This window comes from Perissodus microlepis, chromosome 16, assembly GCF_051167445.1.
Source record: "Perissodus microlepis isolate ML-2025 ecotype Zambia chromosome 16, ASM5116744v1, whole genome shotgun sequence".
NCBI lineage: Eukaryota > Metazoa > Chordata > Actinopteri > Cichliformes > Cichlidae > Perissodus > Perissodus microlepis.
This window is the reverse complement of record NC_140476.1, coordinates 27,434,654-27,556,549: the sequence shown is the minus strand read 5'-3', so window position 1 is coordinate 27,556,549 and position 121,896 is coordinate 27,434,654. Positions and strand designations below refer to the sequence as shown.

The window sequence follows — 121,896 nt, the reverse complement described above, 5'->3', positions numbered from 1 at the left end:
AAAATAAACAAATAAAATAAGTAAAAAAACAACAACAAATTTTTGAAAAGTAAATTTGAAATTCATAAATAAGAACAATATTTATATTTTAGCATTAAATATATTTTGATTACAAAGCTTGCATATATTATTATTTCTAATAACCATTATAGAAACATTACAAAATGGTATTTACCAATACTATATATGCAAGTGAGCTAAAAGCTCAGGTTTCAGACTGCTCTAAAAACTCACTCTAATCACTTTTTTTCTTCTCTTGGCTCCTTGTGATGTCAGAGAGAGCTCATATTTCTAATATGGTCCTCAGCCTCATGCTGGGAATGCAGAAGCCCCACCCACCTGCTGCTCAAAGCTTCCGCTCATGAAGAAAAGGCACTTAGAAGGATGTTGGCTTAAAAGGAGGGCGAGGGATTCTGAATGCACTAAACCCGACTGTATAAAATAGATAAGGATAATTTTGAGCACTAAAACGCAAATGATTTATTTTGGTTTGTGATGTGAACGTACACTGAGCTGGAGAGAAACACCTGGTGTAAACACAGAGGGTTAACCTCTCTGTGTTTCTCAGGTTAATCCTTTGCAGGGCAGATGTAGTTCAGCTAATTTAACTGGAGGATTAGCGTTGTCTCGCTACGTCCCCCAGCCGGACGGTCATCCACATAAACAGCACTGAGAGGAAGTCTGTGGAGCCCAACATAACAACAGAAAACAAAAACCAGTGAGTGGGTGGGAAAATGTAAGTGGCAGTGTTTATACATTAACACGCGCACACACAAGATTTAAACTAGCCTGTTATCCTTTGTAAAGGTTATTCTTTCATAACCAGAAATTGCAAGTTGAGTGGTGGGTGACATTCACTAGTCATTTAGAAATCATTGAATATTTATGTAGTCTTCTTATTTTAAAAAAAAAAAATCATTATTTTTGAGTGTAATCTTTTTTCAGGTGCTCACTTCAAGCTGTTTATGTACAGTATGCATGTGTCTGTATGTGTTAGCCTAATAGGCTTGGTTTCAGTGACCTGATCTCTGCCGTGTAAACCTTTGAGCTCCCATCCTTGACAGAGGACCAGCACACCTGCTCGGTTTCTCAATTTTATAAGGTTAAATTAGGTTGTTGTGTCTTTTTGAATGACATTTTTAAATGGTGGTGGCGATAAGGTAAAGTTACTGATATCCATCCTGATGGCCGGGACACTTTGCTCAAAACTCAAATCATCTAATCAAAGTCATTGGGCTTCATTAGGGCAGGGATAGCTCAGTAGGTAGAGTGGCGGCCCCATGATCAGAAGGCCGGGGGTTCGACTCCACTGAACGGCTACCCTGAGGTACCCCTGAGCAAGGTACCGTCCCTACACACTGCTCCCCGGGCGCTGCATTGGTGGCTGCCCACTGCTTCACTGGGTGAATGGGTTAAATGCAGAGGAACTATTTCCCTATAGGGACTAACACGCACACTTTACTTTTTACACTTTATTCTCTGGGGATCTGAGAGTATTTTGCTACCCACTATTACGACTACAAACCATTGTTTCTTTTATGTATTAATTGTTGATATGTCCAGAATTAGACAGGATATTTGGGGGGAAAGAGCAAGGGAATGATGTGCAGTATGCATAACCAATCTTCCATCAAGTTGCCCAGCTACTCTATCAACCACAAGAACCTTATGCCTCAACAAGTATCCCTAAAACCTTCCTATTGTGCTACAAAATTTACTCTGTGTTTTAATATCAGATGGGAATATGTGTATCAAGGTACAGGGCGGAGAAGAGTTGGACCTGGTTCTTTTTCGTGATGCCTGAGCTGCAGAGTAACCAGTGATTGGATCTCCCGAGAGAACAACTGAGAGATTATCAGCATCCATGGCTTATTTGAAGTGCAGCCAGCAGGTGACATCACAACTGATCCGCCAACCACAAAGCACAGCTCAGCACATGATCCACCTGTCACTCTAAACCCTAAGACAAGTCTCAAAGCCGGGCGAGCTGCCTTCTCTATGTCTTCTTCCTGCTTCGCCCCACCTTCTCGTCTTTTATTTCCTCTTTTAAATTAGGAGAGAGGAGTTTTTACTGAGAAGCTTTCCTTCAGCTGGATAAGGTCAGACACAGACGAGGACGGTCTGTGGTGTTTCCTCTGCACAGCCACAGACACACTCAGCTGCACAGGTAAGGACAGATACACGCTAAAATGATTATTCTGTACACTTACAAAACTTTTACTGAGGGTTGAGTCAAAGTTGTTACATTTATTAGGCTAATATCTATTCTATTTTTAAGAAAGTCTGGCTTCCAAAGCTCATTTTGTGAAAATGCTGTAGGACACAGAGAGGGGCCTCAGGTAGGACTCAAACCCAGGCCACTGCATTTACCCTTTCTTCTCTCACCCCAACTGGTCGCAGCAGATGGCCGCCCCTCCCTGAGCCTGGTTCTGCTGGAGGTTTCTTCCTGTTAAAAGGGAGTTTTTCCTTCCCACTGTTGCCAAAGTGCTTGCTCATAGGGGGCCATATGATTGTTGGGTTTTTCTCTTTATGTAATATTGTAGGGTCTACCTTACAATATAAAGCTCCTTGAGGCAACTGTTGTTGTGATTTGGCGCTGCCACCCTGATGGTTAGTCTCATCACCAGTGCCCTTTCCATTGTGTCCCAAATTGACACAAAGCATGTGATCTGTTCACACTTGAAAAAATACTTGAAAAATGCATAAAATTAAGTACAAATGTGAAGCACTCATCCATAAATCAGTTAATCAGTTCAATAGCACAGTAAATTATGGAGAGCGCTGCCATAACAAATTAGAAAGTAGACTAAAGTGCCCTTAATTTAGTAAATTTAGAATACTTCCCAGTGCATTTACTAGTTTAATAAGTTTAATTAAGTTTTATTGATATAGTGCCAAATCACAACAACGGCCACCTCAGGGCGCCAGACTATCAGAACACAGTAAATTTCCAATTCTGCAGTATATCTGCAGAAAAGCACACCTCAAATAAGAAATGTTTATAAAAGTAAAAACAATGTTAAAAGATCATCATACAAGTGATCTATAGATGTTATAAATAGGATCATATGTGACAACAAATGAAGGAGGGATCATAGACCCTACAATACTACAGACAAAACCCCAATAATCAAGTAACTCTCTTTGAGCAACCACTTGGCGTGGAAAGGAAAAACGTCCTTCCTTAACAGGAAGAAACCTCCGGCAGAACCAGGCTCATGGAGGAGCAGCTATCTGCTACAACTAGTTGGGGTCGACGGGAGGGAAACAAGATGAAGAAGAGAATAACTAATGATTGAATGCAGAGAGGTGTATAAACACACAGTGAGTGGGAAAAAGTGATTGGAAGCTCCCACCAACCTGGTCTTATTGCAGTGTCCATTATAGGAGAATATTGCTCTCTCTTTCTAGTCCCTGTCAATACTCTCACTGAAGCATTTTGGATCAACCAAAGGATTTTCAGGGAGTTTCTACAACAGAGCAATAATAATAGATTACAGTAGTCCAGCCTAGACGTAATAAATGCATGAACTAGTTTTTTCACAATCACGCTGAGACATAAAGTTTCTAATTTTAGAGATATGGAAAAATTTTAGAGATAACATCAGTTACCACAATTAACCAGCCAATTGCAGTTACACTGAAACCAATTTGCTGTTCTTCAGGATTACAAGCTGATTTATGCTCATGAATTCATTCATTCATTCATTTTACCCAGAGATTTAATAAGTCTATAACATGTCTTGAATGTGGTCAAAATTATATTAACATGTATTTTTAACAACCCACAGAGACACATTTTGTTCTGACATCAGAAATTATATGAATACATTAAAAGTCAAATACCAGCACATTTCAACCAGTCAGTGCCAGATTAATACCAGTAACATGTAGCTGATATTGAATGTGATTAGAGCTGCTAAACCTGACAGTGTTTCTCAGGTTACTACAACACAACTTCTCTCATTTTTTCCACATCTATCATTCCTTCATTTAAATGTTAGATGATAACGTGTTCGAAAGTTTGCTCAAATGCATTGTGAGCACAAGCTACTGATGTTTTATTTTTGATGATGGATGTTTTTAACCCACCAACACCTTTCTTCATAGACAGGAAGTTAAATGCAAAATTATGACATTACTGCACAGCACTGCATTTGCTCTGTGGTACTTCAAAGTCACTGTGTATACGTTTTTGTAATCTAGTCACTGATCCTCTCAATTTTACTCAAGCACTTTTTGTTTAGGCCTTAGGAGTGGTGCATAAATATATTGCCTAAAGTGTCTCCATTCATTGGGCAGGTAGGACAAAACGCTATGTTTGATTCTCAGTTGGGCTAATTAAACTTACAGTGGGGAAAATAATTATTTGATCCTCAAGCCAAACATAACGTTGTATTTGGTGGAGAAACCATTGTTGGAAAGCACAACAATACCATGTTTTTTGCAGTTGGTCACCAGGTCTGCACACATCTCAGGATGGATTTTGGCCCACTCCTCTTTACAGAAACTCAAAATCTGTTAGGTTTCTTTTGCTGCTGCTCGGCAACTTCCAAGTGTCAGCTGCTTCCACACATTTCTCCTGACTGAGGTTAGGAGACTGGCTACATCACTCCATGATCTTAATGTACTTCTTCTTGTCCTTGATTTTACCTCACGTGACCCCATCCAGTGACCCTTGATGCAGTGAAATCGTCTTTTACCCTCAGCAGCTAAACAGTCCAAAGCATATAGTTTCCACCTCCATGCTTAACTGCTGGGATGATGTTTTCTGGATCATGATCAGCATTCCTCTTCCTGCCAGAGAGCTCGATTTTGGTTTCTTTTGACCAGAGCACTTTATTTCAAGCCTTCTATGAATCATTTAGATGTGCCTTCTTAAGCATAGGGACTTTGCAGATGCCCCAAGATTTCAGTCCATTACAGTGTAGTGTGTTACTAATGGTGCTCTTCACCAAACCATGTGCTTTGTGCTTTATGGTGTGCTTCTTAACCACCTGTCCTCAGAGCTTCAGCCTAATCCATTTATCTCAAACTGGCATCACCACTAGTCACCTCAATATCCTCATTAACATGAATTAACTGACCTGAATTACTTTCTAAAGGGAGATATTCTGTGAGACACTGAGAGAGATTTGTGATTGATTTTATAAAGACTTTTTCTGTATTTCTCTTTGTTCTCCTTACAGAAAAACGACACAATGCCAGCTGTCAAGAACAAGAAAAAGAAGGTGAAGAAAGAGGTTGTTGATGAGGAAGAGCAGGGAGAAGGTGAGGGAGTGAAAGTCACTACTACCTGTAGTTTAAATGAAAATGTATTCTATCATCCAGTATTTTTATTTTGTCTTCTTCTCTTTTGTTCTGTTCTAGTCGCCCTGGATGTGGAGATGGAGGAAGTGATCAACAGGAGCCATTCTGACAGTAGAGACCCTTTGACCCCAGAGCCACAGGATCTAGCACCACAGAAGAAAAAGAAGAAGAAGAAGGCACCTACAGTTGGTAACAAAACCTTTACTAGCTTTAACACCTATGTGTAAAATGTTGTGACCCAAATCCAGAGGCAATACTAATTCTATACAGAAGACAAAAAGTACGTCTGAATTTCTAATTCTTTCTTTCAGTCTGTTTGATCAGAATTTGCATGATTTTTTTTTACATGTACTTTACACCCATTCTGTTTCTTATTACATATGCCAGTTTTCCTGTAATTGTCATAGAGGCAGTGGGAGTTCTAAAGGCACAGAATAAATTAGATGTTAGATGATGGGCTGCATGACAACAAGCGAGATTAAAAAAAATAAAGGGCCTCAGCTAACAATCATGATTGACAACTGTGACCTTTAAAGCTTTCACATCATATATTTCTTTGTCAGAGCACGAAACAGAGCATGCTGATATGCCAAATGGCAACATTGCTGAATCAGTGATAGATGGAGAAGAAATGAATGTCGCTGTAACCAGGAGGACAAAAAGGAAGAGGTGAGTACCAGCATTAGGTCAGATCCTCATATTTGAGCTAGATGGAAAACCATCACTGAAGGAAAAATGCATCCAAAGAACTAATCCGTTCAGTTTTTTATTCAGTAAAGAGTTCACTCGTCATTTGTGACAGTCAGGAATCAAATTAGGAAAGTACAAGCAGCAGCATTAACTATGGTCAAAGATCAGCAAATATTAGTGAACTGTGGCAGTTAGCTTTAGCTGAAGGGATGTCAAAAGTTAAACTTAGTCACTGTGCAGTAATATGAAAAAGAATGTTTTCATAGGACTTTGGTTATAAGCAAAACACAACCAATGATTCAGTAGCTTGTAAAACAAATTTCAGTTCAATGCAATTCAATTCAGTTCAGCGGAGTTTTATTTATATAGTGCCAAATCATAAAAACAGCTGCCCAAAGATGTGTTATATTGTTAGATAAAGACCTACAATATTACAGAGAAAGCTTGAATAGTCACACAACTCCCTATGAATGAGCACTTAGCAACAGTCGAAAGGAAAACCTCTTTAGCAGCAATAACTTAAAGTAATCATTTTCTGCATAACTTTATCAGTCTCTCACACTGGAGGAAATCTGGTCCATTCTCCTTCATATTTGCTGCTGTACTAAAAGCATGTTGTCCTGCTGCATGATAGGAGTACATGGTCAACGCAGTGATTGCAAGGCGTCCAGATCCTGTGGCAGCAAAAAAAGCCCAATTCATCCCTAGTTTACCACAGTGCTTGACAGTCGGTGTGACGTAATTGTGCTGATATGCAGTTTTTTCTCCAAATGTAGCATGTGCATTATAGCCAAAAGGACATTGTTCCAGCCGTATTGTGGTTTATTCAGAAACACCTTTGTAAACTGAGATATAACTCTTGGATATTTCTGTAATTGTACTGCTACTTACCAAGATAATATCATGGAAGCAGTACTCCTGGAGTTAGTGTTTCCTGGTCTGTCTTTTGTCACTAAACGCTCATTTTTTTGTTTGATGTAACCTCATAGGGGATTTGAACCAGTAATCTTTCCTTTGCCAAGTTAATGTGTAAACCTCTACATTTCATAGCTTAAATTTATAAAATATGAATATGGAATTGAAAAGCAAAGGTGACCTGTAAAAATTCCTATATACAGGTAATGGAAAATCAAAATCCCCAAAATGTTTTCCCAGAATGGTCTTGTTTCAACACAACAATGCCAGATTACAATATGCACACATTACAACAGCATAGTTCTACACTATAAGAGTCGAGGTACTAAACTGGCCTGCTTGCAGTCAACATTTTGCTTCCAGAACCACGGCATCTGATTTCTTTAATTTTCACATGTATTAAAAGAAGAAGAGATGTAATACACTGGCTAAATGTTCCTGTGCCACCTTCTTTGAAACGTGTCACAGTAATAAGACGGAAAATGGTAATATTTTTCATAATCATGTTTTTATGATTGCATTCTTTTTGTTTGTGTGTCTCTATTTTTCACGCCATCCCAGCAAAAGGGTTTACAAGAACAAAACAAACAAAAGGATTTGTACTAGCATATCTATAAATCAGTAAATTGCCAATGCACCTGTTGTTTAGATCAGTTATGAGCCAATGAGAGCTATCGTTATGGAGATGAGCTATTTGACAGTAATAAGAGGTAATGGAAGGTAAAAGGACCTGATGGCAGCTTAATGGGGCTAACTAGCAGCTGAGGTTATCACCTTTTATTCAACTTATCTCCTATTACACTGTCCCTTATTTTCAATGTGAGCAAAAAAGACACAAGTAAGAGTTGTTTGTGTAACATATAGAGGATTTGATTTTGAAAGGAAAACCTACTTCCCATTTACACTCATAAATTAAACATTTATTTTGAAAAGCTTGCGTCTCTTGGTAGACTCTGGCCTTTAGAGGTCTCTGAGCTTTATGTGCTGATAGTCTAGCATGTCTTTGTAGGTTATCAGTCATCCAGGACATGACAGGGCAGTCATAAGCATTTGAGGTGATAACCCCACTAAGGTTAAACACCTGGGACTCACCATCAGCTCAAAAAGCTGTGTTAGCTTGGCTTAAAGCAACAGTCAACAATGTCCAGATAACAAAGCCCAGCATGCAGACGTACACAATCAAAGCCATAATGATTATTACAGTTGTCTCCAATTACTCATTGGATTTCTAACACCTTGCAAAAGTCCCTGGTTGCTATGGCAACTCACAAAAAAGAAAAGGGGAGATGAAAAACTTTTTTTGTTTTGGGGTTCAATGTTTTTTCACATATGGACTGACATATTCATGTCAGTCCATGTGTCCACACCTAATAATAACCAAAGTTATTAAAAAGCAGTAACATATTTCAGTCTGGATAAATGGATGCTGCCATGTGACAAAACCCTCTTCCCAATGTCACCTGGCAGGAAGGCGAAGGCTACAGAGCACTCCAGCAATGATCTGGGAGCAGAAGATGACGATATCGTCACAGACTCCCAGTCGCCCATCCCCCAGCATTCCCTGTTCTCAGCCCCGCACGGACACAGCCATCCAGCTGGCAAAGTGTTTGTGGAGAGGAACCGTGAGTATGAATCAGATTTACCAGAATCAAATCCACGACGTGGCAGCAGGATGATGATCCTTCTCATTTTTTGACCATGAATGTGAACAGCTAAATGCAGAAAAGCATCTAGAAGTTTCAAACTCTACAAACTGCTTCCTTTAAATACTATAAATGAAACCATGACTTGACATGACCAGTGAACATTTCATTTCAGTGGTAAATGGACTGGCAGTTATATAGTACAAGCCAAGTCAAGTCGCTTTAGTGCCATTTCAACTATGTGCAGTGGTACATTACACAGTGAAGACCATGATTTCTCCAAGACCATGGTTCTATATATAATAAAACTATACAGTGTCAGTGTTCTGTTAGTTTAAAAACTAACAGAACACTGACACACACTCGTGATTAGTAGGTGCCCAGCTTTACCTCCTGAGCCCTATCTGCCCCCTTTATTTTTTGACTTTTCCAATAAATTATTTAGTAATATTTCACAAAATAAAATTTACTTGAATTTTTGTTTGTTGGTTTTACTTTTAATTTTTTGAATAAAAATTAAGGGATTACCTTCCTGGCCAGACCACTGGCCTCTTTAATCCATCAGGCGCTTTGTCTATGTAGGTCACTGGCAGCTGACCTCATCTGACCCTGCAAATCTCCTCAGGCACTCTCCAAGCACTTGGTGTTGCATGGCTTAACTGACTGCTGGCTCTGAAATGACCGCATGATCATTTATGTCATTGCTGCTCTTCAAGATTTCAAAATGTAAACTTTTTTTTTAAAATGTCAGATCGGTGCACCCGGTTTAGCTCAGTGGGTGAGCAGGTGACCATTTGCTGTATGGCCAGAGAGCAGTAGGCCTGGGTTTGAGACCAACCTATGGCTGTTTGCTGCATGTCTTCCTCTATCTGTCTATCTTCACTGTCCCCATCCAATAAAGCTCAAGACAAAGAACAATTTGACTGGTCAACATGTAAAGCTGCGAATGTTAAAAACAAGTTCACTTAACTCCCAATAATGTTTATTATTATGTTCTTAGACAATGGCTGGATTCTGAGGTTTGGATCTGGTTAGGATTATTTTCTCCAGAAAATTGAAGTGATGGAAACATAATTGTGTGTGTGTGTGTGTGTGTGTGTGTGTGTGTGTGTGTGTGTGTGTGTGTGTGTGTGTGTGTGTGTGTGTGTGTGTTCAGGGCGGTTTCAGGGAGAGCGAGTGGAGCATCTCCGACGCTCTGAGCTGATGGATGACTACATGGAACCCAGACAGCTCTGGACCACCAGAGATGTTGCAATACGAGTCCACAGCAGCTTCAGGTCTGCAGACACACACATACACATAGAATGGGTTACATTAACACTGGCAGGAGCTAGCTGCAGCAGCTGTTTCAAACTGTTATGTATCTTATACATGTCTACTCAGCCAATCACATGGCAGCAAATGAATGCATTTAGATATGCTGAAGATATAACTGCTGAAGTTCAGACTGAGCATCAGAATGAAGAAGAAAAGTGATTTAAGTGACTTCGAATGCAGCGTGGTTCTTAGTACCAGACAGACTGGTCTGAGTATGATAGTATAGTATGTATTAGTGACAGGCTGGCAGGCTCAGAATTTGAAATCATGGACCCCTCCTTGCTTATATCAAAGGTTCGGCTGGGCTGGGTATGATGGAGTAATGGTATGTGGGCAAACTTTGGGCCCTTTAGTACCAACTAAGCATCATTTAAACATGGCTTTATCACCACAGTGCACCTGTATTCCAATGGCTGCTTCCAGCAGAATAATGCACATGCATAATGCAATAATGTCACAAAGCTCAGATCATCTCAAACTAGTTTCTTAAATATGAGTTCATTGTATTCAAATACCCTTCACAGTCACCAGATCTCAAACCAAAAGAACACCTGGAATAGGAAATGTGCACCAGCATGTCATCATGGACCAGAATGTTTCCTCCACCTTGTTGAATAATGCCACAAAGAATTCAGAAAGTTCAGAAGGCAAAAGGGGTTCTAACCCTGTACTAGCAAGGTGTAACTAATGAAGTGGCTGGTGAATGTATATCTGATATAAAATATTTCACATACTATGCCACCATACTGCAGTGGTCCTAAATACACCAATTCAGCAGTTCTTTTCTCTTGTTTTGTCACAGAGAAACAAAGACATCAATTTCAATGAGTAGCACGAGTAGCTGCCATGAAACCAGTTTAACGTGGTCCTGTGGTGTGATCTCCACCTGCAGGGTGATAGGTCTGTTCTGCCACGGTTTTCTGGCCGGCTTCGCAGTGTGGAACATCATTGTTGTGTACGTCTTAGCGGGCGAGCAGATGACCACGCTCCCCAACCTGTTGCAGCAGTACCACCTGCTGGCCTACCCAGCTCAGTCTCTGCTCTACCTGCTGCTGGCCATCAGCACTGTGTCTGCATTTGACAGGTTTGTGAGTTTAATAACTCAGAAGTCTACCTCTGCAGTCTCATTGAGAAGCAGAGGTGGAACCCATGTCATTGTTTAAGCTACTTAAAGGAGTGCGGTTCAGTTTGTGGCCTTTATCATGTCATATTAATTATCTTTGAAGAATCTTTAATTATTCAACTTGTGCATTTTTACATTATATCTTTCAGCTCTTATTGTTTTAATTGCAATGTTCTTGTATTTTGTTCATCTCAAATGTTAAACTAACAATCCCCAAAATTCACTGCTCTTATAATTTGAAAGAAATTAAGAATCTGCACTTGGTGGAAACATGTACTGGAGACCTGTATTTCCACCAGCAATTGAAAGAAATAGTCTCATAATTGTCCAAATTCCCGCTGGACAGGGATTGTTGACTTGAATAAATAAGAAGGTGAAAAGTAACAGCTTTGCTGTTTTGCATCATCTGCAGAGTGAACCTGGCCAAGGCCTCCATGGCCCTAAGAGGCTTCCTCACCCTGGATCCTGTCGCTCTGGCTTCCTTCTGTAAGTAAGATAAGACAAAAGCAGAATGATGACGATGTTGATGTTAAGGCCTTAATGTGGTTAAGGACTATGCAGTCCTGTAAAAAACTAGATACACCTTTACTCCCTCCATAGAAATTACAAGAGTAAGTAGGACCCAGGTACTGCTAATCAAATGCACCTGATTAATTCAATTATATAAAGACTTTAGCAATTTGCTGGTCTGTCATTCCAAAGTCTTCTTTCCAGGAGTGGACATAGCACCAAATTCCCCCCACGGTCAGACTGTGCAGTTAAAAATTGCAGGAAAACCAGGAGCTACATCTCAGTGTTCTCCTAGCAAACTTAAGAAGTAAAAGTAAAGTTTGCCAGGAGGAAACCTCTTTTTCTCTTAAAAGGACATGGCAGCACGGCTTGGGTTAGCAAAGTTACATGTGAACAAACCACAGGACCTCTGGAGCAAGACAAAGTGGAGATGTTTGGCCATAATACAAAGGACAGTTTAGAGAAAACCAAACACAGCATATCAGCACAAATACCTCATACTAACTGTCAAGCACAGTGGTGGAAGGATATTGAGCTGGGCTTGTTTTGTAGCGTCATGACCTGGACACCTTGTACTAATGGAGTCAACCATGAACGCCTCTGCATATCAAAGTATTCAAAAGTGAAGTCATCTGTCTGACAGGTAATATTTGGCTTACCCTGGGTCATGTAAAAGAACAATGATCGCCAGCTTGGCAGCAAATTCAAGCCTCATTCGCACTTAAATGCTGTGGGGCTTCATAGAGCTGCGCATGAACAAATGCCTACAAATTTGAAAGATCCAAGGTTTAAAGAAGAGTGGGCCAAAATTCCTCCACAACAATGTTAGAGACTGATAAAGTCATTCAGAAAACAATTACTCATTGTAAGGCTGGTTAAGGTAGATCTAAAGCTAATGAATTATGAACCTAGGCATGTTGGACCTGGTCATTTTTTATTTTCTTACTGGTTTTTCACAGGATCTTATAGAAAACTGAAAAAACTTTCTTTTTTAAATGCCTGTAAGTATCCAAACATCTTCTCTCTTTGTGTGCTCAGTGTATTTTATAGCCCTGATCCTGTCCCTCAGCCAGCAAATGGCCAGCGATCGCATCAACCTGTATCCCACTGCCAATGAGACTCTGTGGTGAGATTTTTGTTTTATTTTTTATAAGTCAACATGTTTAGCGTGATCTTGGAAAAGCAAAGAGGAAAACAGATGAAAGCAATACTTTCCACAAAAAGTTCAAGGTTGACATGGCAACTGAATTTAAAAACTGATAGGAGCTTAAAGGGCTAAAAGGAAATATCTGATGCAGGATGGTTTAAAAGCAGGTGTTTTACATTTACATTATATACAATACTTTATTAGTATTTCTGTGGTTCTAGTAGAACACTAAACGTGTATGAGAAGTTTATTTTTAGCCATTTTTAGGCATTTTCAGGCAATTGTAGTCAAACGTTGTTTTTTCCCATGATGAAACTAATTTGAATATCTTTCTATATATTGAGTAATACTTACATTTTAATTGTATGGCAGATTTAAAAACAAAACTCTTTTAAAAACCAAAAGTATCCAGAAAAGATTCACACATTTCCACATAAAAGGAACATCTTCCTTTAAACAACTCTGAGACCTGAGGCACCATTGCACCTTTATTAAACTTAACTTGGAGAATCTCAGAGTTCTGCTATTTTCTCCTTACCATGGCTGGAAAAGTCCTGAGGACTCAATCTTGACATGGAATGGTAAAATAATAACTGCTATTTAACCCCTCATGTCCTGCAGGCCTCCTGGTTCAGAGCAGCAGATCCTGCGGCCATGGATTGTGGTGAACCTGGTGGTGGCGCTGTTGGTGGGCGTGGCCTGGGCCGTCGTCTCCACACGACCGGACATCGACTACACAGAAGGCAAGTTTAGCTAAAACTAACCTGATATGACTTGAGACATTCCATCATCCAGTGATGAAAAGTAACCAAATGTAGTTAAGTACAGTTCTCTGGTCTTTTGCATTACTTGTACAAAAATACACTATTGCTCATAACAAATATGTATTCCTTTTAAGCTACAAAAACTTTTTTTTATAGAAAATGAAATGTAAAAATCACAGAGGGATGTTACTTAACTTTGGGGACACCTTCTTGAGCAAACAGGAAACATTAATGATACTTCAAATCCTTTGGAAACAGTGAAATAAACTAAAAAGATGGTAATAAAACTACAATAACAGAAATCGTAAAAGGCTTCTGTAGGATTTGCCAGGTGTTTTGGCCACACAGCACACGCACATGGAGTCTCCTGGACTCCAAATACACCAGGTAGCCTGAAGGATTAATGACACGTCACTTTTTTTTCCTTTTTTTTCATTTAAATGTAGCTGTATAAAAGTAATACTTTTGATGCATTGCTGTGTTCCAGGTGTCATTCTTTACATCACCACTAGATAGAAGCAAAGTGAAACATGTTCAAACCCTAAAAACACGAGGCAGACATTCACATGTCATCAAGCCAGTGTGTGTGCGCTTTGTAGAAATGTAAGCTGATGGTCTGGATTTCCTTTTGCAGAGTTTTTGATGACAATGGAAGTGGAGGGATACCCGAGAGGAGATGAGAACCTGGAGATTCCGGCCTGAAAACCTTCTCTCTCACTGTGTCTTTGTCTCTGTCTTTGACTCCAAGTCTGTTTTACTAATTTCATTTATGTTTTTGTATAATGTAGCTTTGTGTTTGAACTGATTTTGCAAATAAACTAATAAAGGCTATATGGTGATAGGTGGTTGATACTTCTGCAGGGGAATAAGCGCCAGAAGAGCATAAAATACTTTCTGGTGTTTGTACTCCACTTGTAAATGTTGTTTGTATTATTTTCATTCCTCTATTTTTGCTTACGGTCGTTTGCACCTTTTAGCAGTTTTGTCTGTGAAGTCATTTTGTGTGTCTGTTGTGTTTTGTGTTCTCATCACTTTGTAGTTTTTGTGTCTTTCTGTGTTTTCTGTTTGTGGTCATTTTACCCATTTTGCCTGTACCAATTTGTATACACAACAGCATTTTTTTTATGCTGTGTGTTGTAATTGGGAAGTCACTTTGCATGTCTTTGGATGTATCTGTAGCCATCCTTTTGTGTATCCGTTTGATGTCATTTTGTGTGCCTTGTTTGTTTGTAGCTGTTTTATAAGTCATTGTAATATTTCCGAGCTCTTTTTGCCTCTTTTGCCATCATCATTTGCATCACCTCCTGCATGTATTTCATAACAGTTTTGCGTGACTTTGATTAACATTCCCTAAAAAGAAGGTTAAACAGTCAAACGAAACAATAGCATGACCCCACCTTACGACTGTAGGCTCTACACTTGTGCCTGGTAGTCCCTCAGAGCACTCCCACTCGCTCACTTTTCTTCATGCCATCACAATAATGAGATTTCCGCACAGCCCCTGAAGGCGCTAGGATCCATCCATTCAGCGCGCGCTGCAGCCGTGTAGTAAAAGCCATGTAAAAATGGCGGAGCTGCAGATGCTGCTGGAGGAGGAAATTCCTGCGGGACGAAGAGCGTTGTTGGACAGTTTTACCAACCTGGAAAGAGTCGCGGAGTACTGCGAAAGCAACTATGTCCAGGTACATGCTCATATTTAAGCAGCAAGTGTATAAGTTGGGTGAAATGACACATCGAGGTAATGTCAGTTGGGAGTAGGCGGTTTGGATAGAGGAGTGATGGAATGACCGTGCCAGATTCCGTTATGTTACCCGTGGCTTTTATGTAAAGGGGAAAAGTCACAGCGAATTCAATGCAAACACTGACCCGCTGATGCCTGAATAGGAAGGTTGTCGGGGTCAATTCGTTTTTTTAAAAAATATCCTCAAACACATCTTTACTCTTGAAAAATCAACTTTTGTAAGTGGTTTGCGCAGCACCTTGTTGTTTTCTGATTGAGCGTGACTCCGTGGGAATGTGATGGGTGGATTTTGGTTAGTTTTAAAAGTTTGCTTTAACCGAATTAAGTTTGAATATGTTCACTGAATGGGTGCCGAATTAATTGTCGAGTTGCGTTTTTATAGTAAAATGTCTCTTGCAAAGTTTGTGATGTTTATGTAAGCAGAGATGTGTTAATGGGAGTCTGGCGCGACGCTTAACTGGTATGTGATTGTGGCCGATAACTAGCACCGTAAATCGCTGCTGAGATTTATGATTTACTTTTAATGCTATTCGTCTGATGATTTAAACAAAATCTATAAACAGTTTGTTTTTATTTATTTATTTTCATCAAATGATAACCGGCAGAATTAAGGGAATCTGAAGATAATTGTTAGTTTCAGTCCTGACTAAACATTGTTTCAATTTGCCATCAAAGTGGCAAATACGGCTGTTATGACAAATAAATGTATCAGATTAATCTTTAGTATTATCCATTATAGAGTCCGTTTGTCCTTGAAGATGCAGCTAATGATTAATATCCTCTCTGATTGACCTGGCAGCTTTTTCTTGATACAAATTATGCTTTTTTTTATGCTGTTACAGTGGTTGATGCTCATATTAAATGGCCAAAGTTTCAGACCATGAGGTCCATGTATGTTCAAAACATACTTTAGAGTGCTCGAAATGCTCTGTTTCAGACACTTTCTTCTCCTCTTTGCTCTGTATGACGTCAGTGACAGCGGAGATCCCTAATATGGTCATGTCAGGCTCACAACTCTAGGCTAATTTATGCAAATATGACATGGAGGAAAAGGGGTTTGCACTTATTGCTCTTTCCATCATTGATGGAATCGGATGACGTATGTGTCAAGTGGGCATTGTGAAGGGAAGGGGACAAGAGTGGATCTTCTCTGTGGCTGGCAAATGGACCAACAACACCACAAGCAAGACCTGTTCTATCACATACTTTGTACACTGTTTCTATCTGACATTAAGCATGCAGGCTGCAAATGTGAACCATAATTTTTGTTTCTGGCTGTAAGCACATAAGGCCCACCACCTGCTTTTCAAACCATGGATGGTCTAAAAGATGGACGTAGCCACCATTATGCCACCTGTTGGTTTGTGAAGTCTTATTCAAGCTGATGTCCCCCCCCCCCAAACGTAATGTTTGTCATGTCATTGAAACCGGACGTGACGAGCAAAGATTGGATCTAAACTGCACATACAGCAATTTTCAACTGCGACTTACTCAAAGCTGTTGTGTTATAGCACAGTAATTTGTCATGGGCATAATACAGCCCCTTAAATTTAGTGTTAAATTAACACTCATTATCCACTGATGGCTTCTTGAGAATGTGAGATAGTGAGTTAGACACCAGTAGCTGTACTGGGCTGCCATCCCTCCACCCCCGTACTTGCTTAGCGGAGAGTGTGTGAGTACGTGGGCAGACGAGGCTGTTACGGACAACTGTTCCTCCTCAGCTGGTCCTGTTCATCGCCACATTTCATTTAGATTCGTGTGTTTGTGTGAGTCTTACTGTCAGTCAACAAGTGAAAGTGCATCAACAGTCTTTCTTCTTTAAAGGCCAGAAGCACACAGGCGCTACATGATGCATCACTGAAGACCGACACAGTGAAATCTTGTTCTGCACATCTACACTTGATGAATACCACAAGGGCACTTTCTTTTTCCCCTCTTTTATTTCTTCTCCTCTCTATTTCTTCCTTCCTTTATAACCTTTGACCTTTTTATTTCTCAACCTGTTTTCACGCTGTACTAGCTTGGCATTAGCTTCCTCATTTTAGCAGTCACATCAGCAGTAACATGTCATCTTCTCAGGAAAACTGAAAGTCTTTTTTTAGCTCGTTAGACTGCTCACACTGCATGTTCAGATTGAGCCTAGCAAGGCTAACTCAGTACCCAGAGGATGGCCTACATTTATGCAGCCAGCAGATGATGTGATTGTTACATAATAGCGCAGTGTGCTGATCCTGTTTTATGGGCTAAATATTTGGATTCAGAGTTTACCCAGGTCAAGTCGTTGTTTGTCTTATGTGGCCACATCCTGGCATCCTTGTGGTCCAAATTCAGATTTAAATCAGTCTAGTGCTTTTTAAGGGGTGGGATTGGGGGGGTTACAGAGTGTCTTTATTCTTTTCATCCAGAATCAACTTTCTGGGATTTCCTTACCTGCATCAAGGTGCTTTGAGTGTTTATTTGTTTCCAGTGAATAGAGATTTTCAGTAACATAATGTTGCAACTGTACAAGATACAGTCATGAAACTTTGCACATCTATGGTTGACATCAAAATGAAGGCTGGCTTTGAACAAGGGTGTGGTCAGTTTTGAGCATTAAATAAAGGCTTCCTGGAAGTGGGGAGGACAAGGGCTCCTTCCCATTTTATTTTGTACAATCCCGACATGCAGACAAACACCTGTGAGCAAACACTTGGCAACAGATAAAAGGGAAAACTCTCTTTTAACAGGAAGAAACCTCCAGCAGAACCAGGCTCAGGGTGGGGCAGCCATCTGCTGCGATTGGTTGGAGGTGAGAGGAGGTAGATGAGACAAAAGACACACTGTGGAAGCGAGCCAGAGATTAATAATAATGAATGACTAAATGCAGAGAGGTGAATAAAAACGGAGAGCATGAGAAGAGGTAAATGAAGACAAAACACTCAGTGCATTATGGGAACCCCCCACAGCAGCCTAGGCCTATTTAAAAGTTACTAAGAGAGGATTCAGGGTCACCTCATCCAGCTCTAACTTTATGCTTTATCAGAAAGGAAAGCTGAAGGCTCTGTCTCCCATTCTACTTTTAAATATCCTAGGCACCATAATTGAGCCAGTAGTCTGATGGCAAAATGCTCTAATGGGGTGCTATGAGGTCTTTAACATAAACTGGGGCCTGATTATTCAAGACCTTGTAATCTGTTATGTGGTATAAAAACTGATTTCCATGACAAATGTAAGCTGAAAATATCTCTAATGTGAACCAGTTGCAAACTGGTCATTAGTTGTGTTTATTAATAAAACTATGTTTGGAAAAGGCAAAGTAGGAGGAGTGTATGGAACTATCGAGTCCGCCTGTATGCGCCGAGTTTCACAGCTGTCTGCAGATATCAGGCTGATGTCAGGAGACACAAACAGCAGGAGCTGAGCTTGTGTGCTGACTTTCCTGTTCTGCCTCTGCTCAAAGTGATAATTAAAGTGGATTTTAATGCTCTGCTCTATTGAAGCCTCTTGTTCTGACTGCCCACAGCTGTGTGGGACTACTAGAATGTGTAAAATGATGACAGCTTTGCAGGTGGTGCAGATCTTAATGCTCTGCTGCCATGCATGTGACATCCTTAAATAATACAGCATTTCAATTACACATTATTGGTGGAGTTTTAAGTTGTTGGCTCCTTTTAATAATCGGGGAAAAGTAATTTTTGCTGTTCTTGTGATCTATAATAATGATCATTATTGATCATTAACGTGGTCAGTTTTTAATCAGGGAAATGGTCTATCCTACTTTAGATGTTCATGCTTCAAACAGCCATCCAGACTCCTAGCTTTGTCAGGAAAAAAAACAGAGATGACTGTTCCTGCCTCTTCCAAAGGTGCTGGAGACCCGGTTTTCAATATAACACCACCCACACATCCTCCTCCTTAATGCTGTAGGTTTGTAAACTGAGATAAATTGAAGCTGCACTCTAGAAAGTTAGAGCCTTAAATAGCTGCTTTCTTTTTTACAGAAAGTCTGTTGGAATATTTATTGTAACACAAAGGAAAAGATATTAGAGAAAATGATGAAAAATGGTGAGAAAAAAAGCAGCAAAGCAGGCCGTTACTACTTTTCTTTTTTTCAGATAAATTGCAAAATGTGTGGTTGTTTAGCGCCTTCAGCACAGAATCCGAGCGAGTCTGAACTGAGCATGTGCAGACACGTTTCTCCCCCTTGCCCCAACTACAGTCCTGTCCTGTTTTGTTCCTTCAGGGTTCTCCACAGCTGGTACCGGTTAGCTGTCAGCAGAGGTAGTTGTAATGTAACTCGACCTCCTGCTGCTCATTGAAAACACATGGTAGCGCTGCAGGAAGCTGGACATATACTCTGGTCATGGCTGTGTGCGTGTGTGTGTTTTGGGTTGAAAACCATGGCAATTGGTGCATCAGCCTCCACTTTCATTACTGATGCCAGGAACAGCTCCTGCGGGGGCGAAACACGCTGAACATTTGGAAAGATGGGTTTGTGATCAGAAGCTTGGCAAACCTGAGGTGATCATACATGCAGGCTCATAGAACAAAAGTTGTTTTTTTCTCTTTTTCTAATAATTATGTGATATTCAGCTAGCACTGTATAATTAATGTGCCGTTGCAGTGCAGGCTGTGGAGTGGCACTTCAGAAGGACAGTACAACAGTCAGTGTCCGTTTAGGTAGTGGTGCATGGTCACATGACTACCCTCTGTGGAGACCAGGTGGAACTGGATGCCAGCTGATGTAGAGACAGTGTTACTCTTTGTTTCCCAATAATCTATTCATAATCAATTTAGTTCAGTTCAGTGATAGCACGTGTCCAACAGAGTGATGTCTGCTTCTGGTACCTTAACACTGGCCTGAGAGTTCAGCTGGGTTTACACTCTGATGGTGTTTATGTTACCTAATCAATTGGCTAAACAATTAGTTGGCACCAGAAATCCTGGTTTGTTAAGATGATGTTTAAAATGTCCGTTAATAAATCCTAGTAGACTGCGGCCTCGGCTGGGATTTTTAAGTAACATTACTGCCATATTGTCATACTGCCCAAACTTACTGACCGGGATGCCACCTGGATGGCTCCCAGGTGCATTGGACTGGTTTGGGATTGGGGGCCAGACCTCAGATTAACATGGGGGGGATTTGTCATCTCACATGCATGCGTGGCGTCCCCCAGGATGAGCTGGAGAAAGTGGCTCACACCAAAAACACCGGGGTTATTTTTAAATGACTACTTTCATGAAATAATTCTAAATCTGTTGCAAGTATAGTGAACAAATGGAAAATATTCTGCTTTTTTTCCTCCTTTTTTTCTACAGTTGGATCTACAGATTTAGATTTTTGTCTTTTTTTTTCTCCGCCAAATGGACTAGCCGTGTTTCCATTTTTCTTCAGAAATAATCAAATCTGGCTGTTTGTATTCCCAGTTTAACCTGCAGGAGTTTGAGAAAACTCCTGTAACAGAAGAAAATCACGACCAGTCAGCTGTCGATTCCTTTAAAATGGAAATAAAGCTGGGAGAAAATGTGTCAGCCATTAATTAAGAGTGTCGCACAAGAGGTGGGGAAATTATTGTGATCACAGTGTGTTTGTGGCTGACAGACAAGATGGAAAAGTGTGTGTTGTACATTTTATTATTATTCATGTTTTACTTACTGTGAGACCGAGTGGATTCGGATTCAGTGCAGTTCAAATTCATTTTATTTACTGCTTGGGCTTTGTTTTCTTTACATTATTGAGGATCAATAATAATCACTAGTGTTCATCTGCAAAAGTGATTATGCTTCCTCATTTATATTACCAGACGTTAGAAGCAATGTAAAATTTCATTGTGATTAATACTGCTTGACCCAGCAGCTGTTACCAAGCTGCAGTGATGCTGTGTATTGACATTTAAAAAGTGCTTTCACTGAGCGTTAAGAGCATTGATGATGCTGATTTAAAGAGACAGGCTGTTTTTTTTCCTCTTAACTAAACTTTGCGTTAGTCTTTTTTTGAAAGTTCCTCATTGTTCTTCTAGTGTGCACAAAGACTGCTTGTATGTTTTATGTAATCAAGTAATTTTAAAAAAATAATTAAAAGTAGAAATACCTCTCAAGCCATTAACTTATATATGTGTACACACAGAGAGCGACCTGTCCTTGTAAGGTAAAAGCAGGCTCTTGGCCGTTGGTGGCTGTCTCTCTCTGACAGAAGCTACAAACAAACCTGTGCTTGGTTTAAGATAAACGGTGTAGTGCAGGGACTGATTCAAAGCCGAAGAGAATTGCACTTTCTTCCATGGTCGTACCTCTCCCAGTTGTTTGTTTGTTAAAATCCATCTCTCTGGCTTTCCCTTTTATTTAAGAGCTGACATAATAAAGGGATGAGATAAAGGGGCAAGAAGTGTATAACATCACATTTACCTTTGCACAGCAGTCATTTGGCGACTGGATCACTGCTCTCAGTTTTTTACATCACTGGGGATTCACAAAGAAGCAAGTAAGGATGGTTTTACCCTGCCAACTGCATCAGTCTGGCTTGTGTTAGCTTATGTTGTGTACTTGTCTTGAATAAGTGGTATTGTGGGATGCTGATGTGGGATATGATTGTCCTTATTTTTCTTTAAATTTCCAGACTGCTGCAGATGTGCAGTTTCCGACTGTGTCTTTTGTTATTGAGTTAGTCCTGTGAGCACAGCAGCCCTCCTACCTGCTCTTCAAACCTTCTGATTGTGAGAGACAGCCAATCGAAAGACTGTTGACCAAAGGAGGGTGGCCTTAAGGAGAGAGCAAAGAAACTGACATGTTTCAGCGAGTGGATTTCTTCTTTCTTCTTTCCCATGAGTTGTTGTCATCTTTACTTTGCAAGTTGTACTCATCACTGGTGTCCTGACTTACCTCAGAATCACTGGCTACTCAGCTGATGTTGGAGATGGTGCCACCATTATTCTGTGGGTTTGTGTGGTCTTCGGTGTCTTCTATCTCTTCATGTAATCCCACACTGACTCTGTGATGTCGAGATGAGGGCTCCGTGGAGGCTGTACCATCTGCTGCATGACACCCTGTTTTTCTTAAGATGTCTTGACATTTACGAGCAGCATTTGCCGCCACACTTTGTGGCTGTTATTAAATGTTGATCTTAGAATAATTAACAGCAGGAATGTGGCTAATAGACCAGAGTCTGTTTTGTTTAAAAAAAAAAAATTTAAAAAGAGGTCAGGGGAATTAGAGCGTGCTTATGATTCTACATAGGTCTGATATGATTTATGTACATGAACTTAGTTGGAAAAAGGGAGGAGGGGATAACATCAACAGCATCATTACGTGTGCGGCTAAGTGTGTGCTGCTTTGCCTTCGCCTTAGGCCAGAGGAGGCATCCCTCCAACTAGGTCACTGCTAACAGGGTATCAGATGGCTGATGAGAACGAAGGGAGAGAAAAATAGGAGATATTAGGATGATGTGATAAAGAGGGAGGAGAGGAGAGGAAAGGGAGATGACTAAGACAGAAGAGGGTGGAGGAATAGGGAAGGAGGCGGGCTGATTGTAGATTAGACAGTGAAGCAAAGATAAAAATGAGAATATTTATCAAAAAGGACTGGACTCAAAAGTTACGTTCTTCATTAAGATTTAGAAAGTTTGTGGATGCTGACTATTGCTGTCACGGACCTCCTCAAAAAATGGGGCTGAATTTATGAATTTATTCACTCTTTTAAACTCTCGCTGGCACGGTGGTTAGCACTATTGCCTCACAGAAGAAGGTCCTGAGTCCCCCGTGTTTGTGTGGGTTCTCTCCGGGTACTTCAGCTTCCTCCCGCAGTCCAAAGACATGCAGTTAGTCGGTTTAGGTTATGTGGTCATTCTAAATTGCCCATGTGTGTGAATGGTTGTCTGTCGCAATGTGTTAGCCCTGCAACAGACTGGCGACCTGTCCAGCGTGTACCCTGCCTCTTGCCCTAAGACAGCTGGGTTAGGCTCAACCCAGCTGTGTCGCAAAATAAACTGTTTGCAGTAATATTTTTTCACCGTTTTGATGGTCACTGTAGTGGCTATATTAATTTCTTAAAGTTCTCTCTTTCTCTTGTATTTAATATAACCACTCTATGGACGGACAAGCGCCTGTTTTTATGCGTTGTCGTTAGCATGTCCGCTTGTTTATTTTCCACATAAACCTTTCAGAATAAAGCTCAAGATCCTGTTGAGACTTTTTCAAAATAAACTGAATCATGTGAAAGAGTATGCAGTTTTTACGGATGAGAAGCAAAAAAGAGCCGCCAGGTGCTAAAAAATAAACCTTAGACTCAAACGTTAGAACAGGCTTTTCCCCGCAGCACGCTGTGTAATAAATACTCCCAAAGAAACGACGGCCGTTACAACTTATGTCTAAAAATGTATAGTTTCATGCATCAGTTAAAACATTCGACTCCAGGTACACGACGCCCAGCTGGAAACACTTACCGCAAGTCGAGCTGCCCGAGATTCACAGAATTTTCATAAAATGTAAAATTTTTGTGATTTATATCGTTATCGGACGATAGATGTCTTATATCGGGATATGAGATTTTGGTCATATCACACAGCCCTAACGTCACACACAACGCGCTCTGTTTAGATCCAGACCAAACACCTTCAGACTTTACGTTTCCCAATTTTGCTTTAAGTTATGAAGTTATTTTGTTATTTACATATGGCCTAATAATTAACGTTATTGCTGTTTTAGAGGAGCGGTGCTTCAAAGGATAGTTGCAGATTTCTGTCAGAATCTACAGATTATACAGTACAAATAAAATGTTCACGTTTCTCCAACGTTGTCTTCCCAACAGTTTCACTAACATCTACACTGGATGGTTCATGTTGTCTTCTCCGGCGCTGATAATTGGCGTCTGTCTTGTGTCAGTGACGTAAAAGACGGATTTATTGCGACATGACCGTTCAAACAGCAGTCGCTTTCTAAAACATCAGATATGTATCGGATTCAGTACCACATACGAAAGTGACCCAGATCGGATTTGAAAATATCGGATTTGAGCTGTTCACACTGTCATACCATGATCGGATATGGGTCGCATAGGGTCAAAAAAGTCGGATTTGACTGCACACCTGCAGTGTGAACGTAGCCTTTGTCTCCCATATTCTCACTTCTGGATGTAGTCTGTACAGTTCCCACATCGGTGCCATCAGACATGCCCCGAGCTGGCAGGTGAAAAACCGTTTAACACCACATCTGACTGAAACCAATATTTGTGCTCTCAGATAAGTGCTAGAAAAGGTCAGTGCTGCAGTGCGTGTTTGAAAACCGCTACAGTCAAAAAAAGGTGGTGACTATTTCTGTTTAAAATCTTTAACTCAGTGGTTAATCCTTGCTCTGATGTTTCGATGGATGCCTCCCTGGCCCTCTGTGAAAAATTTCTAAATCATTTTATAGATAAGATCTCAGTGTTAAGGGCCCCACATTCTCATGTAGTAAATCAAGCCCCAGTTTCCGAATGTTCAACGGTTTTTCAACAGTTTGAACCAGTGTCGTTCTCGACTTTAAATGAAATAATTAATAACCTGAGAAGCTCAAATTCTTTGCATGACATTATTCCTTCTCGTATCATTAAGGATGGATTGAATACAATTGGGTCCTGTATCTTATTTTTAATGAACTCATCACTGTTATCTGGCTGTGTTCCGACTGTCTTTAAACATGCAGTCGTGCAACCTGTTATCAAGAAAAGCAGCCTTGATCATAACACTCTATCAAATTACAGGCCGATTTCTAAACTCCCTTTCATGTCAAAGATTTTAGAGAAAATTGTGTTTCAGCAACTACAGACCCATTTAGAGATAAACGGTATAAGTGATAAATTCCAGTCTGGATTTAAACCGCGTCACAGCACCGAAACTGCCCTACTAAGAGTTTTCAATGACCTCCTTCTAATCGCTGACTCCGGGCGCTCTGCGGTCTTAGTTCTATTAGATTTGACTTCAGCCTTTGACACGGTTGACCATGATATTCTTTTGGCAAGGTTAGAACAAGTAGTAGGCCTTAAAGGAAATGTTCTCTCATGGTTTAAATCATATTTTTCTGAGAGGTTGTTCTCTGTCATGATGGGAAAATATTCCTCTTCTTCTGCCCTTTTTCGCTGTGGAGTGCCCCAGGGCTCAGTACTGGGTCCTGTGTTGTTTTTTCTGTACATGTTGCCCTTGGGCTCCATTTTTGAAAAACATAATGTCTCTTTCTACTGCTATGTTGATGATATTCAAATCTACCTCCACTTGACTGGGGATGTTTCATCTTCACTACATCCTCTGTTTGATTGTCTGAGGGATGTCAAAGACTGGTTATCACCTAACTCTCTTACTTTATATGAAAAGAAGACGTTGAAAAGAAGAAAATATGCCTCTGGGGCAACTGACTGGTAGCCTGTTGCTAATCACCTCACTGATGCTGCTAGGAATCTTGGAGTTTCCATGGATAGTTCCTTCAAACTAGATAAACAGGTGTCTACTGTGGTAAAAACCAGCTTCCACCAACTACGCCTAATTTCTAAGGCTAAACCTTAATATACCACGCAACGATCTGGAGAAACTCATTCATGCTTTCATCACTTCAAGACTAGATTATTGTAATTCTCTCTACTTGGGCCTCCAATCTTCCCTCCTTCAGCGATTGCAGTTGGTCCAAAATGCCGCAGCACGTCTCTTAACAGGCACTAGAAAGTATGATTCTATCACCCCTGTTCTGGCCAACTTACATTGGCTTCCTATTAAATATCGAATTGATTTTAAAATTTTATTGTTTACTTATAAAATCCTAAATAATATGGCACCTGATTACCTAGCTGATCTCCTCTGTCTGTATAGCCCTAAGAGAGCACTAAGATCATCGGGCCAACTGCTCTTAGTGCAACCTAGGTCTCTGCTGAAGACCAGAGGAGGCCGTGCCTTTGCCGTTGCCGCACCCAGGTTATGGAATATTCTTCCTCTTCATATTCGCGCATCAGATTCTATTCAATCTTTTAAATCATCATTTACATCTGGCTTTGCATTTAGATTATGTAATTATTTTATATTTTATATCTGTAATTTATATTTTATATTGTGATTTTTATCTGTATCATGGTTTTACTGGAAAGCACTTTTGTGTACTTCAGTCTTTAAAATGTGCTATATAAATACATTTTGATTGATTTTTTTTATTTTAAACAAATCACTGTATTCCATTTTTAGGAATTTAATTAAGAGTAATTAAAATATCATTGTTCCCTATCAAGGTGTGGGGGCATGGGAGTGGGGACAGCTGGCTTGGGAATGCCTCTGTATCTGTATCTGGATAAGCAATTGAAAATGCATGGATGGAGTGATGGATGAAATGAGGAGCAGTGATAAATTTAGTGTGCAGACATCTGCAGCCTCGACATACTGCTGATAATCAGTTACTGTTACACTGTGTATTCTGACTAGATTTAAGTAGATAACACTAAACAAGATCACCATTACACTACACTGGGATGTCCACAACCTATATGTAGAAATGTTATGTCTCATAAATCAAATAGACTACCAGATTCCTAGAATCAGCACATGAAGCATTAATAAGGCAGACGGCAGAGAATTCGAGCCCTCACGGTGACAAAAATATAATGTTGAAAAAATAGAACTTGCTACAAGTTCTCTGTCTACCCATTTGGAATGTAAAATATGAAAATAAAATCTCACTGTGCTCTTCGAAGTGTTAAAACACTGAGCTGAGTCGTCACAGCAGGCGTCACCTAAAACGGCTGGAAAGTGCTGCACAGCTCGCTGAGGGCAGAGGTCACCGCTTGAGCCTCTGTAACACCTGCTGTTCTCTTTTCTTTTTGCTCTGCTCTCACACATAGTTTATTATGACTTCGGCGTGCAGTTTTTGTTTTTACGCTGTAACAATAGCGACTTCAAATGCAGCATTGTGTCTCTGACTTGGTGAACCACTTGCTGGTTTGCTTTGAGGTTCGTGACACCACTTCTCAGTGTTTTCTTTAATTATGTCACTGAAGAAGTTTTAATGGTTTAGACTCTGCGACTGAATGTAGGGCTCTGGGTCATCTAAACCTATGACACAAACTCTTTGTGTGTGTTTGCATTGGTGTTGTCTATTGTAATATTTTTCAAGTCTCTATAAGTGTGTAGTTTGTGTGTGTGTGTGAGAGTACGTGTGTAACACAGAGGCACACATAGATGTCAGTGTGTTTCTTGTCAACCTCGGGCGTGAATGAGTTTGCACTGACCTACATTGTGTTTCAGCAATTATACACACACATGTTGGGCTTTCTGTAGTCGTGGGGACCATAATTCCCTTGCCCCTCAGCTCAACACTGACCTTTTATATAACATAAATTAGAAATCCCCCGATCAGTTGGAGGGCGTATTTTAAAAGTGAGGAACAGCCAAAATGACCTCACTTCCCACATATGTCCTCGATCCTAAGTTATAAATCACATGTTGGTCCTCACAGAGATTTACAAACATGCACACACTCTCTTTATACATACAGTACACATGTGAACTCGCACATGTAGTTGCTGATGCACGCTGACACGTGCAGTCATGCAAACACACACACACACACATTCTGCCAGCTTCTCTCGATAAAATGCTGACTGTGACATTCCAGCAGAAATCACAAGGGTTTTATTCATGTGTATGTCTGTTACTGTGAGGACTAGTTTTGATATTTCTCACTATTTTTGTGGTATTTCATTGATTTGTTGCAAACTAGGCTTCACAGACCAACTACAGTTATTCACGTCATAAATTCATACTAAGTAGGGAGTTAGCCAAACGAGGTCCACCTGAGCATGACTGGGCAAGCAAGGCATGTAATAGAACATTTCTAGTCTGAAAAATCTGAATACCATATTACTTTGCCTCATCCGTTTTATCAGCCCCACGTTCGTGTGATATTTCTCATTTCCAAGCTTCATTTTTCTGTCTGTGAGTAAAATGGTTGCACTCTGTGACTCCTGTCCTGAATCTGTCTCCTCTCTCCCCGCAGTCTGCAGACAAGGAGCGGGCGCTGGAGGAAACAAAGAGCTACACCACACAGTCTCTGGCCAGTGTCGCCTACCTCATCAACACGCTGGCCAACAATGTGCTGCAGATGCTGGACATCCAGGCCTCACAACTCCGCCGCATGGAGAGCTCCGTCAACCACATTTCACAGGTCCGCTGAACTTTGAATGTTCTCATTTCTTCTTAGAGGATTAAACAGCCGCTTTGTACGTGTGAGGGATGACGTTTAATGAAAATTCCTCCTCGCACTGCCTTTGTTATCCAAGTCAGGCGTCCAGAGGCACGCTGAAGGTTTCAAACTGTAAAGATGGTCTAAAATATGAAGTTTGTGAGCAGGAATGCCCATATACAAAGACACTGGTACACAGAATGCATAAAATTATACACACCCGCAAGAGGGCTCCTAAATGAAAGGACAGAACATGCAATCATGTATGAATGCATTTATGTTCAGCAGCCCAGAAGGAGTTTGTGCTTACAAATAGGAGGCAAAAATGCAGAATGTTCAGCAGTAACATAGTGAAAAGAGGTCAAATTATTAGCAGAAAGTGGCTATGGTGGAGAAACTAGCCCTTTTTTTTCTGTACACACTATACTAAGATAAACAGGCTTTGATTGGTAATGTTTTTTTTAGGGTTCAGGGTTAAAGCATCAAACAATCTTTAAATCAATATTTTTTATGATGGTGTATGCAATGAAAACATAGACACAATGTTTATGGTGTCTCTGGAGAGAGAATGTGCGGCTCCTCTTTGAGTTTTATAATGAGTTTCAGCTCAGGGTTTGGCTGTCTGACTACAACTTCAAACCGCGTTTGTTTCACTCTCTCGGCATAAGAACATCTTTTTCAGCAGCAGCAGGGAGCTGTTTTCAGAGAAGCGTTAAAAGGCCACTGTGCACTGTTCGGCTCTGTCTGTGAAGTGAAAAACACTTATACCTTTAAATGTTAATGGGTAATGTTGGAAACACGGAGACGGGGCGTTTTCGAACCAGGTTAATACTCTATGCCAGGGGTAGGCAACTCCAGGCCTCGAGTGCCGGTGTCCTGCAGGTTTTAGATGTGTCTATGATCCATCACAGCTGATTTAAAGGGCTAAATGACTCCTCAGCATTTCTGAAGTTCTCCAGAGGCCTGGTAATGAACTAATCATTTGATTCAGGTGTGTTACCCAGGGTGCGATCTAAAACCTGCAGGACACCGGCACTCGAGGCCTGGAGTTGCCTACCCCTGCTCTATGCAAACGTAATTCTGTGTATGATCACCATCAAATCCACGAAGACTCTAAAATGTGATACCAGTGTTCCTGTTTCTCCTGCAGGGGTTCTTTTAATCTTGTTTACATGACTTACAGTAATATTGGATGCTATAGTAAATGAACAGTAATCACTATGTCCTAACTGTTGGAGGGCAAAGAACACAGAGCTCTAATTTTGTTTCTGTCAGCTGCTTGGATGAATAAAACCACCTGTAAGTGTGATTGCACCCAACAGTGAAGTGAAAGTGTGTGGTGCTGCCAGGCTTACACAACACTCTGCACCCACACATCTCACACTGCAGCTGTGTCCAACTTATTCCTGTTCCTAGAAAAACTCTGAGCTGACACGTCGCTCAGTGCACTCTATTGAGAAAAGAGCTATTTTCATTCACTGAGTGTTTAAATCCTCAACAGTCTCTTCACAGAGCAACTGTGTGCTTTGAGGAATAATCGTAGTTTTCAGTGGTACAGGGGCTCCATTCTCCTCGTTGGACCTCCAAATAATTAGTATAATCGGAATGCTCTGTAAGCAGAAATAATGAGATGCTTCTGTCCCTGTTATATCGGGCCAGGCTGTGGTCGCACGTCATAATTGCCGCTTTCTGTTCTGTGAGACACAGTCACATCTGTTGTGTAGGCGAACACTTCATGCGGTGAGGAATTGCACTGAGATGATCTTTTAAAAATCCATTTTGCATTTGCATGCTGCAGCGGCCGATAGGAGTCGTGGAAGGTGAGGCAGAGATGTCCCGGCGTGCTCGTAGCGCAGGCCGGATGCTCTGTTTTGATTGGCGTGGGAGTTCATCATCTCTGCTCTAAAACAATCAAATACACTTTTACTGACCTTTGAAAAAACTGGCTACTACATTATATACTGCTGGAGAGTGTAATCTGTCATAATACAGCATAATTTATTAGTAGACTTCTACTTAGCCTGGGAAAAGCCATCGAGAAATGCAGACTGAGCCAAACAATTATCTCAACTTCACTGTGTGCAGATGACTCTCAAAGCTGTCACTACAATGTAGATTAACCTGGTTGGACTATAACTGCAAATAAATAAACCAAATCCTCGTCCAACAAACCTCTCGACAAGAGGTGGGACTTACCCAACACCCCACACACACAATACTTCACTCACAATGCGATTGTGGGGATTTTTAGCATTTTGCGATATGCTGAGTATTGCAATAACACATATCGTTATTTATCACCTTTTCCAAAACAAATAAAAAAATACGAATGTTGGGCTTTAGCCTGGTTTTCGCATGCAGCATGACAATTTGGAGTTTGTATTATGAGTCTAAATCTGCAAAATAATTAGGATAAGTTTAGTAGTGTAGTGGAATAAATGGCATTTCTCCCTTTAAGAATCCCCCTGCAGGCTGTAGGTGTCATTGTTCTGGAGAGAGGAGGCAGCTGCTGTCAGCCTGCAGCAAAGTTTCAAAACTTCATGTTTAAAAATTAAACAATCATTTTATCTACACACAGACAGCTCTCGTGTTAGCTTGTTCTTTATTCCATTGCACAGTCTGTGCTTAAAACAACCAGGTGGTACACAGAAGCACTTCTCTTCAGCTTCTTTTAACAGGTTTCTTCATGGCTCTCCACCTGATTTTTGACAGCTGTTGTCATATCTAGAAAAACACTTTCCTTTAACCACTTGGGTTCTCTGTCTCGGCTGTGGCGCTGCAGTGTTTCTTCTGTGTGTCTGTGTGTGTGTCAGAGAGGAGATGCCATAAACCTATCATGTGAGCATTAACTTCACTGTTTGGTCAGAAGCTGCTCGGGCTGATCTGCAAGGACACTGTGAACTCGGTGTCTGTTTATTTCTCTTACTGGCTGCATGCAGCTCATATAATTCAACTTCACTTGGACCACGCATGGGACCCACTGGCCATGCAGCAGCTGTTTAAAATAATAAGAATTATTGTTTGCGAAATACATTGCAGCCTTCTGAGGGATTAAAATAAAGACACGCGCTGCACGCTGTTGGAAGGCTGTGATTAATGGAGCACTAGAGCGAGCAGAGTATGATCAGTGTTTCCAGTAATAATTTTGAAGTGAAAGGAACATCCAGGACCAAAGCGATTCAGGACACCTTCACTGTGGTGCACTTCTAATGCACACAGAAGTGTACAGGTTTCTGTTCTAGACTAAAACATGTAATGAGTATGTCCCTCACTCAACAAGGGGAAATATGCTACATGAAGTTTGCACTTGCTTAAGAATGAGTCTCATCATGCATCGACATCTTAATTAAACAAGAAGATTAATTTAGCAGAGAAAAATGTTAATGTCAAAGTTTTAATCCTGAGTTATTTTTTCAAAGCTCCCATTTAAACATGATTGATTGTGATTGTTACCTCTGCCAAGGAGGTTATGTATTTGGTAAAACGCTGGATCCATGCTTTTTATTCCCTTTATAAACATGATAGCTGGAAAAGCTTTGAATGAATACTGATAGAACTTTGTAGGTGTGTAGAGTACGCTCATTGTAATATTGTATTAAAGTTTTTCTCATATCCACCAAGGTCTTGAAGGTCAGCTTAAGGTTTATTGGTCAAAAATGGACAAAAAGCCTTAGAACTTAGAAGTCTTACAAGTGTCTTGTGTGTTGTCAACATATAGAAAGTGTCGTATAAAAAATTTAAAATATGTCACATTTGACCTCTGACCTCTCCTTCAAGGTCAATAGAATTATCTGAAGGTCAAAGTGATAATAATAATTTATAGAGCTATTTAAAAAAGTTTCTTCTAACCTTTCCTTCTCATCAACCTCAGCTAAACTCACTGGTATTGCATTTATGTTGGTGCTACTAGCTTAAGCTGTGTCCACACCGGGAGCAATTCATTTATAATCCACTTTTCAGTTTGGAGCACTGACACATTAAAATGAGTGCTATTTTTTGTGATTTGTTTTTTTCTTAATTTTCTTCTTCCAGACCGTTGACATTCACAAGGAGAAGGTAGCGAGGCGGGAGATCGGCATCCTGACCACCAATAAAAACACGTCTCGCGCTCATAAAATTGTAGCTCCAGCCAATCCAGAGAGGCCAGTGCGCTACATCAGGAAGCCCATCGACTACAGCGTCCTGGATGACATTGGCCATGGAGTCAAGGTAGCTAGAGTAATGAGGAAGGAATGTAATAACATCCGTTTATATGAACTCGCATATTCAAGTGTTTATAAATGATTACATAGATTCTCATCCATGCATTCAAGCGTGTGCATGTACCACCTTTTCTATTTTACTCTTCTTTTTTTATGTATTGCAAGCATTAGTAAACTCTTGAATGAATATCTCTGTACCAGGTTTGCATATCTATTAATAAGAAATACATTTTTAAAAATCTCTTTAAAAAGAATTGGATAGAAATTGCATGTTTATGTGTATAACTGAGTGAGCCACGGTTTTTCTCTAAGCATGTAGAGTGTGCACTTGTAAATAAATAGTTTTTATTTAGGATAAGTAGCAATAATTATCTAGGCATTGTGCTTTCACTATTATTTCTTTAACTGCACTCCTCCTCCTCACTGTCCTCACTTTTCTGTCCACCAGCTCTTCTTCATCTGTATTTCTGCCCTTTGTCTCTAATGGCTGCTGGTATTTGCATGGCACTGTTGCACTGTAACTAACCTTTAGACTACCCTGTCTCTTCTTTTCTCTTCTATTTGCTGTCATTGGCATATTAAGTGGTTGCTGAGGTTCAAGGTAAGGATGCACAAAACACCTACACAGATTAGAAGTGTGTGTGATAAATGAAGGAAATTGTGTAATGTGGAAAATGCCGTTAGAAAAGCAATAAATGCAGTAATGATCGAAGAAAGTGACTACTGTGCTATTACTGCAGTGGTCAACAAACCAAGCAGCAAAATATGCTAGAATCAGCTTCCTCTTCCTCCCTCTGTCTCTTAACACTCAGCCCCCTTTCTTCATGCCAATTTTCACCTGGTCATAAAAATCTATTGAATGCTTAATAAGTTCTCATATAAAAATCATAGCAGCCTGGTTAATGAGTTCTGTGCCTTTCATAAATGTATTATTTAGTGCACAGCCTGCCTGCTGTCCAACCGTGAAGTGACAGCTAGTGTTGGAACATGTTCGAATGAGTCCTGAAGGTCTTAAAGGACTTATAAATCATTCTACCCAGTATCATAGGACACGGTCAGAGGTGGACTCTAGGACCTGATGTTTTAAAGCTGTTTCAGCAGAATGGGGTGAGCTACACAGGGGTGATTGTTGTTTTGGCTAGCTACTGATATGTTGGCTCTGTGAAAGGCCTGAGCTGAGCGCTGAGCATTAACACGGTTTGTTCTCACAGGTGAATGGTCAGCCGAACATGAAACTTGGAGCGGGTCTGTCTCGGTCCAACCCTCCCACACAAAAACCGCCCAGCCCTCCGAGGGCAGGCAAGGGCATCTTGGGGTATGTACACAGCCTAGCACCAACACTCCCACATGTGTATCTTCTTTCCCTTACTACTATTTACCTTGTCTTATCCTTTGTGCTTCCATGGTTTAATATAAGTGAATGTTCTGTGTATTTATTGGAACTTGAGTATTTGTCTCAATTTTTTTTCTTAAATGTGTGAGTAGTATGGCCTCCATGGGATACAAATCCAATTTTGGAAAAGTTGTGACGATGCGTAAAATGTAAACAAAAACAGAATGCACTTATTTGCAAATCTCATAACCCCATATTTTTTTCCTCAGTAGAACATATAAAACATAGCAGATGTTTAAACTGTGATCATTTTCTATTTCATGAAAAATATTAGCTCATTTTGGAAAAAAGTTGGGACGGGACCATGTTTACATGTTTTCATTGTGTAGCAACCTCAACAGTCTGTAAACATCTGGGAACTGAGGAGACCAGCTGTTGTCCCATTCTTGTCTGAAAAAAGAAGATTTATTCATAACACACGTGAAAAGACCCAGGAAAACAGAGTTAACGATAAAAACGATAACAAAATAACACCGAAAACCGATAAAAACCCTGAAAACTATACATTTCACACCTGAGCCTCAACTCTCGCAGCCCGGTACCAAACGACTCACGGACCGGTACCGGTCCGAGGCCCGGGGGTTGGGGACCGCTGCTGTAAATGATGAAATACTCAAGTCTTTGTAATTTTACATTGAAGAAGATTATTTCGAAATACTAACCTCTGCCCGTCTTTTATTCCCAAGTATATTATTGACCTGTTGCCAATTAACCTAATTAGTTGGAAAATATTCCTCCTGTTTTTCCTTCTAATGCCACTAACTTGGAAAAGTAAATGATACCTTTAATGCCCCCTCACCCCCACCCCAATGTTTGGAGACATATTTAGTGATTCCATATTTTTCATGAAATGGTAAAATCTCCTTCATATGCTCCGTTGTGAATAAAATATTGGTTTGAAATTTGCAGATTGCTGCTTTCTGATTGTTTGTGGTTTTTACACAGCATCCCAATTTCAATATAAATGGACTGATAAGATAAATCTGCTCTCACAGATGTGTTGTTTTCTGAACTGACTTTGAGATAAGTCGTGTGCATGTGTGAACCTGCTGCAGATTGTGTGTGTTTGTCTTGTGGAAGGATGGAGCGTCCTGCTGCAAGCTTATTACAGATTTGACCCGGCAGAAGGGAATCACACACACACACACACACACACACACACACACACACACACACGGTAAAATGCAGTGCTCAGAGGAATAACGTCATGCGTTGTGAAAGCTTGTTGTGTTCTCTCCCCTCAAACATCTAGGTCACCCAGCTGTAGCCCTCCTTCTTTCTCTCTCCTTATCTCCTTATCTTCATCTCGATTTCACTCCTTCCTCTCTTTTTTTTTAACTTTCTCATTCCTTATTCCTTATTTATTCCCATTGTCTTACTTTCTCTGGGTCCAGCTTTCTTGAGTAAATATTGGGTGGTCTGTAAAGAAACGTGAACAGTCCGCAGATGCTGTCTTCCTATCACTTTCAATGCTGCTTATGTTATGCTACTCCACAAACAGACCCGGGATAGTATGTAGAGCCAAGGTTACATGTGCTGTGTTTACATTAAAGCATTATGATAGACTATAAGATAACAGAACACAAAATAACAATATATGCAAGTGACAAATGGTAAATGAATTCAGTCCTAGCCACTTTGTCACATGGTCCAATGCCATTTTTAGTTATTAACTGTTTGTTTAAAAGAAAGGTGTAACATTTTGAGAAAGAGATTATTATCACATTTGTCTGTATATGCCTGTAGATATTCATAACCTGATACTCCTGGCAAATATATGTAACCAGTAGAGTTGGTGAGCTAGCTGTGGGCCTGTTATTTGCTGAGATGTATTCAACATTTGTGGAATCTTACCCATTAAAGGAAGGTGTGCTGAATTAGCTAGCACAACACACATAAGTCTATATACCATAGACGATATAAAAGATGGATGTAACCACTGTTATGTTGGCTGTTGATTTTGACCCAACATTTTGAGGCTTTAGCTTGGACCTAGCTTGGACCTTCCACCATGCTGGTACTTCTGAGCCACAAGTTCTTGTATTTGGATTAAAATGATGGAGTGCTTATTAGCTAATTAGTAGCTAACGCTAGGCAGCTTTGTGAATACAGCCAGAGACAGTATAAAAGACGGCTGTAGCAACTATGAGATTCGCATGAGCATCTTGACCTGACGTCACCCTCTTGGTATTGTGATACTTGACAACCAAGGTGTGGATGTTACCTGGAAACCACACACTAACTGGCTAACAACTTGTCAGTCACATGTTGCTAACCAATAAGCATTTCCTGGATAATCCTACTTTCTAAACCTCTTTTGGTTGATTTCTCCACGGACTTCTATAGGACCATTAGCCTTTTTCTAACCACAGGTATCATCCGCTGGTGGCCAAAAAAAGGGATGCAGGTTTGTATTTATGTATTTACTGGCTTCACTTTTGGAAGCTACATCCATGTAAAATCGAATTCACCAAAAGAGAACCACAAGCTTCTTGGAATGTCCACATCAGTTACTAAGTGATAATGGTGGGTAAATTCCATGAAAATGCTCCAAAAGGCACCAACAGCAATAACAAACCTAAGAGCTCCAGGTCAGTGACTCCGGTTAGAGGAGCTAACTTACGTGCTGCTGCATTACCTTATTACAATATTTATTGCAATACTTTGATTGTCTGTGTGCAGCAGGTAGGCTGATAGGTGGCCTCATTCAGTCTGTGTTGTCTGCTGCGTTGCTTCCTATTTCCTGTAACCTGCTGATCAGCCACCTGTTGTACCATGTTGAACAGCACGGCAGGATTTTTTCCCTGCTGAAAGAGCCCTGACTAGCCAAAGATTATCACAAGACTGCAAACAACCCGTAATGCAACACAGTCTTACAATGTTGCGCTACTGCAGTCTCATTTCATAAGCAACACAGAAGTTAGGAATAGGTAGCTGTCTAGTTCTCTGTTATTTAAATAATTCTACTTTTTAAACCTAACGTCCACAAGTCTGACATTTGGTGCAGTATGACAACAAATAAGATGAGAAAGTGTTTGCGTTCCTAAGGATGAGGGAGCAGAAGCAGCTCAGCACTTGGCTGGAACTTTGAGTTGACTGGAGCTTTGGTGCACAAGCCAAATGTCTGTACACACACACACACACACACACACACACACACACACACACACACACACACACACACACACACACACACTCTAACACACACACACACTCTTAACACAAACGTGCGTGGAGAGATGAGGAACAAATCACAGCAGTGAGCTGGCGTAATGCTGTAATCAACAGGCCTTCTGACAACTCACACTCACATAAATAACAACCCAGACGATTCAGAGAGTTTTCACCTTCTAAGTTTGACTGTTCTTTCTTTAGCACCAGTGTTAATCGGATTGGATTAACACTGCGGGCTTTAAACTTGGTGAAATAACAGAATCCTTTGCAGACAGAATAGACATAAATGGGAAACCCCAATAGAAAGTCCAAATAAATGGCTGTAAATCTGCTTGGAAATCATGCAGTCTTTTTCTTTTGCATACAGTGATAACTGCTGGTGCATTACATGACTCATAGGTTGTTGAAATATTGGATGTAACTGTGTAATTATTCGTGAGGAGGAGTTAACCAGGTGGACACTGTGCCTGCTTTGTGTTATGTGTATGCAGTAAGTGACATTTATTGTGCTGATCCATTGCTTCACTCTGATTTTGGTCAGTTTTTTGTTTTCCTCTGTTGGCGTTCACTCGTCCTTATTCTCTACATACAGCTCTGTGACGCGGGAGGAATTGTATTTCTCTAAAAATACACACTGGCCTTTGAACATGACCTTTACCGATTTTATTCTTTTTGTTCCACAGCAGGAAGGAGGAGCTAGCTCACTTGCAGAATTAAGGTGTACTTGCATATCAATACTGATGCTTTAAGTGTGCTTGTGGCTATTTAATGTTACTTTCAGGAGCGATCCTTTGTCGCCAGAATCAAATTTGTCTCCCCATTAACCCTGTCTTCACCCTTACGTTTTGCATGTACAGGAAGAACTCCCCCTACAGGACACTGGAGCCTGTGCGCCCCCCTGTTGTACCCAATGATTATGTCTCCAGCCCTACCAGAAACAATATGGCAGGGGGACAGCTTCCAAGTCCGGTCCGCACCGCTACCCTCAACCATCGACCCCGAACATACAGGTAGCCGGGTCAGTGGGTAAACGTGGCCTGCCAGAATGGGATTCAGAGCTTTTCCTTTTCCCTGCTGAAATTCTTTTGCATCTCTAAATTGATAAAACTTTGAAAAACTTTAAAATCACTGCTGGGTTTTGTTGTTGTTGTTTTTTGTTTAGACATATTTTTCATTTCAACCTCACAGATTTGTTTAAGACAGACCAGCTTAAAAAGCTAAAGGAGAGATTGTTTTCTCTCTCATCCTCATGCAGTGTGTTTTAGTTCATGCTTCCATTCTTGGTCATTTACAGCTGATCTAATTGGCTTGCACGGTGACTAAACATATTTCAGAACACCTGGAGAGTCATTTTTCAGTTCAAGACAAAATGTATCCTGCAGAAAACATTCCCAGCTTTTAACTTCATCAACAAAATAAAATACAGGGAGAAAAATTTCAATATCACACTACAGCTTTAGCCATACAGCCACAAAATCAAAGAATTGGCCTTTAAAAAGTCTTGATCAACTTCAGAAGCTTAAATCTGAACATCTAATGAAATCTGCTATAAAACGTCGCTCCAGATACTGACAAACAAATGCATATTTCATGCGGCACTGCAGAAATACAGTCTTGTACAAAAGTGGTTACGTTCCTCTAGGCCTCTGTAATCGTTCACCTGCTATGGCTTCTCTGCTGCTGTCCAGTGTTTCCTCTGTGCATTTGCTCAGCAATCATGCGCAGGGAGTACATGCTTGTTTTGGTTCATTTCAAATACACTGTTCATTGCTAAAAGGATTTTATGTAGTTATTTTATTAACCTAATCATACGTGTTAGTGTTACTGCTGAGAGAACACAGAGGACACACAGAACTAACTTTCTGCTTACACCCTCACAGCATCAACTAACTGATTTTATTCTTTCATTCATTTTCAGCTTGTAGTTTTCTTTTGTCTCCTCTGCAGTTTATGTAGCTGTTGGTGTCCTGGATGGGAGAGAGAGGCAAATACTTTGAAAGCAGAGCTTTGAATTTTGCATTCGCAAATAAATGTTTAAGTCTTTGACAGTGTTTACATGTTAATCTCACAGACAGCATAAAAGATGGACGTAGCCACCATGTCATTACCTTTCAGGCTCCTGGTATGAAATTTCTGAGCTGAGCATTTTGGCCATCTGTGTGTTTTATACTCTTCATACTCTTTATATGTGATAAAGAGTATGACCAGTTAAGGGGTGGACCGGACTCTCACTTTCCAATAACTTTCCAATAACGTGATTGACAGTTGCGTAGCCAATGAACATAATCCTCTTTTCTGACACTTGGAAAAGTCACAAATGTTACAAAAAGAGTTTCATCATGAACTAGTCATTGAGCCACAGAGCAATAGAGGTGTATGGTGGTTTTCTTGTAGATTTCTGTACAACCAGTATGCTTTCTGCAAACACAAGAGTTTCCCTCTGTAAAAAGAATGCAGGTTCACTTTTTTAGACCCAGAATTTACGTTCTTGTTATGCTGTCTGTGGTTGCTCTAAAAGGCACCCTTTGCAGTAATTGTGCAGCGCTGATGTAGCATTTTAAAAATGAATAAACAAAAGTATAGATTATTTAGAGCCTGGCTCTGTTTTGTCCAATCACAGCTCTGCCTCAAACTATTCTCAAGTCCTTCCCATCCAGTCACCACCTTCAACTCAGTCACTCTAAAACTGATCAGATTGCATGTGCTGTGTTTATGGTTTCATTGTTCCTGTGATGATGTTAGCTCTCTCTCATTCTGCTGCTGTTTGCTCTGCTGTTTCTTGTCTTTGCACTTTTCTTTTCATCTTCATCAGCGAGCCATCCTCTGCCCCTGCTGCCTTTGCCTTTAATATTTGTTTGCTTTTATCTGTTGCTCTTTTTTTATGCCTTTTGAAAAATCATGACTGAGTAAGCAGTCAGTCAGTGTTTCATATCCACTTTTTTTTAATTGTTTACATTTTCTGGAGTGTAAAAATTGAGCTGTTTTTTGTTGATTGTGTAATTTTGGAAAACGGTGAAATACTACACATCAAGTTTTCTTGGTCTACAAGTTCAGAGGTCTTTTTTTGTAAGCATGATATTAACAATGTTATAAAGCAAAAAAATAAGTTCCTCACAGCAGAATTACTCAACAGCCTTGCTGCTCATTAAATCCAGTTCCAGGTTGTGAGGCTGAGAAATCAGCTCATTTCAAATCTTTTGTTTCAGTTCATTAATTCTTATTAGGAAAGACAAGCGTGTACAAAACATCCAGTTAGAGGCTGATGCCATGTGACTCCTGTTTGCTGCTTTATTAGCGTTCGTGATGTAAATGACTTGCCAGGCCAGACGGCGTAGTGTAAGAGGGCAAAGGCTGGAAGCAAGAAGGAATAAAGTAGAAAAAATAATATGAATATGAAACTATATTGGACCTGTATTATTCGGGGGCTGATATTAGCTATTTGCATTTATAATGGCTGTAAAATTAAAGGTAATAAAAGCAGCTGCTTAGTGTAAATTATTGAGATTTAAGGTAACGCTTTGGCCCCACAACAGCTAATTTGGAACTGAACAGAGACCAAAAAAAATATGTAAAAATGGTAATTGAAAAATGACTAAAAATAAATAACGTAAATATGATTCCTGTCCTTCATTCCTTTCTGGCTCATTTGTGACCGTATCACAGGCCAGACTTTGGAAATCACTCATCTAGACGATGTGTTTCCTGCATTCACTGCTGAGCCAAATGTAGGCTTGCTGCAGGCAATGTGTGCCCAGCTGCCATCGTGTAGGAGACAGCTCAACTCTTTTTTATCTGTGTAGTGTCAATTTTTTCTCTCATGAAAAGTTGATTTTATTTCAAAGTTGAAACTGTTTTGTTTCAGCATTGTTGAAGCATTTTGATAGGATGTAACTTCAAGCGTGAGAATCCTGGTAATACGACTTTTGGTCATTTTAATTGTGACCCAGGAACCATTCATCAGTAATATTGAGGTTTTTGTCCTGTCTCTTCTCTTTGCCCTCACCCCCCAACTTGTCACTTGGCTGCCCCTCCCTGGGCCTGGTTCGGCCAGAGCTTTCTTCCTGTTAAAAGGGAGTCTTTTTTTCCTTCCCGCTGTCGCCAAATGCTTGCTCATAGGAGGTCTGATTGTTGGGGTGTTAATTTTATAATGGAAATTATACCTTAAACCGAAACCTGAATGTTTGTAGGGCTTTCCACACATAGAGAGCAATGTCCTATCACACAGTTTACACCAATAAATTTTTAAAGACATACTTGGTGTACATTTGCTATAGTCTCTCCTTATAGGTCGTCTTTAAGTGTAGCCAAAATTGGGGCGGGCGGGGGGGGGGGGTTATGACTTTCATGAGCTAAGTCAAAGAGCTTTATGACCTGTTTGAGAAATTGCTGTTTCGTTTCCATGCGTGCCATAGATAATCTTATCCTATTGGTCACAGAACCTGCTGTAGTACTGGTGGTGAGGTGGGACATTTGACATTCATTTCAATGCTTTTTCAGCTTGAATGCTTTTATCAGAGGAGTCATGAAATAAAGGTTTGATAGGAGATTACTTGGCCTTGCAGCTCAGTGATTCTGGTATTTTACCCATTTGGAACTGAATCCAAGGTGGAACACATCCCTATGCAGGACCCTGACTTCCCCCACTCTGTGTGTGTGTGTGTGCAGTGGTAGCAGTGGAGGCAGCCATCCCAGCAGCAGCAGTCGGAGCAGCAGTAGGGAGAACAGCGGCAGCGGCAGCGTGGGCATTCCCATCGCTGTGCCCACACCCTCCCCACCCTCCACATTCCCGGGTAACACACAGAAATATACACATCTGTGCTACACACCTGCCCACCATTCCTCCAATTCTAACTGGACTCTTTGTACTATTAAGATTTTATATTTTAAAGTCCTTCTAAAGTTATAAACTATATAAACAGCTTAATTTTTGTGTGTAATTTCTGCGCTTGAAATTCAGCTCCCCTTCTGTTTGTGCTTTGTCACTCACTCCCTCCTCTAACCTTATTTCCTAACTCCTTCCTCCTTTCCATCCTTCCTTTTCTGCTGCCTGAAGTTTCCCCGACTGCTGGACCTGCTAGCTCATCCTCTACCGCCCCTAACTCTTCCCCTTCCCCGTCCCCAACTCCTTCCTCTTTCTCCTCCTCCTCCTCCACCACAACCTTAACACAACCCAACGCACCTCTGCCGCCGAGCTCACCTTCTCAACATGCCAACTCACCTTCACAAGCAAACTCGCAAGCGAATGCGCCAAACGCCGGCACCTCCCCCCCCTCTAACTCTTCCCCAAGCACATCCGAAGTCCAATCGGAGCTGCTTCCCCCTGCCCCTCCACCTCCACTTTCCTCCTCCTCCTCTTCTTCATCACCCACTGAAGGTGAGTTTTCAGGGACACCTCTGCTCTCCAAACATCACCAAGTCCTCCTTTTTTCTCTCTGTTTCTGTGGATTTTATCCCCACCCCGGGGAGCTAATCTTTAACTCTTTCCTTCATGTTTAACACAGAAAATTAAAATGGAATTGAATCATTGATTGATTGATACGCAGTGTATTAAGAAAATATGAGTTTATAACGTTGCCCCTCTTTGCTGGTCAGGCCCTATCGTCCCTCAGTTCTACAGTATGAACCGGCCTCAGCCTCGACAGCAAACCCCACAGGTGGGGGGGTCACTGCCTTACCGCCGCCCCCCATCGGTGACCGGTCAGCCAATTACAACCCAGAATCAGGTCAATGGCGGTCCCTACTACAACCAGAGCCCAGGTATGCAGTATAAAAGCAGCCACCAGTCACTCCACTCCCACATTGAGAAAGTTTGGTAAAAGTTTTGTCTTTTGTGTTTGCAGCCTCTCCCCCGCCCCCCTCCCTGCTCCAGTTCACCCCTCAGCTTCCTCTGATGGGGTTTGTAGCTCGAGTTCAGGAGTCCAGTGAGTATTAATCTGGATTCTTTTTCAGTAATTTATCAGAGAAATGTTTCTGCACATCATTTTTCTCGTGAACATCTGTGTGTCAAAACGGATGACATCATCAGCTTTTAAGCCCAGATTCAGTTCAGGTTGTGTAAAGTATCCCCAACCTCCAGTTTCAGATGCCCCCCCTCCCCCGCACCCTGCCACTGAGAACCAAGTAGCGCACGAGGAGGCCCTGCCCACTCCTCAGCCAGCTGAGGATGGGCATGAAGAGGAGGACTCAGCAGTAGTGGAGTATAACGACCCGTATGCTGAAGAAGACCCACCGTGGGCCCCCAGGAACTACTTAGAGAAAGGTACACCACAGAAATACACAGAGGCAACAAAGTACTTGCAGTTTGCATTGTTTATGAGGTTGTCTTAGATAACTCCATCAGTGTTCCTTGAATTAGTTGCTCATATATGTAGCCTTAAACTGTGTCTCCGGGTAGAATAACACAACTTGGATTTAAGGTTGTCTACCCGGAAAACCTAATTCCTAAAGTTCCCCCAAAAATCTTAAGTCAGGTATTGATGTCTTTTATACTCATTAATTGCTTTGGATATTATTGGATTAGTTGTTGCATTAGTCACAGGGGTGAGCAGTTTTTTAGTTTTCATTTGTGCGTAAAAACTGAAATGCATGTAATTACATTTACTGCACTGCTTCTGGTGAAATGACTGAACCTTCTGCTGTTTAGTAATCATATTTTGGTGTGTTTGTCGCCCTCCAGTGGTGGCCATCTACGACTACACGGCCGACAAGGAGGACGAGCTGTCGTTCCAAGAAGGAGCGATCATATACGTCATCAAGAAGAACGAGGACGGGTGGTTTGAAGGAGTGATGAACTCGACCACCGGTCTCTTCCCTGGAAACTACGTAGAGTCCATCATGCACTACGCTGACTGAGCCAAACGTGTCTGTAATCACAGCTGCAGTCAAGAACTAGAAGGGAAAATGTGACCCTGTTCCACGTTGCCATTTGTCTCCTTAAATTCACACTAATTGGTCACAAGGAAGTCAGAGCTTGTGAAAACAAAACAACCACTTAATCAATAACAGGCTTTACCTTAGTGCTTTAGGACTAAGAGGTGTTTCAGGTGTGAGATATTCATTTAAAAACACCTGAGACTTGTCTACCTGCAAGTAAAAAGTCAGTAAAGTTCTTTGGGTATCTTCTTTTCAACCCCGTGTAATTCAAAGAAATTATGAAATGCGGTGCTTTCCAGCCACACAACAGCTCTGTTTCTCTGAAGAATGACTACACACATTTTAGAAAAGAACGTTTAAGTGGAACCTGATGGTACAGGTGTTGCCACACATTCAGGGTGTGTCTCGGTCATACAAATGTGTGTATGCTGCAGAAGTGATAATTGTCCTAATAATCTAAGTCCTACTAATCAAAAGAAATGACTGCACCCAGAAGATCAAGACATGAGTAGGACACATTTGATTTTATTTTTTTTAATCACAAGAAATTGATTTTAAGATGTTGACATAAGAAATTTGTTCTCTTGCAACACATGTTGTGTGGAACTTTTTTCCATTTCTCATACAGATGTGAAACCATTTAGTATGTAAGTGTGGTTAAATGTCCATAAATGTTTTTAGAAATCATAGACATGATCACAGCAGAGTGATTCTTATAATAGTAGAGCTGAAAATCTAGACATAAGCCAGTGATGTTGATTCAAATGGACACTGTAGTGTGGAACTGTTAAAAGCTAATCCTGCGTGACTTTTGATGGTGCCGATCTGCCAAAAAAACAAAACAAAAAAAACAATCCTAAGAGCCTTATGAGGTGAAAGAAGGAGTTCTCTGAGGGAGGAGTCTTGGAGATAAACTTGAGATGAAGGAAACGATAAAAGAAAACACTACAGGTCAGAAAGGTTTTTATGTTAAACAAAGCGAACAGCACAAAGATCTTCAGTAACACTAAACTCAGTGAAGTTGTGTGAGTGACCTTTTTGCAAGTTGATTGGATGCCATCCTGCTCTCTTCGTGGACAGTATTCAGTGAAAACTGAGCTTCTGTCCTCATAGAAAGCTCCTTTAACATCACACCACATCCTGCTGTGATGTGACGTCTGCAAGTGGAACTGTGTGTTTTCCGGTAGCTGAAGTTTTCTTGTTAGTTCTGTGTTGAATGAAGCTGCAAAGGCAGTTCTGGCTGATATAAATGTATGTGTGTAACTAAACTAATATTTTATCTAATCCACAAGAGATCTGATCAATCGCCAAGGTCAGACCAGACAGCAGAACTAAGCTCTCCTGTGTCCGACCTCATTGTGGGTTTGTTGTCGTGTAGTAAAGTGGACCTGATATAATCGCCAGGAGGAGATTCTGGAGCTGTTATCAGTTTTGTTTGTTTGTTTTACAGTGTTTACAATGTGTTTGCCTGCATGCCTGATATATAATGGACATTTTTATTTGCCATATTCTGTTTTTTTTTTTTCTTTTCCTGTAGTTTCACCAGCTTGCTTTATGATGTCTGTTTGACCGGCTGGAGGTTGTGATGTTTCTGTGCAGTTTTTGCTTGTAATAGCCCTTTAACTGAAGCCCTGTGTGCTTGGACGTAAGACCGACTCTCAGAAAAAGGTGGATATTTTTGTGCCATATGTGTGTGTGAAGAGTTGTGTGCACGTGTGTGTGAGAACCAGTAAGAACCAAATGTTCCCTTGTTGACTGAAGTGACTTTGGACCTGAAAACAGTGTGTCCTTAATGTACAGTGTAACTTAAGAGGTGTTTTACCACAGAAACCAGAGTATGCCAAAATAAATAACAAATACGATGAGAAGCAGTTTTCCCCTATAGATGTTTGAGTTGAAGGAAAAAACTTTTTTTCTTGAAGCTCTTAAGGTAAAGATTCTCTCTTGTGTAGCTGCAAATAATTATTTTAATACCTATATACCAAGCTGACATTTTCAGATAACAATAATTGTATTTATTCATATATCCATGTACTTTCAAGTTTAAGCGCAAAGTGTTGTCCAAATTAAAATGAATACAAATCATCAGAAATTTACACACTTCCCAGTAGGAGCACAAAAAGAACAGAAGGTGTAGTGTGAAGCAGCACACAACCCTCTTTGAAAAGGTAAAAAAAAAAAAAAAAACTGGTGTAAGTTCATATGTGAACACAACGGTCGCCAGCCTTCAGACAGAATGTCTTTAATGTAGACAGCAAATAATTTGAGCTGCTGCAAACTTTGGCTCACTCTGGTTTTTGTTTAGCCTGCAATATCCCTTTAAAGTGTGGACTAAAAAATGAGATGAACTGTGAAATGTTATGGACAGCTTCTCCAAGGCCTTTAAAAAAAGAAAGAAAAGAAAATCAAGAATCTGTTTCATTGCCCTCAGTGCAGACATTAACCTCTAAACAGGACAATTCTGGGTTGAGATTCACAAAATATTTTAAGAGTACCCCCCGGCAAGACTCTCCTATGATAGTAATAATTTCATTAAACGTGGCCACAAGAGAAAGTAAGACACCCTACAATCAGCTGAAAAAATTCTGGACACGCCCCTGCTGAATTGCACTCATCACCTTTCAGTTTCTTATAGGAGCTTTGGTTTCTCTTTAGATCATCGCTTTCATTTTATTTCTCCCATCTCATTCTTCAGGATCTACCTGAAAGAACAGGCCTCAGGAGAAGCTTTCTCCTTTCCAAAGTGAACATGACTGAAAGCACAATGTTCTTTAAGTGAAAATACTAAATAAATGTCTTAACAATAAGCATGTACTGCTGTTGTGTATTTATCAGACTGGACGGTAGAAACTGCGTACAGAAGAGTTAAGTTTTTTTGTTGAAAGGTGAAGATAAGAAATAATAATTAAATACGTATGCTCACAAGAACTGAGAATATTTAAAAAAAAAAATTCACAAACCTGCTTAAAGGTTAAAAAAAAAAAACCGCAATGAAAGAACACTTTTAAGAGTGTATCGACAATGGTCATTTTATTTCGACAGGACAAAACGCCGGAAATGATAACGCGAGGCCTGATCGGTAAAGGAAGAAGCTCTTTATCTAGTCAAACCACTATTTTATGGTCAGCTGTAGCTTTAAAAGTGACTTTTATTGGATGACACCTCGCGCTTTTCGAGTCTAAAATTGCTGCTTTCCTATAGATTACTTAAACGAGTTTATTTTAAGGGGGAAGTGAAACGCCACTGTACGAAACTACATTACCCGTAATGCAGCTCGGTATGACCGACGTACTGTCGTGAATTTAAACTGCTAATACATCGGTCACCGACTCTCAACAGTCGTGAAAACACCTGGACAAACTTGGATGTTTCTATCGGTTAATGTTTTGTTAGTTTTTGTAAGACTGTTATGCAGTTTCAGCACCGGGCAGAGTGGAGTTTGTGGGGCGGAATATTCGACTGTGAAAATGCCGCTTTATGTCAGTTAGCGCCGCAATGCTAGTTAAGCTAACTTTTTGCTAACAACTCGTTTGATTCTTTTCATTCTGTAGCTTTTCAGATTTGCTCTTCAAATATGAATTAAACACACCCGGTTCGTTGCGGGGATGCTGTATTTGCGATATTAGCTATTTAAAGGGGAAAAAAACAGTCTTATAACGGTTCCGCCCAAGCAGAAAAGATTCAGTTGAGGAAACCATGACACTCGCTCCGAAGGAACTGTCCAACCTGCTGAGCATCATCTCGGAAGAGGCTTGCACCAACTCCTTCGAAAGCCTCTCCACTCACTTTCATCATTACTTCGGGAAAGCGGAGCACTTCAGGGTGGGCTCGGTGTTGGTGATGCTTCTGCAGCAACCGGACCTGCTGCCCAGCTCTCCGCAGCGGCTCATCGCCCTCTACCTGCTGTGGGAGATGTACCGCACCGAGCCACTGGCCGCTAACCCTTTCGCCGCTGTTTTCGCGCACCTGCTGAACCCCGCACCTGCCGGAGAGGAGCAGGAGAAGGTGCTGTCCGGTAGGTCTCCGTGTGAAAACGCTTTTTCCTGACTTTGGTTATGTCACCGAGAAAGAAATCAGCCAGGCCTAAACGAGCAGGACATAAAGTAGCAGCAGTGAATAAGCTTTGATACAAAGTTGAGGTTTTCTCTGAAGCTAAACTCAATATTTGAGGGTTGTGTTTTTTTTAAGAGTCTGAGTCTTCGTGTTGTAACAGTGATGACCAATCAAGATTTTTGGCATCTTATACTCTAGACCAGCGGTCCCCAACCCCCGGGCCTCGGACCGGTACCGGTCCGTGAGTCGTTTGGTACCGGGCCGCGAGAGTTGAGGCTCAGGTGTGAAATGTATAGTTTTCAGGGTTTATATCGGTTTTCAGCGTTATTTTGCTATCGTTTTTATCGTTTACTCGGTTTTCCTTGGTCTTTTCACGTGTGTTATGAATAAATCTTCTTTTTTTCGGTACCGGTACTAGTTTTATTTTGTTGTATTTATCCGCGACACCTTAAAGGCCGGTCCATGAAAATATTGTCGGGCATAAACCGGTCCGTGGCGCAAAAAAGGTTGGGGACCGCTGCTCTAGACACAAACAAGTGATGTCTCTGTGGCACATGATTGTGCTTTGAAGGACCACAGCCTTATGTAATGTTGTCCCTATCTGTTTGTCTGAAATGAGAAACAGTCTGTTTCTCATTTCAGACAAACTTGTTCAGTTCAGTTAAACATTTGCCCTCAGATCTTGCTGGCAGTGCAACACCCAGTTACACTGGCAGTCTCAGTGTGACTGTGTAACATGATAAATGAGGGCATCAGGGATTATGAAGTGTATGAAGTCTCCTGTGTTTGGTGTCCAGGCTTCCTGCCTCCCATCACCCAACCTGAGAAGTTCTTCCTGTCCCAGCTGATGTTGGCACCTCCCAGGGATCTCTTCAAAAAGACACCCAGACAGGTGTCCTGCATGGATGTTGGCAACATGCCCCAGTCTGTAGACATCAGCGGGTTGCAGCTAGCGTTGGCAGGTCAGTACCCACTCACCCATAAATGATCTACTGACTGAAAGACTAGGTGTGACTGGTCAAAACTGTCACTTGTTTATACTGGTTTGTTTTAAAAGGCAATTTTTTTCTTCTTTAATCTCCAGTGCACTTTGTTTCTTTCATGTTTTAATTCACTCTTTCTGTCTCTTTGTTGTTTAGAGCGTCAGTCAGAGTTGCCCACTCAGAGTAAGGCCAGTTTCCCAAGCATTCTCAATGATCCAGACCCAGACTCATCCAACTCAGGATTCGACAGCTCTGTGGCCAACCAGATCATAGAGTCTCTGGTCACAGGCCCACGCCCTCCCCTGGAAAGTAAGTGTTATTGATGATTTGTTTGTTCATTTTTCAAAAAAGGCTTTTGTTATGCAGAAAACCAAGAACATTAAAAGCAGGTCACCTCAGCAGGTATTGTGTTCCATCTTTTTCAGAATGATTTGATATGACACAAAGACCCTGAGTCAGTGATTTTTGTGTGTGTGTGTGTGCGCGCGCGTGTGTGTGTGTGTGTGTGTGTGTGTGCGCGTGTGCAACATGAAAAGAGTATGTCTTATCATCATGTTTCTCATCTGTGTGAGCTGTGTGAATAAGGAGATCACAGATGAAAAACAAGTGAACGTTTTGCTTTGCTGGCAGTTTTGTGGGTTTTCAGCTGTCAAGTGCACATCTGACTTATGGATGAACATAAGTCAGATGAAGCAGCATGGTCACACAAGAACCTGAGTAGTTTCACTAGTGTGTGCATCAGAGCTTCAGCTCTCTGCCGTGGTGTCCCAATATTACAGTTCATTGCTGTTCAATTCAATTCAATTTTATTTATATAGCGCCAAATCACAACAAAAGTCGCCTCAAGGCGCTTCATAGATACAGAGAAAAACCCAACAATCATATGACCCCCTATGAGCAAGCACTTTGGCGACGGTGGGAAGGAAAAACTCCCTTTTAACAGGAAGAAACCTCCGGCAGAACCAGGCTCAGGGAGGGGCGGCCATCTGCTGCGACCGGTTGGGGTGAGAGAAGGAAGACAGGATAGAAGACATGCTGTGGAAGAGAGACAGAGGTTAATAACAGATATGATTCAATGCAGAGAGGTCTATTAATACATAGTGAGTGAGAAAGGTGACTGGAAAGGAAAAACTCAATGCATCTTGGGAATCCCCCAGCAGCCTACGTCTATTGCAGCATAACTAAGGGAGGATTCAGGGTCACCTGGTCCAGTCCTAACTATATGCTTTAGCAAAAAGGAAAGTTTTAAGCCTAATCTTAAAAGTAGAGATAGTTTCTGTCTCCCGAATCCAAACTGGAAGCTGGTTCCACAGAAGAGGGGCCTGAAAACTGAAGGCTCTGCCTCCCATTCTACTTTTAAATACTCTAGGAACAACAAGTAGGCCTGCAGAGCGAGAGCGAAGTGCTCTAATAGGGTGATATGGTACTACAAGGTCATTAAGATAAGATGGGGCCTGATTATTTAAGACCTTGTATGTGAGGAGCAGGATTTTGAATTCAATTCTGGATTTAACAGGAAGCCAGTGAAGGGAAGCCAAAACAGGAGAAATATGCTCTCTCCTTCTAGTCCCTGTCAGTACTCTTGCTGCAGCATTTTGGATTAGCTGAAGGCTTTTCAGTGAGTTTTTTGGACATCCTAATAATAATGAATTACAGTAGTCCAGCCTGGAAGTAATAAATGCATGAACTAGTTTTTCAGCGTCACTCTGAGACAGGATATTTCTAATTTTAGAGATGTTGCGCAAATGGAAGAAAGCAGTCTTACATATTTGTTTAATATGTGCGTTGAAGGATATGTCCTGGTCAAAAATGACTCCAAGGTTCCTCACAGCGTTACTGGAGGCCAAGGTAATGCCATCCAGAGGAAGAATCTGGTTAGATACCATATTTCTAAGATTTTCAGGGCCGAGTACAATAACCTCAGTTTTATCTGAATTAAGAAGCAGAAAGTTAGCGGCCATCCAGGTCTTTATGTCTTTAAGACATTCATATCCTGAGACACAATGCTTGGCTCTCTGAACATGAGATCACCTTTTAAAGCTGGCACACATGTAGCCATGGTTACTAGAGTAGACCGCCACCCATGAATAAAGCTACATCTGAAACAGAACAGGATTATCACAAGTGTTTCAATATCGTTGTTTAATCCTCAGGTCACTTCCGCCCTGAGTTCATCCGGCCGCCGCCGCCTCTCCACGTGTGTGAGGACGAGCTGGCGTGGCTGAACCCCACCGAGCCAGATCACAGCATCCAGTGGGATCGCTCCATGTGTGTGAAGAACAGCACCGGCGTGGAGATCAAACGCATCATGTCCAAGGCCTTCAAGAGCCCACTGTCTGCACAGCAGCAATCACAGGTGGGTCAGCCATTTAATGCTTCTCTTAAAGTCAGGCACTGAAATTCTATTTAAACTGAAACTATGGTGCTGCCACCAGCTGCCTTTGGAGTGCAACCAGATAAACCCAGAGAGGAATTTCAGGGTTAAAGTTGCTACTTCACAAAAGGAGAAAAGCACAAGACAAATATATTAAGACAAGACATTGAAACATGGTTTGAAAAGAGTCAGAATGTGAAATCAACAGGAATAAAATGGAATGAGGTGGATTAATCAGAGGATAAAAATGGTAGTTTACAGCTGATTGATAGTGAGAGTTTATTTCTGTTTCTCCAGACATGGAGGACATCTTTATACAAGATGGTAATTATTTATAATTAACCACATCCAAACTTAACATCTTTGTCTTACCATCACTCCCAGACCCAGAGAGCTTCGTTATACAGTCTGTTGTTACCGAGGATTAGCTCTGTGAACTAGCAATCTGTCCAGAGCATACCTCGCTTCTGACCCCAGGACAGCTGGGCTAGGCTCCAGCACCCCGTTGACCCTGAATTATGAAGAGAGGGTTTACAAGAGAAAGCATAAAATCTTTGTTTCCAGATGTGGAGCCAGTAATGGTTTAAACTTTTAATATTATTACATTATCAGAGGTAATATATTTATCATTTTTAGTTTTTTCCTCCTTCAGTGTATTTGAAATGCAGCGTGTAAATCTTTGCTTGTCAGTAACTCCCTGCATGTTCTGTCACTGCAGCTGCTGGCTGAGCTGGAGAAGGACCCGAAGCTGGTTTACCACATCGGTCTGTCTCCGGTGAAGCTGCCTGACCTGGTTGAGAACAACCCGCTGGTGGCCATCGAGATGCTGCTAAAGCTGATGCAGAGCAGCCAGATCACAGAATATTTCTCAGTGCTGGTCAACATGGACATGTCGCTGCACTCCATGGAGGTCGTCAACAGGTGGGGGCACGGAGCCGTGGAGCTGCTTACAGAAAAAGGCAAAATGTGTGATTTGGAAAAAAAACAGACAAAACAACCAAAGCCAGGACAATGATCAGAACACTGATGTCAGTGTGCTGAGGTTTGAAAAGTCAAACTAAAAACAAAGTTTTGTTTGTTTGTTTTTTAATCCGGTCTTCAAAAGATTTTCAAGGTTTTGTGGGGTTTGTGTCACTGGTTGCTTTTTAATCTGCGCTATGTGTGACTCGAGTAAAGCGGCCTATCGTCAGTAAGCCCAGTTCTAGTCTCTAAACTAAACTCGGCTCACGCTATAACTCATTCAGAAGCTGACTGACTAAACTGGGTCTGTTTTAAGAGGTGTTAAAAGTTTCATTGTCAAAAGTGGAAATGTCACTCGTTGGGGTTTTTTTGTCCGCAGGTTGACCACAGCTGTGGATTTGCCTCCTGAGTTTATCCACCTCTACATCTCTAACTGCATCTCCACCTGTGAGCAAATCAAAGACAAATACATGCAGGTAGAGTACAACACTCAATATAGTGATGCTTCTTCATATTTAATCATAATCCTTGAAAAAAAAACAACTCCATAAAAGAACAAAGAACTCCTCAAGTTTTGGAGCAGAAAGTCAGTATGTTGAACACACACACCCCTGCTAATAAGTACTAAATAATAGACTAATAAAACAGTAGAATGACTTGAGGACACAGACTATAGCTCAGACTTGTTGACAGGGCTGTACCGCACAGCTCACCCCACTCTGAATGAGAATCTTCTGAACTGGTTCAATGTGTTTTCCAGTAAATTGGAGACCATGCTTTGTGTGGTGTTATTAGGTATTAATCACACTTTCTTTCTTCCAGAATCGTCTGGTCCGTCTGGTCTGTGTCTTCCTGCAGTCGCTCATCCGGAACAAGATTATCAATGTTCAGGACCTCTTCATCGAGGTTCAGGCTTTCTGCATCGAGTTCAGCCGCATCCGCGAGGCCGCCGGCCTCTTCCGCCTCCTCAAGACTCTGGACACTGGAGAAAACCCCACTGAGGCCAAACCTGCCAAATAATACTCGTCATAGATGCTACACGGGCGGGACTGAAGCAGCGGCTAAACGAGGACGGTTTGCTCTAATGCACACTCGTAGTGTCCCTGTACATCACAGAAGGAGAAGACTGTGCAGCTCAGAGGAAATACTGTAAATATGTTATGAAGTCCTTCAAATTTGAGTCATTTCTCTATATGCTCATCTTCTACAGTCCAGGTCTGCCTGAAGGACAGCAGCATTTCCTTTTTTCCCAGTGCTCTCCCCTTTGGAAAATGAAACCCCCTGAGTTTGTTTCATTAAAGAGATTGTTTATTTGACTCGGTGTAGTTGTATTTTTGGATTGTTGTTACATTTCTCTTGTCACTCACATCCCCCTGTGCCGCCTGCCTGCCATGGTGAGTACTTGAATGGCTGTGACACTCGAATCTTTTTTATACAGGCGGACACAGTATTTCCTGTAGACAGTTTAAAGACTCTAAATATATTCTACATTTTAAGAAAGAATATATCTGTTAAATATTAAGTTATAGCTAAGAGTGAACATGGTGTCAGTCTAACTGCCAAAGAAGGCTAAAAACAACTTTTACTGATGTATCTGAACAGCAGCCACGATAACAGCTGGCTGATCCCACCGCTGCAGTTCTCCTTTAGCATTTACCACACACTGGTCTACTGCTTATGTTCATTTTTGGGAATTGCTGTACCGCCAGTTATTAATTTCACACCACAAGTGCTGAAAGCCTCAATGAAGGTAAGAGTTAAAGTGGGTCATGTAATGAAGAATGGGCGGCCAGGTGAGCAGCAAGTCTTAATACTGGCATCTAGTGTGTCAGGGTAATGGCAGTTGGAGCTTGTAACATTTTCCACTGAGATCAGAGAAAAACAAAACTTTTCTGAGTGTGAGCCAGGTGTGCATCCCACAGTGTCCATCACTATCACTATATAATCTATATAATCTTAGTGATTACCCCACTTAAATGTCAGGATGAAAAATAACAAAAGTAATAAAAAAAATTGTTGGTTTATTGCTTGCAAACATCACATATAAACATTTTGATTTGTAATCAGATGGCTGTGTTACACTGATCACTTGTGGTTTCACAGAAATTTAAACAATGAAATGGGAAATGTTGCAGCTCTGCATAGAAAATAAAACTCTTTGTGATATAATGTGGATTGTATGTATGCTCCGGCTAAGTCTTTAGTGGAAAAATAACTATTTTTTTGCTAATGTTCGCAGTTAAAAGATGATTGAGGAAAAGTGGAAAATTAATACAGCAACAAAGATGGACATTTAACCTCCAATCAGCTGCCTTCAAAACCTTTCTCTTCTTTTTTTTTTAGCAGACCATTTTTGTGCTTGTTTCCTGGTTGTACCTGTTTATTTGTCCTCTTCTGTGAGTTGTGGATCAGCTACTGTAACAGACACTGAAGCTAAAAGTCTGCAGTGAAACACTTTGAATTTTTTCCCCTTAGTTTATTTGCTGGAGGTAGAAATCTTTGTAGCTGACCTAAACACTTTGAAAATCAAGACTGGTACAGATCCTTTTTCTAATATTCATATTTTCATGTAAAAACTCATTTCAAGTCACACCTGTGACCTGTGTGATTTTAAAGCAACTCTTTAGGTGAGGTTTAACTTGACCCTTGGGATTATTTCAGCTTCTTGGGTTTGAATAAAACAGTTTTCTATTGTACATTTAAGAGAAACATGAGTGAAAGACATAAATCACCAGCAGATGTTACAAAATGTGTCCCACAGCCGTATTGCCATCATAAATCCAATATTTCTGGTCATTAAAAAGTTACAGTCTAAAGCCACAACTTGTGAGTGGAGCCTCTGCATTAGCAACTCATTTCCTTTGGCTGCTAGCCTTAGAGGTCCCCTCTTCACAGACAGGAAGTGATTGTGGTTTTAGGCCCTCAGGCCACGAGCCATGAGGCAGGCGAACACCGTCATCACCATCTTAGGCTTGACTTCCACCAAGTCCTCGGGGAGCGCATACACCCGGGCGCCGATCTTCCTGGCCATGGAGATGGCGTACCTAAAGACACAGTAATTGTTGGATTAAATCTCCTGCTGCTGGCGATGCAGAGACATTTCTGAACTGTTAAGTGATAAGAAGCTGTAAGAAGAGCTGTATGTACTTTGCGTTGTTGAGTTTCTCCTCATCAGTCAGGTCTTCGGTCTTCAGCAGGTCGTACCGGATGGATCCAGGCTGGATGGTATCAATCAGGTCAAGAACCGGCATGCTGGTGCTGATGGACCGGTCCTAACCAACAACAACAGCAGAGTTAATGTAAATCTCTCATTGTTTAGTGTTACAGATGTGAAACTACACTGCTATGAGCCTGGTTGCCATCCAGAGTGTAACCAAAAACTCCCTGTTGGGTTTTTGTTCTTGTTTCACACAGAGGATAACCTGTTAAGCAGTTTCATCAAGGCCCAGTGTAACATAAACTTGGATTATTCTGAACCACAAAGCATGCAAAGAAACTCTGGCGAAGTTCAGCAATAAAGATCTGGAGCTGGAAATAAGTAGAATAGGTTCCCTTTAAAGCAGTGATAAATCTGTGCACAGGAAGTGATGTAATCAAGACTTTGACACTGGAGCATTTAATTGGAGGCTAAGGAGGATTTCCATGTCCATACTGTCGAGGTGTGTTACCTTAAAGCTGGAGATTGTGGATTTTCCGGCCCTTGTCAGGTTGTCGTTGACCCAGGACACGATGGTCTCATCGATCACCTTTTGCCCATCGCCAAGGTCCTCCAAGATATTCAGCGTGTACCTGGGTGCACACACAGGTAGCTTAGAGATTTCTGAATGGGGCATTTCTACAGGGAGTGCAGAATTATTAGGCAAGTTGTATTTTTGAGGAATAATTTTATTATTGAACAACACCCATGTTCTCAATGAACCCACAAAACTCATTAATATCAAAGCTGAATGTTTTTGGAAGTAGTTTTTAGTTTGTTTTTAGTTTTAGCTATTTTAGGGGGATATCTGTGTGTGCAGGTGACTATTACTGTGCACAATTATTAGGCAACTTAACAAAAAACAAATACATACCCATTTCAATTATTTATTTTTACCAGTGACACCAATATAACATCTCCACATTCACAAATATACATTTCTGACATTCAAAAACAAAACAAAAACAAATCAGCGACCAATATAGCCACCTTTCTTTGCAAGGACACTCAAAAGCCTGCCATCCATGGATTCTGTCAGTGTTTTGATCTGTTCACCATCAACATTGCGTGCAGCAGCAACCACATCCTCCCAGACACTGTTCAGAGAGGTGTACTGTTTTCCCTCCTTGTAAATCTCACATTTGATGATGGACCACAGGTTCTCAATGGGGTTCAGATCAGGTGAACAAGGAGGCCATGTCATTAGTTTTTCTTCTTTTATACCCTTTCTTGCCAGCCACGCTGTGGAGTACTTGGACGCGTGTGATGGAGCATTGTCCTGCATGAAAATCATGTTTTTCTTGAAGGATGCAGACTTCTTCCTGTACCACTGCTTGAAGAAGGTGTCTTCCAGAAACTGGCAGTAGGACTGGGAGTTGAGCTTGACTCCATCCTCAACCCGAAAAGGCCCCACAAGCTCATCTTTGATGATACCAGCCCAAACCAGTACTCCACCTCCACCTTGCTGGCGTCTGAGTCGGACTGGAGCTCTCTGCCCTTTACCAATCCAGCCACGGGCCCATCCATCTGGCCCATCAAGACTCACTCTCATTTCATCAGTCCATAAAACCTTAGAAAAACCAGTCTTGAGATATTTCTTGGCCCAGTCTTGACGTTTCAGCTTGTGTGTCTTGTTCAGTGGTGGTCGTCTTTCAGCCTTTCTTACCTTGGCCATGTCTCTGAGTATTGCACACCTTGTGCTTTTGGGCACTCCAGTGATGTTGCAGCTCTGAAATATGGCCAAACTGGTGGCAAGTGGCATCTTGGCAACTGCACGCTTGGCTTTTCTCAGTTCATGGGCAGTTATTTTGCGCCTTGGTTTTTCCACACGCTTCTTGCGACCCTGTTGACTATTTTGAATGAAACGCTTGATTGTTCGATGATCACGCTTCAGAAGCTTTGCAATTTTGAGACTGCTGCATCCCTCTGCAAGATATCTCACTATTTTTGACTTTTCTGAGCCTGTCAAGTCCTTCTTTTGACCCATTTTGCCAAAGGAAAGGACGTTGCCTAATAATTATGCACACCTGATATACGGTGTTGATGTCATTAGACCACACCCCTTCTCATTACAGAGATGCACATCACCTAATATGCTTAATTGGTAGTAGGCTTTCGAGCCTATACAGCTTGGAGTAAGACAACATGCATGAAGAGGATGGTGTGGACAAAATACTCATTTGCCTAATAATTCTGCACTCCCTGTAAGCAGACTATAAGTTAAATAGTTTCTGGTTCCATACACGCTTCAGTGCATTACCACGCTTTCTTTAACAGCCAAACCCCCATTCAAATATCTGCTGATTTCATATCAGGTTAGAACAACAGCCCTATACGTTCACATCACAAATCAGAGCAATCAAAACAAGAAGATGAGACCAAAGAGATGTGAGAGGTGAGTGAAGTGAGGTTTTACCTCCTCATGAGCTGCCAGAGCAGAGCGAGGGTGAGAGTTCGATTCCCTTCGTTCAGATCCTGACCCGCAATGCCGACCAGAGAGAACTTGGCCTCCTTCTTTCCCAGCTCCACGGCGTAGTTACAGTTCTCCAGCTGGAACGCACAAACAAAGGCTCGGGTTCAGCACGGATTTGTGGATGCTTGAAATCCCTAAAATATTTGATGTCCTGTTGTTTACAGCTGGACACAGGCCAGATCAGATGAATCCTTTCACAGATATGTGTAATGTGTCATTACAACATGCATAGTATGTGTTGTAATGACAAACGTCTTGCTGGTCGTGAGGTTGCAAAAAAAAGAAAAAAATTTTTGAATGAAAACATCTTTCACAAACAATCATTGGCTGCTGTGAATGAATACAGAAGTATTTCAAGAATTCATAGTGGGATCAGGAGAGCGACACACAAAGAGCCATCATGTCTGACTTGAACTGTGTTGAGCTGTTGTACCTTCTTCATGTTGCTGCTCAGTTTAGGGTAGGGAGGTTTGTTGACTCTGTCCCAGTCCACTGGTACTTTGATCTTCTCGTACAGCTGGAAGATCACCAAGGCGTCGTCGATGTCTCTGCAGCACAAACAAACACATCACGCTGCTTTGCTGTTGTAATCTGGAGAATGTGTTCATATTCTCAACATGCTGCATGTCAAAGAAGGACAGAGGAAGAGCGGTGAGGTGTCTTACGCGTAGAGATGGTTGACACGAGGGTTGACTCCCAGTGAGTTCATCCAGTTCCTGAAGGTGCGCTCCTCTCTGGTTTCACCTGGAAACAAACAAACAAACAAAAAAAGTCTGCTATTAAACATCCATGGCAGGAAAACTAGGGCACAGAGATCGGGAAAGTTGGGAATCTCTCACATATGAATTAAGCCCGCTTTGAGTGCTCAGAAAGAGTAGAAAAGCGCTATATAAGAACCAGTCCATTTACCATTTACCATTTACATTACCTTCGATGGAGCTCCAGTCGATGTCCTGGTTCTCTGGCTTCTTCAGAGCCGGGTATTTGTTAAACAGATTGGCAACAAAAGCTAAGTTGAGCTTAGGGTTGCCGCGGACGACATCTGTGGGCATAACGAACTGTCTGCACCCGAGCCGGTCGGCCTGGTCCAGCATGAGCTCCGCTCGCTTCAGGTCGTCTTTCTCCTGCAGAGCGAGCAGCAAGGCCGACATTAGAATGTGAAAACCAAAACCAGCTGAAAATCAGAGTTTCCTGCACTCAAAATAAGCATGTTTGGAAGAATCAGGTCTGTAGTCAACAAAGGTCTGCGCATATGTAGTTAAACTGTTCTTCTTTTTTTTTTTTAATTTGGCAATAAAACTAATTAATAAAGTTTGTATTTTACGTATTTGGAACGTCGCCTTTGGCTTTAAGGAATTTTATATGTTCTGATATTTTTTGTAGAACAAAGAATGAAAAAATAGCATAATATAAATAATATATGCAAATGAGGCAGCAGTTTTTGTTTATATGGGCCCTGCTGATTCCCTCTGAGTCTTTATGAGCAATCAGGGGACAGTAACACTGACTGATGTGTGTGAACTAGTCCTATAAATGGTCACTATGGCTATCAGATGCATGCTCGGGTGTCTTACCCTGAGTCCTGACATGTCAACGGCAATGGGGGGAATTCCCTCTTCGTCTCCTTTGGGTGCCACCTGGTTCAGCAGGTTGTAGTACGCCTTCGAATCCTGGAACAAACAGTTTGGAAAGGTTACCTTCTAACAGCCAAACAAAAACTTCACACTGTAGAGAAGAAAAGGTCTTTAATGTGAGTCTGTCTGTAGTACGGTATCGATGAAAAATTGATGTTGGCTGATTTTACTTTCGTTTAAGAATGAAAGTGATCACAACTCGGCTACATCAGTTCTTTTCTCCGTTTGGTCTGCGGGACTCTGAGAACACAGAGTTAGACTTACTTTTGCTGATGTTGTTTAAACCCAGCTTGTGTTTCTGGGCCTGAGACTGCTTATGCATTATACACAAGGCCCAGATGTGTGTGTGTGTGTGTGTGTGTGTGTGTGTGTGTGTGTGTGTGTGTGTGTGTGTGTGTGTGTGTGTGTGTGTGTGTGTGTGTGTGATCACCTTGATGTCGTTGTTGAAGTTGTTGATCTTGCCACAGCCCGCCTCCTCCAGGTGATAGTTGGCCCAACGCAACAGCAGCTCCTCGGGGGAAAGTTTCATCAGATCCTCAAGACTCTCTCCATCCCGCAGCAGAGCGATCAGAGCTGCACGCACGTGTTCAGATATTAAAAACATCCTCATGTGCATGGAGTGAGTATAGATTAGCTGGTTAGCAACTGAAAAGTAGCTGGTGGCTTTGGTTTTACTTTTGTCTTAAATACATGAACCTAATTCTCAGCAAGTAAATAATATCACTTCCAAAGTATTTTTTTTAACATCTGTGGTCATTTTTTAGTCTATTTTTAGCTTTCATTGTATTCTAAATGAGAAACACACGCACCTTCATTCCTGCTGAGCTCAATGTCAGCGAACAGCCCGATCTTGATGACCTGCCACAGCAGACCCAGGACCAGGTGCTGCCTGCCCTCCTTCAGGTCCTCAGCTCCAATGTTCACCACATGGCAGCCAATGGCTGATGCCGAGTTCAGGGCCAGGTTCAGGTTCTCCTGTTAGATCAAGCAGTAAGATATCCCATGCACAGAGACTCTGTTAGACTGCTGATTGTGCACAGTGGTAGGTAAAGAAGACGAAAAGCGTTGCCAGAATCAAGGAGAGTCTCACCTGGATGGTGAAGGGTGTGAGCTTTTTCTTGTTGATTGTTCTCTCATCGATGGTGTCGGCTACAGACAGGTTGATCATTTTACTAACAAGAGAGGAAAAACATCCAGATTGATAATGGAACTGTTTTCTTTCCCCAATTCGAAAGTAGAACTGATGAAGGCTACTTTCATTTCTTTTTTTTTAATGTCCCTGAAGCTAAGATATCTCAGCAAAGAAGTACAGTACGTTTAAGAGATCTAAAAATTATTACACAGTATCACAGTTGTCTTCTATTTTGGAGTTGGATTTCTCATTTAAACTTTTAAATTTGCTCAAATTTTCAGTTTATAACCAACCAGTAAAGTTATTATTATGCAAACTGGGTCAACCCCTGTATGTAAAACCGTGTTTTCAGGAAGTCAGCTGTTGTTCCTGTGAAAGATAACGTACCAGAGAACGATCCCATCTCCCATGGCGGTGAACAGGTCGTTGGTGTTAGGATCCATGGGCAGAACATGTTTGCAGTCTGGATCCTTCTCCAGAGCTTTATTGATCCAGTTCACAAAGGCTACCTTTTCCTCCTCTGCAGAACAAAAAAAGCAAATTAAAGTGAGCAGCTGGATGATCATCTGCATCAACCACGTGCAAAATATTAACAAAACTGATTGTTTGGTTTTTTTTGTTTCTTTTTATAAACATATGTGTGTCAGACTTTGGTGTCTGATTCATTCAGATGATTTTCTGAGGCAAGTTCAACAATGCACACATATAACAACAGATGTACTTTTTACTGACTCAGACTATTTGAATTTTCTATCGGTGGCCTCATTTATCCTGATGCGTTTCATTCATACAGGTTAGCATCTCATATTAAATAATAGGTTTGTTTTATTGTTTACATAAACACTTTTAAGTTTGGTTGGCATCAAATCAAGTGAACTACTGATATGAAAACTCTCCAGTAATGTCTAATGTATTCAGATGGTTTGGGTGTGTGTGTGTGTGTGTGTGTGTGTGTGTGTGTGTGTGTGTGTGTGTGTGTGTGTGTGTGTGTGTGTGTGTGTGTGTGTGTGTTTCCATATCTTTGTGGGGACCAAAAATTAGAATGTTACTATGCTTACAGGAACCAACAGACCTTATGGAGTCAAAATGCCTGTCCCCACAAGGTTGAAGGCATTTTTGAGACTCAAAATGTGGTTTTAGTGTCAGGCTTACAATTAGGTTATGGTTAGGTTTAGGCTAAGGGTTAGGGTTAGGCATTCATTTTTGATGGTTAGGGTAAGCGGCTAGGGAGAAAGCGTGATATCAATTTGATGGCCCTACTAAGATATGAAAACACGACTGTGTGTGTGCTGACCTGAGTAAGAGTGCTGAGTGCCAGTCTGCTCTGAGGTTCCTGCCACATTACAGATGCCCTCCTTCTTGGTGATTGCTTTCTTGAAGGTCTTTGCAACCTCTGCACTCTTTAGTCCATGGACAATCTGGAGATGGGAACAAGAAAGAAAGGTCAGAAATAATCATTTATGCAGTAGGCATGAAGTGAGTGATCAACACACTATGTCTGCACTGTGTATTTGTCTGATCATTCTACAGTAAACTCACTTCAGTAAACTTATCAAAGTTGAGCTCTTCGCTGCTCTTGCTCAGCTCCTGGATCATCTCTCTGACTCTGTAGCCCGGCAGTGAAAGGTTGGCGGCCTTGAGGACAGCATCAAGCTCATCCTTGCTGATAATGCCGTCATTGTCCACATCTGGAGGAGGATGGAGGGGAAAGCATAACTTTAAAGAGGGTCCATTAAACTTTCCCCATAAAGTCTCATACAATGAAGACAGTAAAGTAACTCATGTGAGCCGCTCTAAATGGCTCAGGCACAGCTCTGTATGATGTCAGGTTGATATCCTTAATATGGTCATCTCAGGCACACAGTGGGTGGGTGGAGCTTCTGTGCGCCCAAATCATCTCCTCTTCAACTCCAACCAATCAGAAGAAAGATGGAGTGAAGCTAAAATGATTTTAGTAAAATCATCATGCAAAGCTACTCTACTCTGCTCTATTCACTCTGCTAACGGTGCAGATTGCACACTACTCTCTAACACAATGTCCGGCCTGAAATATGAGTCATAGGTATTGTTTCATTATCTAACTTCATGTCCGGTGTGTAACTTCCTTCTCATCTCTGTGGCTGCACAGGCTGCTGAGATTACACACTATTCTTACTTAAATATTCAAAATGATATTAGTTTAACCTGTTGCTGTGTCTTCTTAGGGATCTCTTCCTTACATGGCATTTGTATTTATTTGAATGGTAACTGTATGGAATTTGGAATGATCAAATCTTTGTCATGAGAAGAAAGAAAAATACTATTAGAGGAAAGAACTATCAAAAGACGGCCAAGTCTGACTTTTCCCACTCACCCAGGACATTTTAAACACACTAACAGAGTCAAAGTCTTACATCTTTTGAGCACACCGTCAGAGATCCTCTGAACATCAGACTTTCAGTCACTTTAATTTTAAAACTGTAATTTAAAAACTGTATATACTGTATATTCTGTGTATTTACTATTTCACTCTTATTGCCTGTTCTTATTGTCCTTATCTTCAACGTTATGCTGCTCTGTTGTTTGTTAATTGCTCCTTGGGGATAAATAAAGTCTTTCTGATTCTGATCTATCTTACCAATTTTAGTGAACGCTTCTCTAAGATCCTCCAGCTCTTCTGCCGTGATCGGTGGGGCGGCCATGTTGAAGCGTGAATCAGTAGAGGAACCTGAAACTGGCACAAGAGAAAAAACACGAGACATCCTTAAATTTAAAAGTCAAAGCCTGTCAGCACTGAGGAGCATGTAAGCAGGGACCATGTGGTGGAGAAAGAAAGAGGAAATTCAAAGATGGTATCCTGATTTTCTACTGTGAAGCAAACTGCTCAGTTCTCACTTCTGCCAGTGTAAAACTTCCTGCTTGTGCTTCACTTCCTGCCTGACAGACAAAAGCCTCTCTGTTCATTACTGCTGCGTGTGTAATAAGATCAGAGCACTCTGAGGTCCCCCAGGTAACCTTTAACCACCCACAGTCAAGTCGCAAGTACACACAAATTCTTTGCCAAAAGAGGAAACAGCACAGTGATGCTCTGGTTCACAAAAACCCTGTTTAGTAACCAGAATCTTTTCATTCACATTAAGCTGCGTCTGCATTTGTAGATGGCGGTTGTCTAGTCGACATTCAAGCCTCCAGTTTTGTAATTACCACCTCATCATATGTCAATCAAAAGTATCCTTTGCTCTCATTGGTGGTTGCATCAGCTGCTCACCTTGAAGCTGAACTTGGAAACTGCCTATTTTCATTTCACCCTGTATCCCTGACATCCTACAGTCTCCAGTCAACACAACACTGCTGGTCTCTTCCTGTGTGGACGTCTCTGAAGAACATTTCTAGAAACACGGTCCCTCTACCAACCCGTGCAGTAAATAAAGGGTCTACCCAAAGCTGTGCAACAACAAGTCTCACTCTATGGGGTGGTACTTTTTAATCGCTGAGAATCTTTTGAGGTACTGAGTGTAGCCACTGGTTTAGCACCAGCTACCATCGCTTCAGTAAATCAAGGAATCGCTCTATGCATCTCTGTTAGTCTAGCTTGATGACTGTTTATGTTGTTTGGACATAAATCAAATGGATTAGGGTCGTCTCATTTTGACGGTATTTTCTCTGCTGCTAGGCAATCAGTGGGCGGAGCCATCACCCCTACTACTGGGCATCAAAAGAGGTTCTTATGCTAAAAGATTTGTGATGTAACAGAAAATTCAGATGATTGCAGTTTAGAGCCAAAGAGAATTAGCTCAGAGACCACAGCAACCAAAGCTGCAGCTGTCTGAGAATTTACATTTCTGGGTGCATTACTGATTTGATTTATAGTCAAAGACGACGTTACCCTGTTTGAATCTGTGATAAATGATGAACCACAATTTAAGCTAGTGATTAAATTAAGAAGAATTAAACTAATTTATTTAGTTTTTGAGAGCTGATGAAGAGATCAACAGATGGATGGATCGATGGCATGTTCAAACTCTGTCTAGCTTTCATTTGGGGACAAACATCCACCAGGAACTGGAGACAGAGATCAGCAAACAGAAACTCCCACACCATGTTGTTGCATGCAAAAATGCTGCAGTAGAGCTAATGATGTTTTATGTGTAAGCTGACTCTCAGCTGCAGAAGGCACATTTTGCTCCTTGGATGTAGAAGTTTTAGTTCTGAGGACTGGTGGGAGCCCATCAACCTCAGCCTTTCAGGGTCTGTCTAAAACAGCTTCTTGGACGCAACAACACAGTCAGGTTTTACTCCTTTAGATGTTCTTTACTCACAAAAAAGTTGAAATTCGCAGAGAGGAACTGAGCAACTGAAGATGTGATTGATGATCTCAGTTCAGTGGGGAAGTTTGAGGTCACATCGCAAATGAGGCAGAGCAGTGCCAAACTTCAGACTGCAAGTGTGGAAACTTTGACTATTTGTAACATTTACTTCTGATGCTGTAATGTGACAGAAGGTCCTTTATTTCACCGTTCTGCCAGTTTTGGTTTAACACTCTAGATCCAGATTTATTTATTCATGTACTATTTATGCCACTGAGTAAACCTAATATTTCCAGTGTCCCTTAGGCAACACAGAGACTAAATGAACAGAAATCATTGCATTATATTCTCCTTGCACTATCATGCGTTGCATTTTTAAAGAACGCAATTTAACTGGAGCACTGTCGATTTTTGCAGCCAAATAGTCACGTTGACAATGACCACATGCGTTCATGACCTGTTTCTTTTTTGCTTATTAGAAAGGAAAAAGCTGCAGATAAGGAAGAGTGAAGCAGTTCTGAGTAGCTGCCAATCACATGACACACAGGACGTTATATTTCAGTCTGTGATGATTCACTCCGAGCATTTGTCGACTTCAGATCCTTTTTTGGCAGTCGAATGTGAAGAGGCACACAAAGTAACATTTAAGACAAAAGGAGGAAAGGGGGTACAACAGACAGGGAAGACGGTTTGATGATGACTTTAAAATTTATGACTTTATTAATAAAATTGTTGGATGAAAAGCAACCTGATGTAAGGGATGATAAGAAAAGGCAAATTGCTGTAAAATGCATATCGATTTACTAGATGGTGTCGCAGTATAAAGAGAAGTGTCTCAGCCTGCGTTTCCATGTTATGCAATTGAAGGATACTGATGAAAGATAAGTAACTGATTGCAGACAGCTGTAAGGTAATGACGAAATACTTTGTTTAAAATGACTGTTGTAAAATGACCTGTTATACCAATGTTAATGAAGGCCAGCCAGTCAAAAGAAAGCTGCCTTAAAAAGAGTAAAATTAGCTGATTCCAGGTGATCTATCCAAGATAGGATAAATAAAGACGCAGCTAATATTGGTATGAGTCAGAATATGTAAATGTGTAAAAACACCCAAACTTCTTCTCCTTTTCTTTTTCCCCATGAATACTAAACCCGCTAAAGCTAACCCCACTGAGCTACAAGTGAAGAAAAAAAATAAAGAAAGACTTAATGATGCACATTTTTGGATCAGATCCATAGAGATGACAGGTTACAGATGTATGAATCATTTGGATTGAACTGTGCAGGTTACAGTAAATGTTTCTCAGCCTCAAGTGGGCAACAGTGAAATGTCCTTCATGGAGGGCCGGACTGGGTTTTGTTTAATTGTTTGTAAAGAGTGAGAATAGGTGTAGGAGATGATTAGGTCCTTTCTGCAGCAGCCCTTTGGACATGGAAGCAAGGCACTCAGATACACTAATAAAAAGATTCCTCGCCCGCAATGAACATGAAACAATAACCATGAGAACAATGCAACTGAAATATATAAAAGGTTAATTTATTCAAATAATTCATGATTAAGGAAAATGTGCCTGGTGTAAACTGAATTTGTACCAATCAAGTAAATTTCATTTGGGAAGATTCCATTAAATGTAACATTTCACTTGTGTAACTAAATTATTTGTGAAACTTACATGTAATTAAATTAGTTAGCAATAAACACAGCCTGAAGTCAGCAATAGATAGATCTATAGATACTTACATAGATGTTACAGCAGCATGATAAAGGATAAAAATAGTGCAGTCTAAGATATACAAAGATAAACAACATAGTTGGATAAATGTGCCACAAGCACCCAAAGAGGGCCTTATAAGGGCTTTATACTGTTAGATTATTTATACTTTTAAATTTGGGCAGATTCTTTTTCTTTTTTTCGAGCGTGGGCGAATGACAAACGCAAGACTCAACCACTGGCAATCATTAGCCGCTGCTAATATGTCTGCTCTGGCACTCTTATTTTGATTTTGGAGCCAAATTCACCATGTGCACACACGTAAGCTTTTCATATCTTTTAGGTATGAATTAGCTTTGAGCCACTGAAAATCAAGCGGCCTGTTAGACAGCAGCCAGCAGTCAGAAGCAGAAATGAAACTCAGCTCAGCAAAAGTACGGGTCTTAACACTTTTAATGTGCTAAAAGTCTTGTAATGGGTCATGGAAATGAAATGACTCAATCTGGCCTTTATGGTGCAAAGTGTCGCTGAGCTCTTCTGCACTGATGCTCTTCCATGATCTGCCTCAAACTATCTTTTTTTTCTCTGTGACAAGAAGTTCCAGTTTCTTTTCACAGTTTTATTTTTAGAGATTTTTTAGATCAACCATTTCTGACTGATTCATCTGCATGCATGAGTTCTCCTTTTGTTGCTAATATTGTTTTCCTTCTGAAAACTTTAACCGCCTTAAAAACAGGGTTTACGGTTCACACGGTTTAACTTTCTCATGTACATGGGTCATGAGTCTGTGTGTATTTCAACTTTTCCCAGCACTGCTTTGTATCTTGACTCTGGCTAACACCTGGACTAAACAGCATTTATAATAAAACAACAACAACAAAAACATTAAAATCTAAAGTTACTTACACATGAATGTTGTGTCTGAAATCTCTTAGTGTAATTTCTAACATAGTTAAAATAGTGAAGTGTTGCTGAAGCTTTGATGATTTAGGATTACTAAATATCTCCCCAGCGAGAGGCGGGGCATGCACTAGCCAAGTCGTCAGCCTGTCGTAGAGCTGACACACAGAAGCAATCAGACAACCACGCTCACATTCACACCTACACCCCAATATGCACGTCTCTGAACCCAAAACGAACCCATGCAGACATGAGGAGAACGTGCAAGCGCCACGCTGAGAGGCCCCAGCTGGGATTTGTACCAGTTCTTCTGCTGTGAGGTGACCCTGCACCACTGCCACCTGATATTAAAACAATCTAACTGTAAAGATTTCCACCTTCCACTTTGAAAATAATCGGAGAACATGCCACCAAAGCTCTGCACGCTGCTATGGTGAGCTGGCGTCGTTACAGAGAAAAGCGTGGGGGGAAAACATGATGAAAAACAGGTCATTTTAGTGTGTTCCATGTGTTAAAGCGAGGGCGGTACGTTTCCTCACCGCAGCATCGCACATCCCATGTTTTGTGCATGCTGTCATTTGTTTAACAAAGCCTCACACCACAGGAAACGCTTTTACACCTATGTTTCCCCTCATTTCCATTCGGCCTCTTAATGGCCTGCAGCGGCACGATCTAAAACATGCAACACTAGCAAGCGTCAAGAATTTCCTGCACTGAATGTGCACGTGTTACTTCATCTGTGGGCAAGCATCCTGTTTCATCAGAATGTTGCATGATTGACAAGTAAAATCAAATAGCAAAGTAGTGTAGCAGAAGTATTATTATTTGGTAAACATGAGTACAAGTACTTTAAAAAGCTGCAAAAAGCACAAAGAAAGAGGGCCGTCTCTAAGCATCATGGCCCCGATCTCATCTCACCCCTCCCTGAGAGCATTTACACATAATTAGTGCGCATCGTCCAAGCAGCTCTGAGTTAACTGTATCCACAGCTTAGCATCTTCTCCAATCATAAAGTATTAATCGCTTGTCCTGAGATGATCTCTAAATTTCTGCCCACCCTACCTTAAAGGGATTTTTTTTGCAGTTGAAGTTTGAAAACCGCAAACTTCCTTTTTCAGCTCTCTGCACTGTTCCTCTCCCCCATGCAGGCCTCACTCTGCTTCTAACTGCTCTTATTGTTTAATTTATGTATGGCAGGTGTTAAATGATTAAAGGCAACATGCACGCTGTAAACAAGGCATTTAGGTTTGGAGCAAACAAGGTTTGGAGTTTTGTGCTGTTGGTTTCTAAAGCAGGGCAGGCTTTAATGAATACAGCAGCAAAACTGAGCTGCAGTCAAGAAAGATCCAGCTTCAGTACTAAAATCAATGGCTGTGCAGCTATATATGCGATAATACATCATTACAAAGATGTCCTGCAGAGATGTCCTTTATCTCTCGGTCTTTTAATATTTAATATCCATTAAATATTAAAAAGAAAAATCTGAGTCTTTCTCTCACCCTGCAGTTACGCCTTCAGGAAATACCTGCGTGGATTAGAAGCCACCTGCCCTCTACCTTCTTTACCTGAGAGACGTAGTGAGGAAGCTGATCTCTGGGCTCGGAGGGTTACACTTGTCGTCCGTCTTTATCTCTTTCGTCCTCAGTCGGTTCTTCTGGCTGCTGTGCTGCTCACTGCAGACATCGCACTGAGTTGGGACCGAAAGCAGGGCAACGACGCATCTATTCAAATCTAAGAGGAAGGAAGTGACATGCAACACTTGAAACTAGAAACAGGAATGAAAGGCGTTTTTTGTCTTTATATGGCAATGCACGGTGGCTACAAGTCAAGGTGACCCCCCACCGCTAAAGGTTTGAAGCTTCTTTTACAGTTTTTGAGCAGTTGCCGTGGGCGTTTAGGTGTCGCAGGACTCCAGTGGTATCATTTAAAACATTGTGACATCAAAAAGAAGGTGTTAGTTAAAAGAAACAAATTCAATAGATGAATCAATACTGAAGAAATGTGGGCAAGTAGTTTTTCTCTGTCACCTTATATCATTTAGTATCTACTTATTTAATCTGCAGTTTCATTTTTATTTGGATATAATTGTGGTTGTTAGTGAGAGATAAAGCAAGGAGGGAAGCTGAGAGGCAGGTAAAGACAAAAAGTAGAGAAAGACTACTAACAGAGAGCTGGAGTTACAAAGAGCCATGCACGGAGGAACAGTTAGGTAGCCACAGACACATAAACTACAGCTGTGCTGTGAAAAAGAACATTTTCATGCCCACCTGTAAAAAACTAAGTGTAGCATTAATGCTTCCATAGAAACTAAGAGGATAAGTATCAAGAGCAGTTAATTAAACGACCATCAAAAAGTGTGAGCACCTCTAAAAAGCAGAGGTTGTGGCAGTTTGCAGGTCTGGAGTAGTTAAGTGCAGGGGTGTGTCAGCACAGTGCATCAACCTTCCCAAAGTTCCAGCAAATTCCCTTCAAAGTCAGACTGTGCAATTCTCACAGAACCTGCAAAAATACACAACAAAAAAACAATGTCAGACTTTAAAGACTGCAGCTAGAAAGCTAATGTTAAAGTTCATGATGGCACAATTAGAAAAAGACTGAACAAATATGACTTGTTTGGAAGGTTTGCCAGGAGAGAGACTCAGCTCTCTAAAAAGTACATCTCAGCACAAACCACAAAGACATCTGGAACAATGTCCTTTGGATAGATGAGACCAAAGTGAAGATGTTTGACCATAAAGCACAGCACTGTATTTGGAGAAACCCAAACACAGTTAATAAGCACAAACACCTCATACCAGCTGTCAAACACGGTGGTGGAGGGGTCATGATTTGGTCACAGGACCTGGGCACATTGGTGTCACTGAGTCACCGCGAACTATTCGAGAGTCAAATGTGTGACCATCTGTCTGATATCTAATGATCCCAAGCACACCCATCAAATCTACAATAGAATGGCTGAAAGTCCAGACCTCAGTCTGACTGAAATCTTGTGGTAGAAACTCAAGAGAGCAGTGCGCAGACAAAAAACCTCAAACTTCAACAAAGTGAAACAACATTACGCAGAAAATGGACCAAAATGACTCCACAATAATATGAGATACCAACAAGTCATAGAGAAAAGATTACTTCTAATTATTGTACTTAGTGCACTTTGTTTTTCACAGGATTGCTCAGAGTCCTCTGAAAGCTCTCTTTTTCACGACATTATACAGTACTGTGCAAAAGTCTTGAGCCACCCCTCACTTTTTTATAAAACGGAAAATAGGTGCAGTGATTTATGGAAACCTGCAATTGTATCCTTGTAACTACCCTGAAAGTCCATATTTGGCACGGCCACCTTTATTCTTCAGCAAAGCCTGAAAACTCATAGGTAAGCTACTAAGTAATTTGTGTAATCTCCAAAGGTTGATTCTGTTCATCTGGACGTAGCATTTTCAGTGGGAGAAACGTTTTGTCACTCATCCAAGTGACTTCTTCAGTCTCAGCTGACTGCAGGTTTCCCCAATCTTATAAACAGTACATTTGCATAATGACTGAAACCAGCCCACTGAAGGAACAATGGGCTGGGAGGTCAGTTCCTTCATCATAATTATGCAAATTCTCATGACCACTGATCAATGTCCATGAGTACCACTTACAGAGAGTTGGGGAATGGCTGCAATCACAGCATTGTACGATGGCGAAAGATGTACCCTTAGGCCCCCTCCTCAATTTAGAGATGGTCTTTCCCTTTTCATGTAAATGGCCTCCTTGACTCCGCACTCAAACCAGTGGGAGGGGAGGAACAGGGAGGAAGCTGGTTTGAGCGCTGAGTCAAGGAGGCCACGTCCAGATGAACAGAATCAACCTTTGGAGATTTACTTACCTGGATGATTGAGCATGCATCAAGATAATTTGTGTAATAGTTTGAACCAAATATTAAAAATATGGATTCATCACTCCACTAGCCCACTGACTGCGTTACCCCTGAATGTGTGGTTTGTTATCTAATTGTGAAAACAACTGGTTGATCCTGGTTGTTCCTAGGGGTCACTTAAGCAAAGTAGTGCCGTGTAGTAGCTATTTGTAGCTGTGCCCATAGAGGGATGTTCTTACAAAAACACTTTCCAAAGAGCCCACATGCTGCCACCCACTGGAATTTTTTCTCCTGGTGACCACTTGACTGTTTCCATCTATTTTAAGATGTGACTAATTACAAACAAAACTGGAGTACATAATATGTCCACTAAAGTGTTTTTGCATAACTTAACTAACATGCCATTTTAAGCCTTAGTGTTATTCTGCTAGGCTAGGTTCTTAGCAACTCAGGACTATAGTAAATGCTAACTAAATCGTATTTTTAATGTTAATCAAACTTTTAATAATGTTCTGGTGATAAAAATGATAGAATTACTGTTGGTCTGGTCCCTAAGCCCGGCCACACTGTTACAGAAGCTTATCTGTTTGGCTTATTGCCATAGTAACTTAAGGGCACTATATCTGATTTAGTTACCAGCACTACTTTCCTTGATAGATGTTATTACCTGGTTATAGGTCAATCAATGGTATTCTGCACTCATGAAGTAAATAATTGAAGTAGTCACTTCAATTATTTAACCATTAGTTAGTTATTATTAACCTCTGGTTCTCTTCCACAGTGTGTCTTTTGTCCTGTCTCCCTTCTCTCACCCTCAACCGGTCACAGCAGATGGCCGCCTCTCCCCGAGCCTGGATCTGCTGGAGGTTTCTTCAGGTTAAAAGGGAGTTTTTCCTTCCCACTGTCACCAAATGCTTGTTCAAGGGGTTCATATGATTGTTGGGTTTTTCTCTGTATTATCGTAAGACCTTTACCTTATAATACAAAGCGCCTGTTGTTGAGGCGACTGTTGTTTTGATTTGACTGCTGCTGTTATAAATACATACGTTTTTTTCAATGGACAAATTTCCAAGTGGAAAACTCTCTTGAAAAAAGAAATGGCCTTCTGTTGGCTGTGGTCACCAGAGGAATACAAAAGAGGAACAGAGCACATTCTCACATACATAAATCTTCCTTTTTAAAACAAAAAAACAAAAAAACAAAAAAAGCAAATGTCGTTGTCTAAATTCAAACTAAAACTGCTGAATCACTTAGTGCTGCTCAAATCTGGTCTGAGCAGCATTAAGTGGATCATTTCAAGTCGTCTGGTGAGTCAGTGACATCCAACCCAAAATGGAGCATCACATGGTAATGATGTCAGGTCAACATCTGGCTGGTGTTAAAGAAAAGAAAGAAGTGATAGATGATCAACGTTAAATTGTGTTGTAATAACTGCATTTTCTGCAGCCATGTGTAATTTTTTTAAAGTAGACTCTTGGATGCGTAAATTACAGGAAGTGCACCGCGCAATATCTGTGTCTAAACTCTGAGCACGTTCTGTTCCTCTTTCTCAACATACCTTTAGTTTTATTTTACCCTTTCATAGCAGAGAAGACACCAATGAAATAAATAGCATTAATGAGTCACTTTTATTTAATGTCCCAGTAAGCGATGAAGCTAGACTAGCACCGTTAGTTACCATTAACACACCTTTGCTTTTCCTGCCTTGACATGTCAAAACAGCTGCTATGAAAAGGCTGTTTGTGTTTAGATGCACATTTATTAATACACATTTTCAGTTCATACATGGAATGAAGATCAGCCAAAGCATGAGATCCATATGGAGCAACAAAGAAACTGTGACCTTTCTCATGTCAGAGAAACTAAACTGGACAGGACAGTTAGTGCCACCTGCTGCTTGTCTCAAGGAAACAGCTGGTGTCAACACGAAGGCAAAGAAAAAGGTTTTAATGAGCTCATTTCTTGAACTCAATAGATGAGATACATTTATAAATCATAAATTAACTGCAAGGCTTTGAAATTTCACATATTTACAGATCCTAAGTCACAAGTAATTTTTGCATTTGTATAAATGTACAACCTGGTTTTGCTCGTTCACAGGCTGCAGTGCAGGAGGGGCACAGTAAATGTTGGTTTTTGATCACTGTGGGGTGCACACAGCTGGTATTTTTGAATCTACTCAAGCATGAGCGACATTGCTTTTTGTCTCCTACATGGCAGCAGGTGCTTTGACACCTCTGAATGTGAGTGGGGCAGGTTTGAGGGGATCCGTCAGGCAGCAGATTTACACCCGCGTCCGGGAGCAGCCCTCGGGCCACATTTGCACCCTTCTCACAAACAGAGTCACTGAGGGCTTCCACTGCAAACTACTGCAAACACCCTACCCCCACTCCTCCAAAAAACAAAAAACTCAAAGTCAAGTGTCATTGCAATGTGTCGCTTCCTGTTATCCTGATCTGAGAAGGTGTCGGTTGCTAGTAACTAACTAAAGTTGCTGTTTTGCTAAATTATAACTGCAAAGATACTTAGGCTCGGACCCCAGAGATTTTACCTACAGGAAAAATCACGAACATAAACTATTGATTAATCATGTTTTGTTAATTGGGGTACTATTTACTAAATGTTTATCAAAAAAGGCTAATTTGCATCATATAATATGGACTGATCTTGGATAAACATGCAGCGAACCAACAGAGGCTCATAGTCCATAACCAGGAATAGTCCTAACCTTTGTGTTGTTTGTGCTTCCAGCTTAAATCATGACATTGTATTTACACTAATATTCTGATGGATTTGAATACTGCACCTCTCATAAGTAGACCCAGATTACTTCACCCACCAGGGAGTCAAATTTGTTCATGGTGCCCCAAATTAACACTTTATACTGTAAAATGAACGATAAGTGTTTGATTAATAGTCTATATTTGCCTTATCTGACTTAAAAGCTCCCTCTTATCTCATCACCACCATCACACTGGGATTCCCCTGGAAATGTCTCACAGAGTAAGCCTACTGAACCTCTTCAGTAGAGGCGCTTCATGTTTCTAACAAGTTTTATGAAGCCTGTGTCGCCTCAGGTCTGACCTCGCTAGAAAAATTTGGACTTTCAGGCACAATATCCCATTGCCTGTTAGTATCACATTAGCAACTCTTTGCTACATTCAGAACTTACTCTACACCCAGCTGGTAAACACTAATATGCATTCATAATCAACTGACAGTTCATACTACATACTACAGTTGTAGGTGAAGACACTGGTTTCTCTTTAAGACATTCTGTTCAACCTGTAGTAGTGTCAGATTTTATACACAGGTTGTTTTCATGTAAGATCTAAACCTGGAAGGTAACAAGTATCGTACGACTTCCAGGACTCTGATTATAAATATCAAAAACCATACCTGATTTAAATTTGATATCTCCCTTTCCAGGTTGGCTCCTTGTGCATCTCTTGACTACTTTCATTTTAGCTGCATTCGTGGGCTTCAAACTTGCGCAGCATGGAAACATGGGTTTCTTTTGCAAACTGACCCAGTTCAGTGTGGAGGAGCATCACTGGTAATGAAACTGAGATCTCTGGCTTGAATCCTGAAAATGAAAGAGTCTGCAGTGGCCAGAAGGAAGCAGAACAAGTCAGAAGCATTAGATTAGATTACATGAAACTTTATTAATCCCTCGGGTGGGTTCCTCCGGGAAATTCAGTTTCCAGTAGCAAAGCACCGAAAGAAGTTGCATGTTACAGATACATTAAGGGAAATGAGAGTAAGGATATAAGCATAAATACACCATATATACACATATACACATATATAGATACAGAATATACAATATGGATAAATAGGATTGCTCATTTGAGTGAGTATATTGCACAGTGGTTATTGCACAGTCAAATATAAGAAAAAAGACAAAACAAAAAACAAATTTTGCAAATATTGCACAGTGTAGAGAAGCACCTACAACTCAGTTGTTCCCGCCCTCCCTTGTCCCCCTGTTTCTCCTCCCTCTCCCCTCCAGTGAGGAGTTAAACAGTCTGATGGCGTGTGGGACAAAGGAGTTTTTAAGTCTGTTGGTTTTTGACTTGGGGAGAAGCAGCCTGTCGCTGAATAGGCTCCTCTGATTGTTTACGACCGTGTGCAGAGGATGCCCGGCATTGTTCATAATGTCCATCAGTTTCTTTAAGGTCCTCTTCTCTGCCACTGTCACCAGAGTGTCCAGCTTCATGCCGACCACAGAGCCAGCCTTCCTGATTAGTTTCTCCAGTCTGGATGAGTCCTTCTTTGCTGTGCTGCTCCCCCAGCACACCACCACCATGACTGGGAGCATATAGGGAGAGATCATCAGTGTGAGGTTCTACTACTGTATGATCCTGAAGCACCTACAGCAGAACGCTGTGAATTTTATGGTCCTCCAATAATAATAATGTAAGATAAATGTGAAATCATTAAAGCAGTAGATTAGTGAAAGCATTACATTCCTTCATACAAAGCAAAACACAAAAACACAGCATGTTTTCTGTGTCAACAGCAGGTACCTATTATCCATTATATAATCATACAGTATGATTGTCACCAGAATTTTTTCTACAGACACAGGAAGACGCTCCTGGTTTTGAATGCAAAACCCAATCAAATCTGTGTTTCCTCCCTTGAGATGCTCTGGCAGGCCTTTACTGCTTCTCTGTCTGCTTGTTTGAAGGTTTTGTTCTTAATCAAGGGAGAAATTCTCCAATAATCCCCTTTAGCTGTCTTCTGTGCTCTTTCGCACCTTTTGGAGTTGCTGAGTTAGCCTGTTCAGAATCAGAGTCAGAAATACTTTGTTAATCCCAGAGGAAACAGCATGGTCACAGTTGTTCCACAACAGTAAGAAGAGTAAGAAATATTATTTGCAATAGTGATAAGTTAAAGTATCAATATTATATATAATACATTATACTATAGAATAGCTTTAATGTCTCTAATGTCTCTAAATCTCTGCCTAAATAAATAAATAAATCTGGGTAAATTCCCAGATGATTCCAGATGACCCCCCTAACCCCCCTGGAAATTACACCCCTGGCATTGATACGCCAATCAATACTCTAAAATCAAGTTCAATATATAGCCCACTGAATTTTGTAAATAATTAATTTTTGGGGTAAATTAAAAAATACAAATCAAACACACACAGTGGAATTTGTGTGCTGTAACATCTACTAACCCCCCCCCAAAAAAACAACCCAATTCTCTCTTTTGATCTAACAAATTATTGTAGAAATAACTGTAGAATGAGTAATCACAGTGATTTAGTGGTCATTAAATTGTGTTCAGAATTTAAAAATACTGATTTATCTCATAAATCCGGTCTACATAAGCTGCCTTTCTAAGTTAAAAGTATTGGTATTGTTATTGCCAATACTAGCCCTGTAGTTACTTGGTATTGGATCGATTCTAACATCTGCAGTATATCGCACAGCACTACCGACTGCTCTCCCAGCTTTAATGAAACTTTGAAGTGTATCATAAACAGGAAAATGATATTTGCCTTCAGAATAAAAGCTGTGCCTAAATCCTGCACCTAACAAATTTCCAACAGGTGCGACTTTTACTTTGAAGGACAACTTTAATGGTTTCTCGTTTGCGGGCACTCTTCACAGTTTCCCTCAGGGAGAAGCGAGTCTCTCTTTACTCCCAAAGTATAAACTCAAAGTTCACCACCCAGTGTTTAATGGTACATTCATTATACCCGTGCAAACTCCCCTCCTCTGACCTCCGTTGCTACTCAGGAAAGTCACGTGTCGATGACGTGTACGTAAACAAAGGCTGAACCAATCACAGTCGGTGAACTCCAGCAGCTGACAGTTACTTCCGCTAGTGTCACGGAGTTGTGTTGTCAAAATGGGACACGACAACCACCACCACCACTTATCTCTGTGTTTTTGCGATTTAATGAGGTAGGAATTGTCTCGCATGTGTTGCTTTATTTGCAGTTCAGTGATAAAATGGTGTACAAAGAGCTGGTGCTAAACCCCCCCAAACAAACAGGAAAAGTATTGTTGAGACACGCGACAAGCTAACTTTAGCTTAACTAGCAGCTAGCTGACTTATCATTAGCGTAATCAACAGTAATAACAGATTTACTGTCGCCTGTCCGGTTGTAACGATAGTAACAGATTAATAATTATCTTGAGTAGAGCTTGTTTTTAGTGTCACACATTGCCAGTCCTCTTTTCCCGTCCCTCCGCAGGCTGCTGTGGTCGCTGCTGGTGCCATGCCTCTACCTGAGCCTGATCCTGACCCTCGTCCTCCTCCTGCTCCTTTTGGGGGTCCGCATGTGGCTGCAGGGGCGCCGCAAGGCCCGTCGGGCTCAGGATGATGGCCCGGCGGTGGCTTTCTTCCACCCCTACTGTAACGCGGGAGGAGGCGGGGAGCGGGTCCTCTGGTGCTCCCTGAGGGCCCTCATGCACCGGTAAAATATTTAAAAATAATTTTAAGGGAAAGTATGCTTCATGTTTGTTGTTGTTTGTAGGTTGGAGAGGAAGTCACTTCTCTTCCAACTCTGTCCTTGATTTCACAGCTATGTTTGGTTGAAACTACCTCTACTATTGTCTCCAAGACCCACAGACCATCTAGTGAGACCATTAGATCAGCTTCTTTGCTCTCTAGCAAATAGTATAGTACAAGTGACTGCTTTTAAAAACATAAGCTGACCCTCAGACCACAGAGATAAACCCTAAGTTTAAACACTAATGTAGAGTTTCTGCCTTTATCCCAGATATCCCGGCGTCTCCTTTGTGGTTTATACGGGTGACCAGGGAGTGACCGGTGAGCAGATTCTGGAGGGAGCCCGGCAGCGATTCAACATCACGCTGCCTCGATCAGTCACCTTTGTCTTCCTGCGTCACCGTGTACTTGTGGAGGCCAGCTCTTACCCTCACTTCACCCTGCTGGGTCAGAGCGCAGGCTCAATGTTCCTGGGTAAGATCTGGGCTAAAATGGAGAGACTAAATAAATTCAAGTACTTATTTATATTACAGTAAGATTTTTTTTCTTTGATTTAACATATGGGAACAAGATGATGTATATTTCTAACATTTGCTTTCATTGTAGTCTCCACCCTATTTTGCTAACGTTTCTGCAAACATGAAACACATGATGTGTATGTGATTCCTTCATATAGATGTGATCCAGTGCTGTGGATCATATGTTTTTAATTTTACTGAATTTATTCTTTTCTGTGGGATCAACAGGTTTGTAAGTTGAAGTGACGCAGTGTGTGTGTGTGTGTGTGTGTTTGTTTTAGGGTGGGAGGCACTGACGGCCTTCGTTCCTGACCTGTATGTGGACTCGATGGGCTACGCCTTCACCTTGCCGATCTTCCGCTACCTGGGAGGCTGTAAAGTGGCAAGCTACGTTCACTATCCCACTGTCAGCACCGACATGCTGTCTGTGGTCAGAGAAAGGAACCCAAGGTAAAAGTGCATTTAGACACAGCTCCATTTAATCCAGAGCTTCCCAAAGTGTGGGGCCCGCCCCCTATGGGGGGCGCAGAGCCATTGCAGGGGGGGTGCGGTATGAAAAGGGGGGGGGGGGGGGGGGGGGACCCCGAAAACGCTTGGACACTGCTAGCACAGGGCGCCCACACAAAGGCAAAGCAGGAGATGAAGCATAGCTGAATATGTTTCCAAACCAGCTTCATTCTAAGCCAAAGACTAGAAAATATGGTGAAGCATATCTGCCCTTTGGTTTCACCTGCACAAGTGCTGAGGTAGGTCTCCCCTGCAGAATTGGTTTTCCCTTCGTCGGGAGCAGCGCTGGGCTCTTCAAATCACGGACAAACAGTATCCCACATTCGTGATTTTTAGTTCACAAACACTTGTTGTAATGACTAACTACTCCTGACATTTTGGAGATGTTAGCTCTGTATACAGTAAAGTTACAGTGGGATACAAATAATATCAGGCTGATCCTGCCACGATTTATTCCCCCGGTTCAAACAGGATCCCACAGCTGTTGATGTTTTTAAACCCATTTTGCACAGAGAGGCATTTTTTGAGAAATGTATTGATAGCAATGTTGAATATTATTACACAGGAACTAAAAACAACTACACGTAAAATAATCACACCGTGACGCCTCTGCCTTTCTAAATAGAGGGACAGTAACTGCGTGTGTGTATGTAAGCGTTTAAAAACTGAAGATAGTCAGATTAACATTTTGTCTCTATCTGCCATTCTGCAATTCATCTCATGTAAACAATAACTTGTGCACAGCGTGACGTGAAAAAAGGCACATACCTTTGACGCTGCATGAGGAACTCTGTATTCCTCGTCCACACTAAACGCAAAAAAGGAGTTTAAAAAATCTTTTCAGTGATTCGAAACGCTGTTTATGTGTGGACAAAACAGCTGCGTTTTCAAAAATACCCGTGTAGGTGTGGACTTAGCATAAAAGAGTTAGTAGTTTATTTCATTGCTACCTGTAATTTATTGCAGATTACTTGTATTTGCTTAATTGTTTATTAAATGTTTGAGGTGTGAAATAAACCGCAATGGAGCAAAATATGGGTGTGTGTGGTTGGAGGATGTGTTTGTGCGTGCGGGGGGGGGACATTTTTCTTGTAAAATAAAGGGGGGCCTAGCAAAAAAAACAAGATCAAATAATGTCAGGCTTACTCTACACAGTTGTGTTGGTTAACAATGGTCTCTGTCAAATTAGGCAAGTACAGAGTGATAAGTTCTTGCATTGACTGAAATACATGACTGGTTATCCGTTGCTCATCAGTCAGTCGTACTTGCTGTCTGGTACTGTGTTTGATGTCATCAGGTAGGACACCACCAGTGGCTTCTCCTGAGAAAAAACAAACACTTGCTCTGTGCTTTTATCAGTCACGCTCACAGAAGAGGACCTTAGGCTCCATCTTTTACCATCTTAAAGTGCTGCGATTGCAACTCTCTGAGTGGTACTCATGGACAGAAAGAGTAATTGAAAAAAAATCATCCAGCCTTTCTGTAAAATGAAAACAGAGAATTGCTACGTACACGATGTGTGCAGTGTGGAGTGTGTTACTAGATTTGCCCTAAGCTATTCAGTTGTACTGTATGAAAGCGTCCCAGGCATTTGAGGCTAATCCAATCCTGACCTGTAAATGTTCTGTTGTGTGATTACTCTTGCCCAAAAAAAAAAACCAAAACCTTACCTTTCATCTTCGTCTTTATATTTCAGATTCAACAATGCTGATTTCATCTCAAGAAACCCAATCCTGAGTGCATTGAAGGTGGTGTACTACTGCTGCTTTGCTCTGCTGTACGGCCTGGCCGGCTCCTGCAGTGACGTCATTATGGTGAACTCCACCTGGACGCTGGGACACATCCTCGCTCTGTGGCGCTCTCCGAGCCGCACCAGCATCGTCTACCCTCCCTGTGACATCAGGGCCTTCCTAGATGTCCCGCTGGAGGACGAGGACGAGATGGAGGGCTGGGAGGAGCTTGGAAGAGAAGAAGAGGACGGCGGCAGAGGGGACAGGAAGCGCCACTCCATTGTGTCGGTGGGTCAGTTCAGGCCAGAGAAGGATCACCAGCTCCAGATCAGAGCATTTCGCAAACTGCTAGACAGGAAAGGGGACGGCCCAGGGGGGAGAGAGTCTCTACGGCTGGTGCTGATTGGCGGATGCAGGAACCAGGAGGATGAGGAGAGGGTGTTGATGCTGCGGGGACTCTGTCAGGAGCTGGGCATCGCCGACTATGTCGAATTCAAACTTAATATCCCCTTTGAGGAGCTGAAGAGAGAGCTGGTGGACGCCACCATTGGTCTGCACACAATGTGGAATGAACACTTCGGCATCGGTGAGGACAGCATGTGTTACTAAAACCGTAAAAAGTATTTCTTTTTCAATAGTACTTACTACACAGTTTTCCACAGAAATGACCCAATGAAAAACTTAACAGTACGACTTTTGTATCAGATCAGCCGGTCTGAACATTAATCCTCCATCTTTGTCTCCAGGTGTGGTGGAGTGTATGGCCGCAGGCACCATCATTCTTGCCCACAAGTCTGGAGGTCCAAAGCTGGACATCGTGGTGCCGTACGAAGGCAGGCAGACGGGCTTCCTGGCTGACAGTGAGGACAGCTATGCGGCTAACATGGAAACCATCCTGTCGTTGTCACCAGCCGCTCGACTGGAAATGCGCCGTAACGCCAGGGACTCTGTGGAACGATTTTCCGACCAGGAGTTTGAGTCTTGTTTTCTGGCTGCCATGGAGCCTCTGATGGGTACTCTAGAGCGATGAGTTAAAACAGATGAGGTGCCGAGTCCACCAAGGACCAGAATGTTGTTGGTCTTTTAAATAGTGCTACACACATATATAGGATTGAACAGTGAGGGTCATGTGTATGTTTAAAATGGCTTAAGCTTGAAGGTTTAAGTGTGATGGGGTGGATCATTTTCAGCATAATAATCTCACAAAGCAAGTCAACATCATCAAGACACATTCGGGGTGGACACCCAGAGAAATAATTGGGATGAATAAACAAAACCAACAAAGAGTGTAGGACTGTGCGTGTGTCAAACTTGTGTGAAAGTCTTCAGTGACAGCAGAGCTGGAAGCACGATGATGGGAAAAAAAATCGGGTGAAAAATCACATTCTGTTCACCTCCAAACTGAGTCATGTGTTCATATGACTTTACATAAAAAATTACAAGACACCATGAGGTTCAGGAAATATCCTCTTTAATCTCATAATTATAGCTATTATTTATGTTCTGTCATATTTGCTCCAGGAGCAATTTAGGCAACCCTGGATATCCGGAGATCACCTGGGTTTTGTTAGGATGTGCAACAATGGACACTCATAAAAGCTAAAAAAAAGACAACAATAAGGTGAGGTCATCGGAAGGTAAAGCTAGGTAACAATGAAAAAGAACATTAACAGAGTTCTCACATAAAGACGAGAGAGGTTTTAACATTCCCGGATGAACGTTTAATTCCCGTGATTTATTTTCATCCTCATATCTTTACAGTTTCAGATTGGATGTTATCCACATAACTGCTTCGCCCCATATGTGCTAACAACCTTTTGTGATTAGTAAACTAAAAATACAGATCAAAACTGGTAGATAAAACTCACAAGACACATGTAAATCCAACAGCTCTAAAGAGCTTTCACTGTTGGTGGAGCTAAGGCTTCTGTGTTCGTGCTAAGCTAAGCCACACTTGCTGCATCTCTGTGCTGGAGAGAAAACTGATTGTGAGAAAGACCACAGGAACACTCACGTTTCTCAAAATGTATTTCGTTAAATAATTTAATATTGCGGGGAGAGTGACATTCCAAGCTCCAACACTTTTAAGCGTGTAGAAGTGATTTATGTCCAGTTAATACTGATATAGTTTGATTTTATTTTTTGCAGTGGCGTGATGTTAGCAACATGCTTGTAAATGTACGTGAAGGGAAGGGTGGAAATGTTTTGTCTGATGAAGAATTTCTTGTAACGCTTTCTGTGTGCACAAGAAGCACTTAAACCCACAGGTTTGTGGTTTTAAACCATGGCCAAAGCACTCTTAATTTAAATGTTTTTTCAGCTGTTGTATTCCTGTTTGTGATGAGGTCCAGGCATGGAAATATTATTATATGTAAAAGGCTGACTAACCTTTATTTTTAAAGAGGAATTAGAACTATTTAAGTCTGTCCATGTAAAAAGGCTGTTTGGAGTTTGTTTCACTTGCAAACTGCAATTAAATTAAATAATGCTGCAATAAATGAAACACTTCAGATTTGTTGTGTGCTGCCAGCCTGTTGTAAAAAAACACACATGAAATAAACTAGACGAGATATCGTGCGCAAAAGTAAAACATTACCAAACATGATTAAAAACTCATCTGTTAAATGTCATATATGAGACCTGTACTATGAAGCCAGTTTAGCTGCTTAGCTGAGTCCTGTGGTCCATCACCATCAACCAATAACATGTCAGTGAAATAATGTCATATTATAGTATCATGGAGTGTCCGATAATTCCCATTTGTATTAATTTAGTAGTGCTTTTCCCCTCTTACAAGCCAAAGTGCCTTAAATTTCACAAAAACTCTTGTGCTTTTAATAGTGTATGTTTCCTCACACACACATTCATGTAACTGCACATTATTCAGGCTTAACATCTTATTCCACTGGGCTATTTACTGGAATAGGTTAAAGATAACTGAGAAAGTGTGACTTGTTGTTACGCCAGATAAACAACCTAAATTAACAACAATCCTTCACAGAGTCATGTATTCACATCATGAAAACAATCACTTTTTATTATCAGATTCCAGTTACTCTTACATTTTTGTCCAACTCTCACAAAATCAAAATGTTAAAGTTTGCAGGCGGTTAAGGAGTCTGATGCTGCTCGTTTGAAGCTGTGGTATGTTGTCTGTGGGACTCAGGCTCAGCAGGAAATACCTTGAACGATCCTGCTTCTTCACTTGAATTCTGGACCTCTGCTTGGATTTGTTGAGGATCTCCAGAGCTCACTGCACCTTCATCCATCTCCTCCTCCATCCTATCAGCTAGTGGTTCGCGTTCCTGCTCCTTTTCGTCTGAGCTCGTGTCCTCCATGACAAACAGGTTCCTCATGGAGTCTGCCACTGCTTCTCTCAGCTCATCCTCTGACTCCTCAAAGTTCCTAATGAGAAAGAGTGGAAAAAATTAACACTTAATGACATGTAAGAGTTTAAAAAACAAACAAACACATTGACCAAAATGTTTGATGTAATTAAGTAAGATTTGTGATGTTGCAGAATTCTGGGTGTGTGTACACTACTGAGTAAAGACGGGTAGAGGCTTTTCGACTCGCTGCACATTGTGGCTCAACCTCTGTGTAGAAATGTGACTAAAAATATGAAGCATTGCAAACATCATTGCTCAATGTAAAAAGTAACTTTGTTGTCTATAATACATTCATATCTTATATATCTGGTATTGTTCTATTCCCCCCCCTCTGAAATTCAGAGACATGTAAAGCTCTGCGCTGTTACATGAATCAGTAGCACTGACGAGCAATTTTTGGTGCATTTTTTCACTAAATTGTTCTGGAATTTATGACTAACGTGTCCAAAGTTATAGCTGACAATCTGATTCTCTTTCATTTAATCCTCTAATTCAGGGGTCCCCAATCCCAGTCCACGAGGGCCGGTGTCCCTGCAGGTTTTAGATCTCACCCTGGGTCAACACACCTGAATCACATGATTAGTTCGTTACCAGGCAACTGGAGAACTTCAAGACATGTTGAGAAGGTAATTTATCCATTTAAATTAGCTGTGATGGATCAAGGACACATCTAAAACCTGCAGGGACACCGGCCCTCGTGGACTGGGATTGGGGACCCCTGCTCCAATTTCTGTACAATACTGTAATAAACTGATATCTGATAACTGTAACTCCATCTGGTTCAGCTCACTGTGGCAGCATGGAGTAAAAATATGCAGTATATTTAGAATGTGAACAGAAGGAAGTGTTGACTTACGTGTCATCATCATCTGACCTCGGCTCCAGACGCTCTTCATCCATCTCCACATCAGACTCCTCCTCTCCTTCACCATCCCTTTCCTCCTCTTTGTCCGGGTTAATCTCCTCCTCTGTTCCGTCCTGCTGTGTCTCTAAATCTTTTTCACATTAAAGACATTCCAGGACCACTGAGAACAGCACATTTTACCCTTTACACTGCTGGTTTCAACACCCATCAGATGTGAGTGTGTGATGTCTCACCTGTGGCCACTGAATCTAGAGTCGATGATGTGAGCTCAGCCTGAGCCAGAGCTCTCAGCAGGGTGTTAGGGGGCCCGTCAATCCACTGCCTACGACCTGCCACTTCCTCACCTTGTCCAATAGATCGACATTATTCAGAGAAGCAAAAACCGACTAATTCTAATAAACATTTTGAGCATCACCACCCAGCTGTTCTGTGGGTATGCTGCACCTTGTCCAGCCTCGACCGCCGTGTTGTAGACTGAGTTGATGTCCATGTTGCCGAGCGCGTTCAGCAAAGTCTGAGGAGTCCTGTTGCTCCACCCCCTCCTCCCCTGTAGCCAATCCTTGAGCTTCAGTTGTGCTCCTTCCTGGAAGGACAGAGTTCGATTCAGTGGGTCCACTTCCTGCATGGAAAAGGAACGTAAGAGTGAGAAGAAGATTGGCAGTTAGAAAGATACTAAAGACTATATTTATATTTATTTAATTAATTATTTTACCTTTTCTTTTATTTGGCTTTGATTGATATCTTGTGTAATTTTATTATATAGTTCCTATGTACAGCACTTTGTGTCAGCTGTGGTTGTTTTAAAGTGCTTTATAAATAAAGGTGATGATGATGATATCTTCTGTCTCTCACCTGGTCATCCTGTTTTCTTCCTTCCTCGTCTTTCTTCTCCTCCTCCTCCTCGTCTTCCCTTAGCTTTTCATTATCTAATCGGATCTCAAACATGATTCCCCTCTGTAGATGTCACAAACCCCCAAAAAGAGCAAAAGATACAGTAGTCTTCAGTGCTTCAGATGTGTCAACAACTTAAATGCCACTGTTGAATCTGGAAAGGTCTTCAATATTCAAATAGTTTGAATGCAGGTATACAAGTAGAATTACTGGACTTAACCTCTGCAGAATTGTTTTTGTTGGTATAAACTCACTTTGTCTTTGTGTTTTCTCTCCAAAGCTCTCATCTGGTCTCTGTTCTCCTCTCTGATCTGCCTCAGAGCTGCTTCAACATCCTGCAGAAACCAGACACAGAGAAAACTACAGTTATCATGAATTCTTCTGTAGAATGAATATTGTATCCCTAAATATGTGTGCAAACCCTACAGTGATTGCTTTAAAAATAAAGCAGAATATACTGTCAAAGTATGGTTATAGGGTTGTAATAGTTCATGAAGATAATACAGGTATATGCCATGCAGACACAGGGTGTGATTTGCAAGGAGAATGGACCTTTAATCGATCTACAGTACAAACAACACTTTATGCACTGCCAATGCTTTGATAGTTGAAATGATATTGCATAGACGTGAACAATCTGGATTCTGTTCTGTTCCAACTTGTTGTTTCAGAGTCAAAACTATTACATTATTAATATAAAAAATAAAATAAAAAGATTTAGAGTGTCACATTTTACAGGACATTCAATACAAATATTTCCAGTGGATGTCCAACGCATGCCTGGTCATCTACATCAGCATTCCCTAAAAAGGTGAGATCTATAGTCTCGTATTTCATTCCATTATATTCATTCAGTTATGCGCGGTGTCTGTTGTCTCACATCCTGCAGTTACAAAGCCTTGATGTGAAGAAAGGCTACAGTTTGTTAGTTTGGCAGCTGATGGCGACGCTGCTGTGATGGGCTGTTAGAGAGGAACAGCCAGTGGAAAGACCAACCCTAACTTGACCATCATACACTGCATTCACAAGTTAGAGCCTGCAGTCCATGATGGTGCAGAACATGTTACAGAGATATTTTCACATATTTATGAAGTGTTTGTTGCTGGTCTGAATAAATATAAAGCCTTGCCCCTTTTCCTCTCTGGAGGTTTGCATATATGAGTAAAAGAGGGGCACTGCACTGAAAATATCATGCTACAGGAAAGCAGAAAATTCGTAACTGGCCTCTGAAAGAAATTAAATTAGCTTTAGAAAATTGCTCTATATTACTAAAATATCATCAATATGAAGAAAGTATTTGTGATTCCTATCCAGTGATCTATTTCACCAGTGCAGGTGCTGCTTCCTGGGGCTCTCTGTTGTCAACAGATGGTTCTATGTCCTTGGATTGCTCCAACACAAAGGTCTCGAGTTTGTGTTGTGGCTTGGCCTGAAACATGACAGGATGAAAATATGTTAATGCTCCTCATTATTGACTGAGAGTTGCTATTATGTGTATTTTCTACAGAAGGTTGATTCAACCTTTGAAGTGACCCAAAGTGTAAAAGGGTAAGTTCAAGAGTTCAGGAGTTTGTACGTACCTCTGCTTCAGCTCTCATCCTCATCTGTTTCATCTCCAGGTGATATTGCTGTCTAATGAGATCGAGCTGACGCAGGTACTCCTGCAACCACACACACTCTAAAAGCTACTAGAAAACATTCCTAGGAGAGTTTTTCTGCATTTCTTTATTTCTGTAAACACATTTTTGTCCTTCATTTAGATACTAAACATAACTGCTCACTTTAATGGCTGCTGTGTCTTGTGAGTGTGTCCCACCTGCTGACCCCCCTGTCTCTTGTCCAAAGGCATATGTTGGTGTTCAGGTTTGCCCACCTCCTGCTCTTGACCACCAGGCTTGCTGTTGCGCTCAGCTGTACATGGACGCAGACCCTGAACAACAGAAAAGCAAAGGCTAAAGGTAAAAGTGGCTAATCGTTGTGAAAACTGTGCCACTTTCATTTCTTACAATATAGTCTTACAGGTAATAAACTCTACTGTGCATTAGTACAATTTAATAGTGAACAGTTTTGATGTACTTGTGTTCCACTACACTAACCACAACACTACAGCTCCGCTTATAGTTAATACACTAATAGAAGAGTAGATATTCCAGCAACAGTATGTGGAGGCACAGAGCTTGGTCCTACCAGCTGTTTCTCTGCTCTCAGCTTGTAGTCGTTGGCCTCCTGTCTTCTCTGCAGGTATTCATTTCGAGCGGCAGCCACACTGACAGAAGAAGATTAACTGTTACTCAAGAAAAGAACTGCTCACTTTAGTTCAATTCAATTGTATTTATATAGCGCAAAATCACTGAACAAGTGCTTCAAGGTATTTTATATTGAAGGTAAAGACCCTACAATGATACAGAGAAAACACCAACAATTAGATCACTGTCTTTGAGTAAGCCTTTGGCGACAGTGGGAAGGAAAACTCCCTTTTAACAGGAAGAAACCTCTGGCAGAACTAGGCTCAGGGCATCTATCGTGACCTGTTGGGGTGAGAACAGGAAGACAGGGCAGGACCGTTCTTCTCCCTTGCAAAAAACTCTGATCTACTTGGAAGCTGAACAGCTGCTGACTGTTTTTATGAGTCGCTGCTATTTAAATAAAGTGTGCTGCTAGGTCCTCGTATGAGTGCAGTTCCAAATTTATGGTCGTCTGGATGAAGGCTGGTCTAGTTTTGGAGACTTTTCCCTGATGCTAGGAAATCAGAGCTAACCAAGAAGATATAAAAAAATGTATCTTTTTATTTCTATAATAAAAGATTTTTAGAATTAGGACGGTGACAAAGACTAGTGTGCATGTGCAACAGTGAGCAAAGCAAAGCTCAACCCACCTGACAGAAAAACTGTTTGCAAAAAACCTCCATCAATGGCCACAACACACGAGTGTTTTCAGATCTAAGTGTAGAAATGCTAAACATTTTGCCCAATAACTGAATGTGGTGAGGTGTGAACACACAAAGTATGTTTAATGTAAAGATATGTTTATGGTATATTACCGTTTTATCCCATTTAACTACTTAAAAAGAACCTTTAATGGCTGTATGTACAGCTGAAACAAATCATCCATTAATGAAGAGGAACTCAATTGACAGCTATGCTACTGTAATGATAGCTGGATGTACTTTCTATCCTATTGTTTTTATTGGTTGATTTAATTTAAAGTTTTTACAGAAACTGTTTCCTGAATAATTGTTAGTTACACGTGTACTGGTCTTTGGTCACTCACAGCTGATATGGTTCCACAGAACAAGGAGCAGCTTGGTCTTCACATTGCTCCTTTGGTCTTTCCACAGGAGGAAGAGGAAGAACATCCTCTTTGTTCCTCCTCTGAAAGGCATCCAACTGGGCGTGGTAGTGCTGGTAATGGCTGACAGGCTGCTGACCATTAAACCTGTAATTAATATTACATATTATACATGCATGATAAACCATCATCATTAAGTGAAGCTAATGGTTGATTAACCAAACCTGAGATCTGTATCTGTATGAATGATAAGAAACATACAATAGAGGTATAAGAAAGTACATCCTTTCAATTCTAAGGTTTTACATATCAGGACATAACTTGATGAGCTCTGGAGACTTGATGATGATCATTTAAATCAAGCACATTTGATTAGCAGCACATGGCTGCTACTTACCCACTTAATTCCCTCTGCATCTGCTAAGGGTCTACTTTGTCATACACTGCTTCTGCATTTTGGCTTAATTTTAGTTAAATACGTAATGACATGGTGTAATTTGTCTATGTTCAAATCCAGTCTGGGGACTTTCTGTGCAGAGGTTGCATGCTTTCCCGTGTCTGTGTGGGTTTTCCCTGGGAACTCCGGCTTCTTCCCACAGTCTAAAAACATTCTTGGGGTTAGGCTAATTAGTGATGCTAAACTGGCCATACATGTGAATGTGAAAGTGAATGGTTGTCTGTCTCTCTGTATTAGCCCTGTGACAGACTGATGACCTGTCCAGGGTGTACCCCAGCTCTCACTGTATGAAGCTGGGATGGGCTCCCCAGTACCCCAACCCAAACTTGAACTGGATAAGCAGAAAAAGGATAGATGGATGTAATATGTCATGTTCATATGAGGCTGCGGCTAGCTATTATAAGCTCTAATTTTTTTTACAGATCATCTTGAAATAAGATGTAGTTAAAGCTGGTCAGGTTACACAGCTGTAAACAGAAGTGTCAATATCAGGCAGGAATAGGACCAAAGGAGTTACTATGCGTTCACATCATTCTGAGCAAACCTTTGGATCCCTGGAAACTCTCTATTGGCTGCTAGTTGTGCTTCTCTACGTTGAGGAGGCTGCAATTACAAACAAATGCAGTATTAATACAACAGAAATACAAGAAAAACTAAAGAACTGTATTATACCGACTGAGCTGTGCTTCCATTGCTTTACTGCAGCTTTGTTAAAAGAACAAAGAATTCCAGTAAAGCAAAAATCACGCTTGGGTGATACGGGCTCTACTCCAAATCTGAAAAAGCACCTACTAGCCAAGTACAGCAGTTCCACACCACTGGAGGTACAGTAGTTAAAAATAAGCTAGCAAGTCAAGCAAGTCATTAACCGCTGAACTTACAAAGTTACTTTTTTATGGTGGTAATCAGTGAAACTGTGGATATTGTTTCCATGTTATTACTTTATGGTGGGTGGGTGTGTAGGCTTTGAGAGGGACTTTCCAATCTGGTCTAGCAGGCACTCGCTTGTTGGCATTCCCCGGCCTCTCGGCTACTCTAGCCTTCTGAATCTTACCTGGAAAACATGAGAATCTTGAGTTAGAATAACAAAGAGTGGGCTGTTTTTTGCTGTCTGTGAGCACAGAGTCACACGCTGTGATTGTTGTTGATGGTCGCTGTTTCACAGATAAAGTTCACTTTTCTTGGTTTCTGTGTTTTTAATGTGTCACTTTCACACATGACATAAATGTAGGTTTATATGCGTATACAGTGGGGGGGGTTTACTGCTTTGACAGTGCATGCAGTTTTTCATGCACTGCTTTTTTGATTAAAAGAAAAAGACTAAACCACTCACACAACAGGTAAAAATAATGTGCAAGTGTTGAGACAAATAAGTTAGGTAACCATTGTGAAGGAGAAAGTGAAAATAAACACCCCCTCAGTGATTTGTCCTTGGGCTGTGCGCTGATGTTATCAAAACACAATGTGAGCCAGGATGTGAGGTGATTACATTTAGTCCAATCAGGTTCCAGCTCTTCCCCAACAGTTACTGAGTGATACGAGCGGACAGGAGTTTCCCTGCAGCTTATCAGATGTGTTGAAGGACAGTCGTGGTGTGGGTAAGCTACCACTGGGTGTCACTACAGTATACACAATTGAAGACTCAGAACAGAACTGAAATTATTAAGAGATTCTCTTACTGCTCTTATACCTGAAGGCTCTGCTGATGTTTATCTAATACAACTCGTACTATAAAAGTACTTGTACTATAAAAAGTAATGCAAAAAGTTTTGTAAAAAAACACTCCTGCATCATAGATAGCGACTGGAAAGACATCACAGGGAATAATGTTTGATATGTGCACACAGCATACAGAGGCATCCCTACAGGTATGCTTTATGTACTTTAAATTATTTTGAAAGTAAATTAAAACATATAACCATCAATAAACACATCAGACTAACATCTGAAGCCCCTGAATTCGCTCTGCACCATAACAACATGGTCCCAGTCATAATGAACTATCTTGAGCAACACAACAGAAAAAGAAGTACAAGCAGAAGTATTGCAGTAGATGGTCTGGGCCGTAAGGAGTCTTGACCTCAACATCGTGGACACAGTCGAGGAATAGAATAGGCAGAAGATACTGACAGAACCTAAATCAGAAGGGAAAAAAAATCGAAGCATGTTTTCCAGAAGATGTGTGAGGGAAAAAAGCTGCCTTCCAAGTAATTTAAAATTTTGTATTGTAAGTCCAGCTGCACCTTGTGTGTTTGCTGCTCCCGCTCTTGTTTTAACTGGTTGAGACCCCACAGCTTTGTTTCTATGCAACACGGTGTGGCTAAACTCCTCTTGCATCACCTGCTCACACACAATAAATCACAAAAACAGAAGCAAACCTGCACATTCATATATGTATTTATCTGTCAGAGATTTTTATGACCAAGTCAATAACTGGAATTTACAAACATTTGAACTAACACACTATCATTTCATGTAATGTGAGATCTGTTTGAATTCATGCCCCGTGAAGTTTTGTCTGAAAAACAAAAAAATTCCTGAAATCTGAATTATCTAAAATCTCAATTAATCTCAATTAATATTTAGTAATGTTTCAATCTGTTTGACAAATATATTAGGCACTGAAAAAATATTTTAAAATATTTATAACTAAGTAGTTGTTTAGTATTATGCCCATATAGTACTATTTTTTAAGAAATTTGTTTGCTGTGTTTGTATGATCTTGATTGATTGATTGATTGATTGATTGATTGACTGGTTTATGTGTTTGATTTTGTTTCATGAATTAGTGACAGTGCTAATATTATCTTATTCCTAAACTATCTTTTTTATGTTGTAAACATGAACAATTTCCTTTTACTGAGACGATTTGATGACATCAATAATCTGTGAACCAATCCGATTGCAAACCTGAGTATCCAGGTGTTTGCTGATATGTTTCTCCAAAATAGGACGTCGGAGGACTGAAGTGACTGAGGGACGGTCTCGTGGGTTGACCTGAAAAAGAAAGAAAAAAAATGTTTGTTTTCATGTGTATGCACAATTAAAGTAAAAACTCAGCGCTTCCTGGGAGATCCAAAGGTATTTTTAGCAAAGACGCACCATCTCGGTCTACCAATGCAGTCTCTTTCCTGTAGGAAGCATCCAGACTACCTGCTTTTTCTCCAAAGTGACATCCTGGTCGCATGACCAAACCACTTCAGATATTAGCCCAAAGGAGCAGTTGTTCTACTCCCTGCTAATTACAGTCTGACTCATTACTAATTAAGTCTGAGTCAAAAGTCCAGCTTCATGTTCATACTTGTTGGTTTTGCACACTTGTTTATCTAACTCATATCCACAGACCAAATGAAAAACCTGGAACTGACATGAGAGTGTCTGACCTTAAAGAGCTGGGTGACCAGCAGGCGTAGGTCGTAGGAGTAGCGGCTGGGTACTGGGCTGTAGCGCCCCCTGCAGATTTTACTGACAAGCTGTCGCAAGCTGCTGGCCTCAAACTGCAGGAGACAAGTCGACACAGGCACACACAAATACCCCATGGGATATATATATGCAGCACACAGAGAGTTCATGTAAATGTCTCTACTTTGGACGACCAAAACAGATTCTGTGTCAGTTTCCTATTCGGTCTAATTCTGATTCTCTTACTGCAATCCTGCACAGAGGCCAGCATTAGCGTAAGTGTTAGCATTAAGACAGCATTAGTGAAGCTGAGTGTGTGAAGCAGCTTTGGGTGTGCAGGGCATTGGGCAGCTTACTGGATGTTTTAGGGTACAGAGTTCATACAGGACACACCCCAGAGACCAGATATCCCTGCAGGAAGGAAACACACACACACACACACACACACAAGGACCAAGGTTAGAAGGAAAGATTTCAAAAACAATCTGACATCATCTTAACCACATCAACTTTCTAGTGAGACACAGACTTTATTACAAACCACTCTCACCTCAATGTTGATTTTTGGGGGTTTTATTTACTAAAGTGTGTTTGCAAAGCATGTTAAATTATTATTTCTGATACACCTCACTGTGTATAACTCAATATTTCCTTGTGAAACTTAAGTTTCCAGTCCGCTTGAGCTGAACAACACCACAATCTTAAGAGCACTGAAGCAGCTAATCAGAGCATAGCTGCCAATAGTAAAAATTCTTTTCAGGCGTTTGCTTTCTTGGCTCAGAGCCAAGCGTGGGTGTGGGGTGTTTGTCCTCTCGCAGCTTGGTGGGACCTTTTAAGTGTTGAGAAGTTAAAGGCATTTCTGTCTTCTTTTGAAAGGACAGCTTAGGAGTTTGGAATTAGTTCATGTCAGTAGGGGTGTCAGCCATGAAAACTGTGTGTGTGTGTGTGTGTGTGTGTATGTATGTATGTGTGTGAGTGTGGGAAAGAGGAAGGAATAACACTGCAGAAGAGAGCAGCAAAAACACAAAAAAGAATGGAGGAAGGACGAATCATCAGCTTGAGATGTTGCATGTGTGAGTTTGCTTTTGGCAGGCCTGTATGTGTCTCTCTGTGTATGTGTTTCAACACATTGACACGAGTGAAGGTGTTGCAGCCTGAGCAGATCATGACTGGAAGATTACAGCACCGTGCTCTATTATTACACCCACAAAGCTAATCCACAGCCACAGGTTCTAGCAGGGAACCTCCTCATTCTGGCCTCAGCTATTTGTTCAAACCCTCCCCCATCCAATCACAGCTTAGTCCCCAAAAACAAGGTGTAGCAGGGATTTCAAGATCACAATGATTTCACCAATGATTTCCTGGAACAAAAAAAGGTTTTAGGCTTCAGTGGCTGATTCCGTGTGATGCACGCTGCATACTTGTGTTGCGGTTTCCTCAAAATAAAGACGTCTTAAAAATAAAAGTCAATTTTTCAGACAGTAAATTTGAAAACAGAGCAATTTAAAAACTGTGTTCTTCGAAAACTGTGGGCCTTTAAGGATAATAGTTTTAAGGGTTAGAAGGATTTTTTACTTTCAAGAGACTGGAAAACATAGCAGAGGACTGCAGGGGACTGTACTAAGAAGAAGGAAGTTTGTACTATGAGGTTTTCCTGTACTCCAAAACAACTCAAAAACCTGGGACCAAAACTAAGAAAGATGATAAAAACTACATTGTGACATACTGTTTCATACTGCTGTCCCATAGGAACATTTAAAAAAGCAAATATTCACATATAAATTATCAGAAAATTCTTTTTATGTAGTTTCCTACATAAGCTGCTCCTAATAAACAGACTTTACACTCTGGCTCCACTGCTAAAAAAAAGATCTTGATCAAAGTTAATGACAGATCAATTTATTTGTGCAGACATTTAGATGTCTGGTTTCAGAGCTGAACACAACTGGAGCTTCAGCCCCACACATGTGAGGTACAAAACAAAAACACAGTTTTACCATATCTGCTTTATTTTTGTGCCCCTCCATTTGTATAACTTTTTCTTTTCTTTTTTTTTAAAACATTAAATTGTGGGCACAACAAGCCTCTGTAGCTTATCATGGAATAAAATAAATATCCAAAAAGAGGTTATATTATGGAGCTTACTGGTTGCACAGGTATAACAGAACAATCTGAACAGTATGATATATATATCATACTGGCAACCACACATACATACGTCTTGTTGTTATAGGGCCGATTCTCACAGATCTCTGGGGAGAGGTAGTACGGTGTCCCAACACAAGTCCTGGCCAGCTCCATGGTACTACACAATGCACAGAAACAACACTATTAGGATAAATAAATTAACTGTAAATACAAGTTTATATGCATGCTATCAAAGAACATACACTAAATTACTAGTGGTCTCATAAAGCAATATGGGTGTTTTTCATACAAATGTTTTTTTTAGTAAGGGCACTCAGCGTAAACAGTTGGTTGAGGCAAAGTCTTGAAGGAAGGATTTGTTTTTATTTTTTTGGTCAGCCATGTAAGATGGAAGTCATCATTAGTGGTGACGAGAAACATTAAATATAATGTTCTGGAGAAAAGCAAATGAAATGACTTTCTGGAAAAATGTCAACACAAACAAGACCAAACATAACTTTAAACTGAAGCTCCTTTTGTCAGTGAGTCAAAATGTAAGAACATGAAGCTATGAACCTAAGTGATCAGGAAAATATGTATCATAAGTTATCTAACTGGCTAATTAGCCTAGCAATGTAAGAGCATGTAGAAAACTTGTTTCTCTTCTTTACAAAGACTAACACGTAAGTCTGGTGTTTATTTTTTAGGCATTTTCACCTGCTCACTGGTTATTTTCTCTTTTATGAATTGTTTTTATGGGAAAATCCCAGTAGATCATCAGATTTTGAGGTGCACCTAACAAAGTGGTTGGTGAGCGTATATTCACCAGTAATTGGGACACGGTGTTTAGACCAGTGTTTGTGTGAATGGGTGAATTTAGCATGTTGTATAGATTGTTTTGAGTACTCCAGGAGAGTAGAAAAGCGCCATATAAGAATAAGTCCATTTACCGTACATTGCCTGCACTGAGATTGAAGAACTGGATTATCAGAGCAAACTCTGCTGTTAGAAAATAAATCATATGTAAAAAGTTTTGCAAAAGCTTTAATATAAGAGCTTTTAGCCTTCTCCCCTATCCTTCTAATGTGAACCATTACTTTAATTATCTGCTGTATTTTGTTACTGGGGAAAAAAGAAAAACACATTCGAGTTAACTGGCAACTAAGCTTAATGGACTGCCATTAAAGAAGCATGGTTTGCACTAGTAATAGCATTTTATAGGCTAATCTATATTGTGCTGGGAGCCAAACAGAGTGCTTTCAGCCCTGGGGTAATATGATGACATTTCCTGGTACCTGTTAGGATTCTGGCTGCTGCATTGTGAATGAGCTGAAGTCACCCTACTGATGATTTGGATAATCTGGCAAACAGAGCATTACAGTAATCTATCCTACTCGATATGAATGCATGGACCAATTTCTCAGAGTCAGTTTGAGATGATATTGATTAGGGATGGGTATCGAAAACCGGTTCTTGTTGAGAACCGGTTCCCACTGTTTCAATTCCTTGGAATTGTTTGCCATTTTGCAAACGATTCCCTTATCGATTCCAGTCGCCCCGAATGACGTCACCACGTTGCGGAGCGTCATTTACCTGGCAGGAAACATGGCGGCTCAAATGCTCAATAGTTTGGTTATACTTTACGAGAACGGATGACAACAGGACAACTTTCAAAGTAGATATTTCATTTAAGGGAGGAAACACTACGAATATGCAAAAGCATTTGCTCACAAAACACGCGATGACCTTAAATGAATGTCGTAATTTTAATTCCGCTCCGGACTCGTGAATCTCAACCCAGCAGCAGCGGTAACGTTTGCACGTCCTCTCCCGTTAATGCGGCAGGTAAATAATCAACTAACAGTGCATATTATGTTAGCGCGATCTGCCTTATTACAAAACCTGCCATTACTGTGCATTTAGGTGACCATGATGAGAGAGACAGAGTCTGGCTGGCTCAAATGCTGGCAGTTCTCGCTGCAGTTTACCGGTAGCGTCTCCTTTCAGGCCAGGATAGACGAATGTCACCGAGCAGTGACTAAGTTTGTGGTCAAAGGCTTGCACCTATTTGCCACAGCAGATGCCCCGATTTTCGGTAAGTGAATGTGTTTAATTGTAGGCAGGGACATTACTGGATATTCTTGTGTAATTGCTACAGAATAATTTATGTTATACTTTGTTATTGCTACAGAAGAATATTTATTTTATTATTTTACATTTACTATTTTTTTTTCCTGGGGACCCTGTGACACCCCATGGAAGAGCCATAGGCTGTGGATCTCTTAAGATCTCACTGTTGGGTTTGTAAGGCCATGTTACTCCTAAATTGATATCTTGTTCAAAGAGAAGATATAAAACAAAGTTCTAAGCTAATCGACCTTAGTGTTCTCCTTTTTTAAAAAGAATCGATAAAGAATCGAATCGTTAAACAGAATCGAAACTGGAATCGGAATCGTGAAAATCTTATCAATACCCATCCCTAATATTGATCTGATTATCAAAACTGAAACCCAGAATGACTGAAAGACTCCAGACTTGCTCACTGTGAGAGACAGAGTGGATAAATACGAATGCATTTTCTGTCTCTGACTCTTTGGAAAAACAACAAATATTTCTGTTTTGTTTCTATCCAGCTCTAGAAAACTTTCCAGACATCAAGCAGTTAATGTCATCAGTGCAGCTCATTAGTTTGTGAATGGAGGTTAGTTCATCAGAGGAAAAGGATAAGCACAACTATGTGTCATCTGCATAAGAATGGGAGGATATCTTATGATTCTTCGTGATAGTATCAAGTAGGAGTATGTAAAGGTTAATCAGCAATGGACCAAGGACTGAGCCTTGAGGATCCATCCATCCATCCATGCAATCAGGAACCTGACCTGGTAAACCCACTGTGTCATGAAGCCTTTGAATTAGAATGTCGTGGTGCTGAAAGCAGGAGTGAGTTCAGATAGAACTAAAACTCTGTGCTCTGAGTGGATTTGAACCCTGATTGGTACTTACCATAAAGACTGTTAAATATATATTTACTCAGTTGTTTGTAAACAAATTTTCCAAATTTTGTGAAAGGGAAGAATAAAATATTAGAAAAAGGAAATTATGTCAATATTATTTTTCTTAAATAGTGGTGTGATTATTACATATTTTAGAGAAACAGGGAAGATGCCAGTATGTGGAGAACTATTGATACTGACTAAATGATTTGTAAAACACGAGCTACAAATTTGAATAGTTTCGTGGGAATGGAGTCAAGGAACAAGGTGTAGGACTTGATGAATAATTCCTTCCTGATCTTTAAAATTTAAAGCTGAGAATATGAGGCATTGCTAGGTAAATTACTGTAACAGACTAAGATATTACCTCTGATATCATGAACTTTGCTCTTGTAGAAAGAAATTAATTTGTCACATTTATTTATTGAAAGAAATTCAGTTGGTATGGTTTTGGAGAGATTAAGTAGTTTGTCAGTGGATGAATATAGAAAAGCATTATTAGACTGGTTTTCAGTTGGGAGATGTAGAGTTGTCTGGCTAATTTCATTTTATTGTGTATCAGTAAAATATATTTTTATAGAGTTCAAAATTAATTTGTAGCTATTCTTTTTCTGTATTTTCTCTCAGCTCTCCTGCAAATCTATGAAAAACACCAGATAGTGATCTTGAAGTGAAGCTAAAGGATAAACGAATGTCAGTCATACAAGTAGAAGCTGGCTGAACTCCTACAAAGCGTAAATCAAAACTTGCTGGTGGCTCTCATGAAAATCAGTCAAATAATATTCTTCGGCATTAGGACTCATTCTCTGCGAGCCATGATTTTCTGCCCAACTGTTCATCAAACATCCAATTGCTGAAACATTTTAAACATGTTTGCTATTTTCAGTCATGCCTAAAAATTATTGCATGCACAGACTGTTATTTACAGGACATGGATGTGTTTTTATCATTCTCTGCAAGCAGCCAAAAAAACTACAGACAGACCATTATTTCCACAACCATTTGTTTACATGTCCGGGACGACAGTTTGTGGAATGATAATCAGTTGTTTGGAAGTCATCCATGTTTTACAGAGGGCTCAGCGACAGACAGCTGCACTGTGTGTGTGTGTGTGTGTAGATGACACTGACTTACTTATTCAACATTCTTGCGATTCCAAAGTCACCCAGCTTCGCTTTCATCCCTCCGTTGGTTAGGAAGATATTCTAGACCAGAGGGAGAGCAAGAATGAAAGGATGTCTGTGTTCAACAAGGAAGGCACTAACATTGTGTGTGTGTGTGTGTGTGTGTGTGTGTGTGTGTGTGTGTGTGTGTGTGTAAACGGATAAGACTGATGAAAGACAGTGATGGCCATGAGTAGTCTGTGGTCAGTTGTTTTGAGATATTCTTGGAGCTGGCATACAGCAAGGTCTTTGTTCAATGCAAAGCTGATCTCAGGACAGTTCAGCTGTACAATACTGTGCAATGATAACACTAGATAATTATAAAACTCAACCTCAGTCTCTGTGGGTAATGTTTACCATGTAAATGTCCAATAATGAATATAATGCATGATGTAAACTCTGCATTGTAAAGCTCAGGTAAAGTGATCGTACTTGCTCAGTTTGGTTCTGAAAGGTGACTGTGATCACAATCCTTGTCTTTAAAAATGATAATCGGACTTACATTGGTTGTTGTCAGGACACAGACTATAGAAATAAATAACAGGTCTCGTGCATTTCTTTCACATCTTAGTCCAAAATCTATATGTAAATCATAAAAACATATAACTGTTCATGAGGAGGTGAATGCATGTGCAAGTTTGATCACTATTATTTGAAAAAACACCATTACTATATAAGGCCACCTGTTTTGTGTAATTTGTTGAAAAGTTTGAAATAGTTTACAAATACTGAACACAGACAGAACAGCTTGTTTTGAATGAATTAGCTTTATATGTGATTGCAGGCTGTAGTGAAGCACGTTAAATACTTGAGCTTTGATGTCTCTGTGGAGAATCTTCCGGTCATGGATGTGTTTGAGGCCCAGACAGATCTGAACAAACCAGTCGACGATCTAAGAAACACGCAACTCTGTTTTATTACTGTGGCATTTTCATATGGATAGAGAGCAAATTACCACCTAAAGAAGAATATAAATGAAAACCTCCACAATTAATGTTCCGATTAGGCATAACATTGTGACCACCTGCCTAATATTGTGTTGGTCCCCCTTTTGCTGCCAAAACAACTCAGCCTAACAACCCATCGAGGCATGAAGGTGTGCTGTGGTATCTGTCAGCAAGATGCCAACAACAGATCTTCTAATCGTTAAGTTGCGAGGTGAGGGCTCCTTGGATTGGACTTGTTTGTCCAGCACATCCAGATGTGCTGGACAAACTTTGATGTCTCTGTGAGGCATCAATGTCCAATTGGTTTGAGATCTGGGGAATTCCGAGGCCGAGTTAACATGTTAAAACTCTTTGTTGTGCTCCTCAAACAATTTCAGTAACCATTTTTGTTTTGTAGTAGTGCACATTATCCTGCTGAAAAGGCCATCCGGGAGTACGGTTTCAATGGTGTGGTTGGTCTGCAATAATGCGTTGGTAGGTATCTCATATCAAAGTAACATCAACATGGATGACAGGATCCAACGTTTCCCAGCAAAACATTTCACAAAGCATAACACTGGTTTGCCTTCTTCCCATAGTGCATCCTATTGCCAGGCGTTCGCCCAGGTAAGTGAGTCACACACACCCGGGCATCCACATGAGGTAAAAGAAAACATGATTTGTCCAATGAGACCCCGTTCTTCCATTGCTTCATGGTTTAGTTCTAATGCTTACGTGCCTATTCCTGCCACTTTCGGTGGTGGGCAGGAGTCAGCACGGACACCCTGACTGGTCTGCAGCTATCCAGCCCCACACACAACAAACTGTGATGCTCTATGTATCTATAGTGGCTTGCAAAAGTATTCGGCCCCCTTGAACTTTTCCACATTACAGCCACAAACATGAATCAATTTTATTGGAATTCCACGTAAAAGACCAATACAAAGTGGTGTACACGTGAGAAGTGGAACGAAAATCATACATGATTCCAAACATTTTTTACAAATAAATAACTGCAAAGTGGGGTGTGCGTAGTTATTCAGCCCCCTGAGTCAATACTTTGTAGAACCACCTTTTGCTGCAATTCCAGCTGCCAGTCTTTTAGGGTTTGTCTCTACCAGCTTTGCACATCTAGAGACTGAAATCCTTGCCCATTCTTCTTTGCAAAACAGCTCCAGCTCAGTCAGATTAGATGGACAGCGTTTCTGAACAGCTGTTTTCAGATCTTGCCACAGATTCTCGATTGGATTTAGATCTGGGCTTTGACTGGGCCATTCTAACACATGGATATGTTTTGTTTTAAACCATTCCATTGTTGCCCTGGCTTTATGTTTAGGGTCGTTGTCCTGCTGGAAGGTGAACCTCCGCCCCAGTCTCAAGTCTTTTGCAGACTCCAAGAGGTTTTCCTCCAAGATTGTCCTGTATTTGGCTCCATCCATCTTCCCATCAACTCTGACCAGCTTCCCTGTCCCTGCTGAAGAGAAGCACCCCCAGAGCATGATGCTGCCACCACCATATTTGACAGTGGGGATGGTGTGTTCAGAGTGATGTGCAGTGTTAGTTTTCCGCCACACATAGCGTTTTGCATTTTGGCCAAAACGTTCCATTTTGGTCTCATCTGACCAGAGCACCTTCTTCCACATGTTTGCTGTGTCCCCACATGGCTTGTGGCAAACTGCAAACGGGACTTCTTATGGTTTTCTGTTAACAATGGCTTTCTTCTTGCCACTCTTCCATAAAGGCCAACTTTGTGCAGTGCATGACTAATAGTTGTCCTATGGACAGATTCCCCCACCTGAGCTGTAGATCTCTGCAGCTCATCCAGAGTCACCATGGGCCTCTTGGCTGCATTTCTGATCAGCGCTCTCCTTGTTCGGCCTGTGAGTTTAGGTGGACAGCCTTGTCTTGGTAGGTTTACATACTCCTTCCATTTCTGAATGATCGCTTGAACAGTTCTCCGTGGGATGTTCAAGGCTTGGGAAATCTTGTTGTAGCCTAAGCCTGCTTTAAATTTCTCAATAACTTTATCCCTGACCTGTCTGGTGTGTTCTTTGGACTTCATGGTGTTGTTGCTCCCAATATTCTCTTAGACAACCTCTGAGGCCGTCACAGAGCAGCTGTATTTGTACTGACATTAGATTACACACAGGTGCACTCTATTTAGTCATTAGCACTCATCAGGCAATGTCTATGGGCAACTGACTGCACTCAGACCAAAGGGGGCTGAAAAACTACGCACACCCCACTTTTCAGTTATTTATTTGTAAAAAATGTTTGGAATCATGTATGATTTTCGTTCCACTTCTCACGTGTACACCACTTTGGTCTTTCACGCGGAATTCCAATAAAATTGCTTCATGTTTGTGGCTGTAATGTGACAAAATGTGGGAAAGTTCAAGGGGGCCGAATACTTTTGCAAGCCACTGTATATAACCAGCATTAACATTAAGCAATCTGAGCTACAGTAGCTTGTCTGCTGGATTGGACCACACAGCCCAGCCTTCGCTCTTCACACGCATCCATAACCTTGTAGCTGGTTCACCACTGTCCCTTCCTTGAACCACTGTTGATTAGGTACTGACCACTGCAGACCAGGAACACCCCACAAGAGCTGCAGTTTTGAAGATGCTCTAACCCAGTCATCTAGCCATCACAATTTTTCTCCAAACCTTACACCTTGAGGGCTCTTGCTCCCTAATATATCTCAGCCACTAACAGGTGTCATGATGAAGAGATAATCAGTCTTATTCACTTCACCTCTCAGTGGTCATGATGTTATGTCTGATCGATGTGTGTTTGTATTGTTATTACTTGCGTGCAGTAATAACAGAGACTGAATGTCCTTCAGTGTGTTTGTGAACATATTTCAGGGCAAAACTATCACAGTGAGGAAAATCTGATCAGCCTTTATCAAATAGCTAAGGCCAGTGTGAGGTATACCTGCTCCTCAGTGAAAGGAACTCCTCTCTGTATGTTGATTTTCTTCATCAGATCTCCTCCGTCACAGTACTCCATCACTATATAAAGGCTGCCTCTCTCTATACAGACATCCAGAAAACACTTTAACACTGATATAAACTGATACATTACATCTTCTACTCTGAAGCCCACACATACCTTGAAAGGACCGGATGAAGGTGACAATGTTTGGATGTTTCATCTTCGACAGCAACGTCACCTCTTTATTGGACGATTCCTTTTCCTTTGCTGACATCTGAGCAGCAAAACACACAAAAATAAAAGGAGTAATGTGTTCTTGGGAAAAACACTTCTAAATAAGCACTAAATATAGTTCAGACTTGATCACTTGAGCTTTAATGGTTTTATCTGGGCTGCAACTAAAAATTCATCATCAGTGCTTTTCAATGTAAGTATATTATTTACTGAAGTAACAAATAACACTTAAGCAACACAATTTTTAGCTGAGAGATGTAGAATGTCTCAAGGGCTGTAGTGACATACAAAAGACATAATCTAATGTGCACAGTGAGAAAGACAGCTTATTTAAGACTTGTCTTAGACTGTACTGACTGCAGAATATGAGTTGTTTTACCATAACCTGATTCTACTTCAAATGAAGCTGGTACCTGTATATTAGATAAGCTTAATTTGTGCTTGAAGCATACATTACAAAGCTGAGACACTACAAAGCTGCTTGAATGCATGTGTAAGTCACAGAGAGCGATATAGTGTGATCGTTTTCCTGATCCTAGGCAGCACTGCAGGTAGTGAAACTGAGCTATGCTGCTGTACCTTCCTGAGGCTGATCTCTTTGACCACACACTGTGTGTTTCCACCTCCCCCTTTGTCTTTGACCAGGAAGGCTTTTCCAAATGCACCCTGCCCAATCTGTCTGATAACCTCATAGTCGTTCATTGCCCCTGGAAGACAATATGAGGGGCAAACAGTTGAGCTGATGAAACACAAACTCACTGAGACTGAGTAATAATGAAAAAAAATTAGTAAACTTTTTGTTCTCATTTTAAAAATCAATGAAAATGTTAAAACGGTGGTAAAACAAAATAAAAATAAATGCGTGTAAGCTATTTCCCTATGCCCTCGCCTTAAAAAACGAATCAATATTATTAACCCGTTCATGCATGAATTATGACAACCTCAATCAGGATTTTTTTCTTTTTAAAGTATTTTTATTCATCTTTAGGGCATGAAAAAAGATTTTTGAACTTCATTTTTTTTAAACATGTACTATTCAAAGAGTTTTTACATGTCCACGTAGGTGGAAACCTTGCTGACCAGTGGGTGGCAGGGTATGGAGCGACACATCAGTGTCCAATGTAGTGGTTTATGTGCAAGTATACCATCAACACTGACACAAATACAAGAAAACAGACTTTGAATAGCTGTCCACTGTTGTGACCACTATGCGTGACAGGGTTAAACAATTTGGAATAAGTTTAAACAGCTATTAACGCGTTCATTTTTCTTAATTACAAGTCGCCGTCGAACACAGACGGAACTAAGGCCGTTGCCATGGAGACTGAAACACAGGCTACTAGCATTCAATTTAGCACGTTTAACACAAGTTCACTAAAGAGGAGGACAGTGCTCACTTTTTCTCTCTTTTAGGGACACAGAAGCTCTGCACTTACCCTTTCAAAAGTAGCAAAAGCAGAAGTCACATTGCGAAAGAAAACGGCGGCAAATTACTTATAAAGTCATTAGAGGAAGCGCTTGTCTTCAGAAGTGTTGAACTACGGTAAGCGCGAAAGGAAACCACGCAGAATGCTGGGAGTAGTAGTTTTTGTAGGCGAGTTCGCCATTAGCTTTCGCCTTTATATTTCCCAAGCTGCTCAGCAGTTTCATTTTGTAGTGTTGTGTTACAGCACCTATTATTCATTAATTCATTCGTTCATTTTTATTTGCGCTGTAAACTACTTAAACTGCAACACGTTTGGGCCATAAGGGGATTTCTTATTATTATGTTAATGTCAATTATTATTATATAAAAGGTTACCTGTTAAATGTATTTGTCTATAATTTCGTTTAAGTCTAACTTTCAACAGGTTATCTATTAAAATGTTCAAAGCAGCTGTTGCATGTCACTTCCTGTACACTCTAATTACGCTCGTTGCAGTACCCGACCTAGACTCTGTTTTATTTTTACACATAAACAGGACACGGACACAGGAAGATTATTTTCTATTGTTTGCTTTATATTACTTTCGATTACTTGCTGGTATACCTGCATTGTAATGTTATCTAAAAATCTTTTGTTTACCTGTATAATTTAGGATGTTTTTTAAGATAAGAACATTTATTTATACTACGTTTGCGTAGTTATTAAAAATGTATCAGTAAATAGATGTAGTGGACTGGGTGTCTGCCACTTGGAATCCGAGCCAAAGGCGGATCATGTTTCTCTTGTCAGATTTTAGCATTCACACCCCAGATTGATATTCCAGGCAGCCATCATGTCTGTAGTTATTCATGGTGTGTGTTGCTCCATCTGAAAAAAGGTGATGTAATCCTCTGAATAGCTCCAATATAAAATGGATCCTCACATCTTCAGTTATGAACGGGGTATTAGGTAATCATATCTCCAATTGTAATGACAGCAAAAACAAACTGATAGACGTGTTCAGGATAGATGACCTTTGGAAAAATGTGTATTTGTGAATAAATGTGAAATGCAGCAAATGTAAAATACAAATCACTATATGTACTGTAAAAAGCAAAAATCAAAAAAAAAAAATTATATATTATTGAAAAAAAAGTAGGAACTTTGGTTGTTTAACTATAACTTAATTACTCTGGTGTAGTGAGAATAGTTATAGGGGATGTCTTTACCAGTAGGAACAAAATTTATACCCCACTTTACATTTCTGAATGCTGTCCAGTGGGCCTTAATTGAGTCTTTTCAGGGCCAATTCTCACCCCTGGGCCTTATGTTTGACACCCCTGATGTAGACCCACAAACAGCCTGTAGGCTCCTGTTTGAGGGCCTCAGGCTGGCACAGGTTGGTAAGAGGAAAGCAGCTCTAAAAGACCTAAACTGAATCAGTACAAGCAGACACAAGTTGAAATTAGCAAACATGAGTGAAACAATAATGAAGGTTTAACACGTAAAACAGACATCAAAGAAATCTAATAGTTTTTCAGTCCAGTATTTAGAGCAGATGTAACTGTACGAACCTCATATGTCTGTGAAGGTTCTCAGTCATCCAGGTCATCGTAGTCAAAGGAGCTTGCAAAGAAAAGCGTCTGGACTTCTTTAAGTTGCTTGAAGACGTTTCACCTCTCATCCGAGAAGCTTCTTCAGTTCTAAGGTCAAATGGTGGGGAGTCCCAGATATAAACCTAGTGGGAGTATCCCCCCACAGAGGGACAAAAGGACCCCCTGATGATCCTCTAATCACCTGAGCCAAGGTGTGAAACTGGGTGTGGGTCCCAATCAGCCAGAGTTTCGGGTGAGTTCATTGTGAAACCTGGCCCCACCTTATCATGCGAATTCCTGAGGTCAGATGGCCCAGGATGTGAGTGGGCATTAAGGCGTCTGGGAAGGGATCTCAAAACTGGATTATAGATGGCAGAGAGTTGGTGTCGTAAACCACCGCCTCTGTTCAAAGATGGTCGCTCACAGTGGACATAGATGACTTAAAGAAGTCCAGATGCTTTTCTTTGCAAGCTCCTTTGTGTACGAACCTCAGCTTTTATGACCTGTCTGCAAACACCTCCCTGCTCCATCAAGGTGACTTTCCATCCACTGCTTTCCCGATGAGCCCCCTGGGTTAGGGCTCTCTTGATTAGTGCTTTAATCATAGACAAATTTCCACCAGGATCCTATGACACACAGGCAGAGAGCCCACTGTGACAGCTGATCTATGTTAGTTCACTGAGGTAACGACTGCATGTGATGACACCGCTGTAAACAGCATGGCCACTGACACTGTCAGTCTCATTCTTTATCATGAGTTATGATCTGTATGATGAAAACAAACTGTGTGGTGAACAGTACACTGACTGAAGAAATAATCTGACCTTTCATTAAAGTCAAAGAACCCATAAAAGATGTAGAGCTGATGCACCAGTGTGGCCCACAGTGTGCTGCCACAAACAATTATTTTTGCGATTAGTCGACTAATCAGATCATGCATCCATTGGACGTAAAACGTACAGCTTATTGCACCAGCAGCATCTGCTCTTATATAACTATCATTAGCTTACAGCTTGAAGTGTTTAAGGTATGTGCTAACTAAAAATAAAGACAAGATGATAGTTTATTAAATTTTAATGAAATCTGCAGGTTGTTTCAGTGAAGTTTAATAAACTCAGCCGTCTGCTCCTTGCTATCTAAAATATAACAGGACACCGGAGTATATTCTCGAGCATCTCACACTTCTGATAATCAGTTGTCTGCTTGACGTTTATTCAGCTGTGTAAAAACTATAACTTTAATCTCAGCCAAACCGATTTACTCTTAAATCCTACTACTTATTCCAGCGTCTTTTGGGATCTTACAAAGCTTCAAACGACGTGTCGAATATTAAATTAGTCGTCGACGATTTTAAAAGTCGACGTAATCGTGGCAGCCCTAGGCACACTAAAATAAACATGTACTGCTGGTTTCAAGTAGTCTGATCCTTTGCTCAATAACAGAAATACAGTCAAAAATAATTATTAGTGTATATACACCAATTAAAAGTTTATAAGATTTTTCTGAAGCTTCTGGCACAGAAACACACAACACAATTTATAGTTTCTACCATTTTCTTTATTCTGTAGGTCTGCTTATGTTTATAGATCATATACACAAATTGGTACAAGAAGAGTTATCCAAAAAAAAAAAAATTACACATTCATAAAAAGACAGACAATCCCCTGTGAAAAAGATTTTAATATAAGCGTGTTTTTATTTCTCTGAGCTCTCTTTCATCTGAATTAAAATATTGTGTTCTTCGGTCAGATTTCACACACTTTAAAGCTCAGCAGCAGAAGCGCGCATTTACACTCTTATTTTAAGATCATTTTCCAGTTAAGAAAACAAGTGCAGTGTATTAACAGCTACAGCAGACAAAATACAAAAAAAGTCTTTGTGGACTGAGTGGTATAAAAGTCGCCCTGTCTTAAAATGTTATATGTGAACTGAAAGCAAGGAAATCTCATATTTACCCACGTCTATTAATGAAGAGCTTGATACTATGTTTGCAGTTAATTTGATTAAAATAATTTATTTTTGTATACTCAGCTGGCTGTAAGCTAATTTATCTCTGAAAATGATTTCTGTATAGAAATTGGAAAATAAAACAAAAAACGCAATGCTTCACTTTTTTTTTTTTTTTTTAATTTTAGGATCACTGAATATTCACCCAACAGCATCACATTTCACCACGCTCACTCACTCAAACTACCTGAAGTAAAGGACAGGAAACAATAGACAGGTGCGGATTAAAAACACAATCTCACTGCACGCCAGTGACTTTAAGAGCAGTTGTGAGGCGACGAGGCGTCTTAAGGCTCACAGATCAGGGTTTCCACCACAAACTGACTCCCAAAGTGACGAATCTTGTGGCAGTTCAGAGCCTCACGCTTCTGCATACCTGTGAGGTGATCAGAGAATCTCTTATATAAACTTGTATGGCTGCATTTCGTGTCTCATGTTGCTGAAAGAGTACACAGAACTTCCAAACATTCAAATGCACAGATTAAAGGTTGCAATGATTTACAATCTCTTAATGCTTGCTAAACATTTGTATGGCAGTGCATTTTGTCTTTGCCATTCCTGTTTGGCATCTGTAGTCTTATATCTCTGTATGTTTAAACCTAAATGAAAGCCTGACATGCTTACCCAGAATCCTGTCTCTGCGCTGCAGTTTGTAGGTGTCTTTGCCTTTGCAGAGGTTGTTGATGAAATAGCCGAGCTGGTCGACGTGCTCCAGGCGCTCGGTCACCATCATCTCCTCACGGACCAGGTAAGACTGAGGCAAGTAGGTGCCAGCCTGGGCAAAGGGAGGAACCAAATGCAAATTATTTAAAGCATGGTGCAAATATGTAAGAGCTTGTGCTTTTTGTTTCTGTATTTAAATTTTTGGACATCTCTTTTCTTTGAGGAGTGCCAGATTCTGCTTAATCGTCATTAATACCGGAACCTGTTTTAATAGATCCATGGCAAATATCAATTTAAAGCAGGCGGCTTGGTGGTTTCAATTCATTTATTTTGGTCCCAGCTGTTTGGAACAGTTTGAAGTGTTTTACACGAGGAAGACGTTAAAGCATCTTCCCCGAGCATCAGTTAGGAACTAGTTTGCTTAACATGTCTGGGAAAGTATGAAATGGTAAATTTGAGCATGTAAGACAGCTATAAATCATGTCATCTAAAACCTAGATTATACTCCATAGTGGACGAAGGAACGGACAGAAGGAGACCTGATGACCGAGAAGTCATTCCTGTTAAAATTCTTTCTCATGGGTAGTTGGTGCATTGTAATGTAAATTCTGTGGGGACAAGCCTGCAGGTTAAAAGAAAAACAAAAGAAAAAAAAAGGCAAACATGTAGACATCCACACAGACCCTCAAATTCACTGTCTGATGATGAAACTGTTACTTGGACCTCAGCAGATTTATGGAAATATAATCCAGGCTTAAGCCAGCACAGGAACACAAATAGGTCTGAACCCTGCACAGTTACCTTGATATTGATGAGAAGGTCCAAAAAGTCTTTGGGAGGCATGACAATGGAGGTGTTGAGTGGGATGACATAGCACTTGTTCAGAAACAGATCCAGGTAAGCAGTCAGCCTCTGAGAAAGAAGGAATACAGTTAGAAAACAGAAAAGTAACTGGTATTTGCTTCTTTTTTTTTTCTTTACCTAGTAACGGAATAGAAAGCTGAGTTGGTTATCTTTAAAATCTAAATGTTAAATAGCTAAATATATCTGCATACAGTTTCCCATAAAGGTGCCTATGCTGGGAGATGGGTAAATCATCTCAGGCTGAATTCCTACTGGCTGGTTAGCAGACACTGCATCACTCACAACTCACATGTTCTTCCTAAAATTCTAAAGCTGTCAGAATGTTATTCCAGGTGATGTTTGGTCTACTTTGAATCCCTCTAAATGTGCAACCGTAGCTTTGCGTCAACATCACTATTTCCATCTTTTCAAGTACATACCCGGCTGAAGTCGTGGACGATGTCAGCTGGGTCTCCATCTTCAAACTCGGGCACTGGCACACTGATTAGCTCCACCTGCTCTGGCTCCAACACCCGGATCGTCTCTGACATCTGACGCATGTGGTTTGGCAGCTCCACCTCCACCTATGAACCAGTGCGTAACATTTTTAATAAGCTACAGTCACTGGTTACTCAGTGAAACGCTTTCCTTCTACCTAAACATAATTCAGAATTGTTTTTGGATCAAGTCATATTTTCTTAAAAAAATACTTTTGGTACAGAAATAAAACCACATGGAGCAAAGCTTGGAGGCCTGTCAGCTCATACACTGATTTATGGCAGTGATGTGAAACTGACTAGGCTCACTTTACTAAAAGAGCCCTGCAAGCAGAGGTCAGTTAGTCACCAACTCAGGACATTAATCAGTAACTCAATCGGTAATGATTAAATGAAAACAATAGACACACTGAACCAGTGTCACATCTACTGAACACAAACATAAACACAGGCCTGTGTTGCAAGGGAGTTCGTCATACTGGTATCTCGTTCTTATCTGGCTTCACTTACCCTCGCATCTTCAATTAGACCAACCAATTAACGCTTGGGGATTTTCAACTCGATACATAACCCAGAGTTTCACAATCTAACCACAAACCTGTTCACACATGAAAGAGCGAGGAATAAGAAATGTGCTAGAAATGATGACATAATTCTTCACAATCTTATTTAAGATTGCCAAGTACGAGGCTTGGGCTCAGGTTTACAGAACAATGATTTCGATTTGAAAATGCTTGCAGCAAAAAACCCCAATTTTCCTAAAAATGTGATACCTGATGGGTATGCAGAGAAAACCAAAAGTTTTTTCTGTCTCTAAAACCAGCTGGCCCTTCTGTTATCACTCTGGGGTCAAGAAGTTGTTTGTTTTTAAATAAATGAGCAAAATACTCTCCAGAGAACTGATCAGTGGGTCAGTGGGTAGTGATTTCGTACCCGCTGGTCTCCAACCTTGACATATCATGCTCCAGAGCAAATCAGGTTTCCATCTTGAATGGCCACCATACTGATGTAGTCCACTAACAAATCAACCCCTGTTGTAACCCTGATAACCGAGGGTTAACCCTGAAGCACCTCGCTGAGCTCCCAAATCCTGCTTCATAACACAGGCCTCTGATAAGGAAAAGATACTATATCCAGAGTTTTGCCATACCTCATCCTCCTCCTGGATCATGAAGTCTTCTTCGCGGTATTTGACGCCACAAAAAAATACTTGGCCCTCCTGTGGTTAAAAAAAAGAAAAAGAAAAAAGGAAGGAGACAGAGATGTGACATTTTTGACAAATAAAGCGTAACAGAACATACATCTCAAATTTGAGGAAGTCTTATTCCCAGTGAGTCCTTCAGTTTCGTCTGCTTCACAGCATTTTGTTATAACTAATAACATCAGTTTTTGACGTTAAAAGTTTAGTTCTCTCTGGAGAAATGCGTAAAAACAGATACTACTTCTGTAGACACAAAGTTTTTCTGAATTTAGAAACAGCGCATGTTCGCATTTCCTTAAGGAATGTAATGTGACATAGACATGGAGACAATTCGATTCTCTTTAAATTTAGAGAGAATTTGGATTAATAAAAATAGAAGCCACATTCAGCCACATCACAGCCATTTACAGAATAGTAAACAGGAAGCCTGTTCAGATCAGCGACAGGTTTATTCAGTCTTCAGCTACAAAAGATGAGCTCAAGTTGATAAACTCAAAACAGCTTGGTCTAGTTTATGTCTAGAACTGCCACTGTGCTGTAGGCGGAGCTTAACGTGACAAGAACAGCTGGCAGTGGCGTATATGCTCCGACCTGTCGCGCTGTGTCAGTTCACATTTACTTTTGCAATTTCTGATCCAAGTTTCATGCCTTTTCTTACCCATGTCATGAACAGAAATTAAATTTTAATGTTTTTTCTTCAGAAAGTGGAGCTGAAATGTGTTTAAAAGTACATATAAATTTGTACCATGTGCTTTGCTCTTCACTGTCAGTGTGAGCTGCAGGAGTACAGCTGAGCACGGCGCTTTAAATAAGGGTGGTTTTGTTCATGGAAGGAAAATAACATCCTAAATTCTATGAAATTTTGCAGTAACATACATATGCATGTTTATGTTCATCACTGTCACTGTTTTAAACAGATCAACTCTTCCTGAGCCACCACCGTCTGTGACATTCTGTTATAATGTTGTTAACTGCATTTCTACCTGTCTGCTTTCATATTTAACAACGCACCATTTTCTCCATGCGCTGTATGAGATACTTACCAAATTGTCCTCAGGCTCGCTACTCACCTCCATGACATAGTAGCGATACAGGTAGGCACCTCCGACCACCACTCCAGACAGCATGAGGGCCAGACCGAGGCACATGCACCAGCACCAGGCGCGAGACTGGTGACGCACCAGCACCGCAGCCTCAGCGTCCTGCAGGAGAGAGCAAACTACTGATTAGATATGATTACGTTTAACTGCCTCCAATTATACATTCAGGGATCAGAGAGAATCCCCCAAGGATCAGTACGCATCTGGTTATTATTGTTAAATACTTGTGATGATTTTCAACACATACCTATTATTTCAAACCCTCACAAATACATTTTCCTGAGTTTTAAGCATTAAGCATTCAAAACCACCCTAGCCTTCAAGGAAGGGCCTCCTCCCAGAAAACAAATACACTGATGAAACTGCAGCTGGTCTGGGGAGAAGCACTTTCTTAAGGATAAACGCAGGGAACAAAAATGCAGTTTCATAAACTGCATACTTCACAGCTGACAAATACAAATAATGACAGCAACACACTGCTGAGTACCACATATGAAAAGTTTACCATGCTGGACCTACTCAGGTAAAGTCTAAGTTCATGTAGGACAGTGCACACACCAAGTACTGCGGTTATATAAATGTACTTAATAGCACTCCACATTACATTAAATGAAAGCAAAAATCGGTCGGATTCCATCCCCTGTGTTGTCAAACCACTAAGAAACAGAAACACACATTTTCAGCAGTGTGGGTTGAATACTGTGCACATTTTTTTGTTCTGTTTTTTTAAATAAATTCAAATGCACTTAGACTCAAATATAAATCAGAACCTGTCCCAACTTTCACCAGCTTTCCAGCCGGGAAACTCTCCTGAACTACGACAACTATTAAACCAGAGGCCAGGGTGTGAGATGAGGAAAGTGTGTGTGTGTGTGTGTGTGTGTGTAAGAAAACAAAGGCTTTCTTGAGATCAGATGAAGCAGGCTCAACATCTCTTTTCAGACTAACACAGCATCAGGGTGACTCATCATGATGCGAATCACAGAGGGGGGAAACAAACAGAGTGAAAAAATACCTAAAAACGTGAAAAGAAACGAAAACAGAGAAATGAAAGTGTAACCCAGGGGATATTATGGTTAAATCATCCTGGTTAGACCAAGGTCAAGACTACATGTGTAAATTTTATAAAATGAACAAACACAGCCTTTTGTCACACTGATCATAGTTAATAATCACTAAAATGTTAAAGGTGTTTTTTCATGTTTTAGTACTTGAACTTAACACATTTATACACTGGATAAAAAATTTTTAGGACATCCTCATCTTTTGTGGTCTGCATATATACTGTGTCATCACAAAACAAGACTTGTCAGCATGAATTATCTGCTTTGAGAACAGCTGACTTCCAGTTTAAAACTTGTTTTTACGTTTTTGATTGGTCAGTGAAGCATTACCATGCATTTCAGCATATCGGTACACTTTTCAACTTGATAAATGTGAGACATGCCTCAGCACTTTCTGGTCAGAAGCAAGGGGGGGGGGCACATTGGGTAGAGAAGAAGAGCGTTAAGAGCCTTTTCTGTTTTTTAAGGCAGCAGCAGGGTGGCAGCTGAGAAATAGACAGTCAGCCCTTTCAGATCTACAAGTCAAAGTACAGAAAGCAGGAGAGGACTCTCAGAATGTAACATTTTTCCTGGAATGAACAGAAATAGCGATTAAAAAAAGGAACCAAAAAGCAGACGTTAGCATGAAACCAAATATGAGGACAAATAAGAGGAAGTGGGGGTGAGACCATTTAAAAAGTACAAACAGGCTGACAGATCAGCAACATGTTAGTGTCAGATGCAGTCAGTTTAATACCAACCACTGCCTGGCAGAAAGACACCAAATTGGGAACATTTCCTGAGGCTTTTCTCCATCAGCTGTATAGCTGGGGTCACCTCTGCTAAATAAGGGGTTTGCTCCAATCACTGACATGTCTTTTTGATTTTAAGGGTAAGAAAAAAAAAGTTAGCAAAACATAAAAAGCAGAAGTCTCTATAGCAAACAGAACAAAAGAGTTCTGAGACCTTCAAGGAAGGACACATGTATTGCAGTTTAATTAAAAAACATTTACTTTAAGGATCCTGATTCAATATCACGAAAGACTTAACCCAAGCAAATAGCTCATTCACAGGTACTCACAGCTCTCCACAACTGAACAGAGCAGAAGGAAGGAAACTAAAGCAGGAAAGTGTAGAGTAGTGCTGTCCAAAAAGGGTGTGAATATTGGCTCCAGTGGCAAAGCTGCAATAAGTTTACTAAGGGTGAGGTTAAATAAGGACTGATGATGACTTTCTCCCTGAAATGGTGAAATGGATGTTACTAATAACATATATGTCAGACCTGGTCTGCGGCTGAACTGCAGCTGACCGTCTATGGTTGGTTCATGTCTTTAATGAAGGATGAACTGCATGTGGTAACATACAATCTGAAAACTGCTCGCTATTCTCCAATAGGGCTGCCACGATTAGTCGACTAGTCACGATTACGTCGACTATCAAAATCGTCGACGACTGATTTAATAGTCGACACGTCGTTTGAAGCTTTGTAAGATCACAAAAGACGCAGGAATAAGTAGTAGGATTTAAGAGTGTAATAACGGACTGAAACAGAAGATGGCAGCACTGCATGTACAAGGATGCCAGCTGCCGTTAAACCCCAAAGAAGAAGAAGCTGTGTCCCAGAATTCATAGCGCAGCCCAGCTCAGTTTCCAACAATGGCGGCAGCTAGTTAGTTTTAATATTACTCTTATTATTCTTTCTGGGTCACAAAATAAACGTTTAACATATTTTCAGGCGAGAATGTAGCTGTGTAAACCTCAAATATCTGCTCAGTTGATCAAGACACCACATATTTTCAAAAGCGCTCCGACGTTTTCGGAGACGTCTGTTACCCACTAGCTCGATAGTTAGCCGGGGGCAAGGCTCGCTAGAGCCGTGAGAACACCGGACTCCCGGCAAATCGTTTTCAAACCCACCGCCGTCTTTCGCTACTCAGGTTAAACATATATAAGTCACTTAGATAACTTATAAATGTTATTGTTTGGCTTTTTTTCAGTATTTTATTTGTTCCTGAGTAAATCGGTTTGGCTGAGATTAAAGTAATATTTTTTACACAGCTGAATAAACGTCAAGCAGACAGCTGATCATCAGAAGTGTGAGATGCTTGAGAATATACTCCGGTATCCCGTTATATTTTAGATAGCAAGGAGTTCATTAAACTTCACCGAAACAATCTGCAAATTTCATTAAAATTTAATAAACTATCATGTCTTTATTTTTAGTTAGCACATACCTTAAACACTTAAAGCTGTAAGCTAATGATAGTTATATAAGAGCAGATGCTGCTGGTGCAATAAGCTGTACGTTTTACGTCCAATGGATGATGATCTTGATTAGTCGACTAATCGCAAAAATAATCGGTGACTAGTCGACTATCAAAATAATCGTTTGTGGCAGCCCTATTCTCCAACAACAATTTAATGCACAGACCATCAAGCATGACGAGGAAGCATCAGTAGCAAGTTCACCAAGTAAAAACGTTTTCAAATTTCAAGACAAAGTTTGTATCAGGACCTCTGCTGTGGAGCAGTGCTATGTGTTTTTCCAGTTTTATAACCATCTCTTAAAGTCTCACCAACAACAAGACCCAACAGGCCTTCAGACCAACATTTCATAATTCCAACACACGCACCCTCATTATACCACTCCTATGTCAACACGGGAAAGCATGCCGATGTCATGAGAACAATATGTACAGTCAAAAACTCTCAACTCAAAAGTTGTATCATTTCATCATTATTTGAGGGCCTACAGATTATTAATTGTATCATTACATTTAAAAATGTTTATGAAATGTATGAAACTGAAACATATCTGAGCTGGCCCAACTCTCAACACAAACATCTTTTTATACACAATGATATTTTTGTTTCTCAGTGCTGTCTGGTTAAATGACACGTCCTCTTTTGTTCTTAAGCCAGGAACGACTTATTGTGTAAGCTTTTTGTTGTGGTTGGTGGTCACCAGTGATGGGTGTAGCACATTCCAAAGTGTGAGGTTAATGTAATCAGATTACATTTTTCAGTACCTGCACATGTTTCTACAGTAATATAACTCGCAATCGCTTTGAAATCTCTTCGGGCTGGATTTCGACTTTCCTTTGTGTTGCCATTTTTGTGTTCTCGTGCAAACACTAAAAGAAAGATTGTGTGTCCTCATTAGGACAGGGATTTGTGTTGCAGTGTGGTTTATATTGTTAATTGTGTACCAAGTCATTTATAGAGTAATGCAAAAGCAATGCAACAGTAGTGCAATAAGTTACTTTCTCTGGTAAGTAATTAATGAACATACAGCCTTACTTTTGAGAAAAGTAATGAGCATTGTGTAATACACTACACAATGAGGAACAAACCCAACACTGGTGGCCACAGAAATCCCAGGTTTGAGCTGCTGCTGTGAGGATGAAGGCTGCTGGTTTACACTGTGCTGAAAGTGTCCTCTGGGCTTCATTCACAACACCACAGGGATCAATGACAGTCTTTGTGTGTCTTTGAGATGAACCTACGGGCTGACCACACTAAACCCACCACAACAAACAAACAAACATTTTCCAGTTAATTATGTTTGTGGATTCACATGGTTAGAGCTATTAATCTGTGTGTGAAGATCTTTAGAGTCATTCTGGCCACAAACCCTGCCACTGCCCCCCCCCAAAAAAAAACCCCAACAACAACAAAAAAAAAAAAAACCCAGTTAATTTTCCAGAATTAAAGTTGACAGCCAGGAAAAATAAATGATGTTTGTGCTCAGTGGTCAACAAGTAGTGGAAATCCTACAGAAAAGCTTTACAGTGTTGCTTAGTTGTTGAAAGTAAAAGACGATCAAGTCTCCAGAAATAAATCTGAGAAGTGCTTTCTGCCTTTTACACCTTGATGTAACATAAGACATGAAGTAAATTAAACTAGGGGATCAATGTTGATATTTATGCTTAGCATAAAGATATTAAATGTATGACAGTATAAAGATGAGGAGGAAAAGCTAATTTGAGAAGCTAGAATTCACTGAAAAGCAAAAGTACTTTTGCTTTGAAAGCAACTTCATGATTAAATGTAAACCACTGGCAGCCGTGTGTGTGTGTTCAATTCATTATGGTACTATTTCAGGAATATTTTAGTTATGCATATATTCCATTTCTGTCAGGCTTTGGTTACCTATTAATGCAGTTCTTTGTCTTTTGCAGGCATACTGAAAGCTTTAACACTTTTTCAGTTCACCTCAACAAATATGTTTCATGTTCTGTATTGTGGCATTTTCCTTGTCAATAATCAATATGCAAATAAAGTACTATTTAGAACTCCTTGTGATCCTAAGCACGATTCAGTCTTTCAGTAAATGTCTTAAGTGGATAATGCTGTCCATAAGCATCAGTCTACCTGAGGACGGCTTGTGTTTCCATCTCTGTGGATACAGGTGAGTATCACTGTCCAAGGCGGGTTTTATTTCAGTCTACACATGAAACTTTATCTTCACCTCTGAGCTACATAGCGTGTCTGTGAAGGCAGTAACTGGGTAACGTTAGGTCGAAAGAAGAAAGAGTAGAAAGAGTGTAAGGAATTTAAAAGAAAGCAGCAAATCTTTGTGTTTAAAAAGCCAAAGTCAGCAAGTGTGTCACACTGGCTTAAAGGAAAAAAACAACAACAAAATCCACTGCAGAATAAGAGCACTCATGTCCAACGTAAAGAAATTAAAAGAGTGTGGATTTTCTAATGGAAATAGATTTAAAAGTAGCTCTTGGTGTACTTACAGAAGGATTTAAGGGAAGAGCTGAAATCTGTTTGACAGAAATCCTATTAGGGGTTCATGAAGTGTATTACCATTGGCTGAAGTGTATTACAAGTGGTTAAATGTTGATCCTCCACCACACAGTGTATTTATAAGTATGTAAACATACATTAGGACATAGATATGTGTCACAGATAATACTAATAGCATCATGGTGGGACGCAACCCTACACTTTTTCACTACGTTAAGCAGTGGCTGTGCACACCATTCAGATAGTGTGCACTATGTAAATGTGCATGGGCTTCATAGCTGCTGTTATATATATATATATATATATATATATATATGTGTATGTATGTATGTATGTATGTATGTATGTGCCTGCTTAGTTAATCCTCCCTCTTCTTGAGTTTCAGTGGTCGGCAGCGTCCTGTGGGAGGCAGCTAAAGCTCTCTGGCTGAGTCTCCATCTGACTGATTACACTGTAATCCTTTTCAAGCAGCCCACGTGTCTGAGACACCAACCAGAGAACAAACAAGCAGAGAGCAACAGAGGAAAGGTTAGGTCTGTAATCCAAATCTGTAATTAGGTTTACTGATGAATGTGAAGGTGGAAGCAAATTTTTTACTGGCACATGTGGAATAGCTCCTTCTCAAAACTGAGAGAAAACATTATTTTCATTCGATTGCTGAAAGACGTGATAGACGGAAAAGAAAATCAATATTACGTAAAAAGGAGACCTTTTAAATCTCAACAGACTACTAATGATAATGATTACTTCCATAGCTGATTATACTGTCGTCAAACAGGGCAGGGAGGTTCACCAGGTTTCATGCTGAAATTAGGAATCAAAGCACAGCAAGTATGTACATGAAGCTCTTAACCTAAATACTGCAATAAAGTTTTGCTTCAAAATGCCCACAACGTCAACAAGATACAACCACAGGTTCCTTTGAGCATCTGCATAAACAGCAGGTGTAAGCATGTAACTGCTCCAGCTCAGCCTCTATAAAACCACATACACTCAAAGTATATGACACCCAAACTGTGAGGCTCGGCAGATACAACTGCTCAAACATTTAAAGACTGAATTCATAAGATAAGAAGAACTTTATTTATCCCGAGGGAAATTCTGTTGCAATTTGAAGGCTCCTCCAAATGCGGCCGACAAATGTGTCCTTCATTTCCCTGGACTTGAAGGATGGGTTGGGGGTATTCTTCATGGCCCAACCTATCCCAGAATTCATAGCGTGGCCCAGCCAATTCCAGGTTCCAACAATGGCGGCAGCTACTTAGTTTTAATATTACTCTTTCTGGGTCACAAAATTTTCAAGATATTTTCGGGTGATATCTGCCCGATTTATCAAGACATCACATATTTGCAAAAGTGCTCTGCCGTTTTCAGACCCTGCGCGGTCTTTCGCTACTGTTTTATTTGTTCCTGAGTAAATCGGTGCGGCTGATATTAAAGTTATAGTTTTCACACAGCTGAATAAATGTTACAAAGAAAACTGATTAAACAGAAGTGTGAGATGGTCGAGAATTTACTCCAATGTCGTGTTATATTTTAGGAAGCAAGGAGCAGACGGCTGAGTTTATTAAACTCCAGGTCCACACGTATGGCCAATCAGAAGTCTAGGAACCTGGAAGGAAAAGAGTAAACAGGATTTTAACCTTAAGTACTTCTGAAAAGTTTTTGGGTTTTCTGGGAAGACTGCTAATTTTGTGTTACTTTTAAAGTGCCTTCATCATTTCAAATGTTAATGACTAAAAACAGTATTTTGGCTGGTGTTGATTCACAACTTAGAAATGGACAAAATGCATACAACATACATAAATAAACATTTAATTTAAAAAACATTATTTTATTCAAAATCGACGATGACGTTGGCGTCGGGATTTGGGTTGTGAGAGCGTCTGTGCTGAATGTAGAAGCCACGTCCGAAGTTCACTCTCACAACTCCGTCTTTCTAAATGGATGGACAGTAACTGCGTGTGTATACGTAAGCGTGTAAAAACTGCAGATAGTAAGATTAACAGCAACAGTATTTTGTCTCTATCTGCTGTTGTAGAAGTTCATCTCATGTAAACAATAACATGGCGCACATCGTGACGCCAAAAAAGGCGCACACCTTTGACGTTGCATGACTAAATCTCCATTTTCCTCGTCCACGCGTAAACGAGAAAACAATGTTTTTTGAAAATCTCTACCTTGGCAGGAGTTTTTAAAAATCTGCGTTTTCAGTGAAAACGCAGTTTATGTGTTGACCGAAAGGCCCAAATGCATGGAAAAATCTGCGTTTTCAAAAATACCCGTGTACGTGTGGACATAGCCTGAGACAGCTGGTGACAGCAATGTATATTTTTACAAAGTACCAGAACTTTGTTTAAAGTACAGTAGAAAATGATCACAAATGAAATGCTACAACTAGAGATTTTTTTAAAAAATACTTAGAAGCACTCTTTATTTTCTAATACTGTTTAGTTTCGTTGATGTTCAAAAAGACTATATACGGGAAAAGGAGTCTAGTTTCATAATCTTCGGAATACAGTGGTCCCTCGCTATAACGCGATTCACTTTTTGCGGCCTCGCTGTTTCGCAATTTTGCATGCTGGTTTTTTTTTTTTTAACAGTGCATTGTGTTCTGCGTCCTGATTGGCTGTAGACCATTGTCAATCAATCTCATGCTGCTTCTCCTGTACAGTACAGAATGCGTTCAGCTTGTCAAATTTACATAAATCTTCGATCGCTAGCAGTGTGACTCTGAAGTGCTGCACTGTATGTTTGTAAGTTTTCTCCCAAACAAACACAACAATGTCAACGAAACGTTTTGGACCCTCAAAGGCACCTGCGGGTTCCTTTGGTTTCATTCTATAATACTGGACTTTTTTTCTACGAAGGTTTGAACTTTGAGAGGGTTTAAACAAGAGAGAGAAGTGTGAAAATGTTCATGTCTGTCTGAGAAAAGTGTATAAAGCTTATAGTGAGTTGTTTTACAATCTTAAAACATTTTGCAGATTTCACCTATCGCAGGTTGTTTTTGGAACGTAACTACCGCGATAAACGAGGGACCGCTGTATACTTCTCTTATCTGTACTTCAGCTTAGACACTTTATTAGCTGACACGCACAGGCCAAAGTTCAACCTTATCATCTATTTCACTCATCACAGAATGAGAGGATGAAGTCGCACACTGAGACGGTTTTGACACTTTTGCAATATGCATAGTTTGAAGACTCACTTCTTCTATTTGACACATCAAACTTATTATCAAACGCAGCTGCAGAAGCCATTTTGTAGCACAGTCAGTACACAGAGGTTGCACGACGTTGGTCCCTGGAACTTGCTCATTTATAAATAAATGGGGGAGTGGTTTGGCTGCTT

At 40.7% G+C, this 121,896-nt stretch overlaps 7 protein-coding genes and 1 long non-coding RNA gene across 13 annotated transcripts in view; 4 read left to right on the top strand and 4 right to left on the bottom strand.

Moving 5' to 3' along the window:
• Positions 1 to 1,791: 1,791 nt before the first annotated feature.
• On the top strand, positions 1,792 to 14,138 carry LOC146371083 (transmembrane protein 237A-like). The gene is made up of 11 exons (XM_084954635.1): positions 1,792 to 2,167; positions 5,190 to 5,271; positions 5,371 to 5,499; positions 5,874 to 5,979; positions 8,383 to 8,537; positions 9,715 to 9,835; positions 10,768 to 10,959; positions 11,411 to 11,484; positions 12,547 to 12,634; positions 13,277 to 13,398; positions 14,054 to 14,138. The coding sequence occupies exons 2-11, from the start codon at positions 5,202 to 5,204 to the stop codon at positions 14,119 to 14,121; spliced, it is 1,125 nt and encodes a 374-aa protein (XP_084810761.1). The 5' UTR covers positions 1,792 to 2,167; positions 5,190 to 5,201; the 3' UTR covers positions 14,122 to 14,138.
• LOC146371082 (uncharacterized) lies at positions 6,064 to 14,899 on the bottom strand. The gene is made up of 3 exons (XR_014802894.1): positions 14,817 to 14,899; positions 11,456 to 11,482; positions 6,064 to 9,837 (listed from the first exon to the last, which is right to left on the bottom strand). It is a non-coding gene; the product is annotated as an uncharacterized LOC146371082 (long non-coding RNA).
• Positions 14,884 to 46,775, top strand: LOC146371081 (abl interactor 2-like). Of its 2 annotated transcripts, XM_084954633.1 has the most exons (12): positions 14,884 to 15,101; positions 28,141 to 28,308; positions 32,359 to 32,535; positions 33,112 to 33,129; positions 33,740 to 33,843; positions 37,953 to 38,105; positions 41,761 to 41,885; positions 42,149 to 42,469; positions 42,688 to 42,852; positions 42,936 to 43,016; positions 43,172 to 43,354; positions 43,772 to 46,775. In XM_084954633.1, the coding sequence occupies exons 1-12, from the start codon at positions 14,985 to 14,987 to the stop codon at positions 43,945 to 43,947; spliced, it is 1,788 nt and encodes a 595-aa protein (XP_084810759.1). In that variant the 5' UTR covers positions 14,884 to 14,984; the 3' UTR covers positions 43,948 to 46,775. The 2 variants fall into 2 exon arrangements, with proteins under 2 accessions (XP_084810759.1, XP_084810760.1); XM_084954634.1 differs by lacking the exon at positions 37,953 to 38,105.
• Positions 46,776 to 47,033: 258 nt separating this feature from the next.
• On the top strand, positions 47,034 to 53,654 carry cnot11 (CCR4-NOT transcription complex, subunit 11). The gene is made up of 7 exons (XM_084908055.1): positions 47,034 to 47,983; positions 48,819 to 48,983; positions 49,161 to 49,313; positions 51,158 to 51,360; positions 52,097 to 52,299; positions 52,718 to 52,814; positions 53,161 to 53,654. The coding sequence occupies exons 1-7, from the start codon at positions 47,665 to 47,667 to the stop codon at positions 53,356 to 53,358; spliced, it is 1,338 nt and encodes a 445-aa protein (XP_084764181.1). The 5' UTR covers positions 47,034 to 47,664; the 3' UTR covers positions 53,359 to 53,654.
• Positions 53,655 to 54,342: 688 nt separating this feature from the next.
• On the bottom strand, positions 54,343 to 69,384 carry LOC146371079 (plastin-2). The gene is made up of 16 exons (XM_084908054.1): positions 69,236 to 69,384; positions 63,391 to 63,486; positions 62,313 to 62,461; positions 62,068 to 62,191; positions 61,161 to 61,293; positions 60,732 to 60,813; positions 60,451 to 60,616; positions 60,072 to 60,214; positions 59,582 to 59,677; positions 58,936 to 59,131; positions 58,673 to 58,751; positions 58,441 to 58,555; positions 57,951 to 58,084; positions 56,007 to 56,127; positions 55,486 to 55,610; positions 54,343 to 55,382 (listed from the first exon to the last, which is right to left on the bottom strand). The coding sequence occupies exons 2-16, from the start codon at positions 63,452 to 63,454 to the stop codon at positions 55,253 to 55,255; spliced, it is 1,857 nt and encodes a 618-aa protein (XP_084764180.1). The 5' UTR covers positions 63,455 to 63,486; positions 69,236 to 69,384; the 3' UTR covers positions 54,343 to 55,252.
• A 7,970-nt stretch (positions 69,385 to 77,354) lies between these two features.
• On the top strand, positions 77,355 to 83,261 carry LOC146371078 (GDP-Man:Man(3)GlcNAc(2)-PP-Dol alpha-1,2-mannosyltransferase-like). The gene is made up of 6 exons (XM_084909042.1): positions 77,355 to 77,453; positions 77,747 to 77,968; positions 78,275 to 78,477; positions 78,803 to 78,971; positions 80,725 to 81,344; positions 81,505 to 83,261. The coding sequence occupies exons 1-6, from the start codon at positions 77,398 to 77,400 to the stop codon at positions 81,786 to 81,788; spliced, it is 1,554 nt and encodes a 517-aa protein (XP_084765168.1). The 5' UTR covers positions 77,355 to 77,397; the 3' UTR covers positions 81,789 to 83,261.
• Positions 82,213 to 105,913, bottom strand: nek5 (NIMA related kinase 5). Of its 4 annotated transcripts, XM_084909039.1 has the most exons (24): positions 104,870 to 105,910; positions 104,013 to 104,140; positions 103,377 to 103,473; positions 103,200 to 103,297; positions 100,142 to 100,225; positions 99,305 to 99,375; positions 95,269 to 95,355; positions 93,407 to 93,461; positions 93,032 to 93,145; positions 92,559 to 92,645; positions 91,892 to 91,988; positions 90,590 to 90,702; positions 90,193 to 90,251; positions 89,174 to 89,338; positions 88,091 to 88,169; positions 87,720 to 87,833; positions 87,484 to 87,564; positions 87,231 to 87,332; positions 86,158 to 86,238; positions 85,865 to 85,966; positions 85,457 to 85,631; positions 85,246 to 85,356; positions 85,004 to 85,142; positions 82,213 to 84,163 (listed from the first exon to the last, which is right to left on the bottom strand). In XM_084909039.1, the coding sequence occupies exons 2-24, from the start codon at positions 104,133 to 104,135 to the stop codon at positions 83,869 to 83,871; spliced, it is 2,529 nt and encodes an 842-aa protein (XP_084765165.1). In that variant the 5' UTR covers positions 104,136 to 104,140; positions 104,870 to 105,910; the 3' UTR covers positions 82,213 to 83,868. The 4 variants fall into 4 exon arrangements, with proteins under 4 accessions (XP_084765165.1, XP_084765164.1, XP_084765166.1 ...); XM_084909038.1 differs by having other exon boundaries at positions 104,013 to 105,910; XM_084909040.1 differs by lacking the exon at positions 104,013 to 104,140 and having other exon boundaries at positions 104,870 to 105,909.
• A 2,055-nt stretch (positions 105,914 to 107,968) lies between these two features.
• itm2bb (integral membrane protein 2Bb) overlaps positions 107,969 to 121,896 on the bottom strand; it is a 20,483-nt gene continuing 6,555 nt past the window's right edge. The window contains exons 2-7 of one of the 2 annotated variants that reach the window (XM_084909043.1): positions 112,688 to 112,846; positions 111,594 to 111,662; positions 110,387 to 110,530; positions 109,905 to 110,015; positions 109,065 to 109,215; positions 107,969 to 108,816 (exon numbers count right to left, since the gene is read on the bottom strand). In XM_084909043.1, coding sequence (XP_084765169.1) covers positions 108,728 to 108,816; positions 109,065 to 109,215; positions 109,905 to 110,015; positions 110,387 to 110,530; positions 111,594 to 111,662; positions 112,688 to 112,846 — 723 coding nt within the window. In that variant the 3' untranslated portion in view covers positions 107,969 to 108,727. The remainder of the gene's footprint in view (positions 108,817 to 109,064; positions 109,216 to 109,904; positions 110,016 to 110,386; positions 110,531 to 111,593; positions 111,663 to 112,687; positions 112,847 to 121,896) is intronic. The other variant, XM_084909044.1, reaches the window with a different exon arrangement.

Excerpts from the sequence above, each read along its gene's own strand:
- LOC146371083 (XM_084954635.1), top strand. The coding sequence starts at position 5,202 with ATGCCAGCTGTCAAGAACAAGAAAAAGAAGGTGAAGAAAGAGGTTGTT. Across the intron at positions 9,836-10,767 it reads CGAGTCCACAGCAGCTTCAG|GGTGATAGGTCTGTTCTGCC; the intron begins GTCTGCAGACAC and ends CTCCACCTGCAG. Across the intron at positions 10,960-11,410 it reads ACTGTGTCTGCATTTGACAG|AGTGAACCTGGCCAAGGCCT; the intron begins GTTTGTGAGTTT and ends CATCATCTGCAG.
- LOC146371081 (XM_084954633.1), top strand. The coding sequence starts at position 14,985 with ATGGCGGAGCTGCAGATGCTGCTGGAGGAGGAAATTCCTGCGGGACGA. Across the intron at positions 28,309-32,358 it reads CCGTCAACCACATTTCACAG|ACCGTTGACATTCACAAGGA; the intron begins GTCCGCTGAACT and ends TTCTTCTTCCAG. Across the intron at positions 42,853-42,935 it reads CTACTACAACCAGAGCCCAG|CCTCTCCCCCGCCCCCCTCC; the intron begins GTATGCAGTATA and ends TTGTGTTTGCAG.
- cnot11 (XM_084908055.1), top strand. The coding sequence starts at position 47,665 with ATGACACTCGCTCCGAAGGAACTGTCCAACCTGCTGAGCATCATCTCG. Across the intron at positions 52,300-52,717 it reads TCCATGGAGGTCGTCAACAG|GTTGACCACAGCTGTGGATT; the intron begins GTGGGGGCACGG and ends TTTTGTCCGCAG. Across the intron at positions 52,815-53,160 it reads TCAAAGACAAATACATGCAG|AATCGTCTGGTCCGTCTGGT; the intron begins GTAGAGTACAAC and ends TCTTTCTTCCAG.
- LOC146371079 (XM_084908054.1), bottom strand. The coding sequence starts at position 63,454 with ATGGCCGCCCCACCGATCACGGCAGAAGAGCTGGAGGATCTTAGAGAA. Across the intron at positions 62,192-62,312 it reads ACTTTGATAAGTTTACTGAA|ATTGTCCATGGACTAAAGAG; the intron begins GTGAGTTTACTG and ends TCCCATCTCCAG. Across the intron at positions 58,752-58,935 it reads CGACTGGAGCTCCATCGAAG|GTGAAACCAGAGAGGAGCGC; the intron begins GTAATGTAAATG and ends GTTTGTTTCCAG.
- LOC146371078 (XM_084909042.1), top strand. The coding sequence starts at position 77,398 with ATGGGACACGACAACCACCACCACCACTTATCTCTGTGTTTTTGCGAT. Across the intron at positions 78,478-78,802 it reads CGCAGGCTCAATGTTCCTGG|GGTGGGAGGCACTGACGGCC; the intron begins GTAAGATCTGGG and ends TGTTTGTTTTAG. Across the intron at positions 78,972-80,724 it reads GTCAGAGAAAGGAACCCAAG|ATTCAACAATGCTGATTTCA; the intron begins GTAAAAGTGCAT and ends TTTATATTTCAG.
- nek5 (XM_084909038.1), bottom strand. The coding sequence starts at position 104,357 with ATGAACGGGTTAATAATATTGATTCGTTTTTTAAGGCGAGGGCATAGG. Across the intron at positions 103,298-103,376 it reads CTTCATCCGGTCCTTTCAAG|AGAGAGGCAGCCTTTATATA; the intron begins GTATGTGTGGGC and ends ATGTCTGTATAG. Across the intron at positions 92,646-93,031 it reads TGGTCACCCAGCTCTTTAAG|GTCAACCCACGAGACCGTCC; the intron begins GTCAGACACTCT and ends TTTCTTTTTCAG.